Consider the following 144,179-nt stretch of genomic DNA (forward strand, 5'->3'; position numbering starts at 1 on the left):
CTACCGCTTGGGATGAACAGCACAATGCTGCTGAATAGAAGGAACTAATTTGAAATATTTAACTTTCTTTAACACTACTAGCTCCTTAACTGTATTTTCTTCCATCTTTTCTGTGAAAATTTATCATCATTTGGAAAATTATCATCAATTACAAAATAAATAGCATAATAAGGAAAAAAGATCAAGAGAGTAAAATGGTAAAGAAATATGCATCTACCCTAGTCCATCTCCAGGCCTCGGTGAATAATATCTCAGGATACAGAAGGATACCATCATCTCAATCTATCTAAAAGCTATAAACTATCACTAAGTGGCTATTGATAATCTTCAAAATTTGGAGACAACTGGAAAATTGTTTAAATTTAGTTAGCAAATAAAGTGTCAACCTGTGGTGGCGCAGTAGATAAAGTGTTGACCTGGAAAGCTGAGGTTGCCGGTTCAAAACCCTGGGCTTGCCTGGTCAAGGCACATATGAGAGTTGATGCTTCCTGCTCCTCCCCCCTTGTGTCTCCCTTTTCTCTCTCTCCTCTCTCGAATAAATAAAAATCTTTAAAAATAAATAAACAAATAAAGCCTCAAATTAAAAATGAAAAAGATGCTGTAAACTATGGGATTAAGAGATTGCTATGGCTACCAGAAAGACTCCATAATGAATAGTTGAGTCTAAGAACTGAGAAAGGAATTTTGTGATCAGGCTCATTAAAAATTCATGCTAGATAAGCCTCATAATATTTTTGATAGGATCATAACATATATCTTGTTTTAAGAAACTCATTTGATATGTTCTCTCATAATATCCTCTGTAGAAGATTTAGAAGAAATGTTTGCAGCTTAAGAAGTATAAGTGCAGTTATGTGATCTGTATTTGGAGTACCTGATTAATGACATTCACCAAAGGGCTGATTAATGGATCAAAGCAAAGTCATGAAGAATTCTTCAGGGGTCTGTTATTATATTTCTATTCTTTTTATTACATGATTTGGTTAAGGATAGAGCTGACATGATGCTTAAATTTGCAGAAACTCAGTAACAGTAAGGGGTAGCTAGCATGTCTCATAACGAAGTCATAATGCAAAAATATCTTCAGAAATTGAAGCAAGATTCTACAATCAGCTCCCAAGCAAAACATGCCCAACAAACCAACCTTCCCCCCCCCAAATGTGAAAACAAAACGAAATATGGTTTCAATGCTCATTGTACAGTGGAATTACTTGGGGAAATTTTTATTTCATTGGTCTGGGAGCAGTCACAGTACCAATATTTTTTAGAGGCATTCCACGGGATTCTGAGCTCAGCTGGAGCTTGGGATCACTTGCAGTACCCTAACAATGAACTTAGAGGAGGGGATGGAAGTGGAGTAACCAATCCCAGTGCAAGTATGGATATGTTTAGAGGATTCTGGGGGCCAAAAGAACAATGAAGCAACAGAGAGGTATGACAACTGAAAAAGCTAAAATGATCTTAAATTGTAAATATCCAACAGGCAATTAGGAAATGTTACAGTAACTCCCATTTGTCAAGCAATTACTCTTGCATCAAGCACACTAAAAGGGATTTTTCATCCATTATATAGTTTAATTCTCACATAAATTCTAGGAGGGAGATATCATTATTCCCAATATGATATTTTAGATGAAAGAAGGGGAGATAGTGAGACAGACTCCTGCATGTGCCCCCACCGGGATCCACCCAGCAATTCCCATCTGGGGCTGATGCTTGAATCAACCAATCTATCCTCAACACCCAGGGCCATGCTGGAACCAGTCAAGCCCTGGCTGTGGGAGGGAAAGAGGGAGAGAAGGTAGAGAAGGAGAAGGAGGGATAGAGAAGCAGATTATTGCTTCTTATGTATGCCCTGATCTGGAATCAAACCTGGAACATCCATATGCTGGCTGATGCTCTGTCCACCGAGCATCCTGGCCAGTGCCACTTACCAAGTGATTTTAAATGAAGTATTAGCACATACACATTTTTATTTGTCCTAAATATAGTATCACTAGTTTCTAAAAATTGTTATTAAGACTGTAGATATATATAGGAAATATATACTCTCTTTTATACAATTACTGTTTCCTCCTTTCTAGTTAATATCTCTTGCTCTACAATAGCAACAATTTTGAGTTATTCTTTTTATGTCTTAGATCAAGTACTCCCTTTTGAGGAAAATTCATGAAAGAATACTAGAAGTTACTTTGACACTGTATCCTAAGTTTGTTTTTAGCTAACTTGGTTTCCATTTTTATAATCATTTTGGCATCTTTATTGAGCTGTAAATGATATCAAATAAACAGTACATATTTAAAGTGTACACACTGATGAGTTGTGACACATGTATACACTTGTAAAGTCATTACCACAATTAAAATAACAAATATTTCCATCAATTCCAAAACTGTCTTGTCTCCACTCTCATTCCTCTGCATCACTGATCTGCTTTGCATCCCTACAGATTAGTTGGCTATTTCTAAAATTATATATAAATAAACTCACAGCTTTTGTACTTTTTCTTCCTCTGATTTCTTTCACTTCTATAATGATTTTGAGTCACTCATGCTATGTGTATCAATGGTTCTCTCCTCTTTAGGAAGTATTCCGTTCTATGGATACATCACAATTTGTTTATCTGTTCATCTATTGGGGACATTAGGATAATTTCCAGTTTGGCTCTACTACAAATAAATGCAATATGAATATTTATATTCTTTGTCTTTGAGTAGACAAAGGTTTTAATTTCATTGGGATAGACTTAGAAACAGAATGGTTGGAATATGGTAGATGTACATTTAGTTTTGTTTTTTTTTTCTCAAAGACAGAGAGACAGAGAGAGGGATAGAAAGGGACAGACAGGAACGGAGAGAGATAAGAGGCATTAATCATCAGTTTTTCATTGCGACACCTTAGTTGTTCATTGATTGCTTTCTCATATGTGCCTTGACCGTGGGGCTAACGCAGACCGAGTAACCCCTTGCTCAAGCCAGAGACCTTGGGTCCAAGCTGGTGAACTTTGCTCAAACCAGATGAGCCCACGCTCAATCTGGCAACTGTGGAGTCTTGAACCTGGGTCCTCCGCATCCCAGTCCGACACTCTATCCACTGTGCCACCGCTTGGTCAGGCTGTATATTTAGCTTTTTAAGACCGTTTTCCACCAGTAATGTTGCTCCACATCCTCACCAATACTTACTATAATCAGTCTTTTTCATTTTAACTCTTCTAATAAATCTGTAGTGTTGTCTCGCTATAGCTTTAATTTTTCTTTCCCTGATACTAACGATATTTAGCACCTTTTCATGTGCTTGTCATCCTGTAGCTTCTTTGGTGAAGTGTTTGGTCAAATATTGTGCCCATGTTAAAATAAGAAGTTCTGTTTTATTATAACTGAGTTCTATGAGTTTTGAATACAAGTCCTTTGTCAAATATAAATACATGTTCTGCAGATACTTTTTTTCTGTTTTAAGCCTTGGTTGTACTGTTAAAAGTAACAGTTTGCTCCAATCAGTAAACATTTTCTTCTAAACCAATTCTAGATTGTGACATAGCTTAATTGTTAATAACTACATACTTTTTAACAAAGCTCTTGTTAAAAATCAATGAAAAATTTTTATTGTATTTACCTTAAAATACAGAGTTTACTTAAATTTTAAACTTTGATTATAGAGAAATGTTTGTATTTTCCAAAGTTAGGAAAAAAGTAAAAACACATATTTCATCTAATGAGCAATTCTTTTCCAGAATGTTTAAACACTTCACCTATTTGTAAAGTAATAATGATGGACTGATTCCATTGCATGAATATCTATTGTTGAAAGAATATCAGCACCATTTCATTAAGCTTATTTTCACTAAAATTACTATCTCTTTTACTCATTTTACTGTAAATTTTTTTCTTTGTTTTTCTAGCTCCAGCTTTTCAAGGGGAGACCCATTATCTGTGCTCATTGTACTTTAAATAAAATAGAAAATCCCCACTCCTATGAGCTCATTTGTCTTTAATTACTTTTCCACACTTTTTTCAAAAATGAAAACTTATACCTGGTATCAAGCATATACCTTTCTAAGCAATGGGACAAGACATCATCAGCACAACTATATTTGAGGTAAAATGCAGCATTTGCTAGTTCTGATTCTTTCTTCTGCATTCTTCTGTCAAAACTGATAACCAGGCCCTGGCCGGTTGGCTCAGTGGTAGAGTGTCGGCCTGGCGTGCAGGGGTCCTGGGTTCGATTCCCGGCCAGGGCACACAGGAGAAGCGCCCATCTGCTTCTCCACCCCTCCCCCTCTCCTTCCTCTCTGTCTCTCTCTTCCCCTCCCGCAGCCAAGGCTCCATTGGAGCAAAGATGGCCCTGGCGCTGGGGATGGCTCTTTGGCCTCTGCCCCAAGCGCTGGGGTGGCTCTGGTGGCAACAGAGCGACGCCCCGGAGGGGCAGAGCATCGCCCCCTGGTGGGCGTGCCGGGTGGATCCTGGTAGGGCACATGCGGGAGTCTGTCTGACTGTCTCTCCCATTTCCAGCTTCAGAAAAATACAAAAACAACAACAACAAAAAAAAACAAAAAACTGATAACCAGCTTTTACATTTATAAAGTTATGTTTTTAGTTGCTTGAAAATCATGGACAATAGTCTTATAAATTTATATCAGAAAATTGTAATTTTTAAATGCCAGATAATGGTTAATATTATAAAAGTTAAAAGTAAGAATGAAATGGTAGATATTCTAAAGGCAGTACCTTTGTAACATAAATAATCTTTGTAATTTTCTCTAATATGTTGCAAATGTATTTCTAACTCTAAAAGAATAATCCCTTCACAGAATAACAATAAAGTTTGATTTAGAGTGCCACTAAAAATTAACAAAGAGCTTCTAGCAGTTGTTTAGAAGAGAGTAGATCATAAGAAAAACTCTAGCTTTTGGATGGTTTCCAATTGAATATAAATCTTAAGATTAATTGTATTCAGCATTTACTTTCTTTTGCATCTAAGCTGAATTCAGTATTGACAAATCATCTAAAACAGGAAGCATTTTGTATCTTTCTCTTGCATGCCAAACTGCCTACACTGAAACGCAAATCAGAACTGCCCTTCTCCTCCTCTAGTAACAGATCAGCTTTGACATTCAACCAAGAGTTGTATTTCAGAAATTAATGACTGGTTGAATAAATATAGCTCTATTTTCTTTACTTCCTTTAACTCAAATGACTACAAATGTATAAATTAAGCACAGTCCACATTTACTTGGCAGAAGGCTGTTTTAAAATTAATGTCAAATAAACTCATTTTCTATCAAGACTCCCTTTTCCCATCACCCACGAGCATTCAATGCAGAAAATAAAATAACCAATGTAACAACGATATCCAAATTATGTTTCATGGTACTCTGATCCCTTGAGAGCCTTTTAAAATTTTTCAAATATGTCAAGTAGCAACACAGTAAAAGAAAGGGAAATGAAACACAATTCAGCTCATAGGGATTCTATATGTTCCTCTTGGGGATTGACAAGATAATAGTAGATAAAATGTTCTGAGATGTTTTGCAGTTAGGAAAACTGTTCTAAACTGTTTTTCTTAACTACAACTCTTCCCTTCACCTTCCCCACCCTTCGCAAAAGTGTGTGCTTCTATTGACATTTTATGGAACTAGTGTTTTGAACTAGTACACAGTTTGGGAAATGCTACCATGGAGCCTCCTTGTAATAATAATAAAGAAAGATGGAAATTGATACAAAGCCTCAAGCCTGTTTGGGGAAAATAACCTGGACTCAGTAATATTCCTCTCAAATCACTGGGGAATTGTATGTTACCTACTTAGGCTTCAAAAGCCATAAAAACAACACAGAAAATCTTGTTCTTTGTCATATCACTCCAGACCTTTCCCCTTTCTCTATAAGAGTAATTGTCGCTCTACACTCAGACCTCTTTATTGCCCTTCCACATTCTTAGAGATCTCTTTCTTCACATTCCTTCCATATATGTATAAAATGAGATATTTCCTATTGTCTTAGAAATTCCCAAGATGAAATGTTAGGTATAAAATATCCTGATTTTAAAGAGATCCACCAAGGGGGGCAATCTTACCACGATCCCAACACCTTCCATTCTGTAAGATGACTATAAAGGATTTAAGGAGATAAGTTGACATAGTGTTGCATGCTGAGCCTTTCATTCCGTTCTCACTCTAAAAAACCTCAAATCAACCAAACAAAAACCCCCACCCTTCGGAGGAAATGAGAATTCCTGCATGAAAGGCAGGGCCTAGAAAACTTTGAGGTCTGCCCAAGATGTTATTAAAGGTGAAGAAAAATATTTGACAAGGTATGTTTGGAAGAAGTGATTATTAGAAAAACAAAGTACTGTAATTGTGAAATATTTCATATTAGTAATCCTCAAACTTCAGAATATTCATTCCTTGGTTGGCCGCCTACTGATCTGTGCAAACTGGGGGAGGGAAGAAGAGAAAAGGAGAGAAGTGGCAGGATAGAGGTATTGCAGTGCACAGGCCTGCACACCGTCTATTTAGTGTGGCAAGGGCGCATGAGTTTCCAGCTGGCCCAGTGAATACTCTCTCTGAAATAAGCTTGGCTTGAGCCTTGTTGAAGTATCCCATCTATGAGTACTACCTGCTACCTAGAGAGCTAAGGAGTGTTCAAACATTCTAAGTCATGGAAGCATGCAGGGGAAAAGCCTCTGAGAGACACCTTAAATAAATCACAATTTTTTTAAGATTTTATTTATTGATTTTTTTTTAGAAAAAGGAGGGCAAGAGAGAGAGAGAGAGAGAAAGAGAGAGAGAGAGAAGGGGGAGAAGCAGGAAGCATCAACTCATAGTAGTTGCTTCCTGTATATGCCTTGACCTGGCAAGCCCAGGATTCAAAAGGTGACCTCACTGTTCCAGGTTGATGCTTTATCCACTGCGCCACCACAGGTCAGGTGTCACAATCTTGACCCTCACAAGAGAGAATGTGGAATCGGTCTGACAGATGGCATCTACAGTCAGAGACGTATAACAATAACAATTAAAGAAAGAATATTTGCTTCTTTCCTCTTATCTTTTGTCATCCTCCTTAACCTTATGGTATCTAGAATCAATATAGGATATCAGGATGGACGTTGTACTAAACTAGATTGGACTTTTAAGACTTCAAAGGTAAGTTATGGGTCTGTTCAATATGTCATTGAGTCATGGAAAGTATTCAACAGAGTGTGTTTAAAAAACAAAACAAAGAACATTTCATGCTGGTACCCCACAACTTTATATGATTCAATAAATCAGTGATATAATAATGTTTCTGCTGTTCCCTCTTAATTGATATTTATCTCTAAATACTTAATTCATCCCAGTCTTTATTTAAACACTTTAAAGAAAATTTCAGGATCTATTTTTCATGACAAATATTGAATATAAATATCAATTTATTTTAATTCTATATTTATCTTAATCAACTTTCTCAATTTTGCCTAAAATACCAAGAAGTTGATATAAAATTTAAGGTTTGGTCAACATGAATGCTCCTCAAGAAACACGTCTTGCTCATCTTTGCACCCCCAATATCGCGTGCCTGGCATAGTGTAGGCACAAAATAAATTTTTATGAATTAAGCTAAACTACTAATTGATATTTTAAGAATCTTCAACAGCTTGAACAGCTCCATTTTTTCTTCCTCCTTCAAATTTCTCGTTTGACTTTATGACCACTAACTAGAAAAAAAATTGTTTGAGAAGATAGTCTTATTTACTACATTTGTTTCCTTTTGTATTTAAATTAATGTAGCATTCCTTGAACTGTGGTGGTGCAGTGGATAAAGCATGAACCTGCAATGCTGAAGTCGCCAGTTTGAAACCCCAGGCTTGCCGGGTAGAGGTACATATGAGAAGCAACTATGAGTTGATGCTTCCTGCTTCTCCCCCTGCCTTTCGCTCTCTCTCCCCTCTCTCTAAAATCAATAAAAATCTTTAAAAAGTTATTTTAGCACTTACAGATCCTTAAAGGAAAGTATTTTCCCACTGTTTAGAAACAAGTTATATTGAGTGATATACAAATCAAGTCTCTAAATGGTCAAGAACATAAAATAAAGTACTATTGAGTGCCTATTATGAATTTGGCATGGGCTATTACTTAAAAGAAACATATGTGGTTTAAAGTTGGTGATATGTGCTCTTCAGGAGCTATTGGAGGCTAGCATATAAACACTATGGTCAGGTTCAAGATCTTCTAAAGGAAAATGGGATGTGAAAGGCATTCTAGGTGGGGAGAAGCATTCCAGTGTAAAGGCTTGGAATATAGGGTCTGAAGCAACACTGCCTGGGTTTTTATCTGACTGCAACTTATTTGTGAACTTTAGCAAGTTGCTTAACTTCTCTGTGTCTCTCATACTTAAAATGTGGGTTAAATGAGTTAATGCAGCACCTGATCTATAAGTAAGTGCATATGATGATGATGTACAAACACTTGCAGTTGGTTCTTTGAGAGACTCAACAAAGAAATTGATGGGAGCAATTCCTATATTAGAATAGTGGGAGAAAGGTCAGAAAAGAAAGGAATAGTGACAGAAGAAAGAGACCACTGATTAACAAAACATCTGTATTTTATTTGGCAATAGAGTCACTGATCTTATAAAATCAGTAACTATAAAAACAATGTTTTGGAAAACTGGCTATGTAGAATAGTTTGGGATAGGGGCAAGCAAAAGACTGAGAGAATATACAATGGCCAACTTTTATTAGATATTTAGCATGACCTTTATAAGTATGCAAGAAATATTAGTTATAAACATTATTATTATGTTCCAGACAATGTGCTGAGTACTTTATATGCAATATCTGTTATGGACTGAATTTGTTCCCCCAAAATTCATTTATTGAACCCCTAACCTTCAATGTGAACTTATGTGGAGATTAGACCTTTAAAGAGGTAATTGGGGTTAAATGAGAACACAATTAAGGTTAAATTAGGTTTAAAGGGTGGGGCCCTAATCTAGTAGGACTGGTTTTCTTAAAAGAAGAGAATAAGATACCAGAGGTGAGAACACCACAGAGAAAAGTCTGTGTGAGGACATAATGAGAAGGCAGACACCTGCAAGGCACGGCCTTAGGAGAAACCAACTTTGTTGGCACATTGGTCTTGGACTTCTAGCCACAAGAAGTATGAAAAAATACTCTTTTGTTGTTTAATCACTTAGTCAGTAGCCCAAGCAGACTAAGCTCATTTGACTCTTAAAATAGCTCCATGGAATGATACTCTGAAGGTCATCTGTTACAAAGAAACCCAGGCTGAGCTAAACTGAACTGCATAAGACAGCTAATAAGTGGCAGTAAACAGGATTTATACTCAAGCTGTCTGGAAACTGATAAATGAAAGGATTTAGACACAGTTTGGATTCAGGCTAGAAGAAAGGGTTATCACCAGATGGCAGATTTTAAACCCTAGGGTCTACACAAGATAAATGACTGGATTATTTGTGTGGGATGTGTATAGTTTATATTAATTATTGAGGAAAGTTTGTTCAGAGCAGAAGGGAATTCATTGTGGCTGAAGTGTTCAGGATAACTAATGATGGCTGATGGGTATAGTGAGGAAAGTGATGTGGTACTATTGGGGAGAAAAACAGTGCAAAAGAGAGGTAAACAAGAGAAATAAGGGGAAACGAGTATGGATTAAGTGGTCAGATGACCTCACTGTTTTTTTTTGTTGTTGTTGTTTTGTTTTCTAAGTTCGAAACGGGGAGGCAGTCAGACAGACTCCCGCATGCGCCCGACCGGGATCCACCCGGCACGCCCACCAGGGGGCGATGCTCTGCCCACCAGGGGGCGATGCTCTGCCCCTCTGGGGCGTCGCTCTGCCACAATCAAGAACCATTCTAGCGCCTGAGGCAGAGGCCACAGAGCCATCCTCAGCGCCCAGGCAAACTTTTGCTCCAATGGAACCTCGGCTGTGGGAGGGGGAGAGACAGAGAGGAAGGAGAGGGGGAGGGGTGGAGAAGCAGATGGGCGCTTCTCCTGTGTGCCCTGGCCGGGAATCGAACCCGGGACTCCTGCACGCCAGGCCAACGCTCTACCACTGAGCTAACCGGCCAGGGCCGACCTCACTGGTTTGAACTGTTATTGTGAACAGTGCCTTGCTTTTAGAGGACACTGAATAACATTTGGTGGCTATAGGAAAGAATAGTAGGGAAAGGTCAGATTTACTACTTGGAAGAAAGTAGCTAAAGTTTGTTTTTCTTTTTTTAATAGGAGCAGTAACAGATTGCAATTGAATTTTCCTTGCTGCTTGACTGGGATTTTTTATTTTTATTTTTTGCTTTCAAAAAGGCTTGTAGCTAGTTTTAACTAAGTATATAAAAAACATGGATACTAAAACAAGTGATTTGATATCTAATCTATTATTGCTGCGTGTATATGTCTCGGCTCAGTAAAATACACAGTGGTAGGATTATCAAGTCCACAAAAACTGTCTAGAGAGGGTAGTCATTTAGCTACTCTGACTAAAACCAGTAGGCCCTAAATAAAATAACTAGTCGTTGGCCCATTAATCTTACGACAGTCCTTCTTGCTTTAGGAAGCTGGCTCTTCAACGCTCATGGCCAGCAGATGATCTGCTGTCTTTAAAGGAGGAAGCCACTATCACTCTCAGGGATTAGTGTTAAATCGCTCCTAGGCCTTTCCCAAGAACACCAACTGATCCGCAATGCACCTGCCCAAACCGCAGTAGCCTATCTGCGGACATCCTATCATAACAAAAGCAGAGAGTATCCGAATCAGCTGCAGAAACCAAACACGCAGATATAAAGGTTCTCTTCACCGTAGATGCTTTGCCAGACTGCAAATCCCAACATTCCTTCCTTCCAAGGGAGCCAATAAAGACAATTCCTTCAGCCAATGATATCCTGGTCCTCTGTAAACCCACCCACCCAACTGAATTCTGGGGTTTGTGGTTTTCACGTGGCAACAATATACCATCGTGGTTAAAGGCAATGTAGGCCACGCATCCGATTTGAAAGGAAAGCTGTTTTTAACAATTCTTGAGCTGGTCTGCAGGCTAACCTCTTAAATAGCATTAGGTCCAGTCCTTATACCCCTTAAAAGTCATAAATTTTTTTCTACCATACCAAAAAAAAAAAAAATCAAGTTATTTTCAGATCAAAGCACATTTGTCCCATTCGCACCCCCCCCCCCCCAATCCTTTAACCGTCGCTTTTAAGTCCCGCGAGAACAGCCCGTTTTGCTCGTGGTCTTTCCTCCTGAAGGGCGGGACCCGTGCAGACTGACACAAGCCTCAGCCAACAGGATTGTCCTTTAACTAGCGTCTCTAAGCGTGCGTGGGGAGACCTCCGTGAACCCTGACCTCAGCTTTCCGTTGCGTCCCGCGTCTGCCGCAACTGTCCCCGGAGCGTAGGAGGCGGGTTTTGGCCCTTTGCCCTAGGGAGAGAGTGCGGAGGGAGTGGGAGCGAGACGATCCCCAGTGGAAGTGTCTGGCTCCCGGGAGAGGCCCTGCTGTACTCCTTGCTTCCCATGAGCTCGTTTTTCGGCGAGCAGCGCCGTCGTTAGGGCGGCCTTGTAGCCTCTGCTTTCCCCGGGACAGGCCCACGCCTCGCCGGGGCGGGGGCAACCCGTGGAGGCGCCTCCCTAGTCTGTGTAGGCGTCGCGCTGCGACCCTGGAAGCGGGACCGCCAGGAGCGAGAGGAGGAGCAGCAGCGGCGGCGGCAGCGGACAGCAGCATCAGCAGCGCCGGCGGGCGGGATCAAGGCCGTCAACATGGCGAGCGCCTCGTACCACATTTCCAATCTGCTGGAAAAAATGACATCCAGTGACAAGGACTTCAGGTAAGGCCGGAATTCGACCCTAAACACACCTCGGGGTCCCCCATCCGCGGCGTCGGCCCTCACATAGGCCTTGCCCCACCCCTTTAGCCTTAACCGGCTCCTCCGCTTTCCCGGGGTCCCCGGCCCACCACTTCTGTCCCCGATCCCGGCGCTCCACTTTCCTTTCCCACCGTGCGACCCCCTCCCCCATTCTTCTCCAGGCGGCTGTCTGCCGCTGGCCTCGGCTCCCTTCTGCGTCCGCGAACGTCCCCACCGCGTCTGTGCTACTCTTCCCCGCCTCCCCCCGACATGATTTCCGGGTCCCAGGTGGGGAAAAGGGAGAAGTCACCCACTCTTGTGGAGAAGGGGCTTCTGGGCTTGGGGGATCCGGAGGCCGGGCCTACCCGCCGGCCCACTGGAGGCGCTAGGCCGCCCTGCTTGCTGACCGAGCTGCTGCCCATTCGGGGGCCTCGCTGTCTCCTTTCCCACAACTGGAAGAAGGCCTAGGTGCATTCATTTTGAACAATTTGCTTTTTTTGAGCTCTTCTCGGATTAGGTTGTAAACTTTTTCTTTGGATTATCTCATTCGTGAAAGTGGGAAGAAGGGGGAGGGCAGCCAGGATGGAGGAAACTTGACTCGTAGGGTTTTCCCGCCAGCATCTCTGTCATTTTCCCTTGGCAGGTAAAACCCAAGCAGGAACTTGGGGTTTCAGTTTTATTTTTTTATAACCAGAATATACCCTCAGAAAGTTAAATTGCTCAACATTACACAGAAAAGTAAACCAAGCACAGACGGGTCTTATTGGAAGGAGTAATTTTATAATATGCGGATGGTAAATATGTTAGCAGTGCTGTTCCAGGAGACTTGTACTGCCTGCTCCAGACCTTGGTTACATGTGTGTTGTAGAATTATCTTTTCATGGACTATCTTGGTTCTTTTTTTTATTTTTATTGTTTTGCACTACTGTAATAGTTGCATCCTTTTCTTCCCACCTCCTATCCCATCACAAGCTAAGAAAGCTTTCGATCTAAAAAAGCTTCATGCTTGTTTTGTTGTCTAAGGCGTAGAGGTTGTTTTTGTGTGCATTTTAACGTAATCGTTTTTAAAATAGTTTCTTTTTTTTTTTTTTTGAGAGTGAAGGAGAGAGAGAAGCATCAACTGATTCCACTTAGTTGTGCTATTGATTGCTTCTCATATGTGCCCTGACCGGGGCTCCAACCAGTGACCTAGCGGGTTGAGCTGGTACCCTCTGCATGGAGTCAATACCCTCGGGATTGATTGTGTGCATTTTAAAAGAAAACACAGTTTTCTATTAAAATTGTGGCTGAAGTGCGCATTTATTTATTTTTTTATTTATTTCATTGTATGAATTATATGATTTAACATCTGAAAACGTGTCCAAACCTTATGTAACAAGAAGTAATCTCCCGATTTGTGAAACAAGAACCATGAAAAATGTAGAGCTCGTGTTTCTAATTAAATTTATGTGCTGGCATATAAAAATGTATAAATACAGTGGTAGTTCTATGGTTTCAAAGCCAAATGATTTTCACAAGCATTTGCTACCTAAGATGGTTTTTGTTTTTAGTATTGCCTTTGAAACTTTTAAAATCCATATTGCTAATACTAAAAATTTTACTGTTGTGATTTTGGAGGAGTATATTTTTTTGGAGTATTTTGATATTTTAGATTTGTAGGTAGGGCCAAAATCTATATTATTGGGGGAAATAAGTGTTGTGGGGTTTTTTTTTGTGTTTTTTTTTTTTTTTTAAGCACGATTAGAATGGTTACTTCCATTAGGATCATTGCTTGCTCCCACTACAAGCCATTGAAATTTAAATAAACTTCTGAATGGAACATACCTATATATAACACTGATTTTCAGCTTGTAGAGTGTATGGTGTGATTCCCTTCCTCCCATTTCTGTCCGTTTTTGTAAAAGTGTGAAATTTAATTTTAATTGTGTTCAGTTTCAGTCTAAAGGTAGCACTTTATAATATTACAGTTTGTTCAACTAGTCAGACTTGTGTATGGGTAATATGTTTGGAATAAAGAAATAAAATAATACGACAATATGCATATATGATTATTGAAGCTTTCTTAAATTGCTTATAAATGCAAAAGTATACACATGCTTGGGTTTTTGTTTTTTAAACTATAAGAGAAAAATAATGCTCTGATGTTAAGCTATAGTCAGTGTTGAATTTGATTAAGAGTGTCTTATCAATTTGGTTGGAATAAAAACATTACTTGGAGGATTATTCTCCTAAAAGAGTAATATTGAAATATTTCTAATAGTTGGTGAGTATTGTAGAAGATACTTCTAGGTAGAGATATGTTTAGGAACAGTAAGTGACTTCCAGTAATTTGACATCATTAAGAATTTTTATTGCCTGGCCTTTGGTGGTGCAGTGGATCAAGCATTGAACTGCAATGCTGAGGTCACCAGTTCAAAGCCCAGGGCTTGTGCTCACTTTGGCAGCACATATACAAAGCCCAGGGCTTGCCTGGTCAGGGCATATATGGGAGTTGATGCTTCCTGTTCCTCTCCTCTCCTCTCTCCTCTAAAATGAATAAATAAATAAAAATAAGAATTAAAATTAAAAAAATTGTTAGAGGGCTAAAAGTCCAAAAAAAAAAGAATTTTTATTAACTCCGTTTTAAAGACTTGTGATATGGTCCTGGCCGGTTTGCTCAGTGGTAGAGCGTCGGCCTGGCATGCGGAAGACCCGGGTTCGATTCCCGGCCAGGGCACACAGGAGAGGCGCCCATCTGCCTCTCCGCCCCTCCCCCTCACCTTCCTCTCTGTCTCTCTCTTCCCTTCCCGCAGCCGAAGCTCCATTGGAGCAAAAGATGGCCCGGGCGCTGGGGATGGCTCCTTGGCCTCTGCCCCACGCGCTAGAGTGGCTCTGGTCGCGACAGAGCAACGCCCCGGATGGGCAGAGCATCGCCCCCTGGTGGGCATGCCGGGTGGATCCCGGTCGGGCGCATGCGGGAGTCTGTCTGACTGCCTCCCCGTTTCCAGCTTCAGAAAAATATTAAAAATAATAATAATAATAAAAAATAAAAAATAAAGACTTGTGATACAATCAGGCCATCCAGTTAACAGACAAGTCTGCAACTAAAGCATTATGTATTAATTAAATTGTAGACATTTGAGAGCTCAATTAAAATAGCAGCTCAGTGGTAGAGCGTCGGCCTGGCATACAAGGGGTCCCGGGTTCGATTCCCGGCCAGGGCACACAAGAGAAGCGCCCATCTGCTTCTCTACCCCTCCTCCTCTCCTTCCTCTCTGTCTCTCTCTTTCCCTCCCGCAGTGAGGCTCCATTGGAGCAAAGATGGCCCTGGCGCTGGGGATGGCTCCTTGGCCTCTGCCCCAGGCAGTAGAGTGGCTCTGGTCGCAATAGAGCGACCCCCCAGAGGGGCAGAGCATCGCCCCTGGTGGGCGTGCCGGGTGGATCCCGGTCGGGCGCATGCGGGAGTCTGTCTGACTGTCTCTCCCCGTTTCCAGCTTCGGAAAAATACAAAAAAAAAAAATTGCATTTGAGGTCAAGTAGTTTGAAGATTTTTCTGTATATTTTCAGTGCAGGCATTTACTTGAATACATGTGTTCTACTTAAAAGGACACTTTCTAATTTCTCATTAGAAATGTATTTATTTATTTTGCTGTAAATGTCACAGTTGTTTTGCTATGTTTTCTTGGGGGTTTTTTGTTTTGACAGAGACAGAAACAGAGAGGGACAGACAGGAGGGGGAGAGATGCAAAGCATCAATTCTTTGTTGCAGCTTCTTAGTTGTTCAGTGATTGCTTTCTCATGTGTGCCTTGACGGGAGGGGGGGGGGGTGTTACAGCAGAGTGAGTGACCCCTTGCTCAAGCTAGCGACCTTTAGGCTCAAGCCAGCGATCCCTCACTCAAGCTGGTGAGCCTGTGCTCAAGCCGGATAAGCGTGCGCTCAATGTGGCAACCTCGGTGTTTTGAACCTGGGTCTTCTGTGTCCCCGTCCCACGTTCTGTCCATTGCACCACCACCTGATCAGGCTCTGCTACATGTTTTAAAATACCTAGTGCCAAGGATATTGAGAGGAAAAGACTACTTAACATTATAGCGCATCTAACATGTGCAAACCACTCTCATGATGTGAGTTCTAGTCATGAAGGATTTTTTGTTGTGAAATATGTGAGATCTTGGTCAGGATACTTAATTTGGGATTAAATTTTCATTTGAGAGGCTTGTACATGGATAATTACAAAAGTCACTTATAGGCCTGAAATTTCAGGTTTCTGGGTAACTACATCGTCCATTAATGCAAAGAAAGTAAATAAATGGGTGTAGATTTCAATGTTTTGAAATGTCAGTACTTTAAAAAAATTGTTCTGTAGGACTTAAATAACAGGCTCAATTTATTGGGAGAAAAAACTAATGCTCCTTTTCTTTTGTGTTTAGATTTTTGTATTCTTTGAGGGTGGGGTATTTATTAAGGTTTAGTGACTGTAAATATAATGAAAACTTTAGTGTGCAAGAATCATGTGAATGCTCCACTATGAATATTAATATTGAATATTCAGTGGGTTGAGGTAACAAAGTTCTGCTTTTATTTTTATATACTTTACCCCCAACTAAATTAAAGTATTACAAAGAATCAAGAGCTACAGAAAGAATTTGCCATTATTTTTCTCTCTGTGTACATAATAGTTAATATTAACAGTTAGTGTGGAGTTTATGCATTTAATCCTATTTATTCTTACAACTCTAGTTAAGTGAATATCAACAATCTGTTACAGCTGAGGAAACTGAAATGGTGATGTTACTTGCCCAAGGTCAGTTTGACAGTAGTAGATCTGGACCAGGGGTCCCCAAACTATGGCCTGCGGGCTGCATGCGGCCCCCTGAGGCCATTTATCGAGCCCCCGCTGCACTTCAGAAGGGGCACCTCTTTCATTGGTGGTCAGTGAGAGGAGCACAGGATGTGAATGCATTCTGTACTCCTGGAGTGCTGTATGTGGTGGCACCGCAAAGCGCGGCGTCACTCATGTACACTACTACTTTTCTGTTGACGTGAGATGCATGCATCATGGCTGCAGAAGCGCGTCATATCACTTGTTACGGCTAGCAGTGACAAATATGGAACCAGACATTGACCATCTCATTAGCCAAAAGCAGGCCCATAGTTCCCATTGAAATACTGGTCAGTTTGTTGATTTAAATTTACTTGTTTTTTATTTTAAATATTCTATTTGTTCCCCGTTTTGTTTTTTTTACATTAAAATAAGATATGTGCAGTGTGCATAGGGATTTGTTCATAGTTTTTTTTATAGTCCGGCCCCCCAATGGTCTGAGGGACAGTGAACTGTCCCCCTGTGTAAAAAGTTTGGGACCTCTGATCTGGACTATCCAGATAACCCCAGAGCATGAACTCATAACTGCCACATAAAGCAGAATGACTAGGGGACAATAAGAGTTAAGACCTTAAATTTCAGTTCCTTCTAAGTTAGGCTTATGGAATATTTTGTGCTGAAAGACGCTTTTAATAATTCCCTAAGGACTAGAAAGAGTTAAAGTTGTAGTGCTTGCTCTTAGTAGTATCTGCGTGCTTGTTGAATAGTTAAGACACTATTGTAAAAAGATACATAACTTATAGCAATATAGTTATCAGGCTTAAGTGGCAGAGAAGCAGGGAGATTCATGTTTGTGGGGTGTCTGAGCTAGGTCTTTAAATTCTGGGTAGAGAAAACAATATGAAACCACAATAATACAGAGTTTCATTGGGGGAGAGGGAGTAGATAATGTTGGCTAACTGGAGGTATTGTTGTGGAAACTCTCTGAGGGTATGAACCTTGTCTTACATAATTGAATCCTTTACTCTGTTTAGTGACTTGATCATGTGGGTTCTCAATAGATGCTTCTTTTTGTTGAATTGTATTTTAGTTCCAGGGTTAAGAAAAAACATGTAAGGATTAGGGGAAGTTTCCTCCAGAAGCCAGTGTAAAACCTACCAGTCTTTTTAAAAAATAACCATTTGAGACAATCTTTAAAAATTGATTGTGTTGTTGAATTTTCTAGCTTGATAATGGTTTTGTTACCCAGCATATTTATGTTTTGGATATTGGAAGTCATTTTCTCTTGAAAGCTGTTGAAAAGGCTAATAAAAATCTCAGTCCTGTTCAATAGAATCATAGATTTGCAGAGCTGGAAGGATATTAGAGATCCTATAACATAACTGAGAGTACTATGTGGTCATTTACAGTAATGTAATAGGAAGTACTAAATGAAGTTACCTGGATTACTTGTGCTTGAAAAAGTATAGGTTTAATCAGAAGAAATAGATTTGTAGAGAGTAAGAAGGTGATTTTGGGGGCATTTTTAAGTACTTTGCAGGTTGTTGGCAGAAAATTACTTGATTTCACTTAATGTGATTTTTCTTCATATAGGTATACTGGTAACACTAATTCAGCAATGATTATGGCTCACCACTGAAAAAGAGGGGAAAGGGACCTCATTGAGGAAACTGGGAAGAAGAAATATGACTAAAAATTAGTTCTGTTTACATGAACAATATTACGACTGTCCTGAGTTAATTCATAGCTCAAAGGGTATAAATGAGAAAAAGTGAGATAGCAGTGGTATGTGTACAAGATCTTTGATAGATTATTGGTTCACTGGGTGATACATTTGGCCCATACCATTTATTTTTGATACAGTTGACCCATATCATTTAGAAACAAAGGTGAAATTGTGTTTATATATGAGGGGAAAGGTTGTGATGAGGGTTACTCATTGTGCAGTTTTATTTCTACCATTATTTATGCTTTTCTGCATTGCATTTACCAAAGGTGAGTAAGTTCTCCTTGCAAGTAGCTTTCAGTTCAGTAGAATAAGCCAGGTGTATAAATTCCAGACTATGACTGTCTTGTTCATAACTCTTCGCAGAACCTAGCACAGTTCCTATCAATAGTGCCCACCAAATATTTGTTGAATAAATGAATGAATGGCACTGCCTGTAAGTTATATCCATGTGGGACTTCCCACAGGAGTCTGAAAATTAACATATTGCCTGACCAGGCGGTGGCACAGTGGATAGAGCATCGGACTGGGATGCGGAGGACCCAGGTTCGAGACCCCGAGGTCGCCAGCTTGAGTGCAGGCTCATCTGGCTTGAGAAAAAAGCTCACCAGCTTAGATCCAAGGTCTCTGGCTCAAGCAAGGGGTTACTCGGTCTGCTGAAGACCCGCAGTCAAGGCACATATGAGAAAGCAATCAATGAACAACTAAGGTGTTGCAACGTGCAATGAAAAACTGATGATTGATGCTTCTCAACTCTCTCCGTTCTTGTCTGTCTGTCCCTGTCTATCCCTCTCTCTGACTCTCTCTCTGTCCCTGTAAAAAAAAAAAAAATAGAATGAAAGTTAACATATTAATTCCCCCTCCCACCTTAAGTTAAGCCTTTTTTAAAACCTTATTTGTCATATTACATTGCCATCCACCAGATATCACAGTTGGAAAACCTTGATGTCACCCTTTTACCTTTTCTTTTCTTCTTTGGTTCCCTGATGAGTATTTCTCAAATTACTCTCCCTATCTCAGGCCTTTTTTCAATTCAACCTGTTGGTAACTCTTTCATTAGAATATTCTTCCTTAATATCACAGCCAATCATTGCCTTCCCTACTAATTCCCATTGACTACAAGATAAACTAAACTTATATGTTGCCCACCTAAGCTCACTGAAATTGCTTTTCCCCAAATCCCTCACCGTCTTCATGTAACTACATAATTTAGTGGTTGTTTTCTTTACTTATCTGTTTGATGTGAATAGTTTGCCACTTTTTCCTTCTTGAAATTCTTTTATATAGGTATCCCTGACACATCTTGGTTTATTACCATTATACAATAGTAAGGGAGCACAGAAGGATAGCTCAGCAGGAAGGTTGGTACCTATTTATTTGGGTAATTTGGGGAAGCTTCTAAGGAAGTGGAGATTTGCTTTAGAGAGGATATCTAAAACTGGGGGCAGTTCTGTCATTTGACATCTTAATGTTACAGGTAGGGCTGACTAAAGCTGATGAGCAGTAAGGATGTAGCACTCAGGAGGAAGTTTGATATTTTATGTTACTAAGTGTACTTGTCTAATATGGTTGTTTTATGAGATTGTTTGTGTCCAGGAAACAATATGCTTTAGTTGTAAACACCACATCAGTTTGGATAACATTGAGGTTTAGGTATGATCCTCAAATCAGTTCCTGGACTTCAGGGACTGCTGTTCTCTCTTCTCTTCTCTTTTCTCTTCTCTTCTCTTCTCTTCTCTTCTCTTTTCTCTTCTTTCCTTACCCCACCTCTTTACCTTTCCCTTCCCTTTCCTTTTCTCTTTCCCCTTCTTTTCCCCTACCCCCTCTCCTTTCTCTTCTCAGTCCTTGCTTTTGGTCAAAGGCAGGTGAATTTGGGCTGCAGAACATTAATTCATGGCATTCACATCTTTACTATTGGTGATATTTTATTGTTTCAGATCAGAGGAGTGGCCATTCATTGTAGTCTGTAGTTGAATGAGGTTTATTAACCCTTTCTTCTGTTGTAAGATGAGTGGTTGAACGACTTGATGTGACAGTGGCTGTTCAATAACATGGAGACTCCAGGCAGGATGCATACTTAACTATAACACCCGAGTCTATGGCCTTTTACTTCTTTGTCTATTTCCTAATTCAGCTCTTACCATCTCCATTTCCAATCCATTTCGAAGACCTATTAATTTTAAACTTGTAAATATCAGAGTTGGTTCTCATTATTCAACGTTACCATGAACATTCAATTAGTGATAGTGAACCATAACTTCCAGGGTTAGGTTCCTATGAGCAAGTCACAGAATTTTCATTAGTTGATCAGTTTGTGACGTTGTTTTATATGTGTTTCTGTTTAAAAACATTTTATTTAATATATGTTGTTGATTTATTAGCATTGATTTCAAGGCTGACAGCACTATAACTCATACCTAAACAAATCTTATCTAACACATGTATTTTTCTCTGGAAGACACCTCACAGCTTTCTTGTACTTAGGAAAACTAGACAGCACTTTCGCACTATGCTTAGGGGTCATTTCAAATAACAGAAAGCATAAACCAACAAAATATGCATAAATCATGACACTAAATAAACTGAGAAGAGAATGCAGTAGTACTTCTTTATCCACAGCTTTGCTTTCTGCAGTTTCAGTTACCTAGTCACCTGTGGTCCTAAAATGTTAAATGGAAAATTCCAGAAATAAATAGTTAATACATTTTAAATTGAGCACTGTTTTGAACTCTCTGCTGTCCCACTCTTTCTCACCTGGGACATGAATCTTCTCTCTCCAGCATATGCACACTATATGTGCTACCTGCCTTCTTGGTTATCAGATTGACTTTCCACTAAACTACTCCTTAGTTCTTTACTCTGAGTTTCCATGCCTCTCACCACCATCACCCCCCACATGGAGATAAAAACTTTAAAATTCCAAACAGCTTTCCCAATGCAAGCCCCTATTAAATCCTTTGAGACTCTAACCATCAGTTCTTTGGTGTGATCATTGCCAAATGCCCTTGAGTATTTTTTAAATTGATTTTTAGAGCGACACATCAATTTGTTGTTCCACTTAGTCATGCCATCATTGGTTGTTTCTTGTATGTGCCGTGACCAGGGATCAAACCTGCAAGCTTGGCACATTGGGATGATACTCGAACCAGTTGAGCTACCCGGCCAGGGCTGAGTATTGTTAAAAAAAAATTTGTAAGCTTGAGATTTGTTCATTTATCTGTTTGCCAGAGTAGATGAAAATGTTAAGGGAAAGGCACTGAGTTATGTTTCCCTTAGCCATTAGCACTGTACCTAGAAGAGTAAATGCTCAAGAGGTATTTTACCATTTAGCTCTTAAAACTGCTGTGGATAGCTTTCAAAATGGTCAGTTTCCTAATAAGATTTATAGTGCAGTTTTTTTTATATCAAATTAACAGAAGGAAGAATTTCTCAGAATTTTCTGGATTTGGGGGTCATCATTAAAAAGTAATTCTTATTATAATCTCATACTATATCAGTCCAGTTTTTCTGATCTTTAAAAATATTATCTATTGCTAGTTTTGCTGATATTTATTTTAACTTTTAAATAATTTGTTTAACCACTGTTTTTTGAAAATCAATAGACTATTAAATAAAGTCTTTGAGGTTAGGAGCCAAAATTTGTTTATTTATCTGGCCTTTGCCTGTAGGCATATGAGCATAATAGGTAGTGGATAAAAGAATGAATCTGTGTGCTAATAGAATCACTTCAGAACCATCAAACAATTTTTTACATTGGGATTATCTACTTTTTTACTGAAATTGATCATTGTTTTTCTTTACCCGATGATTAGCATTTCAGGGATTCTAAGAAGTCTTAACTTATGGTTACTTAATGAATTCTTTCTAAGTTAAATGGTTAAGATACTTAATGCCTGCCTATAAATGCCTATAGTATTTATATGCTGTTCAGTTTGGGTTTTTTACTTTCCAGAATATTGTGTGGTTTAAATATATTTTTGTTGTAAAAAGGGGCTTCCAGTTAGAATTATGTCTATTTTTAAAAAGTACCAATTTAAACATAAACTTTTCTTTATAAAAAAAGCAGTTTTATAAAATTTTGTAAGAATTGAGCTTGCCTGTAGTTTAAAACTTTGTGAAAGCAGCATTAAAAGAACATACTAATTACTGTAATTATCCTTAAAATTCTCTTATAGGTAACGAGTTGCTAAATTAGTAAGTGTTAAATCCTTCCCACATATGTAGTTTATTGCCCACGTTGCCAGATTATCTGATAGTGGTTTATCATTCAGGTCTAATAGTTTTTATTTAATTGTTGATTTAGGCATGGATTTTGACATCTCTGCATGTAACATAGAATACTGAATTTCTGCTCACACAGATCTGGTTTAAATAAAAGAAAAAGGCATTAAACGGTTAATTCAGATTATTTTAATAGGTGGAGGGGAGCCAAGAATTATGGGAAGTTTTTCATTTGGTAGTTAAACAGATTTGAGGACTTTATTACAGTGTGATTATCTAATCTGAGAAATTTCTTTTAAAACAGTGAATTGTCTGGTAAGGTATAAGGAAAAATCTGCAAGTCTGTTTACTTTATTTTTATCTTCTGTTCAACCCTTTCACTGAAAACTAAGATTAAACAGTTGATCAACCTGGTTTTTTTATTTTTGGAGTTTTGTTTGGGCTATTAAACCCTCCTTTGGCAGTGGTTCTTAAGGGGAGGGATGTCAAATAGAACAACTTTCTAGAATCATCTTACTATCATTTTGAAAAGACACCTGATACCTAGTAGTGGGAGTTGGAGTGGAGGTGATAATTTTTATTTTGGAAATTTTCTAGTAATTTATAATATATGACCTCAGTTCAACACATAATATTATATAGGAAGGTATTCTTAATGTTTATAAACACTTCCTAGGTAAAATTCAAATCACATGCAAAGAAGAAGTTAAAAGGATCTTTTCTTCCCCTAAAAGCAGTGATGCGATTACAATGAAAGATGATGTACTGTAGGTCCTGCCAGTTATTAGAAATCAAGACTAATCCAGGAAAGATAATTTTGGGTAATGATACCTTATTTAAATTACCAACAAAATTTCATTTTTTGATAGGTTTATGGCTACAAATGATTTGATGACAGAACTGCAGAAAGATTCCATCAAATTGGATGATGATAGTGAAAGGAAAGTAGTGAAAATGATTTTGAAGTTACTGGAAGATAAAAATGGAGAGGTACAGAATTTAGCTGTCAAATGGTAAGTGGTTTATTTACTTGCTTACTATGCTCTTCATTTAAAATATGTAATAATTGGTAAATTATCTTAGTCTTGTGTTAATGTCTTTCTGGAGCAGGTGACTCCAGAATGGTATTTATACTTTGTACATGTGATACATTTCCTTATAATTTCTATATTGACAAAATGTAGCTTTATCTTCTTAAGAAGTACATATAGGAAACTCCAAAAGTAGTACTACTCTCACTTGTTTGACCTTTTATCTTTTTATTTTTTTATTCATTGAGAGGAGGGGAGGCAGAGAGACAGACTTCCACATGTGCTGGGAGAGAAATCCACCCACCAAGCCCACTAGGGGGCGATGCTCTGCCTATCTGGGGCCATTGCTCCATTGTTCAGCAAGGAACCTTTTTTTTTTAGCTTCTGAGGCAGAGGCCACAAGCCATCCCTCAGTGCCCAAGGCCACCTCACTCAAACCAATCGAGGCGTGGCTGCAAGAGGGAAAAGGGGAGAGAAAAAGAAGGGAGGGGTAGAAAAACAGATGTTCACTTCTCCTGTGTGCCCTGACTAGGAATCAAACCCAGGATGTCCACACACCGTCTGATGCTCTACCACTGAGCAAACCAGCCAGGGCGTTGTTTGACCTAACTTTTAATCTTTATTAAAAGGCCTACTTACCTCTATCCATCTCTATATTCCAGTGTGGGGAAGTGAAAACAAAAAAAATAATAGTAAAACTTAAAGAATAGCAGTAGTTAAAACTATAGTTAATGCAAATCAACATGGATGATAAAATGATTACAAAGAACACTTAAAAGTTGTGGTAATTCGGTGACATCAGAGAAATGGCTCCGTGAGGGCTGCTCCCAATATCTCCCCTTTAAATTTCAACAAATTCAACAACTAAAAACAGAAAAAATCTCAGGAGCAACTGATATATATACACCAGACAAAGGTATGGTTGTGCGAAAAGGTAGCTGAATATATAATCTACTCTGAAGAAAATAAAATGGAGAACCAGGGTATTTCACTTTCCTTACTGAACTGAGGAAGGGCGCTTTTGTCTGGAGCTGAGTGAAGCAGAGGGTCAGAGGCAGAGAGAAGGAGCTGGGTGAGGGTGTATGATCAAGCAGAAGAAAGAACACACCAGCTCTGCCTGAGATCGTGGACAAGGGGCGCACAAGGGCGGCAGGCTCTGACAAAGGTTACCGGGGTGGGGTGCCTGTGGGCGCTGGCGCCAGCAGCTTTGTACGCTCCTGGCCCTGCAATCACAGGCAGTGTGCGAGTGGCTTCACCGGCGTGTACGCACACACTCACACACAGGCTGGAGGGGTTAGCCCAAGTTTATCAGCGATAGACATCTGCGTGGGCTATTGCCAGTGGGCTATTGCCAGTGTCTTTGTGCATTCCCAGCTCCACGACTGCCAGCGTGGGATGTGCACAAGGGCCAGGATCCCTGGACTTAGGACTGCCTGGGTGGGGTACCTCCGCGGAGCTGATACAGTTTTCTGAGGGTATTCCTACATTCCCAGCTCTGACTGAGATCACAAGCGCTGTGCGCCTGAGTGGGCGGGTGCAGGCCTCTGTGTGCACTGCTGAAGTCATGGGGGTTGGGCGTGCACATTGGGCGTGGGGTTTGGGGTAGCACACTTTCTGCAGGCTATCAAACAGCGCACAAGGGAGAAGCCTGTGGAGATTAGAATCACAGAGCACTGAAGCATACTAGACATGCCCAGGGGCCCTTTGAAAGGTACTTTATCTGCAATCAGCTCCTAGCTTGTGGCATGCTGAGATGTGCTAGACCTGTCCACGGCCCTTAGAAAGGTACTAGATCTGCAGTCGGCTCCCAGCCCTGCCTGCTCTTGCTGGCAGCTCTTGTTGGCACAGCCTTAACCAGAGCTGTGCTTTGAGCGGTACTGGAGGAAGGACCTGGCTGTTCTTAGAGCCTCTTGCTCTGCTAGCAGTGGCTAGTGCAAACCTCACAGCTAAGTCCCCAGGATGCTAGCTCAGCTGGGAGAGACATGGGGGGAGGCACCTGGAAAATTGAGATTCCCATTGTCAGAACCTCCAAGCCCTTAACAAGCCCTGTCTACCAACGAGACTGAGGCCCAGCCATTGTCATTGCCACAGCGACACAATAGCAAACCTCTACCCTAGAGCCCCACAGGTGCAAAACAGTAGTATAGCGCCACCTGCCGATAAAAAGGAAGAAGCTACCTCTCAAAACCTCCTTTTAATTCTTTCCTTTTCCTTTTGAACCTCATTATCCATACTTATATTTTTCATTCTTGTTTTTTGTGAGGGTTTCATTTCAAAAACCATTACTTTATTTTCTTTTTCTCATTCAATTATCATTTATCAACTAATTATTATATTTTGGATTCATATTTTTCTTTGTGGCATTTTGCATGTTATTCACTTCATTTTTTATCTCTTTTGTCATTTTTCCTCAGTTCCTGCTCCTTGTTCTCTGTAGTTTTTGTTCCACTTATCACTATACAATTTTTATTTTTTACTTTTTTTCTAATTAATGTTATTAACAATACCACTATCAAATGCCATTAAGGAAAAAGAAATCAAATATCATGGATACAAAAAGTCAGAGATGTAGCTCAGATTGATGATGAAAAATCTCTAAAAAAATTTCAGTTGCTTGGAAACCTTGGAATTAAATGACAGAATTAAAAATTGAAGTCCTAAAAATAATCAGAAATACAACAGAGCATGGAAAGGCAATTTAGAGAGCTCAAAAAACAATTTAATGAGAAGAATATTTCACGAAGGAAATTGAAACTATAAAAAGAAACCAAACAGAGAGGAAAAGCTCAATACATGAACTGAAAAGTGTGGTAACAAGCTTAGCTAATAGAACAGGCCAGATAGAGGAGAGAATTAGTGACATAGAAGACAGGCAACTAGAGATACTACAGAGGAGAAGAGGAGAGACACTCACAAATTTTAAAAAATGAGAAAGCCCTACAGGAAATGTCTTGAGTCCATTAGAAAGAGCAACCTAAGAATAATGGGTATATCAAAAGGAGAAGAGAGCCATCCCCAGGGCCCGGGCCATCTTTGCTCCAATGGAGCCTTGGCTGTGGGAGGGGAAGAGAGAGACAGAGAGGAAGGAGAGGGGGGGGTGGAGAAGCAAATGGGCGCTTCTCCTGTGTGCCCTGGCCGGGAATCGAACCCGGGACTTCTGCACGCCAGGCCGACGCTCTACCACTGAGCCAACCGGCCAGGGCTACAAAGCATTGTTAAGGGAAATTGAAAAATATACAATGAAATGGAAAAGTGTTCCTTGTTCTTGGATACGAAGAATATAGTTAAAATGACCACATTACCCAAAGCAATATACAAATTGAATGTAATTTCCATCAAAATTCCAATGTCATTTTTTAAAGAAATGGAACAAAAAATCATCAAGTTTATATGGAACTGTTAAAAACCCCAAATAGGCCCTGGCCGGTTGGATCAGTGTAGAGCGTCGGCCTGGCGTGCAGGAGTCCCAGGTTCGATTCCCGGCCAGGGCACACAGGAGAAGCGCCCATCTGCTTCTCCACCCCTCCCCCTCTCCTTCCTCTCTGTCTCTCTCTTCCCCTCCCACAGCCGAGGCTCCATTGGAACAAAGATGGCCCGGGCGCTGGGGATGGCTCTGTGGCCTCTGCCTCAGGTGCTAGAATGGCTCTGGATGCAACAGAGCAACGCCCCAGATGGGCAGAACATTGCCCCCTGGTGGGCATGCCGGGTGGATCCTGGTCGGGCGCATGCGGGAGTCTGTCTGACTGCCTCCCCGATTCCAGCTTTGGAAAAATGAAAAAAAAAAATAAAAAAATTAAAACCCCAAATAGCCAAAGTAATCCTAAGGAAAAAGAATGAAACTGGGAGCATTACAATATTTTACTTCAAATTATATTATAGAGCCATGATAATCAAAACAGCATGGTATTGTCAGAAAAACAGACACTCAGACCAATGGAACAGAATAGAGAGCCCTGAAATAAAATCACATAAATATGGTCAGATCATCTTTGATTATGGAGCCAAAAACACAATGGAGAAAAGAAAGCCTCTTCAATAAATGGTGCTGGGAAAACTGGAGAGGCACATGCAAAAGAATGAAACTCGACTACAGTATGTTTCCTTGTACCAAAATTAATTCAAAATGGATCAAAGACCTAAATATAAGATATGAAACAATAAATTACATAGAAGAAAACATAGGTACTAAGCTCATGGACCTTGGCGATAAAGAACATTTTAAGAATTTGACTCCAAAGGCAAGGGAAGTGAAGGCAAATATAAATGAATGGGACTCCATCAGACTAAGAAACTTTTACACAGCAAAAGACACTGACAACAAAATAGACAGCCAACTAAATGTGAGGTGATATTTGCAAACAACAGCTCAGAAAAGGGCCTAATACCCAAAATATATAAAGAACTCACAAAACTCAACAAGTAAGCAAACAATCCAGTAAAAATTAAGAAGCGGACATAAACAGACACTTCTCCCATGAAGTAATACAAATGGCCAATAGATACATGGAAAGATGCTCATCTTCACTAGCTATTAGAGAAATGCAAATCAAAACTACAATGAGATATCACCTCACACCTGTTAGATTGACTATTATCAACAGGACCAGGTAATAACAAGTGTTGGAAAGGATGTGGAGAAAAAGGAACCCTCATTCACTGTTGGTAGGAATGTAAAGTAGTACAACCATTATGGAAGAAAGTATGGTGGTTCATCAAAAAATTAAGAATAGAACTACCATATGACCCAGCAATCCCTCTACTGGGTATATACCCCAAAACTCAAAAACATTGGTATGTAAAGACACATGCAGCCCTATGTTCATTGCTGCATTTTTCACAGTGGCCAAGACATGGAAACAACCAAAAAGCCCTTCATAGATGACTGGATAAAGAAGATGTGGTACATATATACTATGGAATATTACTCAGCCATAAGAAATAATGACATTGGATCATTTACAACAAAATGGATGGACCTTGATAACATTATACTGAGTGAAATAAGTAAATCAGAAAAAAACTAATAACTATATGATTCCATACATAGGTGGGACACAATTGAGACTCATGGACATGGATAAGAGTGCAGTGGTTACCAGTGGGAGGGGACGGGAGGAGAAGGAGGGGATAGGGGCATAAAACCAAAAAAAGGTGACCAAGGTCAGTTTGGTGTTGGGTATAGCACATAAATGTCAAAATGATCTAGAGATGTTTTCTCTGAAACTATGTACGCTAATTGATCAATGTCACCTCTAAAATTGTCTAAATAAAAAATACTGTGGTAATTCCATTTGTCTGTGCGTACTGTGCAGTAGAAGCGTTTTGTTAGGCATGATGCTAACAAGAAAACTTGGAAGTTAGACTCTGTTAATGCATCTATTTAATTTAAACATACCAAATATTAGAAATCTTTAACAATGTATATATGTTATTAGTGTAACCTTTAATTTTATATAAAAATTAAAGTATGGTATTTTATATCATTTTGTATGTCATAATATTTGATACCAATTTTTTTTTTCATTTTTTAAATTAATTTTAATGCAGTGACATTGATAAATCAGGGTACATATGTTCAGAGAAAACATCTCCAGATAATTTTGACATTTAATTATGTTGCATACCCCTCACCCAAAGTTAAATTGTCTTCCGTCACCTTCTATCTGGTTTTCTTTGTGCCCCATCCTCACCCTCACCCCTCTCTCTCCTTCCTCACCCCCCCCCCCACATTCTTGTCCATGTCTCTGAGTCTCATTTTTATGTCCCATCTATGTATGGATTCATATAGTTCTTAGTTTTTTCTGATTTACTTATTTCACTTTGTATAATGTTATCAAGGTCCATCCATGTTATTATAAATGATCCGATGTCATCATTTCTTATGGCTGAGTAGTATTCCATAGTATATATGTACCAAAGCTTTTTAATCTACTCGTCCACTGAAGGACACTTGGGCTGTTTCCAGATCTTCGCTATTGTGAACAATGCTGCCATAAACATGGGGATGCATTTCTCCTTTTGGAGCCGTTCTATGGTGTTCTTAAGGTATATTCCTAAAAGTGGGATAACTAGGTCAAAAGGCAATTTGATTTTTAATTTTTTGAGGAATCTCCATACTGTTTTCCACTGTGGCTGCACCAGACTGCATTCTCACCAGCAGTGCAGGAGGGTTCCCTTTTCTCCACATCCTCGCCAGCACTTTCTCTGTGTTGTTTTTTTGATGAGCACCATTCTGACTGGTGTGAGGTGATACCTCATTGTGGTTTTAATTTGCATTTCTCTAATGATTAGTGATGTTGAGCATTTTTTCATATGCCTATTGGCCATCTGTATGTTCTCTTTGGAGAAGTGTCTATTCATTTCTTTTTCTCATTTTTTGATTGGATTGTTTATCTTCCTGGTGTTGATTGAGATTTACAAGTTCTTCATAAATTTTGGTTATTAACCTCTTATCAGACGTATTGTCAAATATATTCTCCCATTGTGTAGTTTGTCTTTTTATTGTGTTCTTATTGTGCTAAAGCTGTGCAAAAGCTTTTTAGTTTGATATAGTCCCATTTGTTTATCCTGTGTTTTATTTCACTTGCCCGTGGAGATAAATCAGCAAATATATTGCTGCGAGAGATGTCAGAGAGCTTACTGCCTATGTTTTCTTCTAAGATGCTTATGGTTTCACAGCTTACATTTAAGTCTTTTACCCATTTTGAGTTTATTTTTGTGAATGATGTAAGTTGGTGGTCTAGTTTCTTTTTTTTGCAGGTAGCCGTCAATTCTCCCAACACCATTTATTAAAGAGGCTGTCTTTACTCCATTGTATGCCCTTACCTTGTTTGTCAAATATCAGTTGTCCATAGAGCTGTGGATACCAATTTAAATGAAGCATTTTCTCAATACTTCTTTATTGGTTTTTCTTACAAAGGTTTCAAATTTGTTTTGAATTAAGCCTGTACATACTTGCTGTAAGAGCAGGTTAAAATATGAGAAATTATTATTAGCATAAAATTCCTAGACATGCAGTACAACTTTCTTTTATATATATTTCTTTAACTTGGGACATTTGCAACCTTAAAATGGGTCTTTAAAAATGGTAAGTTGCAGAATAAAGCAAATGAGTCTATAATTTTACTTTATTTTTTATCTTTTAATTCTTTTGCCATGTGCTTAATAAGTAATTTTTTTTTCAAAATATATGCTGAACATTTACCAGCCTTTAAATACAATAGAGAAAGTATTCTTTGCTCCAGATTGAGAGTATAGAGGTATGTATGTCTGAATCACTTGAGTATGAATCTTAACTCTTAGGAACCAGAATTTTTGATCTTTTATAAATGGATTGGTAGAGAAACAACATATTTAAGAAAATAAGAATTAAGATATAAGCCCTGGCCAGTTGGCTCAGTGGTAGAGCATCGGCCTGGCGTGCAGGAGTGCCAGGTTCGATTCCCAGCCAGGGCACACAGGAGAAGCGCCCATCTGCTTCTCCACCCCTCCCCCTCTCCTTCCTCTCTGTCTCTCTCTTCCCCTCCCGCAGCCAAGGCTCCATTGGAGCAGAGTTGGCCCGGGCGCAAAGGATGGCTCTGTGGCCTCTGCCTCAGGCGCTAGAATGGCTCTGGTTGCAACAGAGTGATGCCCGAGATAGGCAGAGCATTGCCCCCTGGTGGGCATGCTGGGTGGATCCCATTCGGGCTCATGCGGGATTCTGTCTGACTGCCTCCCCGTCTCCAACTTCAGAAAAATACAAAAAAAAAAAAAAGGAATTAAGATATAAACACTAATAAGGAGATAAAACTCAAGATCTGATTCTTGGAGGAGGGAAAATCCTAGTAGACACATAAATTACTAAGTAGCATGATCAAGAAATTGGGAAACTTGTCAAAGAACTTATCATCCAAAAGAAATTCAGGCCTAGAAATCTTACACATACTCTTTGAAACACAAAGAAATGTGCAATTCCAGTACATACAGATCTAATACTATTCCAGAGCATAAATATGAAAATTTTCCTTCCAGTGTTCTGTTTAAACTACATACTAATAACAAATAATACTAGAAAACTACAGACCAGATTCATTTAAATGCTAAAAAAAATTAAATAATACATTAAGTGAAGCATACCATGATCAAATGAGGTTCATCCCAAGAATATACAGCAGTTCAATATTTTATGCTTTATTAATAGTTTATTTTGTCATGTTAATAGATCAGAGAACTCAGGAGAGTACTGGTTAGTTGTCAAGGCACTGTAAGACTGTACCTTGATTTTGATTTTAAAAAACAAACAAACCTAACACTTAGGCTAATTTGGATAAAAAGAGGAATGAAGCACCTTCCAAAGACCAGCATATTTAACGAGTTATTAGGGGGAAGAACAGGTCAGGGATTCTTTGTCTCATTAGAGAAATTCATCACCTGTGTGCAGTGAAACATATAATGACATAGAATCTATAGTACCATTTTAACACTAAAAGTTCACATACGGCCCTGGCCAGTTGGCTCAGTGGTAGAGCGTCGGCCTGGCGTGCAGAAGTCCCGGGTTCAATTCCCGGCCAGGGCACACAGGAGAAGCGCCCATCTGCTTCTCCACCCCTCCCCTCTCCTTCCTCTCTGTCTCTCTCTTCCCCTCCCACAGCCAAGGCTCCATTGGAAGCAAAGATGGCCTGGGTGCTGGGGATGGCTCCTTGGCCTCTGCCTCAGGCGCTAGAGTGGCTCTGGTTGCAACATAGCGAAGCCCCGGAGGGGCAGAGCATCGCCCCCTGGTGGGCGTGCCGGGTGGATCCTGGTCGGGCGCATGCGGGAGTCTGTCTGTCTCTCCCCGTTTCCAATTCAGAAAAATACAAAAATAAAAAATAAAAATAAATAAAAATAAAAGTTCACATACGCTTTTATACCTCAACACAAATTCCAATAAATTACCAGATACCTTTACACAAAAGCCAGGAACAAGGCAAAGATATGTCTCTGTCCCTGCTACATTTCTTTTGATAATATTAGCCACTATAAGACAAGGGAAAAATGAGATGTGTAAGAATTGAAAAAGGTGGCTCAGTGCATAGAGCATTGGCCTGGTGTTGGATGTCCCGGGTTTGATTCTCAGTCAGGGCACACAGGAGAAGTGACCATCTGCTTCCCACACCCCCTTCTTTTCCTCTACCCCTCCATCAGCCTCATGGTTCCAGCATGGCCCTGGGCACTGAGGATAGGTTGATTGGTCTGAGCATATCAGCCTCAGACACTAAAAATAGGTCAGTACTGGAGCATCAGCCCAAGACAAGGTTGCCGGGTGATCCTGGTTGGGTGCATGCAGAAGTCTGCCTCACTGTCTTCCCTCATCTCACCTAAAATAACAAACAAATGAAGAATTGAAAAAGGTACATGGGGAAAATTAAGTCAATCAATAAAACAAGTTTATGTAAACAAGAATTTAGTGAAGTAGCAGGATGTAAAATTAATGAACAAAAATCAGTAGCCTTCATATAAGCCAATAACCAGTTGGAAGGTATGGAAGCAAATATGCATTTATTTATTATTACAGCAATGGAAAGACAAAATACCTCAGAATAAATGTAACAAGAAATGTTACAAATGGTGACCTTGAGTGAAGGTATTGTGTGATATAACAAATTGTGTGTGTTTTGTTGTGTGTGTGTGTGTGTGTGTGAGAGAGAGAGAGAGAGAGAGAGAGGAAGATAGAGAGATGAGAAGAACCAACTCATAGTTGCTCACTTTAGTTGTTCATTGATTACTTCTCATACATACCTTGACTAGGGGGGCTCAAGCTGAGCCAGTGACCAGGGGATCATGTCGTGATCCCACACTCAAGCCGGCGACCTCAGGGTTTCAAACCTGGGACCTCAATGTCCCAGGTTGACGCCCTTTCCACTGCCCACCACTGGTCAAACACAGTTTTAGTTGTTCAAAACTTGTATGAAGGAAAACTTAAAAATACTTCCAATGGATAACAAAAATGTACTTGGAAACAAGTGTACTTTGGAACAAATGGAAAGACATCCCATGTTCTTGGATTAGGATAACTCAATTTCTCCAGGTTAACTTAATGCTGACGTAAATATAAAAATCTGTAATTCCCCCCCACACACACACACACTGGAAAAGTTGGATCTAAAGTAAATTTTGGTGGGAAGAAGAATGGAGTAGGGTGTTTGCTGAAGATAGCCAAGAAAATCTTATAAAAAAATAAACAGTTGCTGGAGTTGGGGTGGGAGTGGGGGTGTTGACAAGTGAGGAAATTTTACTGTTAATATTTCTCTAATCAAAGCAGTGAAGTAATGAGGCTTTAAGAGACCAGAGAAGGAAAATAGAGTGGAAAATACATGATGAAGGGCATCATTGGTGAAATGTTAGACCTTTTCAAAAGTCGGAATCATCATTTCAAAAAGATAAAATTGTATTCTTACCTCATGTACAGCATCCCTGCTTTACCTTAAATTAGTTTTGCCTGCTGTAGAACTTCATTTAAATGGAGTTATACAAGTATATGCACTTTTGTGTCTGGCTTTTTTCACTCTCATAACATGTGTATTAGTGTTTCATGAGTTTCTTACTGATTAATAGTTCATCGATACCAGTCTGTTATACATTTGGTTTCTTTCTAGGGTTTGGCTATTGTGAATAAAGATAAAATGAACATTTTTGTATGAATCCTTTTTAATTCAGTACATGTGTCTATTTCTTTTTGTATTTTTCTGAAGTGAGAAGCAAGGAGGCAGAGAAACAAACTCCCACATTAGCCCGACTGGGATCCACCAAGCATTCCCACTAGAGAGCAATGCTCAGTCCATCTGGGGTGTTGCTGCGTTGCAACCGGAGCCATTCTGGCGCCTGAGGCAGAGGCCATAGAGCCATCCTCAGCATCCAGGCCAACTTTGCTCCAGTGGAGCCTTGGCTGTGGGAGGGGAAGAAAGAGACAGAGAGGAAGGAGAGGGGAAGGGGTGGAGAAGCAGATGGGCGCTTCTCCTGTGTGCCCTGGCCGGGAATCGAACCCAGAATATCCATACGCTGGACCGACACTCTACCACTGAACCAACCAGCCAGGGCCATGTGTCTATTGCTTATGGATAAATACCAAGTATGTCATTACTGTTGTCTATTTAGGTTTTTTTTAAGAGACTGCCAGATTATTTTCCAAAATATTTATACCATTTTACATGAAAGGACCAATTACTCCTTATCCTCACCAACACTTGGTTGTGTCACTTTTTAATTTTAGCATTCCAGTGGGTGTGTCAATATAGTTTTAATTTATATTTGCCTGATAACTAATAATACCCAGTGCTATTTTGTATTTATTAGCCATTTGTTTATTTTTTTGGAATTTTCCCAATTTTTAAAATTGAGATTGTTTTTATTATCAAATTGTAGGAGTTTTTTGTGTATTCTGGATATAAGTCCTTTGACACTATGTTTTGTAAATATTTTCTCTCAATTTTATGAGCTTAAGTTTTTTATTTTAGTTTTAAATTTAGTTTTATTTAAAAATTAGTTTTACTCTGGCCATGTACTCAGTTGGTTAGAGTGTCATTCCTACACTGCAAGGTGGGTTTGATCTCTGGTCTGGGCACATATTGTACAACCAATGAATGCATGAATAGGTGGTACATCAAATCAATGTTTCTTTCCCTCTTCCCTTTTCCTTTCTCCCTCTCTCTCTCCCCGTTTTTCTCTTGCTCTCAAATAAATTTTAAAAAAATGAATTTAAACTTTTCTTTTATGGTTATTACTTACTGTGTCCTAGAAATCTTTGTTTACCTTAGTTAACAAAGATTTTCTCCTGGTTTCTTCTAAAAGCCTTATAGTTTCAGCTTTTACTTTTAGTTCTGAAATCTATCTTGAATTAATTCTTATGAATTAGGAAATAAATTATTTTTCCTGTAAAGATATCCAGTTGTTGAAGTACTATTTACTGAAAACACCTTTTCTCCTTACTGAATTGTATTGGCATTTTTGTCAGAAATCAACTAATTGTGTTTCTGGTTTATTCTGTTCTATTGATCTGTTTGTCTATTCTAATTGCCACTGCAATACTGTTTTAATAGCATAGCTCTGACTTTTTTAACCTTGGCACTGTTGATTTTTGGAGCCAGATAATTCTTTGTTGTGAGGAGTTACCTTGTGTATTCCGTGTATTGTACATTGTTTAGCAGCACCTTGGCCTTTACCCACTATTTGCCAATAGCAGTCCTTCTTCCTTCAGTAGTTATTGACAACTAAAAATGTCTGTAGACAGTGCCAGATATCTGCTGGAGGGTAAGAATCACTCACGGTTGAGAGATGCTGGGGTAGATCTGTAGAAGTCTGAAGTAATGTAATATAAGTTTCCTAGCTTCATTCCTCCTTTTTGTAAAGTATTTTGATGTTTTAGGTTCTTTGTATTTCCATGTAAATTGTAGACTTAGATTGACAGTTTCTTTTTCTTTTTTATAAATATGCGTTCTCAAATTTTGATTGGGACTGTTGAAGCTATAGAAGTATTTGAAGAGAATCAACATCTTAACAAGAATGAGTCTTTTAATCATGAATTGTAGTGCCTCATGCTTTTTTGTTGATTCCTCAGTATTTTCTACCTAAATATTATCAGTAAATATCCCCATCTTTTATCTTAATTTAATTTGTGTTTTCTTTTTTTTCTCTTAATTCCTCTAATTAGGGATTTATCATCTTTACCACTCATATCAAAGAACTGATTTTATGGTTTGTTAATTTTCTGTTATTTTTGCCTATTTCATTGATTTCTTCTCCTTGTTAATAATACTTTTACCTTTACTTAATTATTTTCTTCCTTTCTAATTCTTAATCATTTAAAGGCATGTATTTTTCTCTTAAGTACTTTTCTGAGCTACATCCTATAAATTTTGGTATTTTAATTATTCAATTTGAAATAGTTTCAATCTTTACTGTGATTTTTCTTTGATCCATGAATTATTTTAGAAGCAATTTTCAAATGTTTGAAGGTTATCTAGATGTTTATTTTTATTTTTACTGGTTTCTAATTTAATTCCATTGTAGGCAGAAAACCATATTCTTTAAGATTTCAGTGTGTTTTTTTGTTTGTTTGTTTTGTTTTGTTTACTTATATTTGTTTTACGGTTTGGCATAGGGGTCCCCAAACTACGGCCCGCTGGCTGCATGCAGCCCCCTGAGGCCATTTATCTGGCCCCTGCCGCACTTCCGGAAGGGGCACCTCTTTCATTGGTGGTCAGTGAGAGGAGCACAGGATGCATCTGCGCTTTGTGGTGCCGCCACATACAGTACTACTTCTAGTGACGTGGGACACACGCATCACGGCTCCGGAAGTGCGTCATATCACTTGTTACGGCTAGCAGTGACAAATATGGAACTGGACCTTGACCATCTCATTATCCAAAAGCAGGCCCATAGTTCCCATTGAAAAACTGGTCAGTTTGGCTGGGGTAGTGACGTCACGGAAATGGCGCCGTGAGCAGCGCGTCCGACAGATCTCCCCAAAATCACAACAAATTTATCAACTAGAAACAGGAAAATTTATCTTCGGAGCAAACTGAAAGCAAAAGGACTGTTATCACTCGAATCTGAGAGACGAGGGTGTGGAGGAAGCTACCGCAGGGACGTTCATTCAAGCCGCGAGAAAGTGCGCCTGTGTGCTATCAACAAGACCACCCTCAGATGCCAATAAGAAAGAGGAAATCGAATATTATGGATACAAAAGAAAGAGAGGTAACACAAATAGATGTGGAAAAATCTATGGAGAAAAGACTTAACATATTGGAAGCCTTGGAGCTAAATGACAGAGAATTTAAAATAGAAATCTTAAAAATACTCAGAGATATACAAGAAAACACGGAAAGGCAATATAGGGAGATCAGAAAACAACTCAATGAACACAAAGAATATATTACCAAGGAAATTGAAACTATAAAAACAAATCAAACAGAAATGAAAAACTCAATTCACGAACTGAAAAACGAGGTAACAAGCTTAGCTAGCAGAACAACCCAGATTGAAGATAGGATTAGTGAAATAGAAGACAAACAACTTGAGGCACAACAGAGAGAAGAAGAAAGAGACTCAAAAATAATAAAAAACGAGAAAGCCCTACAGGAATTATCTGACTCCATCAGAAAGAATAACATAAGAATAATAGGTATATCAGAGGGAGAAGAGAAAGAAAATGGAATGGAGAATATACTCAAACAAATAATAGACGAGAACTTCCCAAGCCTGTGGAAAGAACTAAAGCCTCAAATTCAAGAAGCAAACAGAACACCGAGTTTTCTTAACCCCAACAAACCCACTCCAAGGCACATCATAATAAAGATGACACAAACCAATGACAAAGAAAAAATTCTCAAGGCAGCCAGGGAAAAGAAGAGTACAACATATAAAGGAAGGCCTATTAGATTATCATCAGATTTCTCAGCAGAAACTCTACAAGCTAGAAGAGAGTGGACCCCAATATTTAAAGCCCTGAAAGAGAGGAACTTTCAGCCAAGAATACTATACCCATCAAAGCTATCCTTCAAGTATGAAGGAGATATAAAAACATTCACAAATACAGAAAAGATGAGAGAATTTATCACGAGAAAGCCCCCACTCCAGGAAATACTAAAGGGGGTTTTCCAACCTGATTCAAAGAACAAAAGAAAACAACACCACAAGTAACAGCTCCACCAAGAACACAATAAAACCAAACTTAAACTGTGACAACAAAGGAAAAAAAAAAAGGGGGGGGAGAGAATGGAGATTAACAGTAGCAAAGGACGATGAAGTGCAGAAATACTTATAAGATAGGGTACTACAATGAATATGGTAGGTACCCTTTTCATTACTTAATGGTAACCACCCTAGAAAAAACCACCACAAAAACACATGACTTAAAAAAGGTAGCAACAGAGGAAAGAAGTATGGAACACAAACAAACAGAAACAAATGATAGAAAAACAAAAGAGAAGAATCAAACTAGATACAAAACTAACAGAAAGCAATTTATAAAATGGCAGTAGGGAACCCACAAGTGTCAATAATTACACTAAATGTAAATGAATTAAACTTACCAATAAAAAGACACAGAGTAGCAGAATGGATTAAAAAAGAAAATCCAACTATATGCTGCCTACAAGAAACACATCCAAGCAACAAGGATAAAAACAAATTCAAAGTGAAAGGCTGGAAAACAATACTCCAAGCAAACAACACCCAAAAAAAAGCAGGTGTAGCAATACTCATATCTGATAATGCTGACTACAAGACAGAAAAAGTACTCAGAGACAAAAATGGTCACTTCATAATGATTAAGGGGACACTGAATCAAGAAGACATAACAATCCTTAATATATATGCACCAAACCAAGGAGCACCAAAATATATAAGACAGCTACTTATTGACCTTAAAACAAAAACTAACAAAAATACAATCATACTTGGAGACCTCAATACTCCGCTGACGGCTCTAGATCGGTCATCCAAACAGAGAATCAATAAAGATATAGTGGACTTGAACGAAATACTAGAACACCTGGATATGATAGACATCTACAGGACACTTCATCCCAAAGTGACAGAGTATACATTTTTCTCTAGTGTACATGGAACATTCTCAAGAATTGACCATATGTTGGGCCACAAAGACAATATCAGCAAATTTAGAAAAATTGAAATTGTACCAAGCATATTTTCTGATCATAAAGCCTTGAAACTAGAATTCAACTGCAAAAAAGAGGGGGGAAAACCCACAAAAATGTGGAAACTAAACAACATACTTCTAAAAAATGAATGGGTCAAAGAAGAAATAAGCGCAGAGATCAAAAGATACATACAGACAAATGAAAATGAAAATACGACATATCAGAATCTCTGGGATGCAGCAAAAGCAGTAATAAGAGGAAAGTTCATATCACTTCAGGCCTATATGAACAAACAAGAGAGAGCCGAAGTAAACCACTTAACTTCACACCTTAAGGAACTAGAAAAAGAAGAACAAAGACAACCCAAAACCAGCCGAAGAAAGGAGATAATAAAAATCAGAGCAGAAATAAATGAAATAGAGAACAGAAAAACTATAGAAAAAATCAATAAAACAAGGAGCTGGTTCTTTGAAAAGGTCAAAATTGACAAACCCTTGGCAAGACTCACCAAGGAAAAAAGGCACAGGACTCAAATAAATAAAATCCAAAATGAAAGAGGAGAGATCACCACAGACATCATAGATATACAAAGAATTATTGTAGAATACTATGAAAAATTATATGCCACCAAATACAACAATCTAGAAGAACTGGATAAATTCCTAGAACAATACAACCTTCCTAGACTGAGTCATGAAGAAGCAGAAAGCCTAAACAGACCAATCAGCAGGGAGGAAATAGAAAAAACTATTAAAAACCTCCCCAAAAATAAAAGTCCAGGCCCAGACGGTTATACTAGTGAATTCTATCAAACATTCAAAGAAGACTTGGTTCCTATTCTACTCAAAGTCTTCCAAAAAATTGAAGAAGAAGCAATACTTCCAAACACATTTTATGAGGCCAACATAACCCTCATACCAAAACCTGGCAAGGATGGCACAAAGAAAGAAAACTACAGACCAATATCTCTAATGAATACAGATGCTAAAATTCTAAACAAAATACTGGCAAACCGAATACAACAACATATTAAAAAAATAATACATCATGATCAAGTGGGATTCATCCCAGAATCTCAAGGATGGTTCAACATACGCAAAACGGTTAACGTAATACACCATATCAACAAAACAAAGAACAAAAACCACATGATCTTATCAATAGATGCAGAAAAGGCTTTTGATAAAATACAACACAATTTTATGTTTAAGACTCTCAACAAAATGGGTATAGAAGGAAAATATCTCAACATGATAAAGGCCATATATGATAAACCATCAGCTAACATCATATTAAATGGCACTAAACTGAAGGCTTTCCCCCTTAAATCAGGAACAAGACAGGGTTGTCCACTCTCTCCACTCTTATTTAACGTGGTGCTAGAAGTTCTGGCCAGAGCAATCAGACAAGACAAAGAAATAAAAGGCATCCATATTGGAAAAGAAGAAGTAAAGGTATCACTTTTTGCTGATGATATGATCCTATACATCGAAAACCCGAAGGACTCCACAAAAAGATTATTAGAAACAATAAACCAATACAGTAAGGTCGCAGGATACAAAATTAACATACAGAAGTCCATAGCCTTTCTCTATGCCAACAATGAAATATTAGAAAACGAACTCAAAAAAATAATCCCCTTCACGATTGCAACAAAAAAAATAAAATACCTAGGAATAAACATAACAAAGAATGTAAAGGACCTATATAATGAAAATTACAAAGCATTGTTAAGGGAAATCGAAAAAGATACAATGAGATGGAAAAATATTCCTTGTTCTTGGAGAGGAAGAATAAATATAATCAAAATGGCCATATTACCCAAAGCAATATACAAATTTAATGCAATTCCCATCAAAATTCCTATGAGATTTTTTAAAGAAATGGAACAAAAAATCATCAGATTTATATGGAACTATAAAAAACCCCGAATAGCCAAAACAATCCTAAAGAAAAAGAATGAAGCTGGGGGCATTACAATACCTGACTTTAAACTATATTATAGGGCCACAATAATCAAAACAGCATGGTATTGGCAGAAAAATAGACACTCAGACCAATGGAACAGAATAGAAAGCCCAGAAATAAAACCACATATATATGGTCAAATAATCTTTGATAAAGGGGCCAACAACACACAATGGAGAAAAGAAAGCCTCTTCAACAAATGGTGTTGGGAAAACTGGAAAGCCACATGCAAAAGAATGAAACTCGACTACAGCCTGTCCCCGTGTACTAAAATTAATTCAAAATGGATCAAAGACCTAAATATAAGACCTGAAACAATAAAGTACATAGAAGAAGACATAGGTACTAAACTCATGGACCTGGGTTTTAAAGAACATTTTATGAACTTGACTCCAATGGCAAGAGAAGTGAAGGCAAAGATAAATGAATGGGACTACATCAGAATAAAAAGTTTTTGCTCAGCAAGAGAAACTGATATAAAAATAAACAGACAGCCAACTAAATGGGAAATTATATTTTCAAACAACAGCTCAGATAAGGGCCTAATTTCCAAAATTTACAAAGAACTCATAAAACTCAACAACAAACAAACAAACAATCCAATAAAAAAATGGGAAGAAGACATGAATAGACACTTCTCCCAGGAAGAGATACAAATGGCCAACAGATATATGAAAAAATGCTCAGCTTCATTAGTTATTAGGGAAATGCAAATCAAAACTACAATGAGATACCACCTCACCCCTGTTAGATTAGCTATGATCAACAAGACGGGTAATAGCAAATGTTGGAGAGGCTGTGGAGAAAAAGGAACCCTCATTCACTGTTGGTGGGACTGTAAAGTAGTACAACCATTATGGAGGAAAGTATGGTGGTTCCTCAAAAAACTGCAAATAGAACTACCTTATGACCCAGCAATCCCTCTACTGGGTATATACCCCAAAACCTCAGAAACATTGATACGTGAAGACACATGTAGCCCCATGTTCATTGCAGCACTGTTCACAGTGGCCAAGACATGGAAACAACCAAAAAGCCCTTCAATAGAAGACTGGATAAAGAAGATGTGGCACATATACACTATGGAACACTACTCAGCCATAAGAAACGATGACATCAGATCATTTACAGCAAAATGGTGGGATCTTGATAACATTATAAGGAGTGAAATAAGTAAATCAGAAAAAAACAAGAACTACATGATTCCATACATTGGTGGAACATAAAAATGAGACTAAGAGACATGGACAAGAGTGTGGTGGTTACCAGGGGTGGGGGGAGGGAGGACAGGGGGAGAGTTAGGGGGAGGGGGAGGGGCACAGAGAACTAGATAGAGGGTGGCGAAGGACAATCAGACTTTGGGCGAGGGGTATGCAACATAATTTAATGACAAAATAACCTAGACATGTTTTCTTTGAATATATGTACCCTGATTTATTAATGTCATCCCATTACCATTAATAAAAATTTATTTAAAAAAAAAAAAAAAAGAAAAACTGGTCAGTTTGTTGATTTAAATTTACTTGTTCTTGCCTGACCAGTCGGTGGCGCAGTGGATAGAGCGTTGGACTGGGATGTGGAAGGACCCAGGTTCGAGACCCTGAGGTTGCCAGCTTGAGCGCGGGCTCATCTGGCTTGAGCAAAAAGCTCACCAGCTTGGACCCGGGGTCGCTGGCTCCAGCAAGGGGTTACTCAGTCTGCTGAAGGCCCGCGGTCAAAGCATATATGAGAAAGCAATCAATGAACAACTAAGGAGTTGCAACGCGCAACGAAAAACTAATGGTTGATGCTTCTCTTCATTCCTGTTTCTCTCTGACTCTCTCTGTCTCTGTAAAAAAAAAAAAAATTTACTTGTTCTTTATTTTAAATATTGTATTTGTTCCCGTTTTGTTTTTTTACTTTAAAATAAGATATGTGCAGTATGCATAGGGATTTGTTCTTAGTTTTTTTTTATAGTCTGGCCCTTCAGTGGTCTGAGAGACAGTGAACTGGCCTTCTGTGTAAAAAGTTTGGGGACCCCTGGTTTAGCATATGGTAGGTTTGATGAATGTAGCCTATGATCCATTCTTGGTGAATGCACACTGAAAAGAAAGTGTATTCAGTAGTAGTTGAGTATGGTGTTTTAGAAATGTCAGTTATGTCAAGGCAGTTGATAGTGTTTGGATTTATATCCTTAGTGATATTTTTTCTTTTGTTATTAAATACTGAAAGAGGGATGTTAAAATTTTTAGCTATGATTGTCAGTTTATCCCTTTTTCTCTTAAATGTTGATTTTGTTCATGAACTTTAAAGCTGTTTGACGGTACATACACCATTATACTTATATCTTTTTGATGTTTTACAAAATATTTCTCTTTAAATATACTGTATCTTGGACTGTATTTTCTCTTATATAGCCACTCCCAACTTTTTTAAGATTTGTGTTTGCTTAGTGTATCTCTTTATATTACTTTAATTTTAATCTGTTATTTTAAAATTATGTGTCTTATAGACAGCAGATAATTGGTCCATTGATATTTATTGTAAATATTGATACGGTTGGATTTAGGTGTCATTTTGCTTCTTGTTTTCTCTTTTTGTTGTTATGGCTTTTTTGCTTGTTGGTTTATTTTCCCTCCCTTTGAGTTAATCAAATATTTTATAGCAGCAATTCTCAAAGTTTGATTTGAGGGCCCCTGGGACATCCTGTGTGTCAAAACTATTCTATGAATAATACATTATATGAATAATATGAATAATACTAGGGTTATTTTCCCTTTGACTCTCTTTTTCTCATAAAGACACAGTATAATTTTCCAGAGGCCACATGATATGTGATACTACAATAGCTTGAATCCAGTTTTCTTTTAAGCCCAAAAATTAATTTGCAAAAATGTAAAATTTTCTCACTTATTTTTTAGGGGAATATAATTATTTTTCTTTAAAATGTTAATTATGTTAATATCCAGTGGTTTATTGTTACTTTTAATTTTTAATATGGTAAATATTGACAGATACAACCCACGTAAAGAAAAGTTTTTTTGGGTTTTCATTGCTTTTAGAAGTGTTAAAATGGTTTCTAAAACCAAGAAGTTGGGAATCGTTGTATTAAAATATTTAATTTTGATTTCCTCTGTTGACTTTTTAGATATATCTGTTTGCATTCCTTTTTTGAATTGTCATGCTAGGCTAGGGATTATAAATTGCATCTTAAATTTATCACACACAATCTATTAAAATTTAATGTATTATGTGATATAAATTACATAAACCTTGCAGAAACATATTGTTTCTTTCTCCTGATTTTGTGCTATTGTTTTTTATATATTTGTGTCTGCTTATGTCTATAATTGAAAAATATTTATAAATTTTAAAATATAGTCATATATATATATATATATATATATATATATATACACACACACACACACACATACACATTTATCATTTCTGGTGATTTTTATTCCTTTCTGTAAATCCAAGTTACCATCTGGTTTAATGTTTCTTTAGCCTTGAGAATTTTCTTTGGCAGTTCCTGTAGGTCTGGTGGCAATATATTCTCAGCTTTTAACTGAATTGTCTTAATTTATCATTATTAAAGGGTAATTTTACTGCATATGGAATCTAGGTAGGTTTTCTCTGGTTTTAGTTTAATTATTATCAGGCATTTAAATTGTTTTCTAAAATAACTGTTTTAGATATCTTACATTTGTTTATAGGATGGTTAGTCTAGCAAAGCTATTTTGTCATAAATGGAAGCTAGAACTCTTTAATTTCATATTTGAATTCCTTTTATTTTCACTTCCAATTTTCATTATTTTACTTTAGCTCTCTCTACATATATGCCATGTCTTTGTTGTCATTGCCATCATTGTGGATTGGGCTAGTTTTTTTTTCTTTTTCTCCTTTTGTTGTTTTTTTTTTAATTGAATTTAACTTCTTTTCTCCTCTTAATTCCCCAGATTTCTCTTTCTACTACTACACTACTCAAGCAATCAGCAGCATTTAGTTATTGAGCATTTATAGGTGAAACATTGATCCAAGCATTTATCGTAAACTATTTTTGTGTCACGCTTGAGAAAATTCATTGACTCCCAATTTTACTACATCTTATTTAAATTCATTGGTCTAACTTGAAAGGCTCTCCATAATGTTCCAGGGGCCCAGTTTCCTATTATGTTTTTGTTTACCTTTTGTATCAGACAGTTCTTTACTCTCATTTCTTTTAATATGCATGCCACTTATTCTAGTCTCTGATCTTTTTATATGAGATGCCCTTATTTATATACTATTTATGATACAGGCATAGTGTGTTTACTTTATGTTGATGGTGCTAGGCAGATTTTTATTTGTTAATTTCTCTGTTTTTGTATTTATCTAGATTTAAATTTTTCTTTTTCTTTTTTATATTATAGCCTTGGCCCTTTAGTGAGTAAAGTGAAGGAATACCAAGTAGAGACCATTGTAGATACCCTCTGCACTAACATGCTTTCTGATAAAGAACAACTTCGAGATATTTCAAGTATTGGCCTTAAAACAGTAATTGGAGAACTTCCTCCAGCTTCCAGTGGTAAGTAAGCAAGATCACATTTTTTCTTCCTATTTGTCTTTGGAGGCATTGCTCCTCTCCTCTTAATTTTTCCTTCTGACCAGGGAGAAAGAGAGTTGTTTATCCTAAGAGACCTTTGGTAAACATCCCTTTGAACAACTAAGAAGAAAGTCTGGAGTTTTATTTTTGCTTCAAAATAAATTCAGTTTTAAATAAATGTTTTTATTAAATTTTAACTCATAGGAATACCAGTTTTGAAGGATTCTTATATTGGAGCAAGATTTAATATTGTTATGTGTGCTATGACTACAGAAGACGGTTATGCTCTCCTATGCAATGAGGGAAAAGAAAACCCAAAACTATGAGTTATTTTTGATTAGCTCTTTATTTTCAATATTTTGCTTTACATTAGCATTTATGATATAAAACTTTTAAGACAACTGTGAAATAGTTCAGTTTACTAGTCTAGTTAGTATCTTTGAGATTGAACCTCTTATATCTACTTGGTAATTTTAAAATATTTAAAACTACAATTAATGAATTTGTCAATTTTTGCCCTATGACAGAAATATTTAGATAATGTAATTTTTATAGAATTGTTTTTAACTGCTAACCTACTAGTTAAAATTAACAGGCTAAATATTTTTGTCTCTTCTGCAAATGAAGTGAAATTATTTCCCTATATCATGGAAAGATGTAGACTGGTAATGTAGTCTGGGTATATACTTTTTACTCATTTACTAAGGGTGTCAAGATGGCCGAGTGGTCCAAGGCGCTAGACTCAAGCTTCGCTTCACTCATTTACTTAATTAATAAATATTTATTAATCAAGCATTCATTATGCTAGTTATCATGTTAGATGGTACATGTATATTATTTCACTTAGTGTAAATGTCAGCCATATGGAAGTTCTTAATATTCCTGATTAATGAGTGAACTGTAATTCAGGGAGATTATGTTAATTTACCCCAAAATATTTTATTATCTAGTTGGGCGAAGATGTAAATCCATTGTCTTTTAAACCAAAACTGTTTCTTTTTTTATACCAATATTATTTTAACCTTATTAGTTATTTCAATAAAATATTTCACCAACTTTGAAGTATGTTATTTATAATTGTATTAGTTATATTATTTCCTCATTTTTTTTCTCTCATTGAAACATGTTTGTTTTTAGCTGATTTCTGCTTGGTAACCATTCAGGTTTTTCATTTCAAATTTATTTTTTCTCTTATTTTTTTAATAACACAAAATAGTAAACTTTAATTTATGAGTTCTTTGGAACATTTTTACTTTGTAATTATGTTATGGAATCTTTGGATTGGAATGGATTTTATTAAAGGTTACGATTATTACTTTATTTTTAAAGAAACCATGCTGCCTGACCTGTGGTAGCACAGTGGATAAAGCGTCGACCTGGAAATACTGAGGTCGCCGGTTCGAAACCCTGGGCTTGCCTGGTCAAGGCACATACGGGAGTTGATGCTTTCAGCTCCTCCCCCCTTCTCTCTCTCTGTCTCTCCTCTCTCTCTCTCTCTCTCTCTCTCTCTCTCTGTCTTTCCCTCTCCTCTCTAAAATGAATAAATAAAAATAAAGAAAGAAAGAAAGAAACCATGCCAATCATTGGTTTTAAATTCACTGAAATGTAAAAGTACAGGTTACTGGTAAAGAGGACTTCAGTAGAGAAAAATGTCATTGCCAATTTTCAAGTACTTGCAGCTATTACTGACTCCATAGTTGGCATTCATGCCATGCATAGGATAGTTGTCCAATGGAGCCTATCTGAATTGGTACTGTTTTCCCTAGATCGCGTACTTCTTCTGCAGTTCTAATTTTTGTTAATATCTAATAAATTATTTTATTGAGAAACAACCTGTTTTGAAATACATATTTTTGTGACACAGATCTCTTGAATCATTCTTATAATCAAGTTAAAAGTTGTTGAATATTTGGCAACTTTCATGAATATCAGGTATGCCATATTTGCCTTGAAAGTATTATTGGTTTCTTACTCATGCAGGCTCTGCATTAGCTGCTAATGTGTGTAAAAAGATTACTGGGCGTCTCACCAGTGCAATAGCAAAGCAGGAAGATGTCTCTGTTCAGCTAGAAGCCTTGGATATTATGGCTGACATGTTGAGCAGGTAAACATGCCTATATGTGTTATTTATAATATAAATATTATGTGCATTTATTAAAAAATCCCTTCTGATAAGTATAATAAAACTTGGTCTAAAATCCATGTTTAAATTGTGATTATTTTATAAATATTTTTGCTTAGTGAGGAGAAAAATAAGCTAATTATATTTATTATGCATTACTGCATAGCAAGCATGTTCTATATAGTTTTGAGAAATAAAAAATAAAATTTATGATTTAAATATTTGAGCAGAGTTTTGTTTTGTTTTTTATATTCTTGAATACAATGATCTACTTAGATAAGATGTACCTGTAGGTGTGGCAGATTTTCCACTTAATATAGTGCTGTTAGTAAACTTAAGCAACCATATTTATGCTGTATAATTTTGAGGAGGAAGAAACTTGTCTTTGTACATTTCTTGTTTTTCTATTTTCCTCTGGAAATCAAACTTGGGAAGTTACAGAGATCAGTCCACCAGAAGTTTCATGCTGGTCTGCGAAAGAGTTAATCACCCTGATGTTGTATGAAGATTATCCGCGGAACAGCAGTTGAAAACATTGAGCTAAACAACTAGAAAAAAAAACCTTAAAGACCTATCAATTTCAGTATATCCTGATTTTCATAATCATTATATGTTATTTGTAGCCAGTGCACTTCAACTTGAAAATAAATAATTGAATGCCTTCAGGTGGTATATACAGAAGAGCTATCATCCTGGCACACAAATAACTGATACATTACTATAGGAGATATAAGAGATTAGGACACAAATGGCTATAATGCAGAATGAGACTAAATACTGTCTGTGAGTGTAGTGTGTTTTGGGGTTTAAAATGGGAGGATCCAAGAAAGTTTGTTATGGAAAGAGTGACATTTGAATTTAGTTTTGAATAATGGGTAAGGTACAGATGTATATGCCCAAGTATAGGATATATCAGCATTAGCCTTGGACTTGGGGAACATTGTATTCTAGTTTTCCAGGATATAGAATGAGTAGAAAAGTAGAAGAAAGTCATGCTGATAGATTGGAGTCATGTTTAGAAGGGTGATGAATTTATACTTAATATGATAAGTATTGAAAATTCAGTTACTTTTTGTCCTTTGTGCCTTTACTAGCATTGTTTTTGCATATAAATATTTGACTGCTGTTCACTCATTGAACTATAGTAAGTATGTAAAATGATTTTAAAGAGAGGGTTGAACAAGAGGATAATTGAAATTTAGGGTATAGATGTTTAGAGGAAAGACAATAGGGAGAAGGGGGTGGGTAGTCAAGAAATGCTGATATTTTGAGTTGTGAACCCTGAAAGAGATGAAATAGAGTAAAAGCTATCAATAGGTAAAGATAATTTAGAGACTTGGGAAGGGGAAAATTATAAGATCATCGTGTTTTTGTTGTTTTTATATACTCCAGTATATTAGTTGGATAGCCTATAAGTGAAACTTTCGGTCTAGGTTTCAGAAAGTAATTTAACGATACAAATTTTAAAACTCATTCACTTAGCTCAAGTTTTCAGTTATATTGGTAGAGATAGTAAGAATTTAGGTTCCTTTTATTCTAACTTTGGATTATATCATGTCAATTTTTAGTCTTTGAATACATTGAGTTTAGAGGCCAGACATTTCAGTAGTTACCAGACATCTTGAATTTATTTGTCATTTTCTTTCTTTTTAATTTTATTTTAAGGCAAGGAGGACTTCTTGTTAATTTTCATCCTTCGATTCTGACCTGTCTACTCCCCCAGTTGACCAGCCCTAGACTTGCAGTGAGGAAAAGAACCATTATTGCTCTTGGCCACCTGGTTATGAGCTGTGGAAATATAGTTTTTGTAGATCTTATTGAACATCTTTTGTCAGAATTGTCCAAAAATGATTCCATGTCAACAACAAGAACCTACATACAATGTATTGCTGCTATTAGTAGGCAAGCTGGTCATAGAATAGGTAAGAAATGTTTAAATATTTTCAAGTTTTCTTTTAAAAAAGGTATTAATGAGTGTTTTTAAGAACCAATATGCTTTTCTTAGGTGAATACCTTGAGAAAATAATTCCTTTGGTGGTAAAATTTTGTAATGTAGATGATGATGAATTAAGAGAGTACTGCATTCAAGCCTTTGAATCGTTTGTGAGAAGGTACGTTTTTAAGATCTCTATATTTTCAAATAAAATTTTTCTTAAAAATAGAACAATAAGATCTAGACTAGGTGAGTAAGGAGAAATGGGTTATTTTATTGACAGCTAGAAATCTGGCCATAAATGTTTAGTAAATTTCATATCTTTTTAACAGTTTTTGAGGTCTATCACATCCATTTTGCTAGGGCAGTTCTCAGTTTGGAAACCTTGATTCTAGTCATAAAAACTGCAAGGTATGTACTAGAAGTGGCCATGTACTGGATTTTTCCTTCTTTGGCTAGAATTTGACAGTGTAGGAGCACAGCTCCATGTCTGGAGACTTCACTGGTTGGTATCTGCAGCAGTCTTTTGCCACTCACGATTTTAAGTAATATTATAGTCATATCAAATTGTTAAAATCAGAAATTGTGGGGTTCATTTTCATGCTTTTAATTGAGAAATAAGTCATTCCTCTATTATTGGCCATTCTGTCTGCTTAACATGGAGCTAGAAGACCCAAGTCTAGATGAATGTGCACTGGCATTTTCACTAATAACCATTATTGTTAAAGAGCAAGTTCATGTAGACTCAGTCTTCTAGTCATATTTTGAAAAACTTGAGCATACAGTAGAGCCCACCTTATCTATAGTTTCTCTTTCTGAGGTTTCAGTTAACCGCTGTTAACTGGTCTGAAAATATTAAATGGAAAATTCCAGAAACAAACAATTCATAAGTTTTAAATTGCAAACAATTTATAAGTTGTTAACACCCTTTTTTGAGTAGCCAGATGAAATCTGGCACCATCTGGCAGTAGTATAAATCTTCCCTTTGCCCAGCATATCCATGCTGTATGTACTGGCATACCTTTGGTTAATAGCCTTCTGTTATCAGATCCACTGTTGCATGTTGCAGTATTACAGTGCTTGTGTTTTACTTATTACAGTCCTGTGCTGCCTAATGACAGGCATATACTCTGAGATATTTCTTACTAGGTGATTTCCTCCTTGTGCAAACATCATAGAGTGTATATACCTAGGCCATATCATTTATAAAGCCTGTTACTCTGTAGGGGAGGAAGAAAAATTTTATCTCTACCCTTATGTGTTCTTGGTTGAGATCTCTTGTAACAAGACAGATGTAACAAGAAAAAAACAAAAGTTTAATAACATGTATACCTGTGTCTGCGTGGGAGAGACTAATGAAAACAAACTCCTTGTCAAAATGACTGAAACCAACCTTTAAATACCATCTTCAGTTGAAGAGAAAAGATGATAACATTGTTGACCAGCAGTTTTTCACAGAAGTTTTATCACCGGCTAATTTTTCATAATTGAGTATGAAAGTAAAACAATCTAAATAAACTTCAGTATACTTTATACATAATGAATTTAATTGAAACTTTGTATATATCTGCTACATATTGTATTTTATACATATTATATATTTTAGTATTTTTTTTGGTGTGGTATACTATATAGCAATCACCTATGCATAATGCTATATATACAACATGTTTTGCAAATATATCTGGTTTCGTTGTGCTTTCCTTTTAAAACCTAAATATCAAGAAAAGTCACTTTTTTTATAATAAACTAAATACAACGAAGAAAGATTTTACAGTATCCTTGATATGTATGTTAGAACAGGTGTGCAGTTAGGACAGGTGTGGCCAACTGTTTTTGCCCCCGGGCCAGATTGGAAAGAAAACTTTTTTCACGGACCGGATGAAATATTAAAATTTTAAAACGTTAAATACAAAAACGATTTAAGTAAACAAAATTTTATTATGTAATTTGTTTATGAATAAATGTGAGTGAAAAAAATTTTAATATACAATATTATTTTAATAAAAGTACACTTTAATAAAAATATAATTACATACTGTGTAAATATCCCAACTATTGCAATCAATTGAAACAATATTTAATTAATAGAATGAGCTTGAAGGGGTTATATCGCAAATAAAACAATTATTTCATTTTACAAACAGCCTGGACACGTTTTCAGTTATCATCTGCAGCTATTGTCTATGTACAATGCCACTTGATTCAGCACACTTGACCACAAAAATAACAAATTGTTTGACCTTGGGTGCGCACTGGCAAACTCCACCTAAAAGAATGTGGGTTTCACATCGCCGCTAAATGTCAAACAGTTCATATCGAGTACAGACAAGTACAAAAGTTGCAAATCTTTATAATGGAATTTTATAAAAAAATAAAGAAGTATCGCGAATTCATTCAACCAATTGGAAGTTAATTCTAGATTAGTTACACGCAGAATTCTTTTCCGCATATCACTACCTTCTTCAATATCTCAATTTTCAATAATCAAAGATGCTTCCGCTTCTGAGTAGCTGAGATTTTAAAGTAGCGGAGAATATTAAAAATTTAATCATGGGCCGCATAAACTCATTACACGGGCCAGATCCGGCCATGCCTGGGTTAGAAGATAGTCCAAGGTTAGACAGCTCAACTCTGGTTGTCTATCGTACCTTCGTTTTTGTGGTCTTGTGCCTGGAAGAGTGAGAAGAAAAGGAGTCCACATGAGAATATAGAATGGTGTGTGCTGTTTTTCTGTGACCCTCAGGGCAAAGAGTCACAAATACAATAATCCTTTATTACCCTGAATTTCAAAAATTGAAATAGCTAATGCAAGTGCAAATATGAGTTAACTCATGAGCACTCAACAATGTGTTAAGGGTAGCGTAAGTCAGTTTATGGGAGGTTACCAGGAAAAGCACAGTAAACAAGGGTATAGTTGTTACACAAATTTTATTCCTAGCCTTCTTCACTGATACAAGTTTTTAGGGATACGGTCACCCCCTCTTCATAGTACAGCAGGAAAAACCATTACAAGTAGAGATTTCCCTTATAAATGTAGATGTCTTTTACGAAGGATAACTTATACTGTGTATCTGTAAAGTCATGGTGCACTTTTGACTGGTCACAGGAAAGCAACAAAAGATGATAGAAATGTGCAATCTGCACCAAATAAAAGGAAAACTCTCCCAGTTTCATACCTATTCAGTGCAGTTCGATGTGGGCTCCATTTGTTGCCCTACACACATCCGAACGATAGTGAAGTTCTTGCCACACACGGGTAAGGACGTCTGGTGTAACAGTGCATAATGTCTGTGATTCTCTGTTTTAAGTGATTAATGTCGTTGATACATTCAGTGTACACATGTTGCTTCACATAACCCCAAAAGTAAAAGTCTAAGGGCATCAGATCCGTGGATTGTGGTGGCCATGGCTTGACAGAACCCCTGCCTATCCACTGCTGGGGGAATGTTCTATCCAGAAACTCACAAACAATGGTGGCGTAGTGTGGAAAAGCGCCATCCTGTTGAAAGATGACACCTTCTGGAAATTGTGGCACTGCATATAATTCCAACATGTCAAGACAGGACTTTGCCGTCACAGACTGCTCTGTGAAAAAATATGGGCCTATCACCTTATGCATCAGGCCACACCACACATTCACTTTAGGGGTGTTACGTTCGTACTCAACATAGGCATGAGGATGTTCAGCCCGTATTTGGATGTTATGGCGATGAACCTGTCCATAGATATGGAAGGTCGCCTCATCGCTAAACACAATCTTCTGCAAAAATCTTGCATCATTGTCAATTTCATGAAGCATATCTGTAGCAAACGCGCATCGTGTGGGACTATCCGCCAGTTTGAGAGTGTGCAACAGCCGCAATTTGTACCCCATAAAAGAGACGTTTCTTTAATACCTTAGGAACTGTAGTCTTGCTTAGGTGTAATTGTCAAGCACACGCACACAGTTTTTTTAAGCCTCCTTAGGTAGCTATCCCGTGTAACCTCTACAGACTCGTCACTGACTGATGAGAACGGGGTTTCTCCACCAAACTGCCGGTTTCCTTCAACTGCTTATCCGACCAAGTGATGTTATTCCTATGTGGTGGCGCTTTGTTATAAATGTGCCGCTATTCACATTGCACTTTGGTCACGGATTCTAATTTAGCGAGCCACAGAACACACTGAACTTTCCTCTACCGTCCACATCTCGACTGGCATGGCCGTGGGCTGCTCCGCTGTATACACGGTGTTACGTCATCTGCGCATGCGCACATGCTGCCACATCATTCTACAGAAACTGGGAGGGTTTTCCTTTTATTTGGTGCAGATTTCACATTTCTATTGTCTTTTGTTGCTTTCCTGTGACTGGTCAAAAGTGCACTATGACTTTACAGACACACTGTATTTTGTCTTCAGAGCTTCTCTCATGTCTTTTTTTCCTTAAAATTAACCAGCCTAATATAATCCTTATGCCAAAGAGACATATTTTGGGGTGACAAATTCTGTTCCCCTACAGCACCTAGGCTACAAACTTACATAGCATGTTACCAAATACCTGTAAGCAGTTGTAACACAGTGGTGTTTGTGCAGTGCAGTGCATTGAGACTTTACATCACTAGGTGATAGGAATTTTTCAACTCTATTAAATAATCTTATGAGACTACATGAGGTCCATTACCAACAAAAGTGGTTATGCAGCACATGACTGTACTGGCCCCCAAATGTAAGAATTGTAATGCTGGCTATTACGATATGCGAAAGAGTGTATGATAGGGTATGGTACTGTCCACAGTACCCACTGGTGAGGGCTTGTAATGTATAATCCATGGATAAGGGGGACTACTATATACAGATTTCTCTGTGTACTACCCCACGTTAACCATATCATTTATTATAAAAATTGTTCTGACTTCAGAAATGTTAAAATGTGAAGGTTAGAGTTTATCTTAAAGTTGATTTTAATAAGTAAAAAGTAAATCTCTTAAAAGTGGAGCCAGAGGGAGAGAAAGATAGAGGTTCATGGGTGTTAGAAGGGCTGAGAACCACTTTCCTATACTATATTAAAGGAGAGGGAAAATCTGGGAACAAAGCAAAATGTGGCAGGTATTGAATCAAGGAGAAAAATACAATTACTCTAGACAGCTTTTGTTTCTTTCTTCAGATGTCCTAAGGAAGTATATCCTCATGTTTCTACCATTATAAATATTTGTCTTAAATATCTTACTTATGATCCAAATTATAATTATGATGATGAAGATGAAGATGAAAATGCCATGGATGCGGATGGTGGTGATGATGACGACCAAGGTATTGCAGATAAAATAGAAGAAATTCGTTGGTTAAATTTTCACGAAGGACCCAGTGTTTAAATAGAGTTAATTCTTACCCCAAATTGCACTGTTTGTTTCTTCATTATTTAAATAGTGAAAATGGAAATGGCCTCAATATGCAATAATATCAAATTGATTAAATAAATTATGGGGCATCCATGCATTGAGCTGCTGTGCAACATTTTTAAAATCATGTTCTAGAAAAATGTTTATTAAAGCAATCGATACATTGGGTGAAAAAATGGGTAACAGAAATTACTGTGTCTTTTTTTATTTCATTAAAAAACATAATTCAGCTCTGCACATTTGAAAATAATTGGCTTTAATAAAGGTATCCCCATCTGGCAGCTAGAAGGGCTCTATGAGAGTTGTACAAAGTAGAAGGATTTTTCACAGGAAGACGGGTCGGGCAAGGGAATTATTAGTGAAAGGAAAGAAAAGGAGGATTGTTTGGGGTCTGGACTTACTTTCTTAGGGAAAGGGTTTTTAAGAAGGATTGTTTGGGGTCTGGACTTATTTTCTTAGGGAAAGGGGTTTTATTTATGCAGATTCTTTCTCTAGAGGATGGAAAGGGCCTATGTGGTTGATTACCTTACTGATGCTTGACCAAAATATTCCATACTACATGGTTAAGATTATGTTTCTGGAAGACGTTGAAACTGCAGTTAGATTAGATATTACATTTAGGGTTGGTATCATGGGCTTTTAGCACCAGTGATGCCATTTGGGCAATTTTTTAAACAGTTTTTTAAAAAATACAGAGGAAAAAAATGTAACTTAGTGTTTTTCTCATGGCTAGTGATTATAAATGATTTTTTTTTTCTTCAAGTTTTCTCAAAAGCATTTTGGTAAGGAGGAAAATAAATGTTATTTTTATGACTATACCTGTGGATACACATATTCAGAGCAGTTTAGTTGGTTTTATAAATAATTACTTTCATGAAAAATCCTAAATATTGTTTGAGGCTCCACTTAACTTTAGATTATTTATGAATAGCCTAAACATTTCCAAGTCCCTTCAGATTGAAGTCATCTATGATTTGTGATATTTACTCTGGAAAGAAGTAGCACTTAAAGGGACATAGGGGTTGCTCGTGTTTTGTTCTTTGCTAGTGTTAATTGATTTACTGCTTAGATGTCTAAAATACCTCCTTCTGTTTCCTGCTTAACCTGTTTCTTTAGCCTTTTCCATCTCAAAATGGCACCTTCTTTCTTTTTTAGTTTTTTAGGCCAAAAGCTTTGGGGTTATACCTAATTACTTTTTCTCATTCCCTCCTGTCCCCAGTCTCAGGCTTTTCCCTTTTTTTATATTCTTGTCTCTCTCTTCACAATTTTTATTTTCTTTATACACTTACTTTCTGACATTTTGGAGTTATTTTCTACCTAATAGGATGTAAGCTTCATGAAGGCAGAGATTTTAATGTTAGTTTTACTAACGGCTTTATCCCAGTGCCCAGGACAGTTCTTGACTCACAGTAAGCACTCAATAAGTGTGTTGTAGTAATAAAGGGAAATAGTAGCTTCTAATAGGAATATCCTTTAAAAAAAGCTTTAGCAGTATGTTCCAGGTTTTGATTGCTGGCTTTTCAGTGTACTTACATTGAAAAACCAATTTTAGTTGCTTTATCAATACATACTATAATTTCAGTGATTAGGATGTTTGAATTTTTATAAAAATAAAGTATATTTCTGCACAGTTACTCCCATAGTTGAGTTGCCATGAGAAAAACTTCACTTATTTTTAAATAATCTATTTTGATAATACCTTATAATTTTTATTCAAATAGATATTAGTGAATAAATCAATGCCTTAGGTTTAGCAGTGTTTGTTTGGGTCTTCAACAGGAAATTAAGTAAACCTTTTGGAGATTGGACGTTTTTTGTGTGTATCCAAGGATTTTCTAAGGCATAGCTGGCTACATTTAGTTTTCACTAGCAAATTGGGATATAAATCAAGGAAGAGATGATATTTTTCCCCCTACTGAGGAATTATTTCAGGGCTTTAGTCTTATCTAAGAATAACATTTATTGTTAGATAATTTTTTACTGCCCCAAGAACTGCTAATATTTTGGCCACCCTCCTGACTTCATGTTACCTAACTGATTCATCTGATGGTATTAGAAGGAAATAATTTTCAGAGATTTCACACACACAAAAGTAATCAAGTATACATAAATGAGACAATTGTTAATGCTTATGGTTAGAGTATTGTTTTAAGACTTAATAAGAGTTTGGTGAAGATGATCCTTTGTTGTTACATGGGCAGAATTTTCTTTTTATAATTGAGACAGTGTAGTTTATATTAAGACAGTATCTTGAGCCCTGACTGGGTTTCTTAGTTGGTTAGAACATTATACCAAAATGCCAAGATTACGGGTTCAGTTCCCAGTCAGGGCACATATAAGAACCAATGAATGCATAAATAAATGGAACAGCAATTTGATATTTCCTTCTCTTTCTTTCCCCTTTCCTCTCTCTAAAATCAATCTATTTTAAAAGACAGTATCTTAGAAGGTTGAGAATATGCATATTTGTTTCTAGTAGCCCCCTATTAACAAATTCAGTGAAAAGTTTATCACATCATCTATAGCCATACATCTATTTTATGGATTATCTTATAAACTCCTCAAGTATTTGATTTGATTTTTCTATAGTGTCAAGTGATTTCTTTGAATTGAACTGTTACTCTTTTTTTGGGGGGGGGGGGGGGGGTTTGTTTTGTTTTTTTTCATTTTTCTGAAGCTGGAAACGGGGAGGCAGTCAGACTGACTCCCGCATGCGCCCGACCGGGATCCACCCGGCATGCCCACCAGGGGGCGATATTCTGCCCCTCTGGGGCGTCACTGTTGCATCCAGAGCCATTCCAGCGCCTGAGGCAGAGGCCACAGAGCCATCCCCAGCGCCCGGGCCATCTTTGCTCCAGTGGAGCCTTAGCTGCGGGAGGGGAAGAGAGAGACAGAGAGGAAGGAGAGGGGAAGGGGTGGAGAAGCAGATGGGTGCTTCTCCTGTGTGCCCTGGCTGGGAATCGAACCCGGGACTCCTGCACACCAGGCCGATGCTCTACCGCTGAGCCAACCGGCCAGGGCCTACTCTTTTTTTTTTTAATTGAGAGGCAGGGAAGCAGATAGACACACTCCCACATGCGCTCTGCCTGGGATCCACCCGGCAAGCCCTCTACAGGGCGATGCTCTGCGCATCTGGGGCCAGTACTCTGTTGCTCAGCAGCTGAGCTATTTTAGGGCCTGAGGTGAGGCCATGGAGCCATCCTCAGTGCCAGGCGCCAACTTGCTTGAATCTTTCAAGCTGTGGCCTTGGGAGGGGAAGAAAGAGGAAAAGAAAGGAGAAGGGGAGGTGTGGAGAAGCAGATGGTTGCTTCTTCTGTGTGCCCCAACTGGGAATCAAACCCGGGACCTTCAACACACTGGGGAGACGCTCTACTGCTGAGCCAAATGGCCAGGGCCAAACTGTTATTTATATTATTTAAAAGATTGTATTTACTATACAAATGTGTATATCCTAAAGAAGTTTAATGTGTTAATGATTTCAAAGGGTTAGTAAGCAGCTCATAACTCACTATAAATGAGAAAATGTTTAACAAAATAAAAGCACAATCATGATTTCTTTTTAGAGGTTAATTTATGTGTAAATTTAACTGCATCTGATTTTAAGTTCTAGTTTTTTATAAACTTATCCACTGCTGTATATGTTCATGAAAACTTAGAAAACTATCTTAATTATGAATTTACTTCCTATATAAATGATAAACTTTTCCTATGATTAATAGCTTAACATTAAAACTTCTCTTTAGGGAGTGATGATGAATACAGTGATGATGATGACATGAGCTGGAAAGTGAGACGTGCAGCTGCTAAGTGCTTGGATGCTGTAGTTAGCACAAGGCATGAAATGCTTCCAGAATTCTACAAGACTGTTTCTCCTGCACTGATAACCAGATTTAAAGAGCGTGAAGAGAATGTAAAGGCAGATGTTTTTCATGCATACCTTTCTCTTTTGAAGCAAACTCGTCCTGTGCAAAGTTGGCTGTGTGACCCTGATGCAATGGAACAGGGAGAAACACCTTTAACAATGCTTCAGAGTCAGGTCGGATTAAAAGTATGGTTTTGAAAGTCATGCTAGTACATTTGAACTTTTAAAATTGTATTTTTAATGTGGAAATTTGAGTTCTAGGTCATCTTTAGAGAAACAAATTTCTGGGATATATTTGTATAGTAATTTATATATGTTCATATTAGGTTATTTGTAAATAGTTTATTCTGATTGAAGTATTCTTGATTTTTCTGGACAAGCTATATTAAAATAATTTTATGATTCAGTAAAATAATTTTTATCTTTGATATTAGTGAAAAAGTCTTAGAATTGTGGAATCAGACTACTTATATTCATAACTGGCTTCACTCCTAATTTAGCTATTTGATCTTGGAGAGATTATTTATTCATTTATTAAACCTCACTCTTTTCATTTGTAATAAGGATTTACTTAGAACTGTCTGCCGAAGGTAGTGGTAGAAGAGATGATATATGTAAACATTTAACGTAGTGCCTTGTACATAGTAAGTACTTATAAATGGCACCTTATTGTTAATAAAATCCACATTTTTGTTTTAGGACATCTTTTCTAAGATTCTAAACATTACAGCTATATAGCTCCCATTTGGTACATGCTAGGCATTTTTCCATCATAAATGTAATCTTTATGCAGCCCATTGGGTTGCATATTTGCCCCTGTTTATAGATTACAAAACATGTGAGCCACACTTAAACAGCAAGACTTGGGGCGGGGTGTACATACCATATCTATTTAGTTTTTAAGTAGTACGAATTTAAAATTTTTATGGTAAACTTAAAGGTGATCATTGAAGATTAATTGTATAAAGAAGTAAGGTAAAGTATATGGGTGACATAAGCAGTTGAATAAGTATATCAAAGTTGGGTAAAATCACAGGAAATTCTGATGATGCTGTGATGAGTAGGTGTTTTCTTTGGTCTATAGTTCTCAGGTCATTGATATATGTGGCTATATCCTGGCATTGATAAGGTTTACTAGTAAATATCCTATTTAGGTTTAACTAAAAGAATATTAGAATAGAAAATTTAGATGCATACATTTTTGATCTGCTTGTAGCAACATTTGAAATGAGGCTGATTTAATTGTAACAGCAAACTAAAAGCAAAAAGGGAAATCATTTAATGGTTTATTTTCCGTAATTTACCTTTTTCCCTTTAATGCTTATTTGTGCTATTTATGTTTATAAAAGTCATTTATAAATTATGCTCTGAAATTTTTGGTTAAAAATTTTATTTTGTTAGATTTCTGTTTAATCTTGTGAATTTCATAATTAAAAATTAATCAAAAAAGACTTGTTGCTCTGTAGAAAGTTAGTAACTTTGTTATTTATCGGTATCAAGCAAACATAGTTACAAGAGAACGGAATTGATGCAATGAATTTTATATCTAACTTGTTAGCAGTTAAAGGAATTAGGAATTTAACAAAAAAACGTTGAGTTCTTCCTTTTGTCTTCATCCCCTGTAATTTGTGTTAAGTGTACTAAAAAAATAGCAATAGCTGAAACAGCTAATGAGTGTGTGATAATTACAGGTTCCCAACATTGTTAAAGCTCTGCACAAACAGATGAAAGAAAAAAGTGTGAAGACCCGACAGTGTTGTTTTAACATGTTAACTGAACTGGTAAATGTATTACCTGGGGCCCTAACACAGCACATTCCTGTTCTTGTACCAGGTATGAAAGAAATAGTAAATCATTTTTGGAACTTAATTTAGACTTTATTAAGACTTAGATAATCTTAAATATTTCCTCCAAAAATAATTTGTGACAAAATTTGTACATAGAACTAACTTTGGTATAGAGCCATCTTGAATACCTTAGAAATTTGCAAGTAAAAGTTAAATCTTATCCTGAAATTTTTGGTTCCATTATCATAGATTGTGGAATTTCTAGTTTAGGGAAAATGTGATGAAACAGGAACCTAGCAGTATTCTAGGGATGAGTTTTTAATTTTTTCTTTCATAAAACTATGCATAAAATTGGATTTTTTTATTCTCTTTTTAGGAATCATTTTCTCATTGAATGATAAATCAAGCTCATCGAATTTGAAGATTGATGCTTTGTCCTGTCTATATGTAATCCTCTGTAACCACTCTCCTCAAGTCTTCCATCCACATGTTCAGGCTTTGGTCCCTCCAGTGGTGGCTTGTGTTGGAGACCCATTTTACAAGATTACATCTGAAGCACTTCTTGTTACTCAACAGCTTGTCAAAGTAATTCGCCCCTTAGATCAGCCTTCCTCGTTTGACGCAACTCCTTACATCAAAGATTTATTTACTTGTACCATTAAGAGGTTAAAAGCAGCTGATATTGATCAGGAAGTCAAGGAAAGGGCTATTTCCTGTATGGGACAAATTATTTGCAACCTTGGAGACAATTTGGGTTCTGATTTGTCTAATACACTTCATATTTTCTTGGAGAGACTAAAGAATGAAATTACTCGGTTAACAACAGTGAAGGCATTGACACTAATTGCTGGGTCACCTCTGAAGATAGATTTGAGGCCTGTCCTGGGAGAAGGGGTTCCTATCCTTGCTTCATTTCTCAGGAAAAACCAGAGAGCTTTGAAACTGGGGACTCTTTCTGCCCTAGATATTCTAATTAAAAACTATAGCGACAGCTTGACAGCTGCCATGATTGATGCAGTTCTAGATGAGCTCCCACCTCTTATCAGTGAAAGTGATATGCATGTTTCACAGATGGCTATCAGTTTTCTTACCACACTGGCAAAAGTGTATCCCTCCTCCCTTTCAAAGATAAGTGGATCCATTCTCAATGAGCTTATTGGACTTGTGAGATCACCTTTATTGCAGGGGGGTGCTCTCAGTGCCATGCTAGACTTTTTCCAGGCTCTGGTTGTCACTGGAACAAATAATCTAGGATACATGGATTTGTTGCGCATGCTGACTGGTCCAGTTTATTCTCAGAGCACAGCTCTTACCCACAAGCAGTCTTATTATTCCATTGCCAAATGTGTAGCTGCCCTTACTCGAGCTTGTCCTAAAGAAGGACCAGCTGTAGTAGGTCAGTTTATTCAAGATGTCAAGAACTCAAGGTCTACAGATTCTATTCGTCTATTAGCTCTACTTTCTCTTGGAGAAGTTGGGCATCATATTGACTTAAGTGGGCAGCTGGAACTAAAATCTGTAATATTAGAAGCTTTCTCATCTCCTAGTGAAGAAGTCAAATCGGCTGCATCTTATGCATTAGGCAGCATTAGTGTGGGCAACCTTCCTGAATATCTACCATTTGTCTTACAAGAAATAACCAGTCAACCCAAAAGGCAGTATCTTCTGCTTCATTCCTTGAAGGAAATTATTAGCTCTGCATCAGTGGTAGGCCTTAAACCATATGTTGAAAACATCTGGGCCTTATTGCTAAAGCACTGTGAATGTGCAGAAGAAGGAACCAGAAATGTTGTTGCTGAATGTTTAGGCAAGCTCACTCTAATTGATCCAGAAACCCTCCTTCCACGCCTTAAAGGGTACTTGATATCAGGTGCGTACCTAGGATTTCTTATTTAAAAAATTTTTAATTATTAGCAGTTGATTGTCTTAAAAGATACTTAAAGCAGAAGTGAAAACATTTCTGTATCTTATTAACATATAGACCCCATTGCCTTATGATATATAATATGGGCCCATATTTGAGTGACATTGTGTTGTTTAAAAGGATAAAGAGAGTGTAATTAAATAATGGTTAAATAAATCTGTTCTAGTGTTCGTTATATTCTAATGTTACTCTTTTGTCTTAAAATATGGAAAAGATAGATGTCTCTTGAATTAATATCTTCTGAGGAGCTTACTAGTAGTAAGTTATACTACTGAAATTGGTGCACTTAACTTTAGTTCAAATCAAAGATCCTAGAAGAATTTTCAGATTTACCAGTGTAAATCCCTTTAGACCAAATAGAAGCTATTTATGGATTTTACCAATTCCCTTTTGTGAGGGCTAAATCCTCCACTGCTGCTCTCCCAGGCCTCCTCCTTCCCAGAAGAAATTGTTTCTTTTGAAATATATATAATGGGAATATGTTTTATGAGTAAATTTTGCTCCTGATCCATTAGTATTCTGATAGCAACACCCTTCGTGGCCCAAGAGAATTTGGAAAAATTCAGACACTAGTATTATTTGAAGTGGTTTGAAAAATTATAAAGATATCCATGGATTTTAATGGCCTTATATATCAGTAGACTTAAATTTATTTTTAATTAGGCTCATCATATGCCCGAAGCTCAGTGGTTACAGCTGTGAAGTTTACTATTTCTGATCATCCACAACCTATTGATCCACTGTTAAAGAACTGCATAGGTAAGTGGAAACAAAGATAAACATCCTGACTGTTTAATAGTTAATTGTGAAAAAATGAATCACTTCAGTAACTAAAAATATTACCTAGGAACTAAAATGCTTTTAAGAGTCTGGCAGTTGTTTCATTAGAAAGATATTGATAATGTATGATCTTATATACTTAACATTCTGTCATCCCTTAGTTTGTCTCTGATAGACAGCATATGTATGGGTCCTGTTCTCTTATCCACGCGGCTACCCTATGTCTTTTGGTCAGATCATTTAATCCATTTACATTTAAGGTTATTATTGATATGTAGTTGTTTATTGCCATTTTATTCTTTAAAGCTGTATTTCTCTTCTGCTGTATTCTTTTCCCCTTTGATCTGTTTACAACAGGCCCCTTAGCATTTCTTGCAGCCTTGGTTTAGTTGTAGTGAATTCCTTAAGTTTTTTTTGTCTGGAAAGCTTTTTATTTCTCCTTCAATTTTAAACGATAGCCTGGCTGGATAAAGTAGTCTTGGTTGTAGGCTCTTGTTCTGCATGGCTTTGAATATTTTTTGCCATTCTCTTCTGGCCTCAAGTGTTTCTGTTGAGAAGTCGGAAGTCATCCTTATGGGGGCTCCTTTGTAGGTGATAACCTTTTTTCTCTAGCAGCTTTTAATATTTTCTCTTAATCACTTAGCTTTGATATTTTAATTATGATGTGTCTTGGTGTAGATTTCCTTGGGTTTCTCTTTAATGGAGTTCTCTGTGCTTATTGAACTTGTGAGACGTTTTCCTGCCTTAATTGAAGGAAGTTTTCAGCTATGATATGTTTGAACAAAGTTTCTATCCCTTGTTCTTTCTCTTCTTCTTCAGGATCCCCTATGATGTGGATGTTATTTCTCTCCATGTTGTCACAGAGCTCTCTTAGAGAGTTTCCTCAGACTTTTTGAGTCTCTTTTTTCTGCTCTGATTTCATGCCTTCATTTATCTTGTCCTCTAATTCGCTGATTCGACTCTCAGCTTCATCCATCCTGCTTTTAATTCCTTCCATTGTGTTCTTTATTTCTGATACTGTATTTGTCATTTCTGACTGATTCTTTTTTATTATTTCAATGTCCTTTTTTATATTTGCTATCTCTTTATTTAGGTGTTCGTAATGACCATCTGTTGTTGTTCTAATATCTTTGAGCATCCTAACAATTGTTATTTTAAACTCTGCATCTGTTAACTTGGTTATATCTGACTCATTCAGGTCCTTTTCTAGGGATTTCTCTTGATTTATTTGTGTTGCATTTCTCTGCCTTCCCATTTTGTCTGTTTAAAAGAAGGTTTTGGCCACTGGAGTCCACTGGGTGTGGCCTCTGTGTTCCCTAGGTGTGGTCTGTCTGCAGGCCTGCTACTCCCTCTGCTGCGGCTGCCTAGGGCGTTTGGGTATGGGGGTTGCTGTGGTTTCCGCCTCTCCTTCCCAGGAGGGGCTGTGATCACATGCTCGGGTGTACAAGCCTCGGTGGCCTTCGCCTTCACCCAGCCCCTGCGGGTGGGGTTATGCTCCACACCCGGACACAAGCCTTGGCCCTGAAGGCAGGGGTGAGCACCCTTGCTCAGCTGTGGATCTCTGCCTGATTTCGGGCTTTCACCCCACCCCTGCGGGAGGAGCCTGCTTGCGGGATGGCTGCAAGCCTTGGCTCCACCAGCTGGGTGGGGCTACATGCCCTTGCTCAGTCGCGGGACTCTGCCTGTTCTGGGCTTTCGCTCCAGCCCTGTGGGAGGAGCCAGCTCCTGTGTCCGGCCACAAGCTTAGGTTCCATGGCCAGGCCAGGCTGTGCTCCTGCGCCCTTGCTCAAGGGCTGGTCTCTGCCCCTTCAGGGGCTCCTACCCTTCCCCCGCAGGCTGGATTGCAGGTGGCCCACAGCTGGGCTTGACTACTTTCGCGTGTCTCCCCTCGCTCCAGCTAGGCAAGACTGAGCTCACACCTAGGCCTCAGTGGTGGCCAGCCGGTTTCTGCCCTTGCCGACAGAACCGGGCTTCCGTGTCCCACCGCCACCCGCCCTCTGGCCAGCCCTCAGCTGTGTAGGTGGGGGCGCTGCAGTTCAGACCCTAACACTCACTACTGTAGTCCCAAAAGCTCCCTCCTTCTAAAGGACTCTGCTCTAAGTACCGTAGGAGAGCTCGTTTGGCTGGTGTCCTGCTTCTCTTTGCTGGTATTGCTGTTTCCAGGGGAAATATTCACTTCAGATTTGGGGAGTGACTCAGCCCACGGGTTAGGGTGGCTGTCCCTCAAAGTGTTTCTCCCTGTGCCTCCTCTTAGATTACACTCTCTTCCTGCTGCTCTGGACCTCTCCTCTCTCCATGTCCCCCAGAGCCCCGGGAGGGTGGTTGTGAGAGATGTTTTCTGCGTGGCCTCTTTAAGAAGAATCCTGGGTCTGAGAAATCAGTCTCATTCTCACAAACAGTATCCTGACTTGTTTCCAGCTAAATACTGTCCTTACGCCTCTTCTGGGCTCTGGGGCTGCAGGTTGGGGCTTTGTTCCTGGGGCTCAGGACCCTCCCCTCTCTGCTAAACTCATTTCTCGCCATGCAAGTCTCTCTTGGCTGCCCTCTCCGCGTTTCCGCTTTTCCTACCAGTCTCAGTGTGGCTTCTTCAGTGTTCCTTGGTTGAAGAGTCCTCTTAGTTTAGTCCAAAGTTGGTTTTTCCAGATGATGGTTCTTAAAATTCATTTGTAATCCACTTTGGTTCTGGGAGGTGGAAGTTGGTACATCCGCCTACTCCATCGCCATCTTGTCTATCCCTCATCCCTTAGTTTGAATATATTACCATGTCATTTTGCAAACTACTGAAATTAATAAACACACGAAGGATGTCTTTAGAGTTAGCTACACATTTGATAATCATATTTTGGGGATGGAGTAAAATAACTAATGGATAAGGGAAAAAAGTTTCCTTCCAGATAAATGAATCTGAACTTGAGCTGCTAGGGTCCCCATTTTCTGTAATTAATTTAACCCTTCAGTTCCCAAAGGGATCTGTTGAGACTTCCATATGCAAGGTGGGAACAACCTTAGAATAAAAAAGATAATTACCACAAGAATTAAGAGGAAACACCCCAGAGAGACTAGGGCTCTCTGTATCAGTGAAGATAAGAATTAGCTTTTGGGATTGTTTCTCTATGATGTCATCACTTCCCTGTGTTGTTTTATCATCAGTTTTCCTAGAGTTGTAGTAGTAGCTGGAAACCCTCAGAACTCACTTTTCTGCTTTCTTGAGGGCAGAGGAATGGAGATAGCAGCAGAGAGGATGGGAAGGATGTGGGGAAGAAGCTTTGCAGTGGCAGGTTATTCTGCATGCACCAGACAGGGAAAACACACAATGTAAAAGAACTACAGAAACGATTTATCAGTTCAGAGTGGAGAGGGGAGAACACAGGGATAAATGGGTGTACTATTGCTGGAACCTACAACTAATTTAAAGAAATTCTCTATCAGAAGAGTCCTACCTTTGTTCCCTTACCTTTTTTTTTTTTGGTCTTTTGTATATGTATTCATGTTTGATGCTGTATAAGATAGGACAAAGGAAAAGACCTGTGCCACATCTCTAAGACGTCTTTCCAGGTTGACAAGTCATTGTTCATCATTGGTAAAATTATTCAATCAGATGATTATCATTCTAATTGAATTAGGGTTTAGTTCAGTGTTAGTTGTGATTATATGAACATCTTAAAATCACCTAGGAAGCTTTTAAATTTTTTTTGTTTTTGTTTTTGTTTTTGTTTGTATTTTTCTGAAGCTGGAAACGGGGAGAGACAGACAGACTCCCGCATGCGCCCGACCAGGATCCACCCGGCACGCCCACCAGGGGCAACACTCTGCCCACCAGGGGGTGAAGCTCTGCCCCTCTGGGGCATCGCTCTGCCACGACCAGAGCCACTCTAGCGCCTGGGGCAGAGGCCAAGGAGCCATCCCCAGCGCCCAGGCCATCTTTGCTCCAATGGAGCCTTGGCTGCGGGAGGGGAAGAGAGAGACAGAGAGGAAGGAGGGGGTGGGAGTGGAGAAGCAAATGGGCGCTTCTCCTATGTGCCCTGGCCGGGAATCGAACCCGGGTCCCCCGCACGCCAGGCCTACGCTCTACCGCTGAGCCAGCCAGCCAGGGCCTAGGAAGCTTTTTAAAAACTGAAATTCCTAGACCAAAGAGTTGGGGATCAGTGATTTTTTAGTCCATGTCACTATTTGTCCATTATAATAGCAGTATTTTAGATGCTTTACTGAAAGAGTCTTTATTCGAATAGTATTCTAATTTACCATCTTAATAACTCTAAACAGACACGGGTGGGTGGGTGAGGAGGTTTAATCTGGTACATTTAAATTCTTTTAAATCCAAGCTAACTCCTAATATTTTTTTGTAATCAGTACTTTCCTGTAATGGTCAACGTTGTGTTTACCAATCTGTGGTGTCTGAAGTATTTCTTTCCTCCCATTTTTTTCTAATTGTCATATATTTAAGTCTCTGGCACTTTCTCCCTGTGTATTCTAAAAGGTTGCTGGTTGAGGTTACACAATAATAGCTCCGTGTGAATACCAGTGTATCAGACACTGCAACAGTATACATGATATTTATTTTGCTCAATAACCCTCAGAGGTTTATAAATCTCATTTTATAAATTGAGAAACCGAGGCTCTTGCTTAAAGTAACTTGCCAAAGTCCTAGAGTTGACAAAAGAAGCAATTTGGATCATCTATATGACTTCAAAGATTTTGTACTGTAATTTCTTTCCCACATTTATTAGAAAACCAGGTTTATATTTGTTTAAGTGCCCTGGTGCTCTTTTTAGCTTTTCATCCTGTTAGGTTTCTGTTTCCTCCTTTTGTATCTTACCCTCTTACCAATTATTGTGTTTCTCATTAAAGATAAAAATAAAAATGGACTTTTGGAGGCACATTTCTCTTTGTCATTGGATATATTGTATACTTGTTAGCAGTATTTCATCTTTATCAAGCAATGGATCTATCTTCACCTTGTTTATCTTATTTTGAATTCTAGCCATTCAAGTTTTTAGAGTCTGTGCCTACTGGCCCCAACACTTCTCTTTGCAACTCACCTTTTTATAATGTGTCTATAAAAGTAATTAGCGAGCTTTCTGGACTCTCACTGTGTATCCTCTGTATTATAGGTGCTTGAGAATAGGTATCAGTTAAGTCCATTCACATTGAGATGTGATGGTTTACCTGCTGCCAAAAAGAAACTTTACAGTTTACGTAGCATTCCATCATGTTCTTCCCAGACCTGGCCTAAAGAAATAACAATACCAACAGCAAATAAACTGTCAATTTAGGAAGAATAATGTATATTTTATTTTAAGCTTACTTAATTGTATGTTGCTTCTGTTACAATTTTTCAGGTGATTTCCTAAAAACGTTGGAAGATCCAGACTTGAATGTAAGAAGAGTAGCCTTGGTCACATTCAATTCAGCAGCACACAATAAGCCATCTTTAATAAGGGATCTTCTAGACACTGTTCTTCCACATCTTTACAATGAAACAAAAGTTAGAAAAGAGCTTATAAGAGAGGTAAGCCAGTTAACTAGGTTATACTCTCACTAAGATTGTTTTTACTTTTAAATATATACATACATTCTTTTGTGTTTCAACAGGTAGAAATGGGTCCATTTAAGCATACAGTTGATGACGGCCTGGATATTAGAAAGGCAGCTTTTGAATGTATGTACACACTTCTAGACAGTTGTCTTGATAGACTAGATATCTTTGAATTTCTAAATCATGTTGAAGATGGTTTGAAGGACCATTATGATATTAAGGTAAGATGTTTGTTCCTGTTTATAGAATGTTTTAGAAGACTTAGCTGCAGTGAATTTTACCCTTGTGATTTACTTTTTTGTATATTAAGAGAAAAACTGATTTGCTTGTCAACGAACTATAATATGCAAAAGCAATTATAACTTCAGTTGACATATATAGAAAAAAATCCAGAAGCCTTTTCTTTTGAGGAGGAAGTGCAGTCTAAGTGGATGGAAAATTCCAAGAAATTCTCTGCCGGCTTAGTGTATAGTCCCTAGATGATTTCCCTCCAAAGAAGAGTACAGGCAGGTTTTATTTTTCAAAATATAATCTGTGCTCTGTTTTGCCTGTCTTAAGAGTTTACTGTAGTTATTTATTACCCATGGAAGGTTTTCTTTGTTCCCTGTCATTATTTTGGCTAATTCTCTTTGGCTGTCTTTGGGGCTGTTCTGCATGTTAGCCATATTTATATCAATGAGAGATTTTTGTTTTCCAGTCTAATATACTGGGTTTATATCATGAGTTTTGTTCAGTGATAACATGGAAGAACTGTTTTCAGATACTACCCTGTTTCTCCAAAAATAAGACAGTGTCTAATAATAAGTTTTGCTCCTAAACACGCACTAGGTCTTATTTTCAGGGAAAGCTTTATATTTCTAAGCTTGAAAAAAATTGCACTAGGTCTTATTTTTGGAGAAATGGGTATGTAGAAGGAAATTGAAGACAAATTACACTTTTTGTGTTTAGAGCATGAACTTTGTTCATGACTGCTCTTTGTTTTCTTATTTGCTGATGTCTGTTTTAAATATGAACTGTTAATACGTGAGTTGAAAAATAGAAAGTAAGTACAGTCTCTTTCTCTTCAATTCATAGCCTTTGGTCACCAGACTAAGAACTCTTAACTTTCTTGTTTTAATATGTGGTAGTGACCTGTCTGCTCCCACAATCCTTTAAAAAGATCTTCCAAGAAAGTATATAATAGATTCTTCCTTTTTTTTTTCTTATTTTTGTGTGTGTGACAGAGACAGATAGCGAGAGGTACAGACAGGAAGGGAGAGAGATGAGAAGCATAAATTCTTCGTTGCAGCACCTTCATTGTTCACTTACTGCTTTCTCATATGTGCCTTGACCCAGGGGCTACAGCAGACCGAGTGACCCCTTGCTCAAGCCATATGAGCCCAAACCAGCCATTTTGGGGTTTATAACCTGGGCCCTCCACGTCCCAGTCTGATGCTCTATCCACTGTGCCACCGTCTGTTCAGGCTAGATTCTTCCTTTTTTAATTCTACAGTTTATAGTTCAAGAGACAAAAAAAGATTTGGGTTATCAGGCTTTATGTGGATTAATCTGAATAACCAGTTGTGTGTGTGTGTGTGTCTTTTTTTTTTTTTTTTTTTAAGGAGAATCTAAGATAGTAGAAACTTAAGCTTTTCTACTGCTTCACTTATTCAGTGGTTTTCCATTTTTGTGCACATGAGCTTAAAATATTCTAAAACTATAGCCCCATTCTAATAGGTTAAGTAAAAGTCTCTGGAAATGGGACAAAATTCCCACTTCTGTGTATGGCCAAGCTTGAGAACCACTTTTCTAGTTTTGTGCTCTAGGACCACATTATAGGTAAGGTCTCTGTAGTACTTATAACTAAAATTCTTCAGTTAAGGTTTGTGGTAACTCTGTGACATATTAAATTAAAATGAAACTTTATGGTGCATGCTAGTCATTTTCCTTTTAAAAGCTTTGTTAGAATTTGGAACTTTCTTTAGAAAATAATACAGGGTCTAAGTTTTGTCTTTTTTTATTCATAATAGATGCTAACATTTTTAATGTTGGTGAGACTTTCCACCCTTTGTCCAAGTGCAGTACTGCAGAGGTTGGACCGGCTTGTTGAGCCATTACGCGCCACGTGTACAACTAAGGTAATCATTGAAGACATCAACTTTGGCCACACTGGGTGTATTCAGAATTTCTCATTGATTTTATACTGTAGTTTTCCTAATTTAACCACACTAGCAGTAGGTTTTAAAAGTTAACTTATTGAATGTGGATGTTTTAGAAAACATCTTAATGCTTTTTTTTTAGTTTTTATTTAACAATATGACATATAGTTTAAAGTACTGATACAGGATAAAGTGAGAGAAGTTCACAAAAAAGGAAATGTTTAATTCTGGTGGAGGTGGCAGGGGTGGTAATCATAGGGAAACTTCATTTGAACGTGATGACATTTAAAATGGACCTTAAAGAGTCAGAAATACGCCCTGGCCAGTTGGCTCAGCGGTAGAGCGTCGGCCTAGCGTGCGGAGGACCCAGGTTCGATTCCTGGCCAGGGCACACAGGAGAAGCGCCCATTTGCTTCTCCACCCCTCCGCCGCGCTTTCCTCTCTGTCTCTCTCTTCCCCTCCCGCAGCCAAGGCTCCATTGGAGCAAAGATGGCCCGGGCGCTGGGGATGGCTCTGTGGCCTCTGCCTCAGGCGCTAGAGTGGCTCTGGTCGCAACATGGCAACGCCCAGGATGGGCAGAGCATCGCCCCCTGGTGGGCAGAGTGTCGCCCCTGGTGGGCGTGCCGGGTGGATCCCGGTCGGGCGCATGCGGGAGTCTGTCTGACTGTCTCTCCCTGTTTCCAGCTTCAGAAAAATGCAAAAAAAAAAAAAAAAGAGTCAGAAATACTTTTTAGATTGAGAAGGTGAAACAAAGCTTTTATATAAAAATAATTATATGAATTAAGACACAGAGATGTCAGTACATGATGTGTTTTTTGGTGGAGGCCAAAGTAGGTCTTGTTAAGCAAATAAAATCAGGTTCTCACTCTTTCAACCATCGTGGCTCTGGATTTTGTTCTCGTAACGGGCTATGTGTAAAATAATCCCTCAAAAGAAAAGGAGACATGCCATTGCTAAAAAGTAGTTTAGATACATCTGTGGTTAGAATACAAGGTGACTATTGGACTAATGAAAGAGCAGCTTTGCTTTATTTTCCAGAAATTTTTTGGTGCTTAAATTTTGTGTAAGAGCTTGTCTTTTATAGCATATAATAAAACCTTACTCAATGTTACAGGTAAAGGCCAACTCAGTAAAGCAGGAGTTTGAAAAGCAAGACGAACTGAAACGATCTGCCATGAGAGCGGTAGCAGCCCTGCTGACCATTCCAGAAGCAGAGAAGAGTCCACTGATGAGTGAATTCCAGTCTCAGATCAGCTCTAACCCTGAGCTGGCAGCCATCTTTGAAAGTATCCAAAAAGATTCATCATCCACCAACTTGGAATCAATGGACACTAGTTAGATGTTTGTTCAATATGGGGACCATGACATTGACCACATGATGCACTGAATCGACAGGTTAATCGTTTAAGACATGGAAAGAGAAGTGTCTAAAAGCTTCAAAATGTTCCACTTTTTTTCCCTTCATGGAGGCAGTTTGGCTTTCTTCCATTTTTGTTTTTGTAACATTTGTTTCAGAAATATGTATTTCCATAATCCAGAGGTTGTAAAACCACAAATGTTTTAGTGGTTAAGGCAACATTTAAAATGAAAACTAAAAGTTAGGATTTATGGAATATGGAGATAGGGTCCAGGATCTATTTACCCTGTAATGTTTAGGATTAAAGTGTTAAAATTTTGTGACCATGAATTTCTTTCTTTTATAAAATTTCTCATATTTAAAAATCAAAAATTCTGCAAGACAAAAACCATTTTTCTTATATAACTTTGTTTCAGCAACATAAATTGACTTTTAGCTGGCAGATAAGAATATCTGTAAGATTTGTTAAATTTCAGAGGATTTGACAATTTTAAAAAGATAATAAGGTATCATTTTTTTTGAAGTGTAGGGATTAACAATATCCCTGTTGCGCACACTAATTTTGCATGAACAAGTTTACAAATATGTATTGTCTGTAAAGCAGCATGTGCAGATTATTCATAATACAAAAGTTAAATAAGTATTGTATTAGTGCAATTTGCAGATATTTATTTTTGCACAGAAAACATACCTGGAGAGAGAGCGGGGAGTAAATTGTTGAAACTTTGGTTTTCTTAATGCCAGTGTTAATTTGCAGATGTTTCCAACAAATCAAGTCACAATAACAGTTTGCCACTTTTTTCTATTATAAATTTTGTTACACGTTTAAAATTTTGAATATTTTAAGCATACAGTTTTTCTCAGTTACCCATCCATTTGTGTGTGTGTGTGTTGCCACTTAGAAAGTAAATTCTTAAGGCCAGTTTTATCTTTCATTCCCTTTGGCTGTCTACATCCCTTTATTGAAGGATACAAATACTGTATATGCTTTTTACATTTTAGCCTTAGGAAATGTCTGAAACCGGCTGTCTTAGGTTGGTTAGCTAATCATAGCATTTTCTTTTAGTTGGGTTAGAGCTTTTCCCCTCTCTTGTAGAGCTAATTTACATATCGTATTTGGGAAACTTTTCCTAATTCAGGGGGTCTGTGCAGAGGGAAACAAAGCATTGTGGTACCTTATAGTTAAAGTTTTATTTAACATGTCCTTCAGTGAATTCATTTCACACTGTAGCCTCTTCCTTCAAATTTGTGGTGCTCCTGTAACAGTAAGAACTAACTTCTGAAATAAAGACATCTCCTCATGCTGTGCAAACATAGTTTACATGAATTGAAGGAGGCAGTGGTTAAATTTAGTGACCAATTTCAAGCAATCAGATATTTGAAAACTGCACCCTTTATTTTTGAAACTGTGAATTAGAAATACTTTTCCTTCTGTATTATTTACCTGCTTTAATGTCCAAATATGCAGTGATATGAATTAGTAACATACTGTGGTTATTAGCTTAACAGCTTACTTTTGAATATTAAGATGATAATGCATAAAACATCATTACCAATAAGGATTTTGACTAGTACATTGACATGGAACATTACATGAAGTTGGTGCCATTTTATAATGTGGCAGGTGGTAATCTTTTACCATAATTTGCATAAAACTAATAGAAATTTATTTTGAGATGTGTACTATACATTACCGTGATGATATAGATGTTGTGGATATATTTAAGTATTTGGTTACATGGTTTCACAATAAATAACAATACTGCAGGCTCTAGGACCAAATAGGAGACTGACATGCATATGTTGTGTGAATGTCTTAGTTAATTATCTAAAGTTAAATTTGAATACTTTTTATGTATTTGATTTCTCTTCTTTTTAACCTTCCAAGATGCACTTTTGTTTTAAGGGGTTTTTTTTGTTTTGTTTTTTGCAAGATGGCTATTTTTTTTAATATGGCTGAAGTTCTGCCTTTTAATACAAAAATAACTCTTTTTAGTAGGAGGGGTGGTTTACATGTATAATGTATATTCACATACATAAAATAAGTAACAGAAGAACACTCAGATTTTACACTTGATCTTAGCCAAAAGGCCGAAAAGCGATAGAACACTCAGATTTTAAATGCCAATTCACACTGATTAACTCCATACCCCTATTGGTGATGTCCTGATACCGGTGTGGAGATTGCAAGGTGTGAGGCCCAGACACACTCCGCCACGGACACTGCTTACTGGTCCTTTCAGTATTACTAGCAAGTCCAACTTAGCATCTCTACAAATGGAAGTTCTTCAGGAGATCTAGAAATTAATAGTAAGAAAACAGCTATTTATTGATTTTCTGGAGGATGTTTAAGTGGTTTAGCTCTACCTGATTCCTCTTTAAAGAAAGCTCAAATATGGTGTTGTTTTGAGGTTAGGTTATTTTGTGAATCTAAGGCTGAGAGGAAATTTTGGTATGGCAAGATCTAACCTAAATATTTATAAGATCGATAGCACCGAATGATAATTTTTAAAATGGTGGTCATATATTTATTAATTATATCTAAAGCTTCCTAACTACTGGGAATTAGAATTCTTAAAAGGTTGGAGTACAATGACTTAATCAAATATTTGAATATTTACATATTTTTTATGAAACCATAGTTAAAATAACCTGTTAATCACTTTTTTATACTTTTGTTGGGTAAATGAGTAAAGAATTAATGGGTATATCTAATTTAACCAATTCGAGGATGTTCTGATACCTCTGTTTTTAGCTCAGTCTCACATACTGTATGAATATGATTATATAGGCATGATTGAAGTTCAGAATTATAAAATATACAAAATTCTGTCATTAAATTCAGTGAAGTGGTTAAGAGGCCTTGTAATTAAGCAAACAACAAAGTACATAGTAATCTCGCACAATATAAGAAGTTGAACATTTCTGCTCACTTTAAAATTTACCCAAAATTTAAATTGTTAAAATTAACTGCCAATCTCTAGATATAATATGCTTAATAAATTTTTAATAAAGAGCTTAAAATTTTCAGCAAATTTTGGGTTCTAGCTCAATCTTAAATTGAATTCTAGCTTTAAATAACTACCACCCCAGATTCATACCTGTTTTTGAAATCCTAATTCAGTTCTCTCTGGAATGGAAAATGGACACTACTACGTTCATTTTACTGTTTGGAAAAAGGATATTCTGGATTTAACTGAGTTAATTAAATAAAACTTGGACACCTTTAGTGCAAAAATGGAACACGGTTCAATAACATATTTGGTGGCAGGCTGCCATGGGCTTGCCAGATAAGGCCATTTGGAAAGGTGCATACTGAAATTATTTATTTTTCCTTTTACGATACAGTAAATTGCTTTCTTTTTCTATTCTAGAAAAATAAGGCTTGTGAACACTTGTAATTTAGGGCAAGATCTATCAGGTACACGTTTTTGCTCTTTGTAGCTTAGAAAGTTAGCTCTGAGATCAAAATGGGATTTGTTTTTTTTAACACCCTAAAACCCAACTTCAATTAAAACTCCTGAGGGGATATTGCAGTGATTTTACTTTGTTAGATCACATTGTGTGTGTCGGGACTCGGAACGATTTTTAGGAGAGGGAGTCTTCATACCTTCCTCTCCACACCTTTCTATTCCGATCTCAAATGATTATCAGTGGATATTTTGGCAAGTTGAATTGCTTCATTTAGGTTTTAGAGGAGAAAAAGATTATATTCTTTGAATTGAAATTCTTTCTGGATTAGGAAGTATTAGAATTGGTAGATTTAGCCATTATCAGTAACTAAATGGTTGATGCACAATGAATGATTTTATTCTAGAATGCTTTCACAACCAGAGAAGTCTAAAGAATTGTACTCCAGAATTAATATATAATGCTATGACAACCTTATGTTTTAATAGCCTATAAGAATGCTATTACTTGGCAAAGGTGTTTCTCTTTGTTTCACAGATGTTCACTTTTATTTTTAATGATTTTAATGTATTGTGTTTATAGAGATTCAAGTGTCCCACCGAATATATCTCCCCCACCCCCGTGTTCCCCTCAGCACCCCCCCCTTTTCCCCTCTCCCAATGCCTTCCCCCCTTCCCTCCAGCATTTACTGTCCTGTTCTCTGTAATGCTGTATTATGTATATATAATTTCACTCATCTCTTTCCCTTCTCTGATCCCATCTTCTACTTTTCCCTCTGTCCGCTTTCCTTCTGATCCCTTTGATCCCACCTCTGCCTCTGTTTCGTTCCTCAGTTCACATTGTTCATTGAATTTCTCAAATGAGTGAGGTCATACGATATTTTTCTTTCTCTGCCTGGCTTATTTCACTTAGCCTGATAATTTACAGGTCCATCCATGTTGTCACAAAAGGTAAGATTTCCTTCTTCCTCACGTTTAATATAAATCCACTGCTTGCTTAGTAGGTAAGGGCAACATAAATGTGTGTGGCGGTAGCTTACTGTGAACTTGGCGTAATTTTAAAAGACAAATTGCATCTTGCTTGGAATTATTAACCATCCATGAGATAAGTTAGGCCTTCCTAAAAGATATTGAAATGATATTGAAATAAACGCCTGGTTCCTTATTCTAGAAGTAAAAACCCATTTTTCCTCCAGAATTTATAATTTAATAGAAAAGTGCACGTTCTTTTTAGGTGAAAATTTCTCACCATTGGCACTCTTGACGTTTCGGACTGGATAGTTCTGTGTCATGGGATGCTGTCCTGTGCGTTATGAGGTATTCTCTTCCCTGTCCTCTACCCACCTAGATTCCAGTGGTACCACCGCTCACCCCGACTGTGACAACCAAAAGTGTCTCCAGCTATTGCCAAATGTCCCCAGAGGAGGAGTGGGGCACAGAATTGCCTCCGTTGAGAACCAGTTTTAGAGAGCGTTTTCTTACTGCTAGCAGCTACTGAGATTAATTATATAGAGAAGCTTTCAGACATTTTTGAGTGTCGGTTCTTTAGCTTCCCAAGTACTGTTCTAGTCAGCCTCTTCCACAGATTATTTAGAACTGTCATGATTTAGTGAAAATAGGTTTCTATTACCTCCTCTGACTGAAATGGATGGTCCTTACAAAATTCTTTACCATAATGTTGTTCTTGGGTATAAAACGCTCTGCATATTAACAGAAATATGAGTATAAAGCGGCTACTGCTATATAGGGAAGTAGGAAGCAGTTTGAGTGCTTTCATATCAAGATTCTAGATTTAAAAGTTGAGGAACAGTAGCCATGAGCAACTAGTGTATTTTACTTGAATTCTTATAAAAGGAGTAAATAGATGTAAAAATTATTCATTTACATTTTCTCCAAGAAAAGTTTGTCTACTAATTTATTTTCTTGAACTAGAAAGGGTAATTTCCTATTTAGCTATAAAGACATGCCAAATGGTGATGTTTTTGTGTAATTCCTAAACATACATTTGAACTTTGTGGGCAACTATTAAAATTAAGCTGACTATAGCAGATTTTTGCTATTTCCCTAAAATTAGTTGATGTTTGGAGACAATAAAGTGCTTCTTTATGACTCTTGATGCCCAGTCATGAGAATTTACTGATGGTTACTAGTATGTGGCAGAAGTGTTACCACAAATTGCCTATTTGGAACAAGACCATTGAGCGAATCAGTTGTTTTCCAAACTTCTGAACCATTTCAGTCCAATTTGAGAAAATTGGCATGAGCAAAAATAAGTTTATTTCCTTTTACATGATGTTACTGAAACAGTAATGAGGCTTGTCAGCAGTTTAAGTTCAGAATGCTGATGTTGGAAACCCAGTCTTTAAAATCTACTTTTTAAAAAGATTTAGAAATTTATTTCAGCATCAACGGTCCCATGACTACAATCAAATATCAAATGACATGTGGCTGCTGAAATGAGAGGCCCTGTTGTGGTCTGTGCACTACCACAGCCTGTGCGCAGTGCTCTACGTGTCAAGATGGATACAGAATTGATTGCCATGCCTCCATTCATGTAACTGGATCTATTATACAAAGGCAAAGCTAGTTTCCTTTTTCCATCTTCCTTTGGTACCTCCTGTTCTTTAGTACCATGTATTTGACATCGAGGACAATGTTGGAGAAAAACACACTAGATAAGTACTGTTAAATAATGTGATAGGGGCAATACATGATACTGTGTGATTTGTGGCACAGAGGTTCTCAGTCTGGCAATCTGGACAAACATAAGCCAAGGAAGTGGGAACAGAATTGACAAAAGCATAGTGATGGGGTCATGGTGTATTCAGACACAGAATAGCTGTATCTTGGGATATAAGAAGAGGCTAGGAAGGGCTGGTGATAGGGTACCTATAAACAGTTGGGATTTCATTTCTGGGATGATGGCAAGCCATGGAGACAGCCAGCAGCCATGTGATCAGATTAGTCCTTTTGAAAGATCTGCAATTTAGGTAGGAAGGAAAGCCATTTGCTGATGAGTTAAGATATTACTAGGGTAACAGGTGAGCAGGAGTTCTGCTCAGGGTGTCTGAGATAAAATGGACAAGACAACAATTGATTGAATATTGGAATCAAATATATTGGAATTATATACTATCCTGCAATACAAACTCCCAAATAGGTAGTTTAGAAAAACATAATTCTACATTGTGCATAGCATGGAGTCTGCTTCCCATCTCTTCGGCCAAGCTACCATTTGGAATGTCACTACTGTGACAAAAAAGGTGAGTATAGAATCAGCTGTCTTCTAGTGTTTTCTCCTGACAATGACATTCACCACTTCTGATCACAGTTTGGTGGGCAAGAAGTCATGGTCACATCTAACAGCTAAACACCATTCACAAGACTGGTGAAAATAGTAAGCTCCGCTGAGCTGTGTAGTGATCCTTTTTTTAGGGACGGGGGAGTGGAGGAGTTACATCACGTTGCACACTTCACCACAAACAATTCAGAATTAGATGTTCCTATTCTTAAAACTTATTTTCAACCACCTTCCTAAACTCTTCCTCTACTTAGTGCCAGTGTCTGACTTTTCTCCCTCCTCCCTTGATCTTTCTTCCCTCTCGCCACCCTCACTCCTCCCAGAGTGACAGATTTTGTTACCTTTTTAAGTTGTGGCATCCAGAGCCATAAATCATCTTAAGCATTTTTCACCCTTTCACATTTTAAGTGCATTTTTTCCAAGCAAAAACGGCAGTCTCCCTAAGAGTGCCAACAATTTAAATGTTTTCTGATATGTAGATACTCATTTAATATCCTAGTCCCATCATTCTTGCTTTTACCAACCTTCATCTCTACCATTTCATCCAGGCCACTGAAAGCTACACCTTGGACATTTTCATCCAGAGCTGTTTGAACTTAAATTCTAATATCCTGATCTAACAATAACATAGCCATCAATCTCTGTCCTCACTCGCTATAAATTGATCTTAGTCCTGCAGTTTATATATTCCACCATTTTCTCTCCATTCCTCCTAGCCTTCTGTCTTTACCCAGTCTTGGGCTCCTGATTGATTTTATAAAATGATTTGTCCTTTTATTGCACTTAGGGACGATCCGTCTGTCATTCCCTAAATTGTTTTTTAAGTGTTAAGAACAGTTAACCCTTACCCACATACCCAACAGACTCATTTCATCAATTCAATTAAGGCCATTATTCCTGTCCTTCCACCTAAAAATCTCATCTATCCATTCTCATCCTCATCTCAGAAACTGAATTATCCTTTGGCTCAAAACCAGCCTTTCACCCAGCTTTCAGTTAAGTTGATCTTCATCTCTTCCTTTTCATTTTAACACCACTTTCACTGGTTCCACCTGCTAGATTGTCAAAATATACTGAAGTCTTATAGAAAAAAATCTACCGTATTTCCCCATGTATAAGATGCTCCCATGTGTAAGACGCACCTTAATTTTGGGGCCTGAAATATGAAAAAAAAAATTTACATAAAGTTATTGAAGTTTTATTCATCACAAAATTTATATAGCTCATCATTGTCAGAACTCCCATCCAATAGCTTGTCCTCATCTGTGTCTGATGACGAATCACTGTTTTCATATATTGCCTCGTCCTCAGTTCCATCTATGACATTTGAAATGCCACACTTCTTAAATGACTTGACAACGATCTCAATCTTGATATTATCCCAGTATCTTTTCACCCAGGTACAAACTTCTCCTAGAGTTGGTTTCTTCACTCTTCCTGCTGGTGTCGAATTGTCCCCAGAAGATTTCATCCATTGGTTCTATTTGTCTCTCATAGCAGATTTGAAGGGTTTGTTAATGCTGACATCAAGTGGTTGGAGCTGGATGTCAAGCCTCCAGGTATGATGGCAAGTTTTGTTTGCTCTGCGGCAATCTTGTGTTTTTTGTGATGTGTGCCCTGAACTGATCAAATACCACTAGGGCAGGTTTGCATAAGAGCCCATCTGGTCTCCTCCAGACTTTCTCAAACCATATCATCTCACCCTGATTTGTCCAACCCTTGTTGTGAATGTGGACAGTCACTCCTCGAGGAATGTCTTCCTTTGGCATTGTTTCGTGTTTGAAAATCAGCATAGAAGGCAGCTTGGTTCCGTGGGCACAACAAGCTAGAACAACTGTATAATGGCTCTTTTGATGTCCACTTGTCTTCAGTTACAGTTTTCACCCCCTTCTTATCAACAGTTCTGTTACTTGGGACATCAAATTGAAGGGGGACTTTATCCATATTTGTAATCTGCCCCAACTCAAACTGATGTGTCTTCTGACATTGAATGACAAAAAGATGAAATTCAAGGACCTGCTGCTCATAGCTTTCAGGCATCTTTTGGGCAAGTCGGGTGTGTGTACGCATGCTTAGTCCATTCTGTTTCATGAACCTGAAGCACCAATTGTGTCCTCCTTTGAAATCAGTAACTTCTTTTTCATCAGCAATTCTTGCCTCATGCTGAACCATCTTTGTGGACACAGGAATTCCAATTGCCCTTTGCTCTTCAATCCATATCTTCAATTTTCTCTCTAAATCAGGCCATTTTGCTGACTTGCCTCTCATGGCCGCCTTCTGTCGTGGCATTTTCAGTAGGGTCGTAGCCAGTCTTGGATTGATTTCTCAGTTGGAGGAGGGCCAAACTTACATTTAGCAGCACTATTTCCATTCACTTTTGCAAACTGGATCACTTTTAACTTGAATTCAGCACTGTACGAAAATCTTTTCTGAGCTATTTCTGAGCAGAATGTGGCAAATGTAACCTACTGTACAATATGCCAGAAACAAGTGCAAAACAATGAGCACAAAAACAAACACAAAAAGCAGGAAAAGCAAGTAAAAAAATCTGCAACCACTGTATAAGATGCACCCAGTTTTAGATCCCCAAATTTTTCAAAAAAAGGTGAGTCTTATACATGGTTACAATAGTCAACATTTTATTGAATTCCACTAGTTGCCATCTTTGTTGAGAATTAGATTTGCTTTTCCATTTTTTACCTTTGTTTCACCTCTTAACTTAGAGTTATTGCAAGGATTTAATAGGGATACTTGCAAAACAAAATTGCCTGCACATAAGTACTATAGAATTGTTAGCTCTTATTAGCATTCCACCCATTCAGTTTCCTAAATATCTCTCAGGTTCCTCCCCACTACTCTTTTGGTTAAAGATCTCATTTTCTCCTTATCTATAATTGGACCACTGCAGATGACTCCCAGTTGGTATTCTGTGTTCATTCTTTTAGCATGTTATTTACTAAGCATTTTTCTAGGTCCTGCAAGGGCTGCAAAGGCAGGAGAGAGTACCTGATAGAAAGAAGCGTGCTGGTCACCATGAGAATACTGACATAAGGAAGCACCGAGAAAGTCTACTATATGACAAACATACAACGGACAGGGGGGTGAACATGAAGGATCTGATCCATTCTGCTTTGGTTGGGCAGAAAAGGTTTATAAAAGAGATGAAATGTCTTGAGAGAAGAGGTATTCCTTAGAAGAGTGGTTTTCAAACTAGTATGCATCTTACCACCTGGATGGCTTGTTAAAACAGTTTACCCCACCTCCAAAGGGTCTGATTTAGTAGGTTGGAGTAGGTCCCAATAATTTAATTTACATTTCTCATAAATCTCCCAGTCTTGATGCTGACACCCCCCCCCCCCAGATTACACTTTGGGGATCACAGCATTAAGATACCCAAAGAGCACTCCTTCCCAAGTCTCTTTACACAACTGCCAAAACTTGTCCTAACCATTTCCCATCCTTGCACTATGTCCTCCAATGTTTCCCTTGCCTATAGGGAAAGTACAAGCTCAGATCTGGCTCCTGTCTGCACCGCTGGCATCAGTATCTGTCACACCTATGACTAATTTTTATCCTCTGAGGGAACAAAGTATTTTCTTCAGCCACTCTGCTGTTCCTTGCTTTCATAACTTTATTCAAGTTAAAGTTATGTCTTTTGCCCAGAATATCTTGCCTTCTCTTCTCTTTGTTTGTAATCTGAGTCAAGAATTCCAGGAAGTTGTTTCTGCTGCCAAGTAACTAAGAGGGCATCATCTAGGGGCCAACTACCATGTTCAGAGCCTGGTCACATATCCATGTGTGTAAGATAGTCCTATCACTTTAAAAGCACCCTTCTGATAACATTGTACACATACTGCTATTCCCCACGCCATCGCCAATGGGTTGCTGAGTGGATAATGAAACAAGCCAATTGGACCATCTGTTCACAGATGGACCTTTACGTAAAATTGAATACTGCCAGCTACCCAGTCCCACTCTACAAAATATTTCACAGCTTAGAGTCCTTTAGGGGTTTGGCTGGACTAAATCCCCAAAGGGATTTGTGACTTCCTCTACTCTGATGCCCCTTGCTTTCTGTCTTTTAGAGATTTGTCAGAATTCCTGAAATACTTGGGTTTTTCCATCTATTCTATATACTGTGTTGGGTTTACTCCCTTTTATAAATGTTTACTGTCACTTAAGTAGAATTTTGAGACTGAATAAATAGCACATGAAATTTGTCTGCCATCTTGAAATTTCTGTTATTTCTAGGTCTTCTCTTAATGCTCTCCTGAGAAACAGCATTGCATCGTTGTTAAGAGGTCAGCTCAAATCTGCTTCTACCACTAATTAGTTGTGAGATTTGGGAAAAACACTAATATCTTAAGCCTGTTTCCTCAGTAAAATGGAGTTGTGTGTAGCACCCTCAAAGAATTGTTAAGAAGGTTAACATGCACACATAAAACATAGTGTTTGGTATGTAGTAGGCACTCAAATACATTTGAGAGACGTTCATGCATGCATGACTGACCACAGGGCTTAGGAACTTCATAGTCCCCTCGGGTTTTTCCTGTTCCTTTCACTGCTGATTAATTGAGTTTTTCAAGTAAGGGCAAGAGAAATGTAATAAAGTGTACTTTGAGGGAAATTTTTTTTTGTCTTTTTATTTTTCTTTTAAATAATTTTATTTTTTTAATGGGGCGACATCAATGAATCAGGATACATATATTCAAAGATAACAAGTCCAGGTTATCTTGTCGTTCAATTATGTTGCATACCCATCACCCAAAGTCAGATTGTCCTCTGTCACCTTCTATCTAGTTTTCTTTGTGCCCCTCCCCCTCCCCCTTTCCCTCTCCCTCTCTCCCCTCCCCCTGTAACCACCACACTCTTATCAATGTCTCTTAGTTTCACTTTTATGTCCCACCTACGTATGGAATAATGCAGTTCCTGGTTTTTTCTGATTTACTTATTTCACTTCGTATGTTATCAAGATCCCACCATTTTGCTGTAAATGTTCCGATGTCATCATTTCTTATGGCTGAGTAGTATTCCATAGTGTATATGTGCCACATCTTCTTTATCCAGTCATCTATTGACGGGCTTTTTGGTTGTTTCCATGTCCTGGCCACTGTGAACAATGCTGCAATGAACATGGGGCTGCATGTGTCTTTACGTATCAATGTTTCTGAGTTTTTGGGGTATATACCCAGTAGAGGGATTGCTGGGTCATAAGGTAGTTCTATTTTCAGTTTTTTGAGGAACCACCATACTTTCTTCCATAATGGTTGTACTACTTTACATTCCCACCAACAGTGGATGAGGGTTCCTTTTTCTCCACAGCCTCTCCAACATTTGCTATTACCTGTCTTGTTAATAATAACTAATCTAACAGGTGTGAGGTGGTATCTCATTGTAGTTTTGATTTGCATTTCTCTAATAGCTAAAGAAGATGAGCATCTTTTCATATATCTATTGGCCATTTGTATTTCTTCCTGGGAGAAGTGTCTGTTCATGTCCTCTTCCCATTTTTTTATTTGATTGTTTGTTTGTTTGTTGTTGAGTTTTATGAGTTCTTTGTATATTTTGGATATTAGGCCCTTATCTGAGCTGTTGTTTGAAAATATCATTTCCCATTTAGTTGGCTTTCTGTTTATTTTGTTATCAGTTTCTCTTGCTGAGCAAAAACTTCTTAGTCTGATGTAGTCCCATTCATTAATTTTTGCCTTCACTTCTCTTGCCTGTGGAGTCAAATTCATAAGATGTTCTTTAAAACCCAGGTCCATGAGTGAGGGAAATTTTTACCACATATTTTAAGAATGCTAGGATGGCTCAATATTAGGAACTCTATCAGCATAAACATTACATTAGTAAAGTAAAACAATAAAACTGTAAAGTCTAGTCATCCGACACCAATAACAAATAATATCCTAAATGATGAGACATGAAAGCAATTTGATTTAAAGATAGGTGCTAGACTACTAGCATTATTATATATCATTATCTTTGAAGTTTTCAAAATAGGGAACAAAGCAACAAAAGATAACTAATGATATGAATTAGAAAACTGGGAAGACAGTCCAACATGATCACCTAGGATCCTGAACTCACCTCCTGTGATGGACACAGGTGGAGCATTTTTCTCTGGAAAAGACCTAAAAACTAGCTAAGCAAGTATTTTACATCAGCAAATGAGGAAAGGGCCAGAGCAAGGTGGGCCAGAGAGGCTAAGACGAGGTCTACCATAAACCCCACCCCAGGTGCAACAACCCAAAATCAGGAGGAACTTCTAAGAGCAAAGGATTTGTACCCCACATCAGGCACCCCACCTTTTAAGATCTGAACCTGAGAGATGAGCACTCAAAACATCTGGCTTTGAAAACCAATAGGACTGTGGCAAATTGGCAAATATCTTTTAAAGGGTTCGAGCGCAATCACATTCCCCAGGGGCCTGAGCAGAGGCAGCCTTTGAAAAGTACCCAGACTTTATGGGAAAGAGATTCACTTGCTAATCTCAAGGCGTTGGCTGGAGGCACCGGGCCTGTTGGGATATTCTTGGGGATGGAGCACTGGTGGGTGCCACTTTCATGCTCTGCTCTTTGTCTACTTTGCTTAAACCTGTGGGTGGCTTTTTTTTCTTTTTCCTCAGTGGATGCCATCTTTGCACTCTACGTCTGCCATGCTCCACAGCACCAGTAGCTCTTGGAGGGGAGTTTTTATACATGTCTGATGCCCTGGTTTTTCTGGTTTCAGCCCAAGGGATGCCTTATATCTCCAGGCTCTGGAAGCCAGGGGTCTTATATTCCTGGGTCCCACAGGATGGTCACAATCAGAGACAGTTCTTGGGAGACTGTACCACCACCCCCAGGACACTGCACTGACAGCTTCGTGAAACACAACCCAAGACCCCAGAAAAAAACCTATTTGCTTTTCCAGGAGCCTTAGCCTGCAGGGCAGGATTCTGGTCCAGCACCCATATATATATATATATATATATATATATATATATATATATATTTTTTTTTTTTTTTTTTGTATTTTTCTGAAGTTGGAAACGGGGAGGCAGTCAGACAGACTCCTGCATGCGCCCAACCGGGATCCACCCGGCATGCCCACCAGGGGCGATGCTGTGCCCATCTGGGGCGTTGCTCTGTTGCAACCAGAGCCATTCTAGCACCTGAGGCAGAGGCCAAAGAGCCATCCTCAGTGCCCAGGCCACCTTTGCTCCAATGGAGCCCTGGCTGCGGGAAGGGAAGAGAGAGACAGAGAGGAAGGAGAGGGGGAGGGGTGGAGAAGCAGATGAGCGTTTCTCCTGTGTGCCCTGGCCGGGAATCGAACCCAGGACTCCTGCACGCCAGGCTGATGCTCTATCACTGAACCAACTGGCCAGGGCCCCAGCACTCATCTTAGAGGCCCACGGAGGTGCACACAAAGAACAGAGGTCAGTGGACACAGTCTTTGCACTCTCCTTCTCTGCGTTGCTCTACCTCCTTGATATCTCCCAGGAAGGAGATTATACCCTTGTGTGGCACCCTACTTTTTCCAGCTGCTTCCAGGGGGCCTCTCCATTGCCTGGCTTCCCCAGTTGGGCTTATGCTTATGGTCCAACAGGACTGTAACCAATGGAGAAAAAGTTCTTAAACAACTACCACCTCCAGGGCACAGCAAGAGGAAATAGCTTAGAGCTCAGACTTTCTATGAAAGAGCCTATAAGATTCTTTTTATATCTGAAGCCTGAGAGAGTCAAGCTTGTCACTAAACACATACCTGAAGGCTGACTGCGAACATTACCAGAGACCTCAGAGGGCAAGTCCTCCCTGCGTGGCTCCCTGTAGTGCATCAGAGCACAAGTATCTCTGGGAGGGGAGCTCTTATATACTTTTAGTGCCCCAATTTTTATGTCTGGTGCCCTGATTTTTGTGGCTGCTGCCCAAGGGACACTCCTTGAACACCTCTTCCTGGTAGTTAGGAGGTGCCTGTGTTCTTGCCTGCCAAGGGCCTGGAATGACTGGAGAGACAGTTCTAGGCAGGCTACCACATCCAGGGCACTGCATTATCTGTAGATTGAAATACACCCTCAGTCTTTGTTTCTCTGGAAGAGGTCTACTTGCTGTGCTGGAGCTTTAGCCTCAGGAGCAGGCTTCTAGTTGGTACACATCTAAAGGCCTACAACTGTGCTTCCCAGGGAACACAGGATGGAGGAATCCATTTTTTTCTCTCTCCCTCTGCCTCACTACACTTGCTGGTATCTCCCAGTTAGGGGCTTACACTCACCCAGAGCCCTGTTTTATGCAACTGTCAGCAAGGGGACACCTCCGTGTTGCCTGCTTTTGTGGCCAGGAAGGCTTATATTTGTGGACCCATAGGACTGTATACATCTGTCTACTTTAAAAGCTGCTGTCTGAGGGTCCAGCTTCCTTTCAGCCTGGATTTAGGCGCTGACCGAGAATATCCCTTCCAATGGGACACAGACAGGTCTTGCCACACTCTTAAAAAAGGAGAGTGATTAAGAATAAAACAACTGCTTGGACAATCACAAAGGTTAAGAAAAATAAAATAATACCTTGGGACAAAAAAAAAAAAAAAAAAAAAAGGAAAAAAAACAAAATTTATGGGATACAATCAAAGCAGTTATAAGAGGGAAGTTCATAACAATAAAAAACCACCTGGCCTGGCCAGGTGGTGGCGCAGTATATAGAGTGTCGGACTGGGATGCAGAAGGACCCAGGTTTGAGACCCCAAGGTCACCAGCTTGAGCACGGGCTCATCTGGTTTAAGCAAAGCTCACCAGCTTGGACCCAAGGTCGCCGACTCAAGCAAGGGGTCACTCAGTCTGCTGTAGCCCCCTGGTCAAGGCACATATGAGAAAGCAATCAATGAACAACTAAGGTGTCACAATGAAAAACTGATGATTGATGCTTCTCATCTCTCTCCGTTCCTGTCTGTCTGTCCCTATCTGTCCCTCTCTATGACTCTCTCTCTGTCCCTGTAAAAAAAAAAAAAAAAACCACCTGAAGAAACAAGTATAGCCAATTTTAAGAGTACATTAAAAAAAAATTGCCTGACCTGTGGTGGCGCAGTGGATAAAGAGTCGACCTGGAAATGCTGAGGTCGCCGGTTCAAAACTCTGGGCTTGCCTGGTCAAGGCACATATGGGAGTTGATGCTTCCAGCTCCTCCCCCCTTCTCTCTCTGTCTCTCCCTCTGCTCTCTAAAAATGAATAAATAAAAAAAAATTAAAAAAAAAATTATACACCATAATCAAGTGGAATGTTTATCAGTAATGCAAGAGTGGTTCTCTTATAAGGTACCAAAAAGCTGAAAATTAATATTGATATTCTGGGAGGAAAGGTCAGGCTTTCCTGTCAGGCTTTCCTGTCCCGTTCCTCCTTTGGAGAGAGGAGGTAGAAGAATGCAGAAGTTTTTGGCTTGCAAGAACAATGAGTCATTTAGTTTTAAATCTAAAATAAAGGTTAACCGAGAAACTTCTTCTCTTTCAATAGAAGGCAGAATTTACATACCACCTTGCATTGACTGTAGTTCCTCCCCCTTTCTGGAATCTTGAGAGTAAAATGCCTCTAGGCTAGTGAGGGAAGATAAACCCTAAAAGATTTGTAACCATCTTTGATTGTGTTACTTGAAAGTCTTAATGTTTCTGTGTATCCCCTAAACAAATGTTGTCAGTTTGTGCCATTAATGTCATGCTCTCCCCCGCTCGTGTGTGATCAAGGGTATATAAGCAGCCCCTGAACTATTTTTGGGGACTGCACAATTTGGGTCTTCTAAAGCCAGTAGCCACGGCCACCATCACAGCCGCCTGGCCAGTGCAGGTTCGCATTGGATTCGGACAGTCGGTAAAGAAACAATGGAGCCAAGAACTGGCAAGCCATATTCTTTAATCCTAGCTTGCACCTGGTGGGCAAGTAAAAACACACACTGGGCTCCAAAACCCACTCATTCAGTGCTCACAAAGCTACTGATTTATCTGAGTTTCCTAGAATCAAGGTTTCTAGCTCACTAGCCTTATTCACCTCTGTTTTCCATCTCCTTCTCTCTGCACAAACTCTGCACAAACTGGCTTCTCCTTCAACATTCTGCCATTTTGGCTGCTTCTCCTGGCCTCCTCCACGTGGCCTTTCTCTGCTCTCCTACAGTATGGGCTCCTCCTAGAACGTAATCAATCTTCTTTTTAAAACCTTTTAGCGTGAGAGCCCTCCCCCAACACACATTAACATAATCACGCCCATCACAAAAGCAAGAAGGGCAACTAATATCATCACCTGGGCAACAGGCTTCCACGTGGGCTATGCCATCTTTAACAAAGTGAGCATAATATATTTTATCTGCCCAACAGGTCTGCTGCCCATGTCAGCCATATGCAGCCAGCATACTTAATAAATCTCCTTTAATAAAACTCTTCAAAATTCATCTGAACTGGGTGTCTCTATGTGAACTCGAAGTGAGGTACAGTGCCTTTCAGAATCTGGGGTGCGGTACTTTATAACAGTTCAATATCCACAAAACAATTAATGTGATTCATTATATCAACACAATCAAGGATAAAAATGATAAGGTCATCTCAATAGATTCAGAAAAGGCATTTGACAAAATTCAACATCTCACCACTTTTATTCAACATTGTATTAGGAATCATAAAGCAATTAGGCAAGAAATAAAAAGCATTCAAATTGTAAAAGAAGAAGTAAAACTCATTATCTGCAGATGTATGATATTATGTAGAGAGAATTTTAAAGACTCCATCAAGAAGAGGTATAACTAAATAAATTTAGATAAGTTGCAGGTCTTAGGTTTCATTTCTTTAACCCTGCCAGTAAGTCTCGTTTCAGGGCTTCCAGCAGATGACCAACTGCAAAGGAATGTCTGATGTCACAAGCCGAGAAGTCCTGGATGATTGAAAACTGCTAAAAGTAAAACATACTCAAATTTACATAAAAGACCATCCTTTGTCCAGCAGCCAATCAGATGATGCCCCACCACCCTTCCCTTAAAAAGTGTGGTCCTAGCCTGGGCCTGACATGCAATTCTCCCTTAGGAGCCAGCCCAGCATGTTTCCTTTCAATAAAGCCTGTTACAGGAAAAGACAAGATGGCGATGAGTAGGAGGACGTACCAACTTCCACCTCCCAGAACCAAAGTGGATTACAAACTAATTTTAAGAACCATCATCTGGAAAAACCAACTTTGGACTAAACTAAGAGGACTCTTCAACCAAGGAACACTGAAGAAGCCACACCGAGACTGGTAGAAAAAGCGGAAACGCGGAGAGGGCTGCCCAGCTCCCCAGAGTGAACGGCAGCTGGAGAGACTCGTGTGGCGGGAAGTGAGTTTAGCAGAGGGGGGAGGGTCCTGAGTCCCAGGAACAGAGCCCCAGCCTGCAGCCCCAGAGCCTAGAAGAGGCGTATGGACAGTATTTTGATGGAAACAAGACAGGATACTGTTTGTGAGAAAGATACTGATTTCTCAGATCCAGGATTCTTCTTAAAGGGACTGCGCAGTAAACCTCTCTCACAATCACTCACCCAGGGCTCTGGGAGACAGGGAGAAAGGAGAGGACCAGAGTAGCAGAAAGAGAGTATAATCTAGGAGACACAGGGAGAAACATTTTGAGAGACAGCCACCCTAACCTCTGGGATGAGTCACTCCCCAAATCTGAAGTGAATATTTCCCCTGGAAACAGCAATACCAGCAAAGGGAAGCAGGACACCAGCCAAACAAGCTCTCCCACAGCACTCAGAGCAGAGTCGCTTGGAAGGAGGGAGCTTTGGGGACTACAGTATTGAGTGGTAGGGTCTGAGCTGCAGCACCCCCACCCATATGGCTGAAGGCTCGCCCAAGGGTGGGCGGCGGTGGGACGCAGAAGCATGTTTCTGTCAGCAAGGGCGGAAGCTGGCTGGCCACCACTGAGGCCCAGGTATGAGCTCAGTCTTGCCCAGCTGGGGAGGAGGGGACGTGCAAAAGTGGTCAAGCCCAGCTACGAGCTGCCTGCAATTCACCTGCGGGGGAAGGACAGGAGCCCCAGAACAGGCGGAGACCCACCCTTGGGCAAGGGCGCAGGAGCACAGCCTTGCCCCACCCACAGAACCAAGGCTTGTGGCCTGACTTGGGAGCCCAAAGCCCAGAACAGGTGGAGTCCCGCTACTGAGTGTGGGCACACAGTCCCACCCAGCCTGTGGAGCCAAAACTTACCACCGTCCCACAAGAGATCTCCTCCTGCAACGGCAGGGCAAAAGCCCGAAATAAGGCAGAGACCCTCAGCTGAGCAAAAGTGCTCACCCCTGCCCTCAGGGCTAAGTATAATGCCACCTGTGGGGGCGGGGTGAAGGCCAAGGCCACCAAGGCTTGTACACCCGAGCACATGATCACAGCCACTCCCATGAAGGAGAGGCAGAAACCACAGCACCAGCCCCAGTGGGCAGGCACCGGCAACACCCATACCCAAATGCCTTAGGCAGCAGCAGCAGAGGGGGTGGCGAGCCTGCAGACAGATCACACTTAGGGAACACAGAGGCCACACCTGGTGGAATCCAGTGGCCAAAATCTTCATTTACACAGACAAAATGAAAAGGCAGAGAAATGCAACACAAATGAATCAAGAGAAAAGGCCCTGGCCGGTTGGCTCAGCGGTAGAGCGTCGGCCTAGCGTGCGGAGGACCCGGGTTCGATTCCTGGCCAGGGCACACAGGAGAAGCGCCCATTTGCTTCTCCACCCCTCCGCCACGCTTTCCTCTCTGTCTCTCTCTTCCCCTCCCGCAGCCGAGGCTCCATTGGAGCAAAGATGGCCCGGGCGCTGGGGATGGCTCTGTGGCCTCTGCCTCAGGCGCTAGAGTGGCTCTGGTCGCAACATGGCGACGCCCAGGATGGGCAGAGCACCGCCCCCTGGTGGGCAGAGCGTCGCCCCCTGGTGGGCGTGCCGGGTGGATCCCGGTCGGGCGCATGCGGGAGTCTGTCTGACTGTCTCTCCCTGTTTCCAGTTTCAGAAAAATGAAAAAAAAAAAAAAAAAAAAAAAAAGAGAAATACCCAGAAAAGGACCTGAATGAGTCAGATATAACCAAATTAACAGATGAGAGTTTAAAATAATGATTGTTAGGATACTCAAAGATATTAGAACAACAGATGGTCATTACGAACACCTAAATAAAGAGATAGCAAATATAAAAAAGGACATTGAAATAATAAAAAAAATCAGTCAGAAATGACAAATACAATATTAGAAATGAAGAACACAATGGAAGGAATTAAAAGCAGGATGGATGAAGCTGAGAATCAAATCAGCGAGTTAGAGGACAAGATAAATAAAGGCACAGAAGCAGAGCAGGAAAAAAAAAAGAGACTTAAAAAGTCTGAGGAAACTCTAAGAGAGCTCTGTGACAACATGAAGAGAAATAACATCCGCATCATAGGGGTTCCTGAAGAAGAAGAGAAAGAACAAGGGATAGAGACTTTGTCCAATCATATCATAGCTGAAAACTTCCCTCAATTAAGGCAGAAAAACATCTCACATGTTCAAGAAGCACAGAGAACTCCATTAAAGAGAAACCCAAGGAAATCTACACCAAGACACATCATAATTAAAATACCAAAGCTAAGTGATAAAGAGAAAATATTAAAAGCTGCTAGAGAAAAAAAGACTATCACCTACAAAGGAGCCCCCATAAGGATGACTTCTGACTTCTCAACAGAAACACTTGAAGCCAGAAGGGAATGGCAAGAAATATTCAAAGTAATGCAGAACAAGAACCTACAACCAAGACTACTTTATCCAGCAAGGCTATCATTTAAAATTGAAGGAGAAATAAAAAGCTTTACAGACAAAAAATACTCAAGGAATTCACTGCAACCAAACCAAGGCTGCAAGAAATGCTAAGGGACCTATTGTAAACAGGTCAAAAGAGAAAAAGAATATAACAAAAGAGGAATACAGTTTTAAAGAATAAAATGGCAACAAACAATTACATATCAATAATAACCTTAAATGTAAATAGATTAAATGATTCGATCAAAAGACATAGGGTAGTTGCATAGATAAGAAAACAGGACCCATACATATGCTCTCTACAAGAGACACACCTTAAAACAAAAGATGCACATAGACTGAAGATAAAAGAATAAAAAAAAATTTCACGTAAATGGAAATAAAAAAAAGCTGGGGTAGCAATACTTATATCAGACAAAATGGACTTTAAAACAAAGACTATAGTAAGAGATAAAGAAGGTCACTACATAATGATAAACGGAGCAATCCAACAGGAAGATATAACCATCATAAATACCTGCGCACCTAATATAGGAGCACCTAAATATATAAAGCAGACATTGATGGATTTAAAGGGTAAGATCAACAGCAATACTATAATAGTAGGGGATTTCAATACCCCACTAACATCACTAGATAGATTCTCAAGAAAGAAAATTAACAAAAAAACAGCAGACTTAAAGGACATACTAGATCAACTCGATTTAATAAATATCTTCAAAACCTTTCACCTTAAAGCAGCAGAATATACATTCTTTTCAAGTGCTCATGGTACATTCTCTAGGATAGACCACATGTTAGGGCACAAAAGCGTTCTCAACAAATTTAAAAAGATTGAAATCATATCGAGCACTTTCTCTGATCAAAATGGCATGAAACTGGAAATCAACCACAACAGAAAAACTGAAAAATACTCAAACACTTGGAAACTAAATAGCATGCTATTAAATAACAAATGGGTTAACAATGAGATCAAAGAAGAAATTTAAAAATTCCTAGAAACGAACAATAACGAGTATACATCAACTCAAAATTTATGGGACACAGCAAAAGCAGTCCTGAGAGGGAAGTGCATAGCATTACAGGCATAACTCAAGAAGCTAGAAAAAGCTCAAATAAACAACTTGACCCTGCATCTCAAAGAACTAGAAAAAGAACAGCAAGTAAAGTCCAGAGCTAGTAGAAGGAAGGAAATAATAAAGATCAGAGCAAAAATAAATGATATAGAGGCTAAAGAAACAATACAGAGGATCAATGAAACCAGGAGCTGGTTCTTTGAAAAGGTAAACAAGATCGATGAACCTTTAACCAGACTCACCAAGAAAAAAAGAGAGAGGACTCAGATAAATAAAATCAGAAATGAGAGTGGAGAAATAACAACTGACACAACAGAAATACAAAATATTGTAAGAAAATACTATGAAGAACTGTACGCCAAAAAAACTAGATAACCTAGATGAAAAAAACAAATTCCCTGAAACATATAATCTTCCAAAAATTAATCTGAAAGAATCAGAAAACCTAAACAGACCGATTACAACAAATGAGATTGAAATGGTTATCAAAAAACTCCCAAAAAAGAAAAGTCCTGGGCCTGATGGCTTCACAAGTGAATTCTACCAAATATTCAAAGAGGAACTAACTCCTATCCTTCTCAAGCTATTTCAAAAAATTCAAGGGGAAGGAAAACTTCCAAGCTCCTTTTATGAGGCAAGTATAATTCTGATTCCAAAACCAGGCAAAGACAACACAAAGAAAGTAAATTATAGGCCAATATCTTTAATGAATTTAGATGCTAAAATCCTCAACAAAATATTAGCAAACTGAATCCAGCAATATGTGAGAAAATCATACACCATGATCAAGTGGGATTTATTCTTGGGAGGCAAGGCTGGTACAATATTCGCAAATCAATCAATGTGATTCATCACATAAACAAAAAGAAGGAGAAAAACCACATGATAATTTTAATAGATGCGGAAAAAGCATTTGATAAAATCGAGCACCCATTCATGATCAAAACTCTCAGCAAAGTGGGAATACAGGGAACATACCTCAACATGATAAAGGCTATCTATGACAAACCCACAGCCAACATCATAGTCAAAGGGCAAAAATTAAAAGCAATCCCCTTAAGATCAGGAACAAGACAGGCGTGCCCCCTTTCACCACTCTTATTCAACATAGTTCTGGAAGTCCTAGCCATAGCAATCAGACAAGAAAAAGAAATAAAAGGCATCCAAATTGGAAAAGAAGAAGTAAAACTATCATTATTTGCAGATGATATGATATTGTATATAGAAAACCCTAAAGCCTCAGTCAGAAAACTGCTAGACATGATAAATGAATTCAGCAAGGTGGCAGGATATAAAATTAATACTCAGAAATCAGAGGCATTTTTATACACTAACAATGAACTGTCAGAAAGAGAAATTGAGGAAGCAATCCCCTTTACCACTGCAGCCAAAAAAGTAAAGTACCTAGGAATAAATTTAACCAGGGAGATTAAAGACTTGTACTCAGAAATTTATAAAACATTGATAAAAGAAATCAGGGAAGATACAAACAAGTGGAAGCATATACCGTGCTCATGGTTAGGAAGAATAAACATCATTAAAATGTCTATATTACCCAAAGCAATTTATAAATTCAATGCAATACCGATTAAAATACCAATGACTTACTTCAAAGATATAGAACACATATTCCAAAAATTTATATGAAACCAAAAGAGAACACAAATAGCCTCTGCAATCTTGAAAAAGAAGAATAAAGTGGGAGGTATCACACTTCTGGATATCAAGTTATACTACAAGGCCATTGTACTCAAAATAGTCTGGTATTGGCATAAGAACAGGCATATAGATCAATGGAACAGAACTGAGAACGCAGAAATACACCCACACTTTTATGGACAACTGATATTTGACAAAAAAGATAAGAGCATACATTGGCATAAAGACAGGCTCTTCAACAAATGGTGTTGGGAAAATTGGACAGCTACCTGCAAAAAAATGAAACTAGACCACCAACTTACACCAATCACTAAAATAAACTCAAAATGTATAAAAGACTTAAATGTAAGCCGTGAAACCATAAGCATCCTAGTAGAAAACATAGGCAGTAAGCTCTCTGACATCTCTCGCAGCAATATATTTGCTGATTTATCTCCACGGGCAAGTGAAATAAAAGACAGGATAAACAAATGGGACTATATCAAACTAAAAAGCTTCTGCATAGCTAAAGACAATAAGAACAGAATAAAAAGACAAACTACACAATGGGAGAATATATTTGACAATACATCTGATAAGGGGTTAATAACTAAAATTTATAAAGATCTTGTAAAACTCAATACCAGAAATACAAACAATCTAATAAAAAAATGGGCAAAAGAAATGAATAATCACTTCTCCAAAGAGGACATACAGATAGGCAATAGGCATATGAAAAAATGCTCAACATTACTAATCATTAGAGAAATGCAAATTAAAAACCAAAATGAGATATCACCAGTCAGAATGGCACTCATCAACAAAACAACACAGAATAAGTGCTGGCGAGGATGTGGAGAAAAGGGAACCCTCCTGCACTGCTGGTGGGAATGCAGACTGGTGCAGCCACTGTGGAAAACAGTATGGAGATTCCTTAAGAAATTAAAAATCGAACTGCCTTTTGACCCAGCTATCCCACTGTTAGGAATATACCCTAAGAACATCATAGCACTGTTTGTAAAAAAGAAATGCACCCCCATGTTTATGGCAGCATTGTTCACAATAGCAAAGATCTGGAAACAGCCCAAGTGTCCGTCAATGTTTGAGTATATTAAAAAGCTTTGGTACATATATATTATGGAATACTACTCAGTCATAAGAAATGATGACATCAGATCATTTACAACAGCAGGAATGGACCTTGATAACATTATACTGAGTGAAATAAGTAAATCAGAAAAAACTAATAACTATATGATTCCATACATAGGTGGGACATAAAAATAAGACTGAGAGACATGGACAAGAGTGTGGGAGTTACAAGGTGGGGGTTAGGAGAGGGAGGGGGTTGGGGAAGGGGAGGGGCACAAAGAAAACCAGTTAGAAGGTGACAGAAGATTTTGGGTGATGGAAATGAAGCATAATCAAATGTCAAAATAACCTAGAGATGTTTTCTCTGAACATATGTACCCTGATTTATCAATGTCACCCCATTAATATTAATTTTTTAAAAAGTAAAATAAAAAAATGAAAAAAAAAGAAAGTGATAGTTGAAAAGATATATGTGAATCTGCTAACAATAATATTACTGTAGAGTGGGACTGTGGAGGTATACTTTTACAGCAAGCATATTTCTCAATTAATTTAATATGTTACAGATTTGTTACTTGTATCATAAAAATAATATTCAATAAACAAATCATGCACATAGTTTCAAAACTTCATTTGCCTTAAATACTTCTTGGAATAGAAAATAATAAAAGCAAATAGTTGGTAAAAAAAAAAAAGCCTGTTACACTGATCTTTTCGAACTCCGATTAATTCTCACAGCAGGATACAAAATCAATACACAAAAACCTGTTGCATTTTTATATACTAATGAACTATCAGAAACAGAAATTGAGACTACAATATCATTTACAGCATTGAAAGAATAAAACATTCAGGAATATATTTAACCAAAAAAGTGAAAGCCCTGTGTGTTGAAAACAGTAAGACATCGATAAAAGAAATTGAAGAAGATTGAAGTAAATGGAAAGGTATTTTGTGCTCATGGATTGAAAGAATATTGGTAAAATGTTATACTATTCAAAGCAATCTATAGATTCAATGCAATCCCTATCAAAATTCCAATGACATTGTCAACAGAAATGGAACAAATAATTCTAATAATTGTATGAAACCACAAAAACCCTGAATAGCCAAAGAAATCTTGAGAAAGAGGAACAAAGCTGGATGGATCATGCTCCCTGATTTCAAACTATATTACAAACTATAGTAATCAAAATAGTATGGTATTGGCATAAAAAGAGACACATAGATCAATGGAACAGAATAGAGTGCCCAGAAATAAACCACAAATATATGGTCAATTAATTTATGACAATGAAACCAACAATATTAATGGGAAAAGAACAGTCTCTTCAATAAATGGTATTGGGAAAATTAAACAGCCATATGCAAAAGAATAAATATGGGCTACTATCTTACATCATACATAAAATTTAACCCAAAATAGATTAAAGACTCATCTCTATGACCCCAAACCATAAAACTCCCCAAATAAAATATAGGTGTTAAGCTCCATGACATGAGTCTTGATAAATTTTTTAACCAGACACCAAAAACAACAACAAAACCCAAAAAGTAAAAATATACAAATGAGCCTGACCTGTGGTGGCACAGTGGATAAAGCGTTGACCTGGAATGCTGAGGTCACCAGTTTGAAACCCTGGTCAAGGCACATATGGGACTTGATGCTTCCTGCCCCTGTTCTATCTCTTCTGTCCCTTTCTCTCTCTTTCTCTCTCTCTCTAATAAAAATGAATAAATAAAATCTAAAAAATATATATACAAATGAGACTACCTCAAGCTAAAAAGTTTTTGAACAGTAAAAATAATGATCAACAAGTAAAGAGACAACTTACTGAATGGGGAAAGATATTTGTGAATGATAAGGAATTAATGCCCAAATATGTAAAGAACCCATATAACTTGACACCAAAAGAAAACAAAACAAACCCCCCCCAAAAAAACCCCAAAAGCAAACAATTTAATTTAAAAATGAGCAGAGGGTACATACAGATGGCTGAAAGACACATGAAAAAATGCTCAACATCACTAATCATCAGGGAAGTGCAAGTTAAAATCACAATGAGATAACACCTCACCCTTGTCAGTATGGCTATTATCAATAAATCAACAAAGAACAAGTGTTGGTGAAGAAAAGGGAACCCTCATACACTGTTGGTAGGATTGTAAGTTGGTGTAGCTACTATGGAAAGTGTGGCAATTGCTCAAAAAAGTTAAAAATAGAAATACCATATGACTCAGTATGTTGTGGAGACAATGACTACTCGAAGACCACATGGTGTGTACCAAGGGACCTAGGGGAGATTGCCTCACAATCCCCTCCTATACAGGTTTCATGAGACTCCCAGTCCTTACGAGTATTTAATGATACACACAAATAGAAGCAAGGGCAGGAATGAGGAAGTCAGGAAGCAGAGAAGAGAATGAGGAAGTCAAGAAGGGGAACTTCTTTAGAGCAAGTTAAAGGGCTAGAGAAGTAGCTCAAATGTCTCCACTTATTGATTAATCAGAATTGCTAATTCTATCCTTATTGTGCTGCATTCAGCACAGTACTATGTTCAGTACTTTTGTCAATAAAGCCATTGTAGCCTGGCCTTTGCCTCAAGGCACTGAACTATGTCCCTGTTTTAAGTTCCTATTCAGGGCCTCTACACTAGTAATTCTACTTCTGGGTATTTATCTGAAGAAACCTAAGGCACTAATTTGAAGAGAAATATTGTTGGGCAGATAAAATGTATTATGCTCACTTTGTTAAAGATAACAGGAGGAGGCCGTCGCCCAGGTGATATTAATGTGTGTTGGGGTGGGCTAAAGGCAGGCAGAATCCTTTAGCCTGGGGCTTGGTTTTGGGATTAAGCCTTTCCTACCCTTTTTGATGTAGGGCGGTACAATCCTATCATGCCTCAGAGGGTGACTTTGTATTAGAGACTTCCCTGTTTTGTATATTGGATTAAGGGTTTGGATTTCTACACTATAAAATGGGGACGGAATGAGAGTTTGGGCCCTTGGTTCCTGAGATTAGCATGAGAGAGCAGAGAAAGTAGAGCCAGCAGCGGAAGTCGGCCACGTGGAGGAGGCCAGGAAAAGCAGCCAAGATGGTGGAGTGCTGAGTGAGATGCCAGTTTGTACAGAGTTTGTATCTGGGATAAGGAATAAGATGGGGAACTGAGGAAAATAAGGCTGGTGAGCTAGAAACCTTTGATTCTAGGAAACTCGGATAAGTCAGTGGCTTTGTGAGCACTGAGTGTGACTGGGTTTTGGAGCCCAGTGTGTATTTTTACTTGCCCGCCGGGTGCAAGCTAGGATTAAAGGCTATGGCCCACCAGTTTTTGGCTCCATGGTTTCTTTACCGACTGTCCGAATCCAATGCGAACCTGCATGGGCCAGAAGGCGGCTGTGATAGTGGCCCTGGCTGTGCCTGCTGGCTTTACAAATATATACCCCTATGTTCATTGCAGCATGATTTACAATAGCCAAAATATGGAAAGTGTCCATCAATAAGTGAATAGATACAGAAGATGTGATTTATGTATACAGTGGAATATTACTTATCTACAAAAAATAATAAAATTTTGCCATTTGTGACAACATAGACAGACCTAGAGAGAATTATGTTAAGTGAAATAAGTCAGACAGAAAGACAAATACCATATAATTTCACTTCTACAGGCAGTCCCTGCGGTTAAAAATAAGATAGATTCTGTAGGTTTGTTGAATTTGCATGCAAACTGGATGTAAAACCAGTAGCCGCAGCCACCATTACAGCCACCTGGCCAACGCAGGTTTGCATTTAATCTAGGCGATCATAGAGAATCAACAGAGCCAAAAACTGGGGGACCATTTTTCTTTATTCTAGACCAGTGGTAGTCAACCTGGTCACTACCGCCCAGTAGGGGGCGTTCCAGCTTTCATGGTGGGCAGTAGCGGAGCAACCAAAGTATAAATAAAAAGATAATTTAACTATAGTAAGTTGTTTTATAAAGATTTATTCTGCCAAACTTAGCGAAAATCTGACATAAATTACTTGGTAAGTAATTATTATTATATACTTTAACTTGCTGTAACTCTGCTTTATAAATTTTATAAAGTAAAGTTACTTCCCTACTTTATAAATCACCATTAGTGTGGAACCAGTGGGCGGTTAGAAAATTTTACTACTAACAGAGATACAAAAGTGGGCGGTAGGTATAAAAAGGTTAACTACCCCTGTTCTAGATTCTTACCGGCCAAGGAGTTAAAAACAAACACACAGGGCACCAAAACCCACTCACATGTTTTTCTGTTTCCACTGTAAGGTATTTTTCCCCACCGAGGATGAAGGAAGGGCGTAGCCACGAAGTGTGGAATAATAAAAGCTTTATTTAGTACAGCGCTTTCAGGACGATATTCTCTGGTCCCGGGGACAGAGACCAGAGAAGTCGTGCAGATTAAACCACATGGGGGATATTTAAAGGGTCTCTAGGGTGGTCGAGTTGATATGATGTGGCAAAATCTCACTGGCTGACGGACAGTTGCTCTTTTCCCAAGGTTTCCTGGGAAGTTTCTTTTGGTGTGCATGGGTGTGGGCGGTTCTAGCCAAAGTTCCTGGGTCTGGTTTCTCATGTGACCTTCCCTCATGGCCCACCACCTTACAGTCTGACCTTTTGTGTTAAATAGGGGTGCTGTTATTCGTCTGGCTACTTCCTGCTGGTTTGGGGCATTGTGGGGAGGGGAGATCAAAAGGTGGTGGCTTTGAGGGGAGTCAGGAGGAACATCTGTTTGACTGTGACTCAAGAAACTTCGCAGATGCAGTCCTATAAGGATTTAAAAAAAAAAAGAGGAGCAATAGGAGGATTTGCAGGGTCCAGCCTTTTGTGAGCCGGAGATGGGTAGGGCCCAGTAGTTCCGACTGCCAGCAGTCCTGCATGGGGGCAAGCTTGAGGCAAAACTGCATGTCAGGAGTGGTGTACGAAGGGGAAAGGAAAGGGTCCCATTCACTCCTATAACCGAGACCTGTGAGGGAACGAGAGATACAGAGTGTGATGGCAAAACAGAGAAGGTAGCCCCCATGTCCACAAGAAATGAGATGGACTTACCCGCTAGTTATAGCATTACCCTGGGTTTGGTGAGGGTGATGTGGGTCTTGCCTGGCTGGCTTGGTTCCCATTTGGCACTGAGGAAAAGCCTGTTGCCCAAAGGGGCAATCGCTCCACCAGTGACCGGGCTGCTTGCAGTTGGGGCAGGGGCACTGTCGGGACCAGTGACCCTCCTTGCCACACTTAAAGCAAGCTCCTGGTGGGGATTTTGTGGCCTGGACTTGGGTGGGCACTTCCTGTGCCTTGCCCCTGTTGCTCTGCTGGCCTCAGGGCTGCCACAAGAGCCTGAGTTTGGAGAGTTACCTTCTGCTGCATTCAAGCCTGGCGAACAGCCTCGGCCTTTTTCTACTAGTTGCAACCATTAAAAACTTTAAATGCCATGTTCACAGGTCCCGGATAGGGGTTTAGGGGTTAAGAATAAAAGGAGGGGGGCTTCTGGGGAGCCCAGCACCCAGATCCAGCTGGAAACACTGGAGCCAGAGGCAGGACAAGGCCAGGCCTTCCTGCAAGAAGACCGGGGCTGGGCCATGGGGTCAGGATTCCTGCAAATCTGTGTGAGAGCCAATGGCCCAGTGGAGAATGACCTGATGGAGGAGGGGCTTAAGAACATAGTGGAGAAGGGCGGGATCCCTGGCCAGCAGGGGAGGAGAAAGAGAGAATGGCATTTGCAGGTGAATGAGAAACAGGATCCTGCAAAGGGAGGGGAGGGGGCTCTCTGGAGGAAAGAGACTCGAGTGAAAGAGGTCCTCAGAGGGACCAGAGAGGGTTCCTGAGAGAGGGGTACCCCCGGGGGTCAGACAGGAGGGGGAGAGAGTTGGGGGTTGGGCGAAGAAAGAAAGATCAGGAGTGGAGGGTTTAGGTGAGGTTTCTCTGGCCAAAAAGGGCCTGCGTGGTAGAACAAGCAGCACAGAGATTAGGACAGGAGTGCAAATAACTAGAAGCCCTGAATGTAAGGGATCTCCAAGCAGATCCCAGCTTCTTTTGGCGATAGTTAAATTGGTGAAGATGTTAAAACTGAAAGTCCCTTTAGGAGGTCACCTGGTTTGATTATCCAGTGGGTTCTGTGTCCTGGCCACAGTGGAGAAGAAAAACAGTTTCTTCTTCTTTAGGGAGGGAAGGTACTCCAGGAGCCTGTGCCTCTATGGCCGCCCTCAGTCCTCGGAGTGGTCAGAGATGAGAATTGGCGTCCCACAACTCAAGCTCTGGCCACTGGATGGTTAAGTAAAGTGGATGTGCCCAGGACGTCTCCATAGGCATACACGCACTCAGAACAGAAAAGAGGTCCCTGACACAGTTGCGATTATGGACAGGGAGTCTTGGCGGAAAGAACTGAGGGGAGGCTGGAGGTAGGGGACTTACCACACTGTGTGCCGAAGTGGGTGGAAAATCGGAGATCCTGGTTCTTCCTTGGATGGGAAGGAGAGAGGAGCAGTCCTTGTGGATTTCAGCACCAAATGTAAGGTATTTTTCCCCACCGAGGAAGAAGGAAGGGCGTAGCCACAAAGTGTGGAATAATAAAAGCTTTATTTAGTACAGTTCTTCCCGGACGATATTCTCTGGTCCTGGGGCAAAGACCAGAGAAGTCATGTGGATTAAACTGCATGGGGATATTGAAAGGGTCGCTAGGGTGGTCAAGTTGATATGACATGGCAAAATCTCACTGCAGCCAGTAAGCAACAGTTTCTCTTTTCCCAAGGACTCCTGGGAAGTTTCTTTTGGTGCACATGGGTGTGAGCAGTTCTAGCCAAAGTTCCCAGGTCTGGTTTCTCACGTGACCTTCCCCTATTGCCCACCACCTTACATCCACAACCAGCAGAATCTTTCTGGTTTTCCAAGATTCAAAGTCCCCACCAGTCTTATTCACCTCTGTTCCCCATCTCCTTCTCCTGTACAAACTGGCTTCTCCTTCAGCACTCTACCATTTTGGATGGCTTCTCTCCTCCACATTTCCTCTCTGCCCTGCTACAACATGGGCTCCTCCTTTTTCTCTCTCTCCCCCAAATGGCCTTCTAGCTCCTCCTTTTAAAACTTTTCATGTAAAAGTCCCTCCCCCAACACACATTAGCATAACCAAACCCCTCCCCAAACATGAAAGGCAATTAGCTGTATCACATGAGAGCATCACCACTTGAGAGCAGCTGCCATCTTTAACAGAGTGAGCATAAATCACTTATCTGACCGACACTGGAACAGGTACATTTCTTTATTAAATGCAACTTAGAAAAATGTTTGTCTTAACATAGTACAGTGTTTGTTTTTACCTTTCTGTGCATATAAATGCTTAAACATTTTCAAACCCACAAAACCCATCTTGTTCATAACCTGGGGACTGCTTGTATGTAAAATCTAAAAAACTAAACAAAACAGAAAGAAACTCATAGATACAGTGATGTTTGCCAGAGATAAGGGTGGTGGGATGGGCAGAAAAAGAAAATGGGATTAAGGAGTACAAACTTTCAGTTATTAAATAAGTCACAAGAATATAATGTATAGCCTAAAAATATATAGTCGAAATTATCATAACTACAGTAATAGATGATTACTAGACTTATTATGGTGATCACTTTGTAAGTTATATAAATGTTGAATCACTGCTGTATACCCAAACATAATATAATATTATATGACAACATTATATGACAACTATAATTAGAAAATAAATTTTAAAAAGGATAGAATCATGAGGCCTGACCTGTGGTGGTACAGTGGATAAAGCATCGACCTGGAATGCTGAGGTGGCTGGTTTGAAACCCCAGGCTTGCCTTGTCAAGGCAAATATGGCAGTTGATGCTTCCTGCTCCTCCCCTGTTCTCTCTCTTTTTCCTCTCTCTCTCTCTATCTCTCTCCCCCTCTCTCTCTTCTCTCTCTAATAAAAATGAATAATTAAAATCTAAAAAAAAGGATAGAATCATGAAATTGAAGATTAAATCATATGTCAATAAACTAGTACAGTATATAAAAGAATTTGATATATATATATCCAATATATATATTCCAATATATTCTAATACATACATTGGAATATTATTAAGTCATAAAAAATTAGGACATCCTACCATTTATGACAACATGGCTGGACCTTGATGAAATGCAGAAACTGTGAGATAAACTGAAAACACAAGGCTAATGTGTTCCAAAAGGATAGTTTATTTTAAAAGCACCCGGATGCAAGTGGGCTGAGACCAGCAAAGGGTGTCAGTGCCGAGCTAAGGGAGGGAGCATTAGATATAGGAGTTACTGCAGGCATTTGCTGGCATGGGGTTGCCTGCACCTGGACATGCCCAGATTAGCATATCCTGGTTTGTGGCCTTGGTTACAGACTCTCTCCCTTTCTCAGGTCCCTCATGATGGTCTTGTCCCAAGGACATTTCCCAGAACCTTCCCAGGGTGGAAGGGGGAGGGGTTAGCTTGCTTAAGGGGTGGGGGAGGTTGGGTGAGGGTGATGCTTACTGAAGAAGTCATCCTAGTGCTAGTGGGAAGTTGGAAGAAGGGAATTTGAGGTTTAAAGGGGCTCTGGATTTAAAGGAGCCCTGAAACTAAACCTAACATTTGAGCCTTTTGTTGTTTAAGGTGAAAGGGCAAAGGTTCTTCTTCCGTAGCTACTTCCTGCTGGTTAACATCAGTGAAGTATTTATGGGGAGGGTGACAGATAGGAGTCGGCATGCTTCAAAAATTAGAGTAAGTATGGGAGAAATATGGGACCTATGAAAGAGAGTAGTCACGCATACCAATTAATCTTGTTTAGCCAAGTGTCCCAGGTATTGTATTGACATTTTCCTATCTTAGCTGCCTTTTCAGTTAGCTTATGAGTCGCATTTCTAACTAGGTGTGGTTGAATTGACATAGGAGCAACATTCCTCTCCTAGGAAGAGGCAAAGTCTTCCTTTTTAGGCTTTGAGAAAGAAGATCTAGTCCTCGCCTGTTTTGTAAGGCAACAGCTGCAAGAGAGTCTATTTGGTCCTGTAAATTGACTAAGCTTTTTGCAATATTATCTAGGCTCTCTTGTAGACTCTCCGATAGGGTTTTGAAGTACTGTAGAGCTGTGACTAGTCCCCCTATATCTGTCCCAACTCCCGAAGTTATGTGGAGAGTTACTGAGAGAGGGATGAGCTGCACTGCCCTCCTCTGCTGGACTTGCTGAGTCACTGGACTAGGCAGGAACTGGTTGTTGGGGGCTGGATCAACACTGGGAGAGAGGTATGCCAGAGAACAGGTTTCTGTCCAGTTCGTAGGAACGCAGAGGTGGGCATCCTTGCTGCAGAGGAAGAATATTCTTTGATGTGTTAGGCAGCAAGAGAGACGAATTGAGAAGAGGTAGAAAGAGAATAAGGAGGTGTGCTCCTTTCTTGGGGTTCTGCTGTCCAGACTGATAATGTAGATGTCATTGCAGCCCCAATAAAGGGTGAGATAAGTAGTTGTTGCATCAGGTAAGTGAAAATGAGAGGGAACATTGGTTGAGAGGTGTCCAAGGGAAAAGGGAGAAAGAGGGATAACAGCAATTAAAAGAAGAAGCTTGTAATGTGGGAAAGGAGGAGAACCGGACTGGCTGGGGAAAGCGGCTGTTTGTCTTAGGAGGGACCTGGTGGTCTATTTTTTGAGACTAATGTGTGTTTGGAAAGTGCAGAGTGACAGTGAAGTTGCATGCTGTTATTGGCAGATAGCCAAGTGAAGTGTTCCCTGAGGTTCTGGTGAAATATAACAGGGCTTGAGTTAGTAAGGGAGTGTGTAGAGCAACAGAGTCTTTTATTGTGAGGGGTAGGGGTGAGCGTTTTTAAACTGTCATGTGAGTGTGTGATGTTAAAGGTGCATTCGCAGTCAGTGCACATGTTAATTTCACATCCCTGGGCGAGGGTGAGTGCTCTGGTGAGAGCTACTAATTCAGCTTGTTGGGATGTGGTTTCTAGGGGGAGGGATTTTCCCTTGATAGTTTGGTGGAGGAAAAGGCTTGAATTCAGGAGGGAGGGAGAGTTTGTATAGTTTTGTGAGATAGTAAATTAGAAAGATTCTGGGAGGAAAGAACTGTTGTTGATTGTCTAAAAGTGAGGTTTTTTGCTTTCTTATCTTGTCCTAGGATGGGGCTTGGTCAGCTGGGAATAATGAGGAAGGTAATGGGGTGATTTCCTAGACAGCAGAGGAGAGGGGTGATCAGTGGGCTGGAGGGAATACTGTGGTCCCCAGTAATTGATATGGAAAAAGGAAACAGTAGTCCTGAAAATTTAAAGAGTGTCAAATAAGTGGCTTTCATGTCTAATAGGAAAGAAATGGCCTTACAGGTGACCTGTAGAGTTCCCCGAGGCTCTGCCATTCAGATGGTGGAGGTGGGGGCCTGTGGTGAGGCTGAGCCCCATCAGTCTTCTTCTTTCCCCCAGGATGAGAAGAAGTGCTTCTGCATCCAGGCCGGTGCTGGGGAGAGGCCAGGGCAAGAAGGGATGGCTCTTGTGCCTTGAGGGGCTTGTGGGCAGTCTGATTTCTAATGGCCCAGACACCATAGAGAGCGCATGGTCTGGCTGGTGGCCTGGGATTAGGACAGGAGCAGCTCCAGTGTGCCTCCTGTCTGCATTTAAAGGAGGCCCCTGGGGAAGGGTTAGTTTTACTACAAATATAATGTTGGGGTTAGAGGAGAAGGGGACTACATTAAGATTGCCATTATAGGTAAAGTTGAAGTTGGTAGAGGAATGACCAGAAGTGTCCCAGCAGGTAGTGTTCCAGCCAGGCCAACACTGAATTTTAAAACCAGCAGTGTCTAGATTTAATGTATGTAGGGTATGACTGTAGTTGAAGTAAGTTGGGACTTGTCCTGTGTACCAAAGAGTATAAAACGGGTCAAAACAGAGATGGTAATTAATATTAGCAGGCATTACAGTAACAGGGATTGCTGGATTGTGTCTAATATTAGGGGATTCTGGACTAGTCCAATATGCTTGTAGCCCAAGTTTATCTGTGAGATTAGCAGGGGCCCCCATTAAATATGGAGAATTGGAGGGCATTGGATGATCATGGTATATCCAATGGCTGGAATTTAAGGCAGGAAAGGTTTGGTGACTAAGAATTATTGTGGCGACAAATAAGGAATTATTTCTCCATGGGTGGAGAGGAAACAATGGGGACCAGGAATTTATGGAAGTTATAGAGAGGATAACACTTAGACAAAATAAGAAATGCATCATGGATCTGTGTAAATATAAGGGAAGAACAGGTTGTGATTATATGTGGTTCTGGGGAAGTGGAGTAAAATGATATATGATATGTTTCTAATTGTAATCTATAAAGCTGGCATGCAATACTCCTCCTTCTGCACAAGTCTTCTATAACCTACAAACCTTCTGCAACTTACACAAACCTTCTACAACTTACATAAACCTTCTGCAGCTTACACAGAACTTCTCTATTCAGAAATAATCGTCTTTCAGAACAACTTACTTTCTTGTCCTTTCAAAAGAATTTCCATACCTTATACCTTCTATCATTAAAACCATATAATTTCTTTCCAATTAATCAGAAATCTGTTTCCAAAAACCTTAACTTTCAGTGAGGACTAAGTCAGTAATTAGCCATTTTAGATGGACACTTTTATAAACTGTGGACGAAAATAAAAGACAGGGTCACGAACTAAACCCAACAAGCCCAGATGAGCCCTGCACAGGGTCCCTGCAAACTTAGAGACCCAACGTAAACACTCGGGATGGTCTAAATCAAACCTTTCCAGCTAAAAGCAGTTTATGGTGGGAAGGCATATTTTAGGGAGGTCGTTTCTTTATGTGTTTTTGGCAGCCTTCTGGGATGACTGAAAAGAGGGGAGGAGATGGGGCCGCTTGGACTTTGAAAGTGCTCCTTTCCCCCTCTTTACACTGAGGCTCCGGCCGGACCCCTCCCACTTGCACAGTTTGCACAGAGTTTGAAGAAATGTTCATTGTTCTCAGAACTATAGCAGCTTTCAGACCTCCAGGAAGAGGTTTTAAGATATTTAAATACCTTGGATTTTTTCTGTATTTTTCTGAGTTTTACTGTCTGGAAGCGGGGCGGTGAGATCTTTTTCCTCTGAGCTTTGTAGGAGAAGTAGGAGGGAAGCGTGAGCTGAACCCAGGAGGGGTAAGAGGATTCTGGAGGTTATGGGAAGTAAAGGTGTATTTAATTTTGAGAAACTATCCCAGCACAGTAACAGGGTTTGACCGGAGGGGAGAAGTACAAAGGTGTGTGTGAAAGTGAGGGATCCTAGTGTGCATCGTAGGCGTGTGGTGCACATGGGCTGGGAAATTTGGCCGTCAGTCCCCACAACAGAGACCCCAGGCTGTCGGAGGGGACCTTCATACCCCAGTAAGGCAGAGTGAATTGCCTCGGTATTTATATGGAAAAAAATTGGCCTACCTGCCACCATGAAGTTTTGCCCAAGACTCAGAAGATGTGGGTGTCTGTCCCCAGGTACTGTCAGTCTGCAGTGGTGAGACGGACTGGCTGCCTTGGGAAATGATGGGGATTTGCCTTGAGGGGTCCACGCACAGTCAGACTTCCAATGCAGTCTTCCGCAGAGGGGACATGGCTTGCGAGGTTTGCCTGGATCAGGGCACTTGCTGGCCCAGTGACCTTCGTTGTTGCCGCACTTAAAGCAAGCACCTGGCGGGGTGTTAATAGGATGGTTTTTGCCTCTTGGAACACCCTTAGTGCTCCGGGGTTGGGTCCTCGGGCCCTGGATGGCAGAGGCTAGCATTTGAAAGTGAGCTGGTTTCTGTTTGGGGGCTTTTTTGTTCCTATTGCTAATGACCTTAAGACCATGTTTTAAATGTCTCGTTGGGGAATCTGAGGGCTGTTTTTCAGCCTTTTCTGCTTGTGCCTGACTGGGAAATGAAATTCACGTTAAGGACTAGTTGCCCTTCTGCGCTAGAGGGGTCTAGGGTGGTATATCTCGCCAATAAGTCAGTTATGGAACAAGGGACATGGACTCGGACAATGCCCTGGACCCCAGCTACCCTCCATAAAGGGCACTCTAAGATGGGGGCTGAAGTAGGGCAGGGAGCAGGGCTGAAGACTGTCCCAGAGCAGATACGCACTGGCGAAGAAAGGGTCGGTGGCGGAGGGAAAATATGGGGGGGGGGGGGAGTGGCGGCACTGAATAGGGAGGGGCTCTGGCTGTGCCCCCTGCGTGCGCGTTCTGGGAATCAGGAGCTTGGGGAGCAGGAGGAGGAGGCAAGGCTGGGGGTGTGGCTGGCAGGATCAAAGGGAGAAACACTAGAAGAGTCCTCCAGAGCAGGGGGATCCTTCGTTTTTGTTTTTTTGTTTGTTTGTTTGTTTGTTTGTATTTTTCTGAAGCTGGAAACGGGGACAGTCAGACAGACTCCCGCATGCGCCCGACGGGGATCCACCCCGCACGCCCACCAGGGGGCGTCGCTCTGTCGCGACCAGAGCCACTCTAGCGCCCGGGCCATCTTTGCTCCAATGGAGCCTCGCTGTGGGAGGGGAAGGAGAGAGACAGAGAGGAAGGAGAGGGGGAGGGGTGGAGAAGCAGATGGGTGCTTCTCCTGTGTGCCCTGGCCGGGAATCGAACTCCGGACTTCCCCACGCCAGGCGGATGCTCTATCACTGAGCCAACCGGCCAGGGCCGGATCCTTCGGTTTTAAGTAGAGAAGAAATATTTGAGAGGAAGAGCAAGAGTGACAGAGAGTGGGTTGTGACCTGAATGCAAAAAAGGCCTGGACATCGAGGATCTCAGACCACTTTTTGTTTTACCAGCAGAAATTATTAAGGTCAGTCAGGATGTTAAAATCAAAAGTAACGTTTCCAGGCCACTTGTCCAGTTTATACTGAGGCCAAGCGGTGTTGCAGTAGAAAAGAAGGCGCTTTGGCCTGAGATCCTGGGCTAAACCCAGGGTCCGGAGGCTTTTAGGAGAAAGCCTAGAGGCGTTGGCTGACTGAGAGTTCCCCATGTGTGGGGGGTGAGCGTCTAGCCGTCTACAAGGAGGGAACAGACTGTGCTGGACAGTGGAATTAGAGCTGCAGGAGGGGCTGGGAAGTTCCCAATTATAGGGCTGCTAGATTCACTCAACCAAACGTGATTGGTGCCTGGTGTGGATGTGGCAAGGTGAAACGAGAGGACGGATCCCAGTGATCTGTTTTCAGTTCGTCTCCATGCAGGGAAAGGAAGTTTCCCTTATAGGTGGGTTTAGGAGATGTGGCCAGAGGGTCAAGGAGATTAGTCCCTCACTCTTCAGGCAGGGGAGGCAGGATCAGGGGGTTAGGCTGAGATGAGCTGATGCTGCTTACCGCTCCTTGGGAGTGAACCTCACCCCTCCGGGGGTTGAGGTTAGACCCTCGACTTGTCTCCAGCACACACACACAGCTCCTGGATTTCAGCACCAGAGTAAAAGGCAGAAACCATGGAAGAACCAAATACACAAGGCTAATGTGTTCCAAAAGGATAGTTTATTTTAAAAGCACCCGGATGCAAGTGGGCTGAGACCAGCAAAGGGTGTCAGTGCTGAGCTGCAGGAGGAGGGAGCATTAGATGTAGGGGTTACTGCAGGCATTTGCTGGCATGGGGTTGCCTGCACCTGGACATGCCCAGATTAGTTTGGTTTGTGGCCTTGGTTACAGACTCTCTCCCTTTCTCAGGTCCCTCATGATGGTCTTGCCCCAAGGACATTTCCCAGAACCTTCGGGGGGGGGGGGGGGTGGCTTAACGGGAAGGGGAGGTTGGGTGAGGGGAATTTGAGTTTTAGAGGGGCTCTGGATTTAAAGGAGCCCTGAACTGAAACCTAACATTTGAAGGCATTATGGTAAGTAAAATAAGTCAGACAAGGAAAGACAGATACAGCACAATCTCACTTATCTGTAGACTCTTAATAAAACAAACACAAAAACAAAACCTTCCAAATTCACAGAAAAAGAGATCGGATTTGTGGTTACTAGAGGAAGGAGGCTGGAGGAAGAGAGAACTGGAGGAAGGTGGTCAAAAGGTACAAACGTCCAGTTATAAGAAAAATAAGTACTAGGGATGTAATGTACGCGTGGTGATATAGCTAACACGCTGTATGATACACAGGAAAGTTGTAAAGAGAGACGATCCTCAGAGTTCTCATCACGAAGAGAAATTTTATTTTTACTGTATCTATCTTTACTGTGGTAATCATTTCACAATATATGCAAATCAAGCCATCATGCTGTACTCCTTAGACTTATACAGTGATGTATCAATTGTTTCTCAGAAAGACTAGGGTTGTGGGGCGGCTGTTACTGTCAGTGAATGCAGGAGTAGAACTGTCCCTGCCCCTTCTCTCCATCAGCTTCTTCATTGCCCCACTGGGTCTATGGCTAGATTTCTCAAACTCTCTATTTCCTGTCATGCTCACATGGGGAAAATTATAACTATGCGGTGAATTCATGCCAGAACCCCTCTCTACAGGTTTCTAGAAATATGACCCTATCTTTGTTCTTAGAGCTTTGGCAAGATAGTTACTAATTTGGGGGAGAGCATGCCTGTGTTGCATAAAGTATGGGTTAAATGTTTTGAGAGTTTTTTTGTTTGTTTGTTTATTTTTGGATTGCAAGGCAAAACAGCACAGAAGAGCACAGCAAAGAAGAAGAAGTGGGATATTTCAGCATGCCTCCATTTCCCTTCGTTCCTGGTCTTTGTCCCTGGCATTGTCATCTGCTTGGTCAGACAACCTGATCTACCCCCATTCTTTCATGGCTCCATATCTAAAATAGAATGGGATCACTATCAGTTCTTAATTTTACCTCCTAAAGATACCTCTCTTGATTTCCCTCAGAGTCTCTGGTCTGATTGGGTAACAGTATTCTAAGCAGTATCTTTTTAAAATTTTTCAATTACAGTTTACATTCAGTATTATAGTTTATATTTCCAGTGTACAACATAGTGGCTAGACAATCATATACTTTACAATGTGGACCTAATTGGAGGGGACCTAATTAGTTTTCTGACTCTCACAGCAGAGAATAGGATAGATTGGCAGAAGAAAGAATGTTGTCTTTCTAAAATAAAATACTTGAATATATTAATCCCTCATTTAAAATTTTTTCCCTTGACTTTTGAAGAGCGAGGGACAGAAAGGAACATCAACCATTGTATCACTTAGTTGTGTACTCACTGCCTCTCGTATGTGCCCTGACCAGAGGTAGAACCAGTGATCACTGGTGTGCCAGGTAATGCTTTATTCACTGACCCACCCAGTCAGAGCCTAATTGCACATTTAAAATCTTTCAGTAATTCTCCATTGTTTAGTAATAAATAAAATCTTTATGTTTTTATTTTTTTGGTTTTGTTTTACAAACTTCCTCCCATCTCCCTGTCCTGTCCCACTTCTGCCATGGTATCTCCCACTTCTCCTAAGCTGAGTGATTTCGGCTTAAGCATTCCCTGCTGATCTATGCATTTCCATGCTATTACTTCTTTGGGATGCCCTTCTTGCTGCTTCCCCCGCTGCTGGCGCATCCGGGCTCACTGGCTAGGCCTGTCTGAAGTGCTGCCGCTTCTCTGAAACGTCCCCAACTTAGCAGTTATTTGCCACCTTTACTGTTTTCCTGTAGGCACGTTCTTCCTTCGGTATGTACTAACTGAGTGCTTAATATTTAAGGCATTAAGGTAACAAGATAAAAAAACAGCTATAGTCCCTGCCCTCAAATATCTCAGTCTATTGGGGTGCTGAAGCTGAGTCTTAAAAAAATGAATATAGTGGATCATTGTGTTTTAGGCACCCAAGCAGCCATTTACCCTCCATAGGGTAACAGTCTCTGATTTTCATCAGGGAATCCATTCCTCTGCCATTCTCAGGCCTGTGGCCTGGTGAACACAGTGGGATGGACTCATGGACGACAAATGTGTGTAACCCAGATCTAAGCCAAAAAATGTTTTCCTTTTTTGGGGGCACAGTAATTAGGTCAGAATTGTTCATATGACTTAAGTCAATTAGAGAGGCTTAGAAGCCTAGAAAGAGTTACAGGCATACTTCGTTTTATTGGACTGTCCAGATGTTGCCTTTTCTACAGATTAAAGGCAAGACCCTCCACCAGCAAAAAGATTTATGACTCATTTTATTATGATACTTGCTTTATTGTGGTGGTTAGAATCTGCACCCACAATATCTTCGAGGTGTGCCAGTATTCTCTCATCCTAGCTGCACTTGAACCTCAAGAATATGAGGTTGGAATCATCACAGCCACTTATCACTGCAATGACACTAAGAATTAAGTCAAAACATGTCAAAGAGCAGGATAAGCAGAGAGATAGAGAAAAACAGAGTTTCAATGACAAATATTGATCCATGGATCTAGTTAGTCTCAAAGCCACCTTACCTTGGGAATTTAGCTCCATGAGTCAATCAGTTTCCTTTATACACTTAAGCCAGCTTGAGTTCTCTTTTCTCCCATTTGTAACTACTAGAATCTTAACTCATACAATAAGGTTTTGTCAGGTGAGAAGTGGAAGTAATGGACAATGAAAATAGCACATACAAGAGCCTGGAGGAATAAAAGGAAAGCTAAATTGCAGAATGTGAAAAGATAGATAGGGAAGAGACAATATGGGACAAAGGGCAACCAGAGGACCCATTTTAGCAGACCAGATGAAAACTGACAAGGGAAGGGCCTGCAGTGAAAAGCTAAACACACGGAGGAATCAACAGCTCTTCTGGCAACGGCAGGTGAGGGAGAAGTCAGGGCGCAGCGCTCCCCAGGACTGCAGAGACCAGCGAACACAGGGACTGCTAGCTTACTGGGCCAGAGACGAGGGGAAACCCCTGGGGACCAGCACTTGATTGGGTAAACCTGAGCTGTGATTGAGGAATTGCTGGAGGCTCAGTCCGTGGGGACAGCTCTGAGAGTTAAAAACTTTAGGAGGACCCAGTCAAAAAAGGGGGACCCACAGTTTTGTGAGCTTTACCTCCAGGAAACATGGGAGTTTCTCACAGTAACTATGGGAGAAGACTCTCCAGCTGCCAGCAGGGTGAGGGGAAAGGAGCCATTCTGAGATATGCCAGAGCACCCTGTTCTTCTTAGTGAGCCTACCCTAAGGGGAAATTAATTAACCAGGGCCTCTCCTGCTGTATTTTCAGAGCCTAACTGGCCTAGGGGAAAGGAAACACTCGACATTAGCCCAATTTAGCCATCCTGTCCCACCTGAAGGGAGAAAAAACTAACAAACACTTAGTTTCACAGTCCAGAGCAGGAGTCCCCAAACTTTTTACACAGGGGGCCAGTTCACTGTCCCTCAGACCATTGGAGGGCTGGACTATAAAAAAAAACTATGAACAAATCCCTATGCACACTGCACATATCTTATTTTAAAGTAAAAAAATAAAACGGGAACAAATACAATATTTAAAATAAAGAACAAGTAAATTTAAATCAACAAACTGACCAGTATTTCAATGAGAACTATGGGCTTGCTTTTGGCTAATGAGATGGTCAATGTCTGGTTCCATATTTGGCACTGCTACCCGTAAAAAGTGATATGACATGCTTCTGGAGCCGTGACGCATCACCGGAAGTAGTACTGTATGTGAATGACGCCGTGCTTTGTGGCGCCTCCACATACAGTACTTCAGGAGCACAGGATGCAGATGCTCCTCTCACTGACCACCAATGAAAGAGGTGCCCCTTCCGGAAGTGCGGCGGGGGCTGGATAAATGGCCTCAGGGGGCCGCATGCGGCCCACCAGGCCGTAGTTTGGGGACCCCTGGTCCAGAGGCATAGACTCACTAAAAGACTGAGACCTACCATATTTCCCCATGTATAAGATGGGGAAAAAATTTTTTTTAAAATTGGGGTCAAAAACTCGGTGTGGTTGTAGATTTTTTTACTTGCATTTCCCACTTTTCCGGCTTGTTGTCTTTGCACTCATTGTTTCGCACTTGTTACCTGTATATTATATAAGTTACATTTAGCTATGTTCTGCCCAGAAATGGCTCAGAAAAGATTTTTGTACAGTGCTGAATTCAAGTTAAAAGTGACCCAGTTTGCAAAAGTGAGTGGAAATCATGCTGCTAAACATAACTTTGGTCCTCCTCCAGCTGAGGAATCAATCTGAGACTGGCTACGGGAAGAAGAAACCCTACTGAAAACACCACGACAAAAGAAAACCATGAGAAGCAAGTCAGAAAAACGGCCTAATTTAGAGAGGGAATTGAAGATACGGATTGAAGAGCAAAGGGCAATTGGAATTCCTGTGTCCACAAAGATGGTTCAGCATGAGGCAAGAATTGCTGATGAAAAAGAAGTTACTGATTTCAAAGGAGGACACAATTGGTGCTTCAGGTTCATGAAACAGAATGGACTAAGCATGCGTACACACACCAGACTTGCCCAAAAGATGCCTGAAAGCTATGAGCAGCAGGTCCTTGAATTTCATCTTTTTGTCATTCAATGTCAGAAGACACATCAGTTTGAGTTGGGGCAGATTACAAATATAAAGTCCCCCTTCAATTTGATGTCCCAAGTAACAGAACTGTTGATAAGAAGGGGGTGAAAACTGTAACTGAAGACAAGTGGACATCAAAAGAGCCATTATACAGTTGTTCTAGCTTGTTGTGCCCACGGAACCAAGCTGCCTTCTATGCTGATTTTCAAATGCAAAACAATGCCAAAGGAGACATTCCTCGAGGAGTGATTGTCCACATTCATGACAAGGGTTGGATGGATCAGGATGGGATGAAGATCTGGTTTGAGAAAGTTTTTTTTGTTTTTTTTTAATTTTATTTATTTATTTATTCATTTTAGAAAGGGGAGAGAGAGAGAAGAGAGAGAGAAGGGGGGAGGAGCAGGAAGCATCAACTCCCATATGTGCCTTGACCAGGCAAGCCCAGGGTTTCGAACCGGCGACCTCAGCATTTCCAGGTCGACGCTTTATCCACTGCGCCACCACAGGTCAGGCCTGGTTTGAGAAAGTTTGGAGAAGGAGACCAGGTGGCTCTTATGCAAACCTGCCTTCTTGGTGCTTGATCCAGTTCAGGGCACACATAACAAAAAACACAAAGAAGATTGCTGCAGAGCAAAAAACAAAACTTGCTGTCATGCCTGGAGGCTTGACATCCAGCTCCAACCACTTGATGTCATCATTAACAAACCCTTCAAAGCTGCCATGAGAGAGGAATAGAACCAATGGATGAAGCCTTCTGGGGACAATTTGACACCAGCAGGAAGAGTGAAGAAACCAACTAAAGGAGAAGTTTGTACCTTGGTGGAAAGATCCTAAGATAATATCAAGATTGAGATCATTGTCAAGTCATTTAAGAAGTGTGGCATTTCAAATGCCATAGATGGAACTGAGGACGAGGCAATATATGAAGACAGTGATTTGTCATCAGACACAATGAGGACAAGCTAATGAATGGGAGTTTTGACTGTGGTGAGTTGTATGAATTTTATGATGAATAAAACTTGAGTTCAATAACATTATGTAATAAATTTTTTTCAAATGTTGGGCCCCAAAATTAAGATGCATCTTATACATGGGGAAATACAATAATTGCAGGACTTTGGAGCACTCCCCTCCCTCTCACAGCTACATTAAAAAGGCCTGTTAACAGCAGTTCAATTGACCTGGTCTACTGTGTACAGCTATTGAGAAAAAATTACAAGACACACCAAAAGACAAACGAACCAAAAACTACCCCCACACAATTTGAAGAGACAGAGCAAAACTTCAGAACCAGACTGTGTGGCAGTTGTGTTAGGTTTACTCATGGGGTTACTGGTTGTAAGCACTTTGCCTGATTGGTGCATGAGTGCATGGCTGCACCAAGTGTATATGGCCTATGTAAAGCTATGAGTGCTTGTGCTCCAGAGAGATGGGGCATTGTAGATGGCAGATTGCCTACCTGCCATTGCGAGGGGCCATTTTTGCTGTTTGTGTGCTGGAGAAAAAGTTTTCTCCTGCTTATGTGCTCATCTGCCATTGTGATACTTTATTAAATGGAATGGCCCAACCCTTTTTGGCTCTGCAGTTTTTCTACTGTCTGCCCAAATCCAGTGTGAACCTGCCTGGCTTCGGCCACCGGCATTACATCTGGTGTAGTGGGCAGGATTTGAAGCAGATTGGAATGGAGCCACCAACACCCTTGAGGGTTGTAATAGAGGAGTGGCTGTTCCTGGTGGCTCTCCTGTTGGGAATTGTGGGCTGGGTGTCTTTTACACTCCTGCAAAAAGAAACCAAGAACTCTGTGTGAGAAGCTAAGTGAGGTCAAAAGCTCCAGGATGAGCTGCATACTGACCACCAACAATGGCTTTAACTGGAGCAAACATTGGAGAAGGAGGCTAACTGGGTCCAAGAGTTGCAGTGTGATGTGCAGGCTGAGCATCAATGATGCCTGGAACTGGAGTGGTCTCTGGACAAAGAGTTATGGGTTCATGAGTTGCAGTTTGCTCTGGAAGTTGAACGTTAGCAGTGAGAGCTGTTGGAGAAACAACTGTGGGTTCAGGAGCTTGAGAGTCAGCTTCAGGCTGAGAACTGGAAGCTACAGGAGCTGAAGCCAGTGCAGAAGATGAGCTGCATTCCTGTCAGTGGAGTGGCTCTGAATTGGCAGCATCAGGTTTTTCTGACTCTTCTGAGGGGGAGGTTCAGGCTCCAACTGCTGTGCGCAGATTATGTAGCTTGGCCAGTGGTCACCAAGAAGGTAAAGACCATATAGCCTCCTCCCCAGGTAGTGGAGCTCTCTGTGGTCCAGCCCTACACCCAGGAAGAGCTGATGGAGTTGGGGGTCTGAGCCCCTGTCTGCCTGCTTGCTGTGATTGTGGGACATAGGGGTGGATGGCATCATGCTCTCCAGAACAGAGATGGACCGTAAGGCTGTGAGGGCTGCTACCCATGCTGCCCCCATCCCCGACTTAGCAAGAGAAACAGGCCTGTGAAAGTTACCCAAACACAGATGTGGGTAGATTTGATTGCGGCTGGGGAAGATAGAGAGAAGTTAGATAGCAAGCCTAAAAAAGTCTTTTTGGAGCTTTGGTGGCAGCTTAAGTCAGAACAGAGTTTCCAGCTGCTGAAAAAGTGGGGTAAGCCAGTGGCCCGGCATCTGCCAGGAAAATGGCTGGTGTTCAGGTTACAGGATCCCCAAAAACCCTTGTCCTAGTTTGATTAGGGAGAAGGCTGAGGGACCCATCTGACAGGGATCAGCGGGGGCCAGAGGCCCCATGTGAGATTGGCAATCCACTGGTCCCCTCTATTGTGCAGCAGGTGTTGGCATTAGAAGGTAATAGATGTTTTATATATCGCAGCACCAACTAAAAGAACTGTTAAGGCGACACAGGCATTGAATGTGTTTGACCCCACCAGGTCCTGTGAGCTTGTTGAGGGGTTTGGATGGGGCTTGTGGCAATGGACAGAGCACTATGGAAAGGCACTGAGGTCCATTAATAAAGAGCTGTGTGGCTAGTTGCCTGTAATGGACCTTCACCTTGGTGATTTGCACAGACAGCTGGGCTGTCTATCATGGACTGACTTATGGACTGCAAGCATAGGGGGGCACCGGCTCCCTTGATGGATGGAAATGTCGCTCGAGGACAGTACTATGAGAGACCCTGATGGGGCGGGGCAGTGGCACCTGTGGAGGCCCTCCTGCACTGGTTCTCATCCAGTTGGAGAGGTACACCAAGGACACTTTACAGTTTCCATGGACACAGCCCTGGACTATACAGGCCCTCCTACATACCATGGGGCAGGGAGTTAGAGGTAGACCTGCAGGTGACACCCTGGGCAAAGTGCTCAAGGAGACATTGTGAAAGGCATCTTTGTAATTATTGTAATTACTGTGTAACTTTTGCTGTTGCTGTAGTCTCTGTTTCCTGGCATGTAAATTGTGAAACCAGCAACCCTAAAGGGGTGGGATGTGGGGCAGCTGTGTTAAGCTTGCTTGCTGGTTTACCGGCTGCAAGCCCTTTGCCTGATTAGTGCCTGAGCACTACGTGTATGTGGCCTATATAAAAGGCTATGGATGCTTGTGCTCAGGGGATTGTGGATGTGCGGATTGCCTGCCCACCACTGTGAGGGGCCATTTTGCTATTTGTTTGCATTTCCCCTGCTTGTGTGCTTGTCCACCATGTGAGACTTTATTAAATGGAATAGCCCAACCCTTTTAGGTTCCACAGTTTCTCTGCCGTCTGCCCAAATTCAATGTGAACCCGCCTGGCCTTGGCCACTGGCATCACACAACAGCAGTTATTGGAGGAACAACTGCATGTTCAGCTTCAGGCTGAGAGCCAGCAGCCACAGGAGCTGAAGATGGAGCTGTGCCAGCAGAGTGGCTTTGAGTTGGCAGGAGCAGGAGTTTCCAGCTCCACTTCTGAGGATGAGGAATCTTGGGCTGAAACTGCCATCTGCACACTCAGAGCTTGGCCAGTGGTTGTCCAGAATGCAAAAAAAAAACAGCAGCAAAGCGTACCTACTGAGCCCCTGGTAGGTTTGCTGCAATTAATGGGCATAGGGGTGGATGGCATCATGCTCCCTGGAGCAGAGATGGAGAGGTTGGTCACTGTTGCCACATGCTTCTTCTTGGGGCAACGTCTTCAGAGCTGCCATGACAGCAGGAATGAGAGGGGAGGCCTGAGGCTTTATGTGAACCTAGTTGCCTGTAATGGAGCTTTACCTTGGTGATTTGCACAGACAGCTGGGCTGTCTATCATGGACTAATCTTGGACTGCAACCATGAGAGACCCTGAATGGGGAGGGGCAGCTCTGGTGGATGCTCTCCTGCACTGGGAAGCTGCTCTAACCCAGTTGCAGAGATGCACCAAGGACACATTTTGGTTTTAATGGACATGGCCCTGGACTATACAGGCCCCCCCACCTATGATGAGTGGCCTTGTTGGCACTGTGGGGTGGGGAGTTGGAGGAGGGCCTCCAGTTACTCCCTGGGTAGAGTGCTCAGGGAGACATTGTGAAGGGCACCTTTGTAATGGTCATTTTTGGAATGTATATAATGTACTTACTGTGAGGTGAGCAAACCTAAAGGGGTGGAATGTGGGGAAGCTGTGTTAGGCTTGCTTGCGGAGTTACCAGCTGCAAGCACTTTGCTTGATTGGTGTGTGAGTGATGGCTGCGCCACATGTATATGACCTATATAAGGTTATGGGTGCTTGTGCTCGAGAGAGATGGGTGACTGTAGATGGCAGGTTGCTTGCCTGCCACTGTGAGGGTTGATTCTTGCTGTTTGTGTTCTGGAGAAGAGGTTTTCCCCTGCCTGTGTGCTTATCCACCACTGTGAGACTTTATCAAATGGTAATGGCCCAACCCTTTCCGGCTCCGCAGTTTCTTTACCATTTGCCCCAATCCAATGTGGACCTGCCTAGCCTTGGCCACTAACATTACACAGACAAAGTAGCGATGTCCAAATTTTCAGAGCTGGAATGTAAACCCACTATGATTAATATGTTAGGAGGTCTCATGGATAAAGTAGACAGCATGCGGCCCTGGCTGGTTTGCTCAGTAGCAGAGCATTGGCTAGCGTGTGGAAGTCCTGTGTTTGATTCCTGGTCAGGGCACACAAGGGAAGCAACCATCTGCTTCTCCACCTCTCCCCACCCCCTCTCTTCCTCCTGCAGCCATGGCTCATTCAAGGAAGTTGGCCCCAGGCACTGAGAATGGCACCATGGCCTTGCCTCAGGTGCTAAAATAGCTCAGTTGTCAAGCAATGGCCCAAGATGGGCAAAGCATTACCCCATAGGGGGCTTGCTGGGTTGATCCCAGTCGGGGCACATGTGAGAGTCTGTCTCTCTGCCTCCCCACCTCTCACTTAATAATAATAATAATAAAGAAAAATTAGCCAGTATGCTAGAAGTGATGGGCCATGTAAGCAGAGATGGAAATCCTAAGAAAGAACCAAAAAGAAATGCTAGAGATTAAAAACACGGTAACAGAATGAAGAATGACTTTGATGGGCTTATTAACAGACTGGACACAGCTGAGGAAAGACTCTCTGAGCTTGAGAATATCTCAGTGGAAACCTCCCAAACTGAGAAGCCAGGAGAACAAAGATTGAGAAAAGAAAACCCAGAATACTCAAGGACTATGGGACAACCACAAAAGATGTAACATATGCATTTCCAACTATTTGAACAATAATGATTGAGAATTTTCTCCCAGTTAATGTCAGATACAAACCACAGCTCCTGGAAGCTCTGAGAACACCAAGTAGGAGAAATGCCAAGACAAAAACAAAACTATACCTAGGCATATCCTTTCCAAAGTAAATAGGCTCGTAATTTGAAAATTAAATAAAATATAAAAATAAAGAAAAAAATCCTGAAGAAAATCAGAGAAAAAAACACCTTACCCATAGAGGAACAGAGGTAAAAATTCTATCTGAATTCTATTCAGAAATCGTGCAAGCGAGAGAGAGCGGAGTAAAATGTTGAAAGTGTTTAGAAAAAAATCCATCGCCCTCCATTCTGTACATTGAGAAATTAAACAAACAACTTGGCTTTAAAAATGGGCCAAATACCATAATACGCATCTCACCAAAGAAGATGTACAGATGGAAAATGAGCATATGAAAAGATGCTTTATGTCAGCAGGGAAATGCAAGTTAAAACAATAACAAGATACCACTGTACAACTATTTTGCAAAAACCAAGAACACTGTCAACACCAATTGTTGGGGAGGATATGGAGCAACAAGAACTCCCACTCATTGCTGGTGGGAATGCAGAATGGTACAGACACTGTGGAAGACAGGTTGGCAGTTTCTTACAACATTAACAAGCCTTTACTTTACATAAGATGTAGCAGCCATGCTCCTTGGTCTTTACCCAAAAGAGCTGGAAATCTATGTTCACATACAAAAACCAGCATGTGAATATTTATAGAAGCTTTATTCATAGTTTCCAAAACTGTGAAGCAACCCAGATGTCCTTCAGTAGGTGAGTGGATAAACTGTGGTCCATCCAGACAGTGGAATATTACTCAGTGCTAAAAATCAATGAGCTATCAAGCCATAAACGACATAGAGGAAACTTAAATGCATATTACTAAGTGAAAGAAGCCAATCCAAAAAGTGTATTTACTGTATGGTTCCAGCTACATGATATTCTGGAAAAGACAAAATTATTTAGACAAATTATCAGTATTTGTCAGAGCTGTATGGTGTGAGACTTGATGAATTGGCAGAGCACAGAGGATATTTGGGGGAGTGAAAATATTCTTTATAATACCAGTATTGATGAATAAGTGTCATTATATAAGGTCTACCAGAAGTTCTGTCCGGTTTTGGAATAAAACAAAATACAAATTTTTCTTACTGTCAATAAACTTTATTAAATAATATATTTCCACACCAATCCTATCTTCCGAATATGGTCCAAAATGGTTTGCTGAGCTGAATTAAGCCTTTCTGCGATCTCCGATGTTGTCAGAAAAGGATCTTGCTCCAACATGGTCTTAACAACATCGTCATCGATCAAAGATGGTCGCCCAGAATGTGGCTTATCAGAAAGGTCGAAATCACCTGTTTTGAATTTTTCGAACCATCTTCTGCATGTCCTATCAGAAACTGTACTTTCACCAAACACTTTCAATAAATTTCTACATGCTTCTGTAGCATTTCTTCCTTGTTGAAATTCTTATACAATACAGTGGTGTAAATGAACTTTATCAGTAGCCATGGGTACACTATCACTTCACACATAAGACTAATGTGAAGCAACTTTGTTTTAGTTAATTTGCTATGTCAGTATGTATACATTAAGTGATAAAAATAGAGAGGCACACATGCGCCAAATTAACATGTGCTTACGTGTCAAAACTTGTTGTGATAGAAACGGACAGAACTTTCTGGTAGACCTTCATTTGTCCAACCCTTAAAATGCACAACACTGAGTGAACCCCAGTGTAAACTATTGGCTTGGGGTGATTATGATGTGTCAGTGTAGGTTTACTAATTGTGAAAAATGTACCACTTTGATGGGGGATGTTGATAATGAGGGAGGTTCTGCCTTTGAGGACATAGAGAGTATATGGGGAATGTCTGTACCTTCCTCTCACTTTTGCTATGAACCTAAAATTGTTTGAAAAATAAAACAAAATAAAGTATTCCAAAAAAAATGCCAAGAGCCTGAACTAGAATTATGTTAGTAGGACTGGAGATGGAAGGACATATGTGAGAACTATTTAGAAGGTGACTTTTATGGAACCTAGTTCCATAAAAGTTTTTATGGGAAATAGGTGAGATGTGAATTGTTTTAGAGGTTGAATTTCAGGTTCAAGCACAAATAAATAGATAAATGGTACTGTCTTGGAGGAGAACACAGGAGGAGAAACAGGTTTTGCAAGTAAATACATATTGTACTTGTATGTGGGACATACAGTCAAGAATGTAGGGATTAGGAGAGAAAACATTATAAGTCACCTTGGAGTTTTTATTTGGGGTGGTTAGGTTGCAATGGAGACACTGAGAAAGGTTTAAAGTGAGCTTGAGTATAAAACTTTTGAGAATCTCAACATTTCATAAGCTGGTGGAAAAAGATTTGGTGGCCAGAGATTTCAAAGGCAAACCTTTGAAAACCTTTGGGAAGAGTTGTGTCATTGAAGCCACAAATAAGTGAATTTCAATAATAAATAAAATTGTTCAACTTTGTCAAATGGTAGCAGAGCTGTCAAAAGAAAAAAAAATAGAGGTCTGAAAAGAGCTCAAGGATTTGGCAATATGAATAGTTTTGTTGATGGATATAAAAGCTAAATGCAATGAGGCCCTGGCCGGTTGGCTCAGTGGTAGAGCGTCGGCCTGGCATGCAGAAGTCCCGGATTCGATTCCCGGCCAGGGCACACAGGAGAAGCGCCCATCTGCTTTTCCATCCCTCCCCCTCTCCTTCCTCTCTGTCTCTCTCTTCCCCTCCCGCAGCCGAGGCTCCACTGGAGCAAAGATGGCCTGGGCGCTGGGGATGGCTCTGTGGCCTCTGCCTCAGGTGCTGGAGTGGCTCTAGTCACAACAGAGCGACGCCCCGGAGGGGCAGAGCGTCGCCCCCTGGTGGGCGTGCCGGGTGGATCCCGGTCGGGCGCATGCGGGAGTCTGTCTGACTGTCTCTCCCGGTTTCCAGCTTCAGAAAAATACAAAAAAAATACAAAAAAAAAAAAAAGCTAAATGCAATGAGCAGAAATAGAAATAGGAAGTGTACAGTAATAAAAAAAACTAGTCATAAAAAACAGGAGAGATTAAATGGCAGATGGTTCTGTTTCAGATAAATAGGAAAAAAAAGTAGTGAGGGAGATTATCTTTGAAATTTAAAATATATATATAAAATATTATGCCTATCCCATTAAACTGCAATTTTTTTGTTTCCTTTTTCTCCATTCATCTTCCTGCCTGGCACATGGTAGGCGAGCACATGGTAACACATCTATTACATTAGTAATAACGAGACCCCAACCTTTCTACTATAATAATTTTTGAGATGCTCAAATATAATACAAGGCAAGAGGTGGTTATCTCTGTATATTTTTAACTGAGCTTGTACTCTCATATTTTCTTTGTTCAATGTTTTTTTTTGTCTCAGATATTTTTAAATTATTTTTATTAAAGTAATATACTTAAATAGTTTTAAAAAGGTAAAGAGTACTTAAAACTTGTAATTAAATTGTCAGTCCTAGGCTACAACAGTGCTGACACCTGAAGCTCCAGAGCTAATAACTTTCACCACACTAGTCTCTTTCCTCCAGTTTCTTTCTTTCTTTCTTTCTTTCTTTCTTTCTTTCTTTCTTTCTTTCTTTCTTTCTTTCTTTCTTTCTTTCTTTCTTTTTTCTTTCTTTCTTTCTTTCTTTCTTTCTTTCTTTCTTTTTTCTTTCTTTCTTTCTTCTCTCTTTCTCCCTTTCTCCTTCCCTCCCTTCCTTCCTCCTTTTTCTTTCCTTCTTTCCTTCCTTCCTTCCTTCCTTCCTTCCTTCCTTCCTTCTTTCCTTCCTTCCTTCATTTCTCCCTCCCTCCCTCCCTCCCTTCTTTATCCTTTCTTTCTTTCTTTCTTTCTTTCTTTCTTTCTTTCTTTCTTTCTTTCTTTCTTTCTTTCTTTCTTTCTTTCTTTTTTCTTTCTTTCTCCTTTCCTCCCTCCCTTCCTTCCTTCCCTCCCTCCCTCATTCTCTCCCTCCCTCTATCTCTTTCTCTCTTTCTCTCTTTCTCCCTTTCTCCCTATCTATCTTTCTTTCTTTCTTTCTTTCTTTCTTTCTTTCTTTCTTTCTTTCTTTCTTTCTTTCTTTCTTTCTTTCTTTCTTTCTTTTTTTCTTTCTTTACTTTTTTAGAACAGGACCGGAACATTAAGCTGCTTCTGTGTGTACCCTGACTGGGTAATTGAACCAAAGAGTGCTGAGCTCCAGGACAACACTCCATCCAACTGCCAATCCAGCCAGGGCTTCCAGATTTCTTATTAATGTGCTTAAATTACAATCTTCTGATTATCTCGTTTTAGCCATTCTTTATCAACTTTTTATTAGGAAAGATGTGGATTTAGCATTTTTAGGCCACCTCTTTCCCCCATTTTCCTTCCCATTGTATCTTCCCCAAAACAGTTACATCACAACTTTTGGTTGAATTAATATTCTGTTACCTTATTAGGACATGTAAATATTGTTCATTTCTGAACCCCACAGTGCTCTGTGATTACACTCATTTTCTGAGTGTGGGAAAAACAGCTGTGTTAGGCTTGCTCTCTGGTTTCCCGGCTTAAAGCACTTTGCCTGATTAGTGCATGAGTGTGTGGCAGTGCCACGTGTGTGGTTTGTGCAAGGCTCTGGTTCCTTCCCTCGGGGTGGTTCTTCTAGATCGCTCTCCTGGCGCTGTGAGGGGCAGTTTCCCTGATCCCTTGTCCTCCACTGCAAAAAGCAGGTTTTCCTTTGTTTAGTCGCTCGCCTGTCTCTGCGAACCTCCAATAAATGGGCAATGGGCCGACGCTTCCCAACTTTGCAGTTCCTCTACTGTCAGCACAAACCCAATGCCTGGCCTTAACCACCAGCATTATTACACTGACCAATTAGGGTTTTCATTGGATTTAATAATCTCTTTGCTCCTTTTGTTTTGATTTCTTTGTACCTATCATTGTTAGAACATAGAGTCAAACCCATCAGGTCACCCATTTGTCCTATCCACACTCCCCCCCCCCCAGCCTCCCTGTTTTCCTGGACTCCCTCAGGCTGTCCTCTCACCCACAGTCCCCCCCCAGCCTCCCTGTTTTCCTGGACTCCCACAGGCTGTCCTCTCACCCGCACCCCCCCAGCCTCCCTGTTTTCCTGGACTCCCACAGGCTGTCCTCTCACCCACAGTCCCCCCCCCAGCCTCCCTGTTTTCCTGGACTCCCACAGGCTGTCCTCTCACCCGCACCCCCCCAGCCTCCCTGTTTTCCTGGACTCCCACAGGCTGCCCTCTCACCCACAGTCCCCCCCCCCCCAGCCTCCCTGTTTTCCTGGACTCCCTCAGGCTGCCCTCTCACCCACAGTCCCCCCCCCCCCCCAGCCTCCCTGTTTTCCTGGACTCCCTCAGGCTGCCCTCTCACCCGCACTCCCCCCCCCCCAGCCTCCCTGTTTTCCTGGACTCCCACAGGCTCTCCTCTCACCCACAGTCCCCCCCCAGCCTCCCTGTTTTCCTGGACTCCCTCAGGCTGTCCTCTCACCCACACTCCCCCAACCCCCCCCCCCCAGCCTCCCTGTTTTCCTGGACTCCCTCAGGCTGTCCTCTCACCCACAGTCCCCCCCCCCCCAGCCTCCCTGTTTTCCTGGACTCCCTCAGGCTGTCCTCTCACCCACACTCCCCCCCCCAGCCCCCCTGTTTTCCTGGACTCCCTCAGGCTGTCCTCTCACCCACACTCCCCCCCCAGCCTCCCTGTTTTCCTGGACTCCCTCAGGCTGTCCTCTCACCCACACTCCCCCCCCAGCCTCCCTGTTTTCCTGGACTCCCTCAGGCTGTCCTCTCACCCACACTCCCCCCCCAGCCTCCCTGTTTTCCTGGACTCCCTCAGGCTGTCCTCTCACCCACACTCCCCCCCCCCAGCCTCCCTGTTTTCCTGGACTCCTTCAGGCTGTCCTCTCACCCGCACCCCCCCAACCCCCCAGCCCCCCTGTTTTCCTGGACTCCCACAGGCTGTCCTCTCACCCACAGTCCCCCCCCAGCCTCCCTGTTTTCCTGGACTCCCTCAGGCTGTCCTCTCACCCACAGTCCCCCCCCAGCCTCCCTGTTTTCCTGGACTCCCTCAGGCTGTCCTCTCACCCACAGTCCCCCCCCAGCCTCCCTGTTTTCCTGGACTCCCTCAGGCTGTCCTCTCACCCACACTCCCCCCCCCAGCCTCCCTGTTTTCCTGGACTCCCTCAGGCTGTCCTCTCACCCACACTCCCCCCCCAGCCTCCCTGTTTTCCTGGACTCCTTCAGGCTGTCCTCTCACCCACAGTCCCCCCCCAGCCTCCCTGTTTTCCTGGACTCCTTCAGGCTGTCCTCTCACCCGCACCCCCCCAACCCCCCAGCCCCCCTGTTTTCCTGGACTCCCACAGGCTGTCCTCTCACCCACAGTCCCCCAGCTCCCTGTTTTCCTGGACTCCCTCAGGCTGTCCTCTCACCCACAGTCCCCCCCCAGTCTCCCTGTTTTCCTGGACTCCCTCAGGCTGTCCTCTCACAGCTGTCATCCTGGGACTTCCTTTGGTATCATTTTAGGAAAACTCCTTGGCCCCTTTCCTGGGTTAGATGTCCCACTGCCTGGGCTGGCTTTATTCATCCTAGTTGGTTTACACCTTCATTTTGGTGAAGCATCTACTGCTTTTTTTTTTTTAAAGACTTTACTTGCTATCAAAAAAATACCTTTATTTTACCTATTAGAAGCTGAATTGCACCACCCAAAACTTGTAAGTTGAAGTCCCAACCACCAGTACCTCAGAATGTGACTTTATTTGGAGAGAGGGGCTGCAAAGAGGGAATTAAGTTAAAATGAGGCTGGTTGGGTGGCCCCTAATTCAAATTGCCTGGTGTCCTTGTAAGAAAAATAAATTTGGACACACAAAGAGACATCAAGCATGCACAAACAGAGGGAAGTCCACGTGGGAACACCGCAAAAAGTTGGCCATCTGCAAGCCAATGGGAGAGACTTCAGAAGAAACCATACTTGAAGGCACCTTGAGTGTGGACCTCTAGACTCCAGAAAATAGGAAAATGATTTTTGTTTTTTGGGTTTTTTTTATTTTTCTGAAGTTGGAAACGGGGAGGCAGTCAGACAGACTCCCACATGCGCCCGACCAGGATCCACCCGGCATGCCCACCAGGGGACGATGCTCTGCCCATCTGGGGCGTTGCTCTGTTGCAACCAGAGCCATTCTAGTGCCTGAGGAAGAGGCCACAGAGCCGTCCCCAGCGCCCGGGCCATCTTTGCTCCAGTGGAGCCTTGGCTGCGAGAGGGGAAGAGAGAGACAGAGAGGAAGGAGAGGGGGAGGGGTGGAGAAGCAGATGGACGCCTCTCCTGTGTGCCCTGGCCGGGAATCGAACTTGGGACTCCTGCACGCCAGGCCGACGCTCTACCACTGAGCCAACCGGCCAGGGCCTGATTTTTGTTTTGTTTATCCCCCCACCCCACCCCAATCTGTGCTATTTTGTTATGGCATCCTGTGGGGCAGCTGTGTTAGGCTTGGGCATGGGGTTACCAGCTGCAAGCCCTTTACTCAGTTAGTGTGTAAGCACCTGGCAGAGGCACATGTGCATAACCTATATAAGGCTACGGGTGCTTGCGCTCGAGAGAGATGAGAGATGGGGGTCGCGGATGCGCGGATTGCCTGCTTGCTGCTGTGAGAGGCCATTTTGCTGTTTGTTTGCCTAGAACAGGGGTCTCAAACTCAACTCAGCATGTGGGCCGCAGAGCAAGATCACAGCCATTGGGCAGGCCGCACTAGGTCTACAAAAGGCAACTGTTACGCAACACTTTTCTCACTGCAGTTGAAAACAAAAAAAATCAGTATAACAAGCACAATCGTAGAGTTTGAGACCCCTGGCCTAGAAGGTGGTTTCCCTGCCTGTGTGCTTGTCCACTGTTGTGAAACTATTAAATGGTTATGTCCCAACCCTTTCCAGCTCTGCAGTTTCTCTACCGTCTGCCTGAATCCAATGTGGACCTGCCTGGCCTCGGCCACCGGCAATTATAGATCCCTAGAAAGCATATGGCATCTCAGATGGTGTCAGTCCCTCCTGTCTGTGCTTTCCTATTCTCCTTGTCTTGGAAGCTTTACATTGTTTTATTCTTTTACTGTTATTTGAGTGCATATTGTGGAGACAGAAGAGATAAGTAAATGTGTTCAACCAACTGTTTCTACCAAAGTCAATTGTTATGTCTCAGTTTCTAACTTCATTTTAAAATAATGTAATTTTTAGATGATCACAGAATAAGTAAACCTGTGAATTCTGTTCTATAACTGTAGTATATGATTTCAGATTGTGGTTGACAGAACCTAAGATTTTCCCAAGATTCCTGTATCTTATGTATACTTTCTGTGTAATCCAGTGTTTCCCAACCTTTTTTGTGCCATGCCCCACCTTAACCTTTCTAAAATTTTTATGTCCCCCTTCTATGTAACATACATAATTTTTAACATTAAAAAATTGATTTGTTCACTTAATAAACATAAATGATAGGTTCTAGGAAGAAATCACTATGAAATTGTTAACAAAACACAGTAAGTAAAATTTCAAAACATATAATGAAAAAGAGAAATTTAAATTCCAAATAATTTTAATACAGATTTTTCTATATTAATTTATTATTTTAATTTAGTGTGATCCTTGCGCTTGATGCTTGCTGCACAGAGATTTTATATTAGGTTCCAATTTGGTTAGCTTTAGTCTCAAGTCTCCACATTGTGTTATATCCAGCCAATTTCTTTTTTTTACCAGTAAATAATTTACAGCACTAAATCCACATTCAGCTAAAAATGAAGATGGAAACGGTAGCAATAGTTTTCTTGCACATTTGGTTGAATTTGGGTATTTGATTTCTGTTTCCTCACAAAGCCATGCCATCGCTCCTTTGATATTAAATAAAGCTTTAACTGACTCATCATTTTGCAATTCTGCGAGTTCTTCTTGATACTGCATATTTGATATATCAGACAAATCCACTAACATTGGCTGCATCATCCATGTTGGGAAATCAATTTGTTTTAAATCAGAAAATCTTTCTTTTAAATCAGCCGATAGAATATTCAAATGATTGACAATAACAAGTAAAGCGGTATCAGTTACTTCACATTTTTGGAGCCAATGAAACTGTTTAAAGTTTTTGTTGTTAATATGTTTCTGACATAACTCAATATTGGTAATGAAACCAAATATCTTTGCTTTTGCATCGACAAGAGTTTTATTTGTTCCTTGAAGTTGCTTATTTAATATATTTAGTTTTTCAAAGATATCGGCTAAATAACTCACAAATGCTTTACCATCTATTGTTAACAGATACTTCATTTCAGGTTTGTCGCTTAAAAAATCACTAAGAGTATCAAACAGTTCCATAAATCTTTTCAAACAGTTTCCTTTAGATAGCCATCTTACTTCAGTATGAAGTAAAAGTCTCACATGGTCTTCATTTTGTTCTTCACAAAATAGCTTGAAAAGACGCTCACATTTGGCACTAGCTTTAATAGCATTAACACACTTTATTACTGTATGTAATACTTCATTCAGAACAGGCGAGATGTTTTTAGCTACCAAGTTTTCCCTATGAATAACACAATGCACAAGAATCATTTCTGGATTCACATCTTTCATCAATTTTAAGCAGCCATTTTTCTTGCCCATCATATTGGGAGCACCATCTGCAGCACAAGATGTTATATTTTTCATTGGTATATCATTGACATCCAAGTAGTTTTTTAGCTTATTATATATATCTTTGGAGGTAGTGGTGCTTTCTAATCTTTTACAGAACAACATTTCTTCAGCAAAATGTCCTTTATCAATATATCTTACGTAACTTATCAATACTGCCTCACTGTCTCTCAAAGTTGATTCATCCATTTGCAGGGAGAATTTTCTTGTTTTCAGCTTTTCAAGAAGTTGTTTTTCAATATCCTCACTCATTTTGTCTATTCTTCTGCTAACAGTATTGTCACTGAGTGGCATAGCTTTTACATCTTTGTCATCTTTTTCAAGAACCGTTTTAAGAAAGGCTGATATTGACGGTTTTATTAAATTCTCTCCTATAGTGTGATTTTCTCCAGTTTTAGCGATGAATAAAGAAATTTGATAACTAGCCTCAAGAACACGATTATTAGTTGAAGTATGAGCAGTAAATAAAGACTTTAATGTTGTTCTTTTTTCAAAATTTTTCTTTAAAGTTTTAAAGTAACTCAAATCTGAATTAATATGAGCACTATGTTTCGCCTTCAAATGCACCTCAAGACGACCTCGTTTCATTGATTCGTTGGTCAAGCATTGCTGGCATAAAAGACAAAAAGGAATCCGCTCATCGGGTATGAACCCAAATTTTAAATATTCCTCCGAATATTGACGAGTTTTTTTCTTGCTTGCACCACTCATTTTACTATGGGCTATAAGAAATAAAAATAAGATCAATTAAAAACTAATATTAGCCTGACCTGTGGTGGCACAGTGGATAAAGCGTCGACCTGGAAATGCTGAGGTCACTGGTTCGAAACCCTGGGCTTGCCTGGTCAAGGCACATATGGGAGTTGATGCTTCCAGCTCCTCCTCCCCTTCTCTCTCTCTGTCTCTTCTCTCTCTCTGTCTCTCCCTCTCCTCTCTGAAATGACTAAATAAATAAAAAAAAAAACTTAAAAAAATAAAAACAAACAAACAAAAAAAAACTAATATTAAAATATGTGTTTAAATATATTCAATGTGACATAGAGTAAACATACTAAAAATTTATATTTATTTAAATGTATATAACACATTTACTACACTACCACCACAAATCAAAAGGTATCTATATTTTTTCCACTTGACAAAATTTTCTGGAAAGTTATGCTTCTAAAATTAAAATTGTCATGCATGCACTATTATAGCCCCAATAATATTTATAAAATATTAGTGCTTTCTAGCCCCGATGCAAGAAGTACTTAATAAAGAGTTTAATATTGATAAAAATAAAATCAAATACTTACCAATTATATCTATACAATATATATATGTATATTTATTAAATCAATGAGCTTTTACAACAGTTTTGACTGACACTTATTTCAAATTAACACCAACTGAATGATGTGAAACACTACAGAAGTTGTGATGGGCCAATTAGGTGAGAATAACTGCGTTGTTTAGTGAGTTCTTAAAACGTCCGGGGTTCCCCGAGGCAGACAGCATGCTCCGCGGTGAACCCAGGACGAAGTTTACTTGACGACGCCAATCACCCAGTTGATATTTTGGTCTTGTCAAACGAAATTATACTTAATAATTATTTACCACAATTATTTAAGAATTGCATTTTTTGTTAAATTTGGCACCGATATCTAGCATTGCATTTAAATGGCCCGGGGCGAAAGAGTTAAAGTCGTGTTGAGTCCATTTTCAAATTGCCCCCCTTAACTATCGAATTGCCCCCCTGTGGGGCGTGGGCCCCACATTGGGAAACACCGGTGTAATCCCTCCTCCTTCATTGTGGATAGAAGCTGTCAGTATGATGGATGTCGTGGTTTTCCATGGTTAGGTTATATTATATGGTAAAGGTGAAGGGATTTTTGCAGATGTAATTAAGTTTCCTAATCCGTTGACTTTGAATTAATCAAAAGGGGAATGACCCTGGGTGGGCCTGACCTAATCAGGTGAGCTCTTTATCTAGAGATCAGAGAAATTCTAAGCAGCAGAGAGGTTCTCCTGCAGGATTTGAAGATGCAAACATCCATGTGAACTGTGTCTGGAAGGGGCTACACAGCAGTGACCTAAGGGTCTTTAGTAACTGAGAGCAATTCACATTACTGAAAGTAAACCAGTAGACACCTATATTCTTGTATTTCCCATGCACATTTTTGCTGTAATGAAGTTTCAGGCCATTTTAATTTGGGAAAGTGGGTTAGCTGGTGAGGGAGCCTAGCTGATGGCCAGGTAGCTCTCAGCCAATGGCCATGTGTGTTCTGATGCCCATTAAGAAACCCAAGGGATTGAGAAACCAATCAATGAACAACTAAGGAGCTGCAATGAAGAAATGATGTTTCTCATCTCTCTCCCTTCCTGTCTGTCTGTCCCTATCTGTCCCTCTCTCTGACTCTCTCTGTCTCTCTCACAAGAAAAAAAAAGAAAAGAAACCCAAAGGATTATTTCAGAGTTCATATGTTTTCTTTTACATTGTAGGGAAAGTATATGGTATAGTAAAGTAAGCAGCAGAGTTTTAATGGTATTTGGCAAGACGGACCTAGAAAAGCCTGAGGGAGACGGATATAAGGACCAATAGCAGATGGGAAACAAAGAGGCCTCTTGCGGTTGGGGAGAGGGGAGACTCAGCCAGTGCCCCACGATGTGCATGGAGAGAGCTCTTGTCTTAAGTTGGAGGCCTAAAGGGGCCGTCTTAGTTCCCCTTCAGGCCTACATCCAAAGTTTGGAATCTTTCCCCACCTCTATTTGGCTTCCTGGTGGAGAAACTTCTATTGGTGACTGACAGGTCCAGGCATGTGTGACAACAAAGAGAGACCTCTGGGTCCCAGGGGCAGCCCCGACTCAGAGACTCTGCCTGCTGTAGAGAATGAACAGGAGCTAAAGGTTGGTACAGGGCAAATGGCTACTTAAAACATTAATAAACATGTCCCACTGGTTATTTTGGATTCTGACCAATCAGATTAGCCCCTCCTCCTTCCTTGAGAGTATCTAGGATGGCATATGCATTCCTGCTCTTACAATGGCAATTATAGATTTGGGGATTGGAGGAGGCTGGAAGCATCTGCCAAGACGAAAGATGAATCTACTCTCTACTGTTGATTGGACTGACTTATGTCTGGCCATGAAAAGTGGCTGAAGACACTTTGTTTAAGCTTGTTCAAGAACAGATACATCCATTCTGCCTAAGCCTATGGTGATGCAAATAAACAAGAGATAATGATTTTATGGTTAAAACAAAGTTTAAAACCAAAGCCCTTATAATCTCACCCATATGTAGACTTGGACAGTGATCTGACTTTTAAATTGAAGGAAAAAATACCTTGAGAGCATAGAGTTGAGACGCAGTTTGATTTCAAGCTGAATTCTTCAGCCTGTCTACCCACATTTTAACTTTTATTATAAAGGTGACTTCATTTTTTTTGTGTGCAACCACACTCACATCCTATTAGTTAAAATTTAAAGTTGGAGACAGGAGAGCCTTTGAAACTATTAACGTTTAATTCCTAAAAACAACTATAGCCTGTCTCCTTTTATTACTGAATGAAAAATATCTTAGTGCATTAAAAATATTTTAATATCTTGTTTCAGACCTAGGCTTAATTGCCCAGTTAGCCTTTTGAGATTAACTATAAGCCCAGAACTGTCATTACGTCTTGACTGGTTTTCCTGGTCAGGGGCGGTCTGCTTTGTTATGATCTTGACTATCTGGTTTGAAAGGTTTTGAAATTCTGCAGGAAATCTGTATTGCTGCCTCCCTGGTGAGCTCATCCCTTCCAATTCATTTTGATGAGGTTCCTGTGGGGTGAGTATATTGGATTTATGGCCACAGATCCTACAGTTTCATTGTTTACCTGTGCAAAAGCAAAGATACTGAAAATAGTTTAAGTGGAAAGAACTTCAGAAGCAGAATAGAGCAGCAATTTGGAATTCATTCAGTCCATGAAGATGGATTGCGTGCTTCCTATGTGCCTGGCACTGTTGTAGTCGTGGGGACACAGGAGTGAACCAAACTCCCTGTTCTCAAGGTGCTTATGCTCTAATAGGAGGAAGGGAAGCTGATGATCACAAATTAACAAGTGTGTATAACATGTCAAATGGGGGTATGTGCTAAAAGAAAGTAGAGAAAGGAGGTAGAGAGTGCTATTTTATGCAGGATGTTAAGAGAAGGTGACATAGGGTCAGGGGCCTGAAGGAAGCCAGTGAGCATGCAAGGAGGAAGAGGCTTTCAGTCGGAGGAAGCAACAAATGCGAGGCGCTGGGGTGAGTGAGTAAAGGTGCTCAAAGAACAGCAAAGGAGGCCAGTGGGGCTGGGACAGAGGGAGTGAGGGGAAGAGTAGTGGGAGAGTAAGTCAGAGACGAAGTGTTAAGTTGGAAGATGGAAAGCTACGGTGAGAACTCCAGACTTTAAGGCTTCTCATGGGGAGTCTTTAGAGACGAGATGAGCTTCCATTTGTTGCTGTAACAAATTGCCACACATTTAGTGGCTTAGAGCAATACAAGTTAATTGCCTTTCAGTTCTGGAGGTCAGACATTCAAAGTGGGTCTTACGGAATATACTAGCTGGCCAGGGCTGCCGTACAAAGTACCACAGCTGGGTGACCTAAACAACAGAAATGTACTGTCTCACATTTCTGGAGGCTGAAAGTCTGAGTTCAAGGTGTTGGCAAGCACGGCACCTTCTAAGGACTTGAGGAAGAATGTGTTCCAGGCCTCTTCCCTCGCGTCTGGTGGCTCACCGGCCATCTTTGAAGTTCCTTGGTGTGCTGAGGCATCACCTTGATCTCTGCCTTCATGTTGTCTTCACCTGGGGGTCTCCCTGTGTGCGTGCCTGTGTCCAAATGTCCCCTATTTGCATACACATTGATCATATTGGAGTAGGACCTACCTTAATGACCTCATTTTATTTTAATTACCTCTGTAAATATTACCAGACTACAACTGGTCTGGGATTCGGGCCACTCGTCGCCACAATATCCAACAAGCAGAGACTGGGTCTGAGAGGGAAATAGGCATCTTGACTCAAGATAGCCAGCAACTTGAGAAGACAGGGGGCATATCCCAGCCCAAAGCCTGCCTTACAATCTTAGTTGCGAGGGCTGATTATATATATACTTTTTCAGGTGAGGTTAGTACAATGAGGAGCATGCAATTAGTAGGATATCTGGTTCCTGGCATTGTAAGAGTCATCAAGCAGGATGGCTGGTTCCTGGGATCGTCATTTCTTCTCTGTGGCATTCTGATCTAATTGCGGTCTTGATTGCTTCTTGGGCACCAGCCATCTCCTCAGAGGTATGGGAGCATCTGGTGTCAGTAGTTCTCCTGCATTCCTGGGTGGGGGTGCTAGAGCCAGTCCAGGAAATAGGTTACATATGGCACACCAGCAATCATATGTGTGTGTGTGTGTGTGTGTGTGTGTATATTTATTACTGATTGTATACTATATTGATATCCTGTCATAAAGACTCTATGTCCAAATAAGGTCAGATTCTGAAGTCCTGGGGCTAGGACTCCAATATATTTTGCAGGGAGACTCAATTTAATCTGTAACATGAAGATAAAATCAGTGACGGCAGGGCTGCTTTCCTTCTTGGGACTTTAGGTGAGAGTCTGCTCCCAGACTTTTCCACCTTCTAGAGAGCTGCTTGCAGCCTTCAGCCCACTGCACCCTTGCGGCAATGGCATCGCTCAACCCTCTCCTCCCGTTGTCACATCCCCTCTGGCTCTGACACTCCGAACCCCTCCTCTAAGGACCCTTGTGACTGCATCTGGAAATCAAGGGTAATCTCCCCTTGGCTAAGTCAAGGATAATATCCCCAGGGATAATTTCAGGATCCTTAATTAAATCGATCTGCAAGGACCCTTTTGCAATGGAAGGGAACTTATTTTGAGGTGCTAGGGATGAGGACATCTTTGGGGGTCAATATTCTGCCTGTCTGAGAGAGTTTTAGGCAGAGGAATGGTGTGATCTGCACTGTATTTTATTTTTAAAATTTTGATTACATTTATTGGGGTGACATTGGTTAATAAAATCATACAGGTTTCAGGTGCACAGTTCTACACTACACCATCTGCAGACTGCAGTGTGTTCACCACCTGAAGTCAAGTCTCCTTCCATCACCATCTCTCCTCCCTCTGCCCTCCACCGTCTCCCCCCACCCCTTTCCCTCCTGCAGCCCCACACTGTGGTCTGTGTCTATAAGGTTGTTTTTGTTTTTGTTTTTTAATATAGGGACAGAGAGAGAGTCAGAGAGAGGGATAGATAAGGACAGACAGACAGGAACGAAGCTCTCTGTCTGATTTCTGTTTTGACACCTTAGTTGTTCATTGATTGCTTTCTCATATGTGCCTTGACCAGGGGGCTACAGCAGACTGGGTAACCCCTTGCTTGAGCCAGCGACCAAGGGTCCAAGCTGGTGAGCTTTTTGCTCAAACCAGATGAGCCCGTGCTCAAGCTGGTGACCTTGGGGTCTTGCACCTGGGTCCTCAGCATCCCAGTCCGACATTCTATCCACTGCGCCACCGTCTGGTCAGGCTATAAGGTTTTTTCTTTGCTTAATATCTTCACCTTTTTCACCCAGCTCTCCAGCCCTCTTCCCTTCTGACAGCTGTCAGTCTGTTCCCATGTCTATGGGTCTGTTCCTATTTTGTTTGTTAGTTTATGATCTGTACTGCCCTGTGTTTTAGAAGAATCGCTGTCTGCTGTGTGGAGGGAGAGGGACTGTGAAGCAGGATGCCCATTAGAGACTGTGGCAATGACCCTGCTGTCAGATGACGACGGTCCCCGGGCCAGGATGGAGGTGCTGAGAAGCAATCAAGTTCGGGACTTTCTGTGAAGAGTCACTTGTCAATGAAACACGTGAGAGGTGTAAGGTAATAACAAAGAATTTCTCATTGTCTCCTTTTCAGAATAAATAATTTTTTAATAAGCTGTTAAATATAACTAACATTTGTTTACCAGTTTAAAATTTTCAACATGGTTTTTAACTAGTTTTCTCATTAGAACTCCCTACAACCTTGTCATAGCTCATTATATTCATAAGTATTTTATATATGGGACAGCTGAGGATTAGAGATGTGATGTCTAGTGATTAGATTTTTAGTTCATTGGAGTTATTTTTCTGAAATTGACTATTCCCATGCTTTGATGGGTTTTAAGCACAAAAGATGATGAAATTTATACTGGGGATAAGTGGAAACAGACATTATTTGATGTCACCAGTGTTTTATGAATAAACTCACTGATCCCAAAGCCAGGGAGGGCTCCATATTTAGTTTTGGTGAAGATGAATATATACACCAAGTGTCTAGAACATTGTCTGGCACGTGTAAGCCCTATATAATGCTAGCAATTATTATATTATTACTTACCATTTAGATTCAGTGCTTCCAGAAACATTTAAAATGACGATTTACAAAAAAAAGGCAAAATAAAACATAACAAAAAGAAACCTAATCTGGGGGAAAGTTTTGTATTACAGTAGCCACAAAAAATTAGTTGCTACACTTAAATATTTAATTTAGTTCTAAGCATCCAGGCAGCTACATCAAAAAAAAAAAGAAAGAAAGAAAGAAAGAAACACTTTTTATCCTAGAGTTTTTTATTGATTTGTAATTGAAATCAAAATAAGGTTGTCTATGGAAACAGAACTTTTCATAGAATTCTAATCATGATTCAATGGGTAGAGCTCACACGCAAGGCTTTGAAACATGATTTCTTTCTGTCTTCTGTGAAGCCAAGGGCATGCCGTCTAATCTGCGCACAGGAAGTCCTCTGTGCACGTGCTAACCCACACGTCCCCGTGCTTACTTTCCACAAGTGCCCATCTTCCCTTGCTGCCAAGGCCACTTTTAAAATTTAGACCTGATTATGTTATATCCCTGCTTAAAACTCATCGCTGACACTGCCCAGACCAGTGCTTTCAAGCTTATTTTTAGTGAGAGAACCGTTTCTTCAAACTGGAGCCTACGTGGAAATCCAGTGGGCAAACTGCCAGAAGCTGAGCTGCTCGGGATGAAGTGGAGCATGGGCCTGACACCGTGCCTGTCTGTCTTCACCTGTTCTCTCCTGTGTCCCTGTCCAGTCCTCTGAACTTGGAGGATGGGATCAGAACTCTCAGCGTGCCTAAAAGGCATCCTTTCCACCCTCATGTTGCCATCCAATATGTGCCTTGGCTGAGCTTAAATAAGAATCAAATTCATCAATCAAGTTATTTTTGAGCATAAGAAGAATTGTTGGAAAGAATAAAAATCATCTGGTTTTTAAATATTTACATATTGATTAATGAACTGGGTTTTGTATTACTGTTGGACATATAAAGTGATCACATTAAAATTGTTTTTAAAGTCTAAAAATATTAGAGCAGACATATTGATTATTTGAATGTTAGAAAATAACACAAGCATAATAATTATTACTATTTTTAAAAAATACTATTTCTTCCTTTTTTAGATTTTATTTGTTTTAGCGAGGAGAGAGAGAAGGGGGGAGGAGCAGGAAGCATCAACTCCCATATGTGCCTTGACCAGGCAAGCCCAAGGTTTTGAACCGGCTACCTCAGCATTCCAGGTCAACACTTTATTCACTGCACCACCACATGTCAGACCACAAACATAATAATTATTCTTGAACTGTACTACTGTGTTTTAGCTACCTTGGTTGGATCTGTCCATATGTCTACAACTGTGTTTTTTCTCCTCTTTTACTCCTCCTTTTTACTCTTCGAGTAAATAATGCCTTTTTTTCAATATGTTCTAAAGTTTTCATTAAATTGTTTATAATATTCAAAATTGGATTTTATGGCATATAAATTGGAAAAATTTGACATTTAATCGAATTTTCTCTGATGACCCTATTTTTAAAATAATATGTTCTCAGGCAGGGTACTGAGATACTTAATCTCAGAGCAAATTCTGATAAATGGCTTTTTAATTCTATTTTTTATATATTAAAAGGAAAAAAAATTAGCCCCGATATTTTTTCTTTGACTCAGTATAATTTTCTTTGACATGTATAAGGTCTACCGGAAAGTTCTGTCCTTTTCTATCACAACAAGTTTCGACACGTAAGCACATGTTTATTTGGTGCATGTGTGCCTCTCTATTTTTATCACTTAATGTATACATACTGATGTAGCAAATTAACTAAAACAAAGTTGATTCATGTTAGTCTTATGTGTGAAGCGATAGTGTACCCATGGCTACTGATAAAGTTCATTTACGCCACTGTAATTTTTACAAATTTCAACAAGGAAGAAATGCTACAGAAGCATGTCTGTCACATCCACCATATTCCCCGGACTTAACACCCTCCGACTATCACTTGTTTTTGTTCTTACAAAATTTTTTGAAGGGCAAAAAATTCAAAAATGAAGAAGATATCAAACAAGCACTGGTTCAATTTTTTGCATCAAAAGATAAAACATTTTTCAAAAATTAGATATATAAATTGCCCTCATGCTGGCAAGAAATCATTATTAATAATGGCGATTATATTATTTAGTAAAGTTTATTGATGGTAAGAAAAATTTGTATTTTGTTTTATTCTAAAAACAGACAGAACTTTCCGGTAGACCTTATATTTTTTATAAGACAAAATTCATCAAGAAAGTTCTCTTTATTTATATTTATTTGAGATATTTCACCAAATTTAAAGGTTGTAAAAGTGTAGGCTTCTCAATTCTATTCCATTATATTCTAAAACAGAATGCCTATTTATCCAATTAAAGTAAGAGTTCCATCAAAAGATTTTTCCCAAGTTGAGGTATTCCAAAGTACAATGTAGAATTTAAAAATTAAATCCTGTATAACATTTAAACTATCATTGTTACATTTGTTTACTTCTTTCACAGGGACAAATTTTATGGCTTTCCTGTTTATAAGCTGTGCATACAATAACCTTAATTCAGTAAAACTTTCACAAGCTATAAATTTTTAGCCCTCCATTTTTTGAATGCCTTGATTGAAGACTCCAATACTGGGTTTTTTTGTTTGTTTTTTTGGCAATGATAAAGCAAAAACAAAATATCTAATTTAGAACTATAAAATAATCTACAAATTCTTTTTTCTCTTCCTTATGATTTTCTTTTTAAATTTGAGTTTATTAAAATGACAGAGGTTCTCAAAACCATACAGCTTTCAAGTGGACCACTCAATATAACATCATCTGCACACGGAACTGTGCACCCTCTGCCCCAAGCAAAGTCTCTAATACGCTTTATTAAAATGCAATCAAATATAAAAAATTTGTTTACTAAAATAACTATTGTATGATGAGATTCCACACCATACCTGTAAGGAATGGTTATCATCAATAAATTCACAAACAGCAGGTGTTGGTGAGGATGTGGACAAAAGGGAACCCTTGTGCACTGGTGGTGGGAATGCAGACTGGTGCAGCCACTGTGGAAAAGTGTGGAGGCTCCTTAAAAATTAAAAATGGAATTGCTTTATGGCCCAGTGATTCCTCTTCTGGTACTATATCTAAGGAAACCTGAAACACTAATTCAAAAGAATATATTACCCCTATGTTCATTGGTGCATTATTTATGCTAGATATACAATAGAAGCCACCCAAGTGCCAATCAATAGATGAGTGGATAAAAAAGCTGTAGTACAGGCCCTGGCCGGTTGGCTCAGTGGTAGAGCGTCGGCCTGGTGTGCAGAAGTCCCAGGTTCGATTCCCGGCCAGGGCACACAGGAGAAGCGCCCATCTGCTTCTCCACCCCTCCCCCTCTCCTTCCTCTCTGTCTCTCTCTTCCCCTCCCGCAGCTGAGGCTCCATTGGAGCAAAGATGGCCCGGGCACTGGGGATGGCTCCTTGGCCTCTGCCCCAGATGCTGGAGTGGCTCTGGTCGCAAAAGAGAGACGCCCCAGAGGGGCAGAGCATCGCCCCCTGGTGGGCGTGCTGGGTGGATCCCGGTTGGGCGCATGTGGGAGTCTGTCTGACTGTCTCTCCCCATTTCTAGCTTCAGAAAAATACAAAAAAAAAAAAAAAAAAAAAAAGCTGTAGTACATATACACAATAGAATATTTTTCAGCCATAAAAATAATGAAACTTTACTTTTTGTGATAGCATAAATGGACCTAGAAGGTCTTATGCTAAGTGAAATAAATCAGACCGACAAATACCATATGATTTCACTTATACACGGACTCTAAAGAATAAAATAAACAAATGAACAAAATAGAAACCTACACATAGATACAGAGAACAGACTTGCCAGTTGTTAGAGAGAAAGCGGCTTGGGGTCTGGGTGAAAAAGGTGGTCACTAAAGAGTACCAGCTGGTAGTTATGGAGTAGTCACAGAGACGTAGATTACAGCATAGGAAATTGGTCAGTAATAGTGTGATAACTCTGCATGAGGCCATGTGGGAATATTTTGAAAAGTACATGATTTTCTAACTACTTTGCTATACATCTGAAACTAATAAAGAATAATATTGAATGTAACTGTGATCGAAAAATTTTAAAAAGTCTAATACCATTGTTGGCTGTTTAGGTTGATTTAAAAAGTAATTTTAAAAATCAAGCATTTGAAAAATCCAGTTGATAAGACAGCAAAGAAAAAACAGTGCTGTCCCAAAACACTGTTTTTATTCAACATCAGCTTCATTGCAACAATTTTGTAGTTCAGTTATTTTGATTATGTATACATTTACAAAATATGTAAAAAATCATTATTTTAATTGGCAGATTATTAAAACTTATTTTGAACAGCTTTATATATTATGTGTGAATTACGTAAGAGGGCTCCATGGGTTTCTTAATTTAGTAAATATTGTTTTTACTACAATTTTAATTTGAGATTTCTGGCCTCCAGAACTGTGAGTGAATAAATTTCTGTTGTTTTAAGTCACCAACTGTGTGGTACTTTGTTACAGTGGCCTCAGAAAACAACTACATATCCCTTTACAGTAGTATTTATCACATGTAACTATAGGGTCTCCTGCACTAAACCATAAATTTCTTTCTTTTTTTGTGTGTGTCAGAGAGAGGGACAGATAAGAACAGACAGACAGGAAGGGAGAGAGATAAGAAACATCAATTCTTCGTTGCGGTTCCTTAGTTGCTCATTGATTGATTTCTCATATGTGCCTTGACGGGGGGGGGGGGGGGACTACAGTAGAGCGAGTGACCCCTTGCTCGAGCCAGCGACCTTGGGCTCAAGCTGGTTACCTCAGGGTCTCAAACCTGGGTCCTCTACGCCCCAGTCCGATGCTCCATCCACTGTGCCACCGCCTGGTCAGGCTAAACCATAAATTTCTTAATGACAGCTTATTTATTTTTATAGGTCAAGCTTTCATCATAGTGCTTAGAATAGACATTCAATTTTTGGTTGAATGAATAAATGATATCAATGCATTAGGTTTTCACTTTTATAGAGTTAAGAAAGCATAATATATACTTGAACAAGTATAAATTTATTTCTTTAAATTAAATTAAAATTAATGAAAGTACAAGCCTCTATTTTACTGGCAAACTCAGTCTTTC

The 144,179-nt window shown here is 39.9% G+C and overlaps 1 protein-coding gene across 1 annotated transcript; it reads left to right on the top strand.

Moving 5' to 3' along the window:
- The first annotated feature begins 11,302 nt into the window (after positions 1–11,302).
- Positions 11,303–78,101, top strand: CAND1 (cullin associated and neddylation dissociated 1). The gene is made up of 15 exons (XM_066369065.1): positions 11,303–11,810; positions 23,444–23,587; positions 45,585–45,739; positions 47,738–47,861; positions 49,545–49,801; positions 49,885–49,990; positions 54,959–55,104; positions 58,937–59,229; positions 60,747–60,888; positions 61,219–62,712; positions 63,430–63,525; positions 68,886–69,055; positions 69,139–69,303; positions 71,092–71,199; positions 72,335–78,101. The coding sequence occupies exons 1-15, from the start codon at positions 11,743–11,745 to the stop codon at positions 72,557–72,559; spliced, it is 3,693 nt and encodes a 1,230-aa protein (XP_066225162.1). The 5' UTR covers positions 11,303–11,742; the 3' UTR covers positions 72,560–78,101.
- The last annotated feature ends 66,078 nt before the right edge of the window (positions 78,102–144,179 follow it).

Source organism: Saccopteryx leptura, chromosome 2, assembly GCF_036850995.1.
Source record: "Saccopteryx leptura isolate mSacLep1 chromosome 2, mSacLep1_pri_phased_curated, whole genome shotgun sequence".
Lineage (NCBI taxonomy): Eukaryota > Metazoa > Chordata > Mammalia > Chiroptera > Emballonuridae > Saccopteryx > Saccopteryx leptura.

Excerpts from the sequence above, each read along its gene's own strand:
- CAND1 (XM_066369065.1), top strand. The coding sequence starts at position 11,743 with ATGGCGAGCGCCTCGTACCACATTTCCAATCTGCTGGAAAAAATGACA. Across the intron at positions 23,588-45,584 it reads CAGAATTTAGCTGTCAAATG|CCTTGGCCCTTTAGTGAGTA; the intron begins GTAAGTGGTTTA and ends TTTATATTATAG. Across the intron at positions 69,304-71,091 it reads AGGACCATTATGATATTAAG|ATGCTAACATTTTTAATGTT; the intron begins GTAAGATGTTTG and ends TATTCATAATAG.